The sequence below is a fragment of the Engystomops pustulosus genome, chromosome 6, assembly GCF_040894005.1.
Source record: "Engystomops pustulosus chromosome 6, aEngPut4.maternal, whole genome shotgun sequence".
NCBI classification, from domain to species: Eukaryota; Metazoa; Chordata; class Amphibia; order Anura; family Leptodactylidae; genus Engystomops; species Engystomops pustulosus.
This window is the reverse complement of record NC_092416.1, coordinates 123,849,538-123,959,294: the sequence shown is the minus strand read 5'-3', so window position 1 is coordinate 123,959,294 and position 109,757 is coordinate 123,849,538. Positions and strand designations below refer to the sequence as shown.

Sequence of the window (109,757 nt, the reverse complement as noted above, 5' to 3'; positions counted from 1 at the left end):
TTATTAGGTACACCATGCTAGTAATGGGTTGGACCCCCTTTTGCCTTCAGAACTGCCTCAATTCTTCGTGGCATAGATTCAACAAGGTGCTGGAAGCATTCCACAGATTTTGGTCCATATTGACATGATGGCATCACACAGTTGCCGCAGATTTGTCGGCTGCACATCCATGATGCAAATCTCCCGTTCCACCACATCCCAAAGATGCTCTATTGGATTGAGATCTGGTGACTGTGGAGGCCATTTGAGTACAGTGAACTCATTGTCATGTTCAAGAAACCAGTCTGAGATGATTCCAGCTTTATGACATGGCGCATTATCCTGCTGAAAGTAGCCATCAGATGTTGGGTACATTGTGGTCATAAAGGGATGGACATGGTCAGCAACAATACTCAGGTAGGCTGTGGCGTTGCAACGATGCTCAATTGGTACCAGGGGCCCAAAGAGTGGCAAGAAAACATTCCCCACACCATGACACCACCACCACCAGCCTGAACCGTTGATACAAGGCAGGATGGATCCATGCTTTCATGTTGTTGACGCCAAATTCTGACCCTACCATCCAAATGTCGCAGCAGAAATCGAGACTCATCAGACCAGGCAACGTTTTTCCAATCTGCTACTGTCCAATTTCGATGAGCTTGCGCAAATTGTAGCCTCAGTTTCCTGTTCTCAGCTGAAAGGAGTGGCACCCGGTGTGGTCTTCTGCTGCTGTAGCCCATCTGCCTCAAAGTTCGACGTACTGTGCTTTTAGAGATGCTCTTCTGCCTACCTTGGTTGTAACGGGTGGCGATTTGAGTCACTGTTGCCTTTCTATCAGCTCGAACCAGTCTGCCCATTCTCCTCTGACCTCTGGCATCAACAAGGCATTTCCGCCCACAGAACTGCCGCTCACTGGAAGTTTTTTCTTTTTCGGACCATTCTCTGTAAACCCTAGAGATGGTTGTGCGTGAAAATCCCAGTACATCAGCAGTTTCTGAAATACTCAGACCAGCCCTTCTGGCACCAACAACCATGCCACGTTCAAAGGCACTCAAATCACCTTACTTCCCCATACCGATGCTCAGTTTGAACTGCAGGAGATTGTCTTGACCATGTCTATATGCCTAAATGCACTGAGTTGCCGCCATGTGATTGGCTGATTAGAAATTAAGTGTTAACGAGCAGTTGGACAGGTGTACCTAATAAAGTGGCCAGTGAGTGTAGATCCTGTGCAGTCAGCATGATCACACTGCATCTGTCTGCATGGGTCCCTTTAAATTGCAGCGGGGCCACAAAGGTGCAACATCCCTACCAATACATGGACAGAGGAGTAGTTCCGAATAAGCCCCTTGTACCATACAGTACATATAGAGGTAATTGAGCAGCGGTAGATACTGCCTGGATAGGCAAGGGTTAATGTTATTTAATGTTATCATCCAATTATGTTCCACTATTGTAACTGGGGTGTCATTGGAGAGTGAGATCACCTCACCAGGGCTTAAAACCCTTAGGCCGGTGCCACACGTGGCGTTTTGTCTGCGCTTGCAAACGCAGACAAAGTCGCGCCCACCGGGGGCGGGCCGCCGGTGTTTTGCGTTAATTTAACGCGAAACACCGGTGGCTCGTTCCCGATCGCAGGCGTTTCCATAGAAATGCCGATGCGATCAGGCCGAGGCCCGCCCCGGTGGGCGCGACTTTGTTTGCGTTTGCAAGCGCAGACAAAGCGCCACGTGTGGCGCCAGCCTAAGGGTGAAGACACACGTGGCGTTTTTGGGCCGTTTTTAGTTTTCGTTAAAAATGCATGCGTTAAAAAAAAGTATCCGTTTTTTAAAAATGCGACACTAGTTTTCAGCTCAATGACCAGACTCGATTTTTCAAATCTGACAAGTCTCACGATAATTGGTTATAACTTTGGAACGCTTTAACATATCCGGGCGATTTTGAGAATGTTTTCTCGTGACACATTGTACTTCATGTTAGTTATAAAATTTAAGTGATATGTTTTGCGTTTCGTTCTGAAAAAAAGTGAAAATTTGGCAAAAGTTTGTAAAAATTCTTCATTTTTTAAGTTTGAAATTTTCTGGTTTCCAGACAAGATGTAAAACTACCCAAAAAGTTTGATAATTAACATTTACAGAATATCTGCTTTATGTTGGGATGATATTTTATGCTTCCGGTCATTTTTCTAGGATGTTATGAGGTGCAGAACTTTAGGTGCGATTTTTCTTATTTTCATGAAAATTGCCAAAACTCACATTTTGAGGGAAAACTCAGCTTTCAGGTGACTTTGACTTAATAATAGTAAAACCCCATAAATTACCCCACTATAGAAACTTCACCCCTCAACATATGTAAAACAACTTCTATTAAGTCCATTAACCCTTTAAGTGTTTCACATGGGTTAAAAAATATGGACCTGCGATTTAGAAACTATAGAATTTTTTTTGGAAAATACATTCATTTAGGCCAAACTGACAGTTTCAGAATAAATTAAATGATGAAACGCACTGAAACGTTTGATGCCCAATTCCTCCAGAGTGTACTGATACCACATATGTGGTGGTAAACTGCTGTACGGGCGCACGGCCGGGCATAGAATGAATGGAGGCGCCATGTACAGCAGATTTGTATTGCCACATTGTACGACCTATACATTTTTTTCTTTTTGGTAATGCGAACATATGAGGGCTCATTGTGTACGGGATGAGATACAATGTATAGATAATTTATTTTGGGAGTCTAAAGCTAATTCATGAGATTTTATTAACTATTTCAAAATCATCAATTTTTATTTTGGATTGTTAGCATTTTTTCCCCCCGCTCACCGTAACGTAAAAATAATATTTTATCTTTATTCTCTGATTCACTACGATTGCGGTGATACCTCATTTATATAGTTTTTCTTATTTTTGCTCAATTTTCCTGAGCAAAACCAATATTGGAGAAAATCGCATTGTTTTTACTATTCACAATTTTCAGGGCCATAACTTCTGTATTTTTCTGTTGTCAGATCTGGTTGAGGGCTTATTTTTTGCGAAAACAGTTGTTCTTTTGAGTCGTATCATATTAGGGAACGTAACTTTTTTTGATCACTTTTTAGAACATTTTTTGTGATGGTGTTTGATGGAAAATTGTATATTATGGGAAGTTTTTCGAGTTTTTTTTTACGTAGTTCACCGAGCGGGTTCAATATTGATTTAGATTTATTGTACAGATTAATACGGACGCGGTGATACCAAATATGTACGTGTTTTTGTGTTTTATTTACTTTATTTGCATTTTATGTGATACTGGGGAGATTATGGGACTTTTATTTATTTAATTATATTATAAAAAGATTTAATTTTTTTTTTTAACTTTTTTTTACACTTTCTACTTCTTGGCTTGAATAAGCGATCATCCGAAAACTTCTTCTGACGCGGCGCCGTAGAAAGGCGTCGCATCAGAAGAAGTACCCTTAATGACCGCCGTAAAAAGCCGATAGGGTGGTCATTAAGGGGTTAAAAATGCATTTTTGTCCGTTTTTTTTAATTTGCGCAATTAAAAACAGACAAAAACACAAATGCGTTTTTTAACGCATGCGTTTTTAACGATCTGAAAACGCACTAACTAAAAACGGCCAAAAAACGCCACGTGTCTTCACCCTTAGTCAGGGGAGGAGTTAGGAGAGAGAGTTCCAGAAACTTCAGAGAGCACAAGCTCTCATAGGCCCAGCTCTCAACACATGAGGAGCTCTTAGGCCCAGCTCATGACAGAGGAGCATCACCTCAGAGCACAAGCTCTTGCTACAGGCCTCCTAGGCCTCAGCATATCAACTACACACTGAGTGACAGACAGCATGTGCCGCCTCACACGTCAAGTGAGCTCACATAGAATAACCAGGATTAAAGCTGCAGCTACCAGGATTGGACACAGCTACATCCCAGCCTGCCCCTGCATCCAGGCTGGTGACACAACTCCTGAGGTTCACTCTCCAAGATCACTCCAGTAATGCATTTGGCGTTTTGTTACCGTTGGTTCGAATAAAGAACTGTAAGTTACTTTTATGCACAACATTGCCTCCGTCTGGTCCCTACTACGGCTGCATCACCACCAAGGGCGCCCCATCTATCTTCCAGGGACACACACTACAGACTCAAAGGGTTGCCTTAGGGAGAACCAGTGCATCAGCCTCTCCCTCATCTAATTTCACACCACCTGCTGGAGACCTGCCAGGCTGTGGGACAGCCCTCCGGTCCCCATACCAAGCACCGTGACACTAGCGTGCCTAGGCCGCAACCGGCAGCCACTCCGGTATTCTTGGCCCCGGGCTGCCTCCAGGCCCCAAAAAAAGGCTAGGCCCCGGTGGGGGATGTTGCCGATGGCTATTGTTGAGGCACTGTGACTATGGGACTACTAGGGACCCTGTGAGTATGGCTAGTGGAGGAACTCTGACTGAGCTACTGTTGGGGGCGCTGTGACAATTGGCTACTGTTGGGGGGGCACTGTGACTAAAGTGGCTACTGTGGTAGTCCATTGACTATATTGACTACTGTGAGGGCTCTGTAACAAATATTAGCTACTGTGTGGGCACCATTGTATATTGTCAAGAGTGGGCGCCAGTGAGTATATTTGCTATGATATAGTAACCATTATTATATTGGTTACTGTGGTGGCATAATAGTGATCTCTGGGGGAGCTACAAAACAGTATTATATTTGTGATAAGAAGGAGATGATGATGAACTGAGGAAATTATTGTGTTGCTAAATATGTAGGGACTGGAAAAAGCTGACATGGCGGCCAGGTAGAAAAAGAAAATAAAAGAGGATTTCTCCAATCAAAGATGTCATGTGTGAGTAACCATATTCATAGTAAGTGCAGGTGTACTTTGCCTTGCTGTTATCTTCTCCTATTAGGGTGAGCTACACAGAGAAAGTCTTAGGGTGATGTCAAATGTGCCGCAGCCCGATCGCATCGGCGTTTCTATGGAAATGCCTGCGATCGGGAACGAGCCGCCGGTGTTTAGCAAACGCAGACAAAGCATCACGTCTGACATCACCCTTACACTACAAGCAGGTATATCATCCATCAAACACTGCAATGAATCTGAAGCTGCAGTAGCACGGCCTACACCCCGTTTACAGAGGCTACAAGCTGGGAGCACAAACTGCATCCAGTTCGGGGCCCCCATAGAGGCCTTGTGCAGAGACGTGGTGCTGTAAGCCATGACCGAGCCGGGCGGCCCCACAAAAAATAGGGAAGGTCCAATTTTCTGCAGCACTGCTCACCCTTCCCATCTCCAACCTTTCCCCAGTTTGTGGCAAATTTTGGCTTTTGGTATGATATCTATGTAATCATGGTACTGTATCTATTTCTAAAGTTGGTTCCGGTGCTGGGTCTATGTAGTAAGGTTGGTTTTGAAGCTGTCCTCCTATAACACATTTAGTTCTGTTACAGTTTCTATGCAGTAAGTTTTGTTATATATGTCTTTATGCACTAAACATCTGCAACATCCCCCACCGGGGCCTAGCCCTTCGCGGTGAGGCCTGGATACAGCCGGGGCCCGCGGTACCGGAGTGGCTGGCGGTTGCGGCCTAAGCACGCTATTGTCACGGTGCTTGGTACGGGGGAACCGGAGGGCTGTCCTACAGCCTGGCAGGTCTCCAGCAGGGTGGTGTTGGCAAGAAAAGATGAGGGAGAGGCTGCTATAGCGAATCTCCCTGGGGCAAACCCTTAATGTCCCGAGTGTGAGTCTCTGGGTGATGGACAGGGTGCCGGTGATGAAGGCAGCCGTATTAGCAGGGACCAGACGGAGACAGAAGTTGAAGAAAACAACTTACAGTTCTTTATTTGAACCGCAGGAACCGCAGCAACGTGCCTTTAACAAGTAGATGGAGTGCTGAGATGTGAGTTGGAGGGAGCCTCAGGAGATAGTTCACCAGCCTGGATGTAGGGTGCAGGCTGGGAGGCAGCTGTGTCCTGGTAGGAAGCTTCAGCTTGTCCTGTAGGGCTTCAGGTATCACCTTTAAAGGTAACATGATACCCCTTTTCCTCACTACACTAACTCTAATCTATTACTCCACTCTTCAGAGGCAGGGGCTAGGCTCTTCCTGCTCTGGTATGGGCTAGACAGAGATTACTCACTCACTCACTGATTCTCCTAGGATTCCACACTAGAATAATCATGTAAGAAGATCTCCAGAACATTCCTGGCCAGGGGGTTTTATTACCTCCCTTTGGTCAGGTGGTGGCTGCTCCTCCAATCACATCTCAGCTTACAGAGCACAGGATGTAACACATATCATTGGACAACAGCATCTTGCATCATACAAAATACTTAACCTCTGCCTTGCCAGGCAGGATTCACCACTGCAATATCCCTATGTCCTATCAGAACCATGTTGTGTAATGGGATTACATGCAGGTGGGACGTATTCGCAAACCCTACCTCGCCATTGCATCGGCGAGGGTGTTGCATACCCCGGGGGCAATTGAAAGAGCCGCCCTCGGCTCGACTACAGATGTTTTGGGGCACAGAGGGGGCTAAGGGCACTTCTGGGAAGTGCAGGCTATGTGAGGTGTAGGGACAAACCGCCCATGGTCCTGGAGACAGGCACCTGGGTTGGTGTCGGACTAAGACAAAAATATGTAACTGTATGACAGTTGGTCGCTGACGCCATTAAACCGAACTGTACAGTAGGAAAGGTGTGGTGTCATGTCCTGTAATCCACTCCTTGCACCAAGGCCTGTATATTTGTTTTATCAACACTTCTTCCCTGGCGGCAATTATATAAGGTGTCTATCTGCATTGCGTTAGCATATGCGACACAAGTACCTCCTGACTGGCATCCTTACCCATGTATGGGTGGCATCCAGGTGCTATCTGTGTAACACCCCCGGTCCCCTAAGGACCCGCAGTTTACGGACTACCCCCACGTGCAAACCTCAGTTTGAGGGATCAGGTAGCGGTCAGTGTTTTACATAAAAGACGGTCCGACACAGCCACACTACAACCTGAAAAGCCTATGAAAGGGTTAATGCAGACTACTGGCAGATATGACAGTGTGCAACAGGTTAATTCACATTGGCTTAGGAGCCCAATGGGTACACATCTTGAACGTTACAAACGTTACAGAAGTAGATAGGCTACTCAGGGTAGCGCGATAGCAAATGTCTCTTTTCCTGCAAAGAAAAGGCATGGGAGTGCAAACATAATGTCCGTACCTAAAAGGAAGGCATTAAGTGCAAAATAATAGTCAATAGACATAGCAACTTTTCCCTGGAGTATCTGGCAAAAGTCTCTCAGAAGGTCTCTACTGACAAAGTCCATCTTCTGGGTACAGCCCTTGATGTGGGGGAAAAGTGCAATGAAGAAGCAAAGGGTCTCCTCTTTTTGGAGAGGGACAGAGTCCTTTGAAGAAATCTCTGCTGTGGCAGAGGAAGGGGTGCTATCATAGCACAAGACAATAATCAGTTCAAGGTATGTCTCTTGACTGAGATAAATAGGGATGAGAGTCTCAGGAAAGTCTCTGGCTCTTTGGGGTAAGGACAGAAATAAATATACAATATGTACATAGTACCTGGAGAGGGCTACAGCCCTTCAGGAGTTAATCTTCTTGTTGCTCAAGAGCAATGGCTGCAGGCATGGGAGCAGGAACTGCAGCAGGGACATCATCAGCCTGGGTGAAGAAAGCAGTGTTGAGATCTGTCACCTGAAGACATCTGGTGGTAGAAACTGGAACTGCTGACATGGAACACCCAGAAGCTGGAGCTGGAACAGCAGGGAGGTCATCTGCGGCGGCAGGCATCTCCGCAAAGGAAGGAGACAGGCACTTCTCTGGCTGACCTTCTGTAGTTGGGGGCGCTGTGGAGCGCATGATGATGACCGCAGGAGCTGTAACTTCTTCACTGCTGACAGCTGAAGGATTGCTGTTCCCGGACTGACCTGTAGCTCTTGGGGGCGCTGTTGTGCTGGCGGTGGTAAGCTCTGTAGTTGGCACGGCATTCTCACCGAACAGCCTGGGCCTCTTAGCAGGTGGTCCTGGATACTCCGCAGGACGATCAGCAGCATTAGATAAGGGGTCAGGCCCCTTTAAGAGAGTCCCTTTTGTAGCCGGGCCTCCTATGGGGAGATGTTGGCCCTCTGCAGGGAGGCCGGACTGTACCCCAGCCGGGGCTAAGGGAGATATAGTCACAGTCACTGTGATATAGGCCCTGGGGGCCATGGTACTCACATCCGCGGTGGTCCTCAGGAGGTCCGTCATCGGAGGAGGCAGCCGCTGTGGAGAATCCGCCATTGAAGACTGCGTACGGGAGACAGCAGTAATCGGTGCAGCAGAGGAAGGGGCCCGAGGCTCGTGGGCAAGCCATGCGACACTTGGTTCTTCATCTCGAAGGCTGTGCGGCATGTCGGCAGGACAGGAGACAGCACGTGGAGAAATCCAAGATGGCTGATTAACCTCTCTGATGCTGGATGGCGGCTGCGCTGACTCTGAGGTACCTCGTGGGCTCTCACTGGCGTTGCAGCGCGGGAGAGTTTCGCGCCAGAGGGCGGAGCTTGAGTCTTTCCCGCCAGGAGTTGTGGCGGGCGGAATTTTCTGCTGCGCCACAGCGCGCTGAGGCAGGATTCGCGCCATACGCATAGGGGGCGGAGCTTAGCGATGTCTCTGGGTTTCCCGCCAGTGAAAGTTTTGGCGGGCTAGAATTACTTGCTGCGCCACAGTTTCGTGAGGTAAAATCTTCAGGCGCGGCAGCGCCGGATGTAGCAGAGCTGGTACAGTTCTTGCCAGGATTAACCTCTGGAGTGCTGGAGCGGCGCTCGACAGCACGTGGCAGCAGTATAACACAGTTCAGTCCAGAAACACACAAGCACTTGGGCCTAAACCCGGATGGCAGCAGGGTTAGGCAACACAGTCTTTTCAATAAAGGAAAGTCTTTAATGCCGTAATAAGGCACAGAAGTATCAATCCTGTTCGTGACGCCACTTGCAACATCCCCCACCGGGGCCTAGCCCTTCGCGGTGAGGCCTGGATACAGCCGGGGCCCGCGGTACCGGAGTGGCTGGCGGTTGCGGCCTAAGCACGCTATTGTCACGGTGCTTGGTACGGGGGAACAGGAGGGCTGTCCTACAGCCTGGCAGGTCTCCAGCAGGGTGGTGTTGGCAAGAAAAGATGAGGGAGAGGCTGCTATAGCGAATCTCCCTGGGGCAAACCCTTAATGTCCCGAGTGTGAGTCTCTGGGTGATGGACAGGGTGCCGGTGATGAAGGCAGCCGTATTAGCAGGGACCAGACGGAGACAGAAGTTGAAGAAAACAACTTACAGTTCTTTATTTGAACCGCAGGAACCGCAGCAACGTGCCTTTAACAAGTAGATGGAGTGCTGAGATGTGAGTTGGAGGGAGCCTCAGGAGATAGTTCACCAGCCTGGATGTAGGGTGCAGGCTGGGAGGCAGCTGTGTCCTGGTAGGAAGCTTCAGCTTGTCCTGTAGGGCTTCAGGTATCACCTTTAAAGGTAAGATGATACCCCTTTTCCTCACTACACTAACTCTAATCTATTACTCCACTCTTCAAAGGCAGGGGCTAGGCTCTTCCTGCTCTGGTATGGGCTAGACAGAGATTACTCACTCACTCACTGATTCTCCTAGGATTCCACACTAGAATAATCATGTAAGAAGATCTCCAGAACATTCCTGGCCAGGGGGTTTTATTACCTCCCTTTGGTCAGGTGGTGGCTGCTCCTCCAATCACATCTCAGCTTACAGAGCACAGGATGTAACACATATCATTGGACAACAGCATCTTGCATCATACAAAATACTTAACCTCTGCCTTGCCAGGCAGGATTCACCACTGCAATATCCCTATGTCCTATCAGAACCATGTTGTGTAATGGGATTACATGCAGGTGGGACGTATTCGCAAACCCTACCTCGCCATTGCATCGGCGAGGGTGTTGCACATCAGAACATCTAAAAACTCTAGAAGGTGAGGAGGCCACAATCTCTTAACAGCGCAGGGCCTTTCATAGTCTGACATGGTTTGGCCAGTCAGGGGCACTGAAATTCCTAGCGCCGATCTCGCCAGAAGAGGAGCAGAGGATGGACAGCAAATCCCACCAACAGCAGCCATGTGCCACCAATAGCAAAACTTCAAGCGAGACAGCTGGTTATCTAGAGACTACATGTCACTGAGAGAGACAGCTCATGTCATCCACAGTCTAACACATAAAGAGACAGGACAGCTAAAGTCTTTAAGAGACTCCTGGCTATCATTAGACACAGACAACCACAGGTGTGGAGACACAACATGTCTATAGGATGAAGGTGTCCCCCACACAAAACATGTCCTGACAGATCATGAAACAACAAAGTATGTGACACCAGAGTGATCCTGAGGATCTGACAACAGAGCATTGCACCTAGATAAGCAGTTCATGCCTATGGGAACAGCAAAGCATTTCAGGAACATAAGACGTCTGTAAGAGGCATCTCCTCAGCACAGGACACCTGATGAGGGCAGAATATCCAAGTAATCAGCAGAGCATCTCATGATGCAGGACAACAAGGCAAACTGTATCTAGAAGGGCATGGTACATCTGTGAGCTGCAGAGCATCTCATGTGGACAGGACATCAGTGTAAGCTGCAGTGTCACATGTGGATAGGACATCAGTGTAGTCTGCAGAGCATCTCATGTGGACAGGACATCAGTGTAAGCTGCAGTGTCACATGTGGATAGGACATCAGTGTAGTCTGCAGAGCATCTCATGTGGATAGGACATCAGTGTAAGCTGCAGAGCATCTCATGTGGATAGGACATCAGTGTAAGCTGCAGTGTCACATGTGGATAGGACATCAGTGTAGTCTGCAGAGCATCTCATGTGGATAGGACATCAGTGTAAGCTGCAGAGCATCTCATGTGGATAGGACATCAGTGTAAGCTGCAGAGCATTTCACGTGGAAAGGACATCAGTGTAAGCTGCAGAGCATCTCATGTGAAAAGGGCATCAGTGTAAGCTGCAGAGCATCGCATGTGGATAGGATATCAGTGTAAGCTGCAGAGCATCTCATGTGGATAGGATATCAGTGTAAGCTGCAGAGCATCTCATGTGGATAGGACATCAGTGTAAGCTGCAGAGCATCTCATGTGGATAGGCATCAGTGTAAGCTGCAGAGTGTCAGATGTGGCTAAGACATCAGTGTAAGCTGCAGAGCATCTCATGCGGATAGGACATCAGTGTAAGCTGCAGAGCATCTCATGTGGATAGGACATCAGTGTAAGCTGCAGAGCATCTCATGTGAAAAGGGCATCAGTGTAAGCTGCAGAGCATCGCATGTGGAAAGGACATCAGTGTAGTCTGCAGAGCATCTCATGTGGTTAGGACATCAGTGGAAGCTGCAGAGCATCTCGTGTGGATAGGACATCAGTGTAAACTGCAGAGCATCTCATGTGAAAAGGGCATCAGCGTAAGCTGCAGAGCATCGCATGTGGAAAGGACATCAGTGTAGTCTGCAGAGCATCTCATGTGGATAGGACATCAGTGTAAGCTGCAGAGCATCTCGTGTGGATAGGGCATCAGTGTTAGCTGCAGAGCATTTCATGTGGATAGGTCATCAGTGTAAGCTGCAGAGCATCTTATGTGGATAGGATATCAATGTAAGCTGCAGAGCATCTCATGTGGACAGGACATCAGTGTAAGCTGCAGAGCATCTCATGTGTATAGGACATCAGTGTAAGCTGCAGAGCATCTCATGTGGATAGGACATCAGTGTAAGCTGCCGAGCATCTCATGTGGATAGGACATCAGTGTAAGCTGCAGAGCATCTCATGTGGAAAGGACATCAGTGTAAGCTGCAGAGCATCTCACGTGAATAGACCATCAGTGTAAGCTGCAGAGCGTCACATGTGGACAGAACAACAGTGTGGGCTGCAGAGCATCTGGTAAAGACCTGCCATCTCCGTAAGCTGCAGAACATCTCATGAGCTCAGGACATCTGTGTAGGATAATCAGCAGCTGGCTGGTTACTAGTGACCCGGCGGTGTACACCCTCCACCCATTGTCACTCCCTCCTCCTCCCTGGGTGCTGTGTCTGCTGCTGGAGGAGGGAGGCAGCCCCAGCACCCGGCTGTCTATGACCCGGACGACCGATGTTCACTGACCTTCGAGCTCGGATCGGTGAGAGGGAGACTGCAGGGAGAGGGGACTACAGCCCGGAGAGGGGCGGTATGGACGGTGAGTGTGACCCTGACTGCTGGGACCACAAGATGTCATGTGTTGTATGGAAGAAATCATAGTACATGCATGGCGTGTTATAGGATAATACATGAGATATTACTGATCACAGACAGCGGATATATATATGTGTGCATGGGATATATACTTATAGTATAGGATGGTATACATATAGGATAGCATATGTACAAGGCAGTGGTATAATGTGATGATACATGTGTACAGATACATCTGTATATTATGATGTACAGGTGTACATGGGGTATGTGTATAGAGCAGTGATCAGTATATTATGATGTACAGGTGTACATGGGGTATGTGTATAGAGCAGTGATCAGTATATTATGATGTACAGGTATACATGTGGTATGTGTATACAGTAGTGATCAGTATATTATGATGTACAGGTGTACATGGGGTATGTGTGTAGAGCAGTGATCAGTATATTATGATGTACAGGTATACATGTGGTATGTGTGTAGAGCAGTGATCAGTATATTATGATGTACAGGTGGACATGGGATATGTGTATAGAGCAGTGATCAGTATATTATGATGTACAGGTATACATGTGGTATGTGTATAGAGCAGTGATCAGTATATTATGATGTACAGGTGTACATGGGGTATGTGTATACAGCAGTGATCAGTATATTATGATGTACAGGTGTACATGGTGTATGTGTATAGAGCAGTGATCAGTATATTATGATGTACAGGTGTACATGGTGTATGTGTATAGAGCAGTGATCAGTATATTATGATGTACAGGTGTACATGGGGTATGTGTATAGAGCGGTGATCAGTATATTATGATGTACAGGTGTACATGGGGTATGTGTATAGAGCAGTGATCAGTATGTTATGATGTACAGATGTACATGTGGTATGTGTGTAGAGCAGTGATCAGTATATTATGATGTACAGATGTACATGGGGTATGTGTATAGAGCGGTGATCAGTATATTATGATATACAGGTATACATGGGGTATGTGTATAGAGCGGTGATCAGTATATTATGATGTACAGGTGTACATGGGGTATGTGTATAGAGCGGTGATCAGTATATTATGATGTACAGGTATACATGTGGTATGTATGTGGAGCAGTGATCAGTATATTATGATGTACAGATGTACATGGGGTATGTGTATAGAGCAGTGATCAGTATATTATGATGTACAGGTATACATGGTGTATGTGTATAGAGCAGTGATCAGTATATTATGATGTACAGGTGTACGTGGGGTATGTGTATAGAGCAGTGATCAGTATATTATGATGTACAGATGTACATGGGGTATGTGTATAGAGCAGTGATCAGTATATTATGATGTACAGGTGTACATGGGGTATGTGTATAGAGCGGTGATCAGTATATTATGATGTACATGTATACATGGGATATGTGTATAGAGCAAAAAATAATATGATGGACAGTTGTATATGGGATAAACATGAATAGTACATGTATGTAGGGCCTTGTATAATCTGATGTCCCAATGTAATGGTGTAGTTATTTAGGGCTGTGTACGGTAGGAAACATAGCTATATATAGTATACATGGTTTTATGAAGCAGTTTGTATATGGAGGAAGGTATAGGTACAAATGTTTAGTATAATTTGTAGTGTTAGGGTGAAGACACACGTGGCGTTTTTAGGCCGTTTTTGGGCCGTTTTTCGTTTTTCAGATCGTTAAAAACGCATCAGTTTTTTTTAAATGCATGCGTTTTTGGCCGGTTTTCCAAATTTGCGCAATTAAAAATGGACAAAAATGCATGCGTTTTCAAAAACACATGCGTTTTTAAAAAACGGATACGTTTTTTAACGCATGCGTTTTTAACGATGTGAAAACGCGCTAAGGGTGAAGACACACATGGCGTTTTTGGGCCGTTTTTGGGCCGTTTTTACTTAGTGCGTTTTCAGATCGTTAAAAACGCATGCGTTAAAAAACGCATGCGTTTTTGAAAACGCATGCGTTTTTGTCCGTTTTTCCGAAATTGCGCAACGAAAAACGGACAAAAACGCATGCGTTTTTAAAAAACGGATGCGTTTTTTAACGCATGCGTTTTTAACGATCTGAAAACGCACTTAGTAAAAACGGCCCAAAAACGGCCCAAAAACGCCATGTGTGTCTTCACCCTAACTAAAAACGGCCCAAAAACGGCCTAAAAATGCCACGTGTTTCTTCACCCTTAGTTTGAATTAAGTTTGAATTAAGATAATTGCTCAAACCTGTCAAAAACGCATGCGTTTTCAAAAAACGCATGCGTTTTTCAAAAACGCATGCGTTTTCAAAAAAACGCATGCGTTTTTTAACGCATGCGTTTTTAACGATGTGAAAACGCACTAACTAAAAACGGCCCAAAAACGGCCAAAAAACGCCATGTGTGTCTTCACCCTTAGGTGAAGACACACATGGCGTTTTTGGGCCGTTTTTACTAAGTGCGTTTTCAGATCGTTAAAAACGCATGCGTTAAAAAACGCATCCGTTTTTTAAAAACGCATGCGTTTTTGTCCGTTTTTCATTGCGCAATTTCGGAAAAACAGACAAAAACGCATGCGTTTTTTAAAAACGGATGCGTTTTTTAACGCATGCGTTTTTAACGATTTGAAAACGCACTTAGTAAAAACGGCCCAAAAACGGCCCAAAAACGCCATGTGTGTCTTCACCCTAACTAAAAACGGCCCAAAAACGGCCTAAAAATGCCACGTGTTTCTTCACCCTTAGTTTGAATTAAGTTTGAATTAAGATAATTGCTCAAACCTGTCAAAAACGCATGCGTTTTCAAAAAACGCATGCGTTTTTTAACGCATGCGTTTTTAACGATGTGAAAACGCACTAACTAAAAACGGCCCAAAAACGGCCAAAAAACGCCATGTGTGTCTTCACCCTTAGGTGAAGACACACATGGCGTTTTTGGGCCGTTTTTACTAAGTGCGTTTTCAGATCGTTAAAAACGCATGCGTTAAAAAACGCATCCGTTTTTTAAAAACGCATGCGTTTTTGTCCGTTTTTCATTGCGCAATTTCGGAAAAACAGACAAAAACGCATGCGTTTTTTAAAAACGGATGCGTTTTTTAACGCATGCGTTTTTAACGATTTGAAAACGCACTTAGTAAAAACGGCCCAAAAACGCCATGTGTGTCTTCACCCTTAGGGTGTGTTAAAACTTTCAGTTTTTCAAATACAGTTTTTGATTTCCATACTAGGAGTGGAGTGAAAAAGAAGAGGCCTAGTAGCACCACTCAGTTATATGTTCTTACCCATTATAATCCATACCTGCTTTTGGCTTTGAAAACTACATTTAAATTTCCATCTACATTTTTTGCCTCCATTTTGCAGTTTTCCATTTAAAAATCATTGGATAAAGAATACATTTCTGCCATTGATTTCACTATGTGGTCACACGTACCGCTAGCGCTGCGTTAGCATACGCATGATTAGCCTATGGGGGCGGACCTCGGCTCAAGCGCATTCACGTTTCTATGGAAATGCAAGTGATCAGTCAAAAGAACCCGATATCTTACAATGTTTTAATGCAAAACACTGGGTTCTGGCTACTGATTATCTTGCGCATATGCGAACGGGCCTCGACCTGCCCTCATAAACGCATCACTAGCGGTACGCGTAACGCACCTGAAAACACAACCAAACAATAAGAAAACGCATGTGTTTTCAATGTGTTCAAAAAGCAACATAAACACCATGGGCATATTTATCAGGAGGCCCTGAAATAATTGCAAATGCTGGCTTATTGCTAGTATTTGCGACTATTTTGCCCTCTCCGCCACCTTTACGCCAATGGGGCGTGAATGAGCGTGTGGGGGTAACATGGCCGGCGTGGCGTTGTTATACCAGCACCGGCGCACTTGCTGTTGCCGGTGACATAAAAGTCGCTGGATACGTACAATAAACGCTGCACAGCAGCCTGCCCGGATACATCAAGAGGTCGGAGCTCCGGCCTATGATAAATATGCCCCCATGTGTGTCACCTGCCTCATTTACAAACGCAATGCAAACATAATGGGGGCGAGTAACCAGAACCCAGTGCTTAGCATTGTACAAGCCTTGATCAGTGTCCCCCATAGTATTTTTTCAGCCAGACATATATCGGGCCAGATTTCAGAAGTGAAGTGCAGTTTGCTTCACGAATGTCCCAAATTATTGAATATTGGTACACTTTCTTCAATTATCTGGTGCACACTGCACTACTCGGGAAGTGTACACCATCATTTTTTAGGTGTGCCTTTATGATACAGCATGCAACACAATTCTATCTAGTCGCAGTCTAAAATTCCTTTGCCACATTTATTTAGGATTTTAGATCATTTTTAGGCACTTTGTTGAATTGGGGAAAAAGGGTGAATGGCTTCAATGACTTCAAAAAGATAGTGTGGGGCAATTATTATTTTTGGTGCTATGTGTTGTTTTTAGCACTTGAATTTATTGGTGTAATACTGTGGTGCACATCGTTGGTTGTGGTCATACGCACTGCTGGCGCTGCATTTACATAATGCAGTCCTAGCGCACGGGGGTGTGCCTGGGCCTATTGGAATATGAGTTTCCAGTGAAGCGCATGCGATCAGTAACAAATTGTTTGCGTTTCACTGGTTTTACAAACGCAGTGCTAGCAGTACGTGTGGTACACTGTAAGAAAAACAAGCAAAGCTGGTGCCACACGTAAGTGGGTGTATATGTATGTGATGTGTTTATATGTGTAATATATATTCTGTATGTATTTTATACTACATGGCGATAAGCTGTATGCATTTTATACTACATGGCGACACGCTGTATGCATTTTATACTACATGGCGACACGCTGTATGCATTTTATACTACATGGCGACACGCTGTATGCATTTTATACTACATGGCGACAAGCTGTATGCATTTTATACTACATGGCGACAAGCTGTATGCATTTTATACTACATGGCGACAAGCTGTATGCATTTTATACTACATGGCGACACGCTGTATGCATTTTATACTACATGGCGACACGCTGTATGCATTTTATACTACATGGCGACACGCTGTATGCATTTTATACTACACGGCGACAAGCTGTATGCATTTTATACTACACGGCGACAAGCTGTATGCATTTTATACTACATGGCGACAAGCTGTGTGCATTTTATACTACATGGCGGCATTCTGTGTGCATTTTATACTACATGGCGGTACGCTGTGTGCATTTTATACTACATGGCGGTACATTATATGCATTTTGCATTGCTTTATTTTCACACCAAACCAATATGATGGATCTGGTCCTGACACTACCTGATATATTACGTATATGGGGGGGGGGCGCGTCTCTCTATGGCTCGCCTCAGGCAGCAGACAGGCTTGGTACACCCCTGCATAGAACCCATGCATGGTAGATGCAAGTGGTTGGGAGGAGGCAATTTTAAAGCTGCTCCCACAACATAGGATGGGGGTCAGCGGACCCCTATTAGTGTCAGGGCAGATTAATAAATATTTTATATATTTTAGTTTAGTTGGCATGATGTATAATGCTGGTTGGCTGACAGCACAGCCTCAGCCAATCAGATGCAGGTTTACTATGAGCTCTGCCCCCCCCCCCCCACCCCCATTCTTTCCCCTGAACAGTGCACAACTTTACACGAGCAGGTGACAGCAGCAGTGTACTGTCAGTGTTAACCCTTTCACGACCCGTGACGTAATAGCACGTCACGGGTCGGCCGCGGGTGCATGGAGAGGGCTCACGCGCTGAGCCCTCTCCATAGCCGGTAAGTCTTTGCTGCATATTGCAGCAAAGGCTTACCGGTAACACCCGCGATCGGTGCTAGCACCGATCGCGGGTGTTTTCACCTCGATCGCCGCCGGCAATGCTGCCGGCGGCTTCAAAAGCATGGCGGCGCGTGGGCGCCGCCATCTTTTCGAGAATCGCCGCTCCCCGTGACATCATCGGGGAGCGGCGATCCGTCGCCATGGTAACCTCGGGTCTCGCGAAGACCCGAGGCTACTTCTGGTTAACCCATGCATTACAATGTGCTATCAGCACATTGTAATGTATGAGGAGTAAAATCCCCATATACTGCCATACTGTAGTATGGCAGTATATGATAGGATCGTGCAGACCCCCTAGGGTTAAAGTACCCTAGGGAGTCTGAAAAGTACTAAAAATAAAAATAAAAAAAAGTTAAAAAAAAAAAATTTATAATAAAAAACCCTAAAAACTCAAATCACCCCCCTTTCCCTAGAACTGATATAAATATAAATAAACAGTAAAAATCATAAACACATTAGGTATCGCCGCGTCCGAAAATGCCCGATCTATCAAAATATGATAACGGTTTTTTACTGCGTTTAATCCCGTAACGGAAAATCGCGCCCAAATTTGAAAATGGCACTTTTTTTGTCATTTAAAAAAATTAAAAAATTCTATAAAAAGTGATCACAAGGTCGTACAGTCCTAAAATTGATAACATTGTAAACGTCATCAAAATCCGCAAAAAAACGACACCACCCACAGCTCAGTACACCAAAGTATAAAAAAGTTTTTAGCGCCAGAAGATGGCAAAATCCCCCAAAAAATTTTTGTACAGGAGGTTTTAATTTTTTTAAATGTATGAAAACATTATAAAACCTATACAAATTTGGTATCCCCGTAATCGTACCGACCCAAAGAATAAAGTAGACATGTCATTTGGGGCGCACAGTGAAATCCGTAAGATCCAAGCCCACAAGAAGGCGGCACAAATGCGTTTTTTTACCAATTTCACTGCATTTGGAATTTTTTTCCCGCTTCCTAGTACACGGCATGGAATATTCAATACCATCTCTATGAAGTGCAATTTGTTACGCAGAAAATAAGCCGTCACACAGCTCTGTACATGGAAAAATAAAAAAGTTATGGATTTTTGATCATGGGGAGTAAAAAATGAAAATGAAAAAACAAAAAAGGGCCAGGTCCTGAAAGGGTTAACTACAAAGTTCCCCACAAAGTTACACATATGTAAGTAATATTTCTGGGGGGATCATTTAAACCACTAAACTAGCAGTCTCCACATGTAGTCTTAGTTTACATAATGTGGTTGACTTGCGTTGAGCTTGGCCTGTTCACACTTGCGTTTTGCCTGAAACGGATGCGATTTGAAACAAGCTACGTGTGTAATATAATAATAATTCTTTATTTATATGGCGCACACAGATTACACAGCGATGCACAAAACTTGTCAAATTGGTCTCAATGGGGCTCACAATCTAATCATCCTACCAGTATGTTTTGGAGTTACGTCTAACTGGGGGAGATTTATCAGAAATGTCTGAGCAGAACCAATTGCAACCAAGTTCGGATCTCAACCACTTTTATACGTGATCAAAACTTATGACAGGTTCCATTTTAATTGTTCAAAAGCACAGAAAATGCAAACCTTTGAGCTCTGTTGATAGTGTTTTTATTGTAATACAAAAGATTTTAACGTTTGAGCTATGTTTTCTCAATTAAAACCTTGTTATTCTAGTTCAATTTTTGTGTTGGCACTTCGCTTCAGGTCAGAAGGGTTTGGGTTGCATTTTGGGCACTCTGCCTCTAAAAGGTTCGCCATCACTGGTTTAGGCCCCTTGGTATAGGCTGGCATAAAGGGCATAATAATCACAATTCTTGGTGGTTCTCAAGACATTGCAATTATTCCAGGGCTTCTACGCCAGTTTCCTGGCATAGAATCCTTGATGAATGTCCCATTTACTTTATATAATGTCCCCTAAATAACAGGTAAGTGCCCCCTGCATACCCTCAGTACCGTATATAGCCAGCCAATATATATCCAGCCACCCCCATAGTATATAGCCAGCCAGTCCCCTGCCCCCCCCCCCCAATATATAGCCAGCCGGCCCCCCCCCTCATCCGTAGTATATAGCCAGCCAGCACCCCATGTAGTATACAGCCATCCTGCCCCCATGTAGTATATAGCCATCCTGTTGTTTAAGTGTATAGGCATGTAGAGGGACAATGAAGGATAGTGGCAATACCCCTAATGGCAGTATATGAATATATACTGTAGTCCAAAAAGCGTGTGTGGAGCGGCACCGTGTGTAAAAACAATGTCGGGTGCAGGTCTTCTTAAGAGGTCCGACTTAGACCCCAATATGTAGTAGTAGACAATCGAGAAGCAGCACTCCAAAAAATTCCATAAAGAAAAAAGTTTATTCCACCATAGTAGTGCGACGTTTCGCCAATTCAATCACGGCATTATCAAGCTTGATAATGCTTGATAATGCCGTGATTGAATTGGCGAAACGTCGCACTACTATGGTGGAATAAACTTTTTTCTTTATGGAATTTTTTGGAGTGCTGCTTCTCGATTGTCTACTACTGAATATATACTGTTATATAACTGTTCATTTCCGTTAACAAAATGCATTGTAAACGCGATGTTAACGCATGTGTTAATATTGCGTTTACAAACGTAAACGGTAATGTAATTAGGCAAATTACCTCTCATCAGCTGTTGTAATGCATTTCAAACGCAATGAAAACGCGTCCAAAACTCAACGTGTGAACGCGCCCTCAGAAACGAGATGTCTTCCTCGGATATGACCACCTCACATTTTGGCACCGGTGGTCAGACATGGGCTATTGAGTCCTGCCTGACCACCTGGCTTCAGCAATCATTACCACAGGACGACTGCGGGACATGGAGTAATTCCACGGACATTTTATATTCAGAAACTTTTTGTTTCCTTGTGCAATCCTCCAGCAGAGGTGGCCGTATCCAGGGACACAGTCTTGTTTCTAAGGGACCATATTACTACATTTATGAGAAATTATCTTCACCCAGGAACATTTTTTTTTAATAACATCTAATTGAAGAAATGTTTATATATGGAAGATTGTTGAATCTGAATGTGAATACCCAGACGAGAATACGCCTTTAAGTCAAATACAACGTTATTCACCAGATTTAGCGTAAGTTCTGGTATTACCCATGAGCTCACAATTCTGCTGCATCTCCTCTGTACTGTTATCTTCTCGTATGAAGGGGAGTTGCATGAGGACAGTCTAAAGAAAGACCATATTTATCATTTTATATATTAGGCTTGGGTCTGGCATGTTTCTAGTAACATAACGTTGTAATAATCTTTGTTCTGATACCATGTCTCTGTAGTAAGCTTGGTGCAGATGCTATAAATTTGGTTCTGGTGACATATTTCTACAGTAAGCTTGGTACCAGTGCTGTTTATTTGCAGTCATCATGGTTCTGAAACTGTATCTATATAGTAGCTTGGTTCCTCTGCTATATATGTGCAGTTGTAGTTTGGTATAGTCCTCATTTAATATGTTTAGTTATGTTACAGTTTCTGTGTAACAATGTGCATATTTGTTATATTAGTGTTTTAATGTAGTAAATATTAGATCATTAATAAAAATAACAATAAACCATTGGCTCCAGTCAGTGATAGTTGTAATGTTATACTACTATACCCCATTGCATATATAAGATAGGAAACTAATGTTCACAGGGTAGGGGGTCCCACTAGACTTGCCAGTCTGGGGCCCTGAAATTCCTAGTAGTGGCCCGGTCACTATTTCACCAAGCCCCTCAGTGGGACAAGTGTTTATCTCTGGAGACTGCTTTGCTGTACAGTTCCCTATTAGCCATTGCTGTGACTGAATGATCGAATGCAAACATGAGAAGAGGGTCACTTACTTTTGACCAGAGAATTAAATCATCCCCTATAATGTCAGCTGGTTCCTTCTTTTTGGCTTCCTTTTTTTTGCCCATGTTTTCTGTCATGCCCATGTTTCACATGAATATGCTAATTGGATTTCCTCTTCATTCACACTCTCCCCTCCTCCTCTGTAACTCGATTTCATGCCAGAGGCGTTGCTGTGAAAATAAAAGTATGGAGAATAGCAGCTTTGTTCTCTGGCGCTGTACACTTCCCTATAATCAGTCTTCTTCCCGATTCACCATACATCTGCATATGATGGGTCAGGTGATCCACTACTTCTCAGTGACCTTGTCCCCCATACCAGAGGGCTTCAACCTTTAGATACATAGACTGGTGCTCCTACTGATGGATTCCCCTGTTTCACTTTAGTAAATGGGTGACCATGAAAATATAAAATTCCTATGTCAACAACACTGGGAACATGTTCAACACAAGGCCTGTGGCCCCCAACCTTTATCCACCTCACAGCTTGATGCATCCTTGAGATGAGACGCCACAACAGCCATGGCTAAATCTTCTACAGAGATCCTGCTCATGCTGTCCTTACACATCAGCTACAGCCAATGGTGGGGAGGTTGGTTGGGTTTAAGATATTGGGTGGTAAAATCTCTGGTGGAATGTCTGGGTGTGCTTTAGTTTGTCAAGAGGATAATGTGGCATATTGACAGAGTTACAGTACCATAACTCTTATTGTGGAGTTTAGTGGGGGATGTATTGGTAAAAAGAATGTGGACAGGTGGTGAGTCCATATCCTTGTAAGATAAATCCCTTCTCTGCCCCTGCATTGTTATCAGGGGTGGATAATGGAGATGGGGAGCATAACTAAGCACAAGTCACTTCTGCAGTATTCGGTATTACCAGCAGCACAGGGGTACGCTGAGTTATAATATTGAGTATGTTATGTCCTTACGATGCTTCCTGAGAAACACACAGATTAGTAATAGTAACCTGTCTTTTAACCATATGTTCTGATTTGACAGCTGCCGCTCACTTCCGGTTTTGTCAAAGCCTACTCGAACACACAGTATCTGCTGAGAACTTAAACCACCGTTTTCGGCGTGAGATCGGTAATAGTCTTACGTGGCACGATGGCCGGGGTCAAAGATCGACTGGAAGCAGAACCATCAAACTTCTTAAACAGCCTGGCACAGAAGTGTCACAGGTAACAATTTACTTTCATTTTGCTTTACTAATGTTGTATTTAGCTACATCATGAATAGTACTCAGATCCAGAGCGGCACTTTTGGCTTCTGGTAGACCGCACTTCCACATATAGTTCTGCTGCCTTTGTGTCAGTACAGAGAGGGCTTTGCTGTTGGACATGAAAAGATCACCGTTTCTCTACATCTCATGAAATGCCTTGATAGATCATGGTCTCACAGGGCGCAATTCAGCTGATGGTAACCTGCAGCGATTTACAGAGAAACCCACATCCACATTTCCGCTGTAGTATTTAATATCATGGCAGCAGAGGAAGTTTCAGCACACACAGGGTTAAGTGTTTCTGCACAGTGTAACAACCTGTGAAGCTACAGCATGGATGGTCTATGGTAACACCCCCTGAGCCCTTCTTGGTCATTAGCATAATTTTAAGGAAGATAACAAATATGAGAAGATTACCACAGTCACAGTGCCTGGATCTATGAGCAAGTGTCCCTGGTTTAATGTTAGATTTAAGGGCTCAACACGTTTTTCCCACATAAGTTATTTTGTGGGTACATCAGGAGACTTTAAAAGCAGGATGGGGGGGCGGGGTAACTACAGGGGTAGCAGCCATAGCAGCAGCTACTGGGCCTGCAGGGGCCTGTCCTCCAAACCTCCCATACTATGAATGGAGGATGTGCACCGTTATGTTGCATATTGTTCATTATAATATCAATAAAACAGTGCAAATCTTCCACAGTACACACCCAGCAGTTTAGATAAAAAGCGTCAGGGGGGAGAGGACAGCAGAACGGCAGGACTGGGAATCTGTTATCTCTGCGTCTTTTTTCCCTGATGTGATTAAATGTTACTGGCCTGAGTGTGTGTATACGATATGCGTGAGTATATTTGCTGTATGTCAGTATATGGTACTGTATGTATGTGTGTATATTCTGTATATCTGTGTGTAAATGTGATCTGTGTGTATGCTGTATGTGTTTGTGTTTATTATGCAGATTCTGTAGGTATGAGTTTATACTGCATATATGTACTGTATATGTAATAATATGATGTATATGTACTATATGTGTGTATCTGATGTGTGTATATGATGTTTATATATGAATGTATAAATGTATGAGCTCATGTATAAAAGTGTGTATGAGTGTAAAACTGTATGTGTGTGCGTACAAATATATATATATATATTTTTTAGAGGGGCCTCATTTAGAAGATGTCTTTGGGGTCCAGCCTCTCCTAGTTATGCTCCTGTTTCAGAGACAAACAATCATGCATCAGAGCCCTGATGGTGGAATGTGTGGAGTCCCAATATCCAATGCAGGCGGTCCTCTACTTACAGACGACCCCTAGCTACAGACGAACCTCTCTGCCCAATGTGACCTCTGGTGAAGCTCTCTGGATCTTACTTTATTCCACGGCTGCAATGATCAGCTATAATGTGTGTGTGATGTTTTATTGATAATCCTTGTTCCCATTACCTCAAAAAATTTTGAAAATCCAGTAGTCACTGGGATAAAAAAAGTTTTGTCTGTAGTTACAATGATGAAATATACAGTTCTGACTTGCATACAAATTCAACTTAAGAACAAACCTAAGGAACCTATCTTGTATGTAACCCGGGAACCGCCTGTACTATGCAAACATGACCCTGATGTCACTTTGCATATCCGCGTCATTATGACTGTACTGTATAATCCTTTTGAAAGTTTTCCTGCGCGACACCAAAATGAGTGCACACTGCATTCAGGAGTAGCGGGGGCTCTGATGGGCAGCTCATGTGTGACCTCCTTGGACAATGAGGTTAATTGGGTTATCTCATTATTATGGTGAGGTGTTTCACTAATCATTTAGACTTGGCGATGCGTGAAATGAGTAAGGCGCAGTGCGGTACATCTACTGCTATATGTATAATACTTGACATTGCTGTACTGAGGAAGTAGATAAAGGTACAGATGTGTTATTAAGGTGCAAACATACTGTATGGTCTAAATGTGCAGCGCGTGAATGAATGTTATTAATGCCCACTGGGAGGTCAGGGATTACCATTTCTGGGGCAGGAACTTGAGGCTACATCACTCCTGGAATAAGGAATTTCTTTTTTTCCCCTGTGCAGGTCAGACCCAGCGATCAATATGGTATATATCACACTAGTCCATCCTTTAGCTGCCTCACGAAACCTGTCGTCCTATGGACTCAGCAGGACGTGTGCAAGTGGCTGAAGAAACACTGTCCACACAATTATCTCACCTACGTCGAGGCCTTCTCTCACCATGCCATTACAGGTAGCTCTAAATTACTTACTCATAGTTATTGTTTTTCTACATACATCAAAAAATTACAGGTCCCAGCATCTTGTAATAATGCATTCCTGTTAGGGAATCGCCTTCGAGAACTTGGTATACAACTCCCATTCTTGTCAGAAGGTCAGCTGCATAGCATATTAGTACAGCCTAGCGGGCTTTGTGTCACAGCCCTTCAGCCGACTGCTGGTAAATTCCAGCAGACACGCACCAGCACACACTGTGGGATCTGTATCCTGGGGCAGCATGGACTAAAAGTCTTAATGTACAGTGCAGATAAAGTACTGAGAGGGCACAATCTGCCCCCAGGAGAAGGAGATTAGGAAGAGGGGAGGGAGCAGAAAGACGCAAATGGAACAGTGAAGTGATGAAGGAAGGATAAGCTCAGAATCCAGACAACTACATGCTGAATAGGGAAAAGGATTAGGATATATAGGGATGAGATAATCCGCATCTATAGGAATCTATGGAGAGGTGATAATCAAGATCTATATAAATGAGAAAATTAGCATCTATAGAAACAAGACAATCAGCGGCTATAAGCAAAAGAGGTAACAAAGCTAAACTGAGGATAGGAATAGTCCTATAAATCTCAATCTATAGAAAGAATAGGGATACAGTTTATAAAGAAGAAAGAGTCAAGACCTATGCAGAGCAGAGAATACATATCTTTAGGGAATTTGGTATAGTTATCTATAACAACAAAGGAAATAGATTATTTCCTCTCTGCAGAAATGCTAACTGGTGATCTATAGTAAGGAGAGAATCGGCATCTAAATAGGAGAAAATTAGAACATTTACCGTATGTAAGTAAATAATCAGGGTAGTGATATATAGAAAACAGACAACATCTATAGAGAGAGGAATCATGTTCTGTAGGGGAGAGAAATTGGATTTAGGATACAGAGAAATGCTGTATACAGTAGATAGGGATGAGAAAATAAGGATCTTTAGATGGAGGACTGAATCGGAGCCTGTGGATGATCTATAGAGAACCAGGATATCTACAAAAATGGAATCCTGGTCTATGAAGAAGAATTAAAATCTTTACATTGAGGCAAAAACATTTCTAAAAATAACACATTACAATATATTTTTTAATTCTTTGTGAAACAGGGAGTCAAATGTAAGTGTATGTATATAGTTCTATCGAAGTATAATTTGCAGATTATAAATCACAAAGTCACCTGTCTCTTTTAGAGAGTCTATTATGTTAGAAAATGAGTGACTGTACTGTTTACTTCTACATTCAGCACGCTCCATTTACTACAATGTAGTATACATAATTTATTATGCATTTAGTAACCATACAAGCAAAGCAATCTAACAACCCCGGTATGTTCCTTTCTCAGGCCGAGCTCTGCTGAGGCTCAACGCAGAGAAGTTGCAGCGCATGGGGATCATCCATGAGTCTCAGCGGCAAGAGGTTCTACAACAGGTTTTACAACTGCAAGTGCGTGAGGAAGTCCGTAATCTGCAACTACTTAGTCAAGGTACAGGAAAGGTTGATCCATGAAGACAATTGTTGTCATAAATTACTTTCCACGTAACTTATGATGACCCGTAATGATCTTGGATTACACCCAGTCCCAGGACAAAGCACTTTGGTATACCAAAAGTGAATATACCAAACATGTGATCTTATATTAGCAGTGAATATATTGTACATATCAATATATCCCCCAGATATAAATATTTACTATAAATATACTGCACACCTAAATATATATCAACAATTAATATATTGCACACATAAATACATACAAGCAGTGAATACCTGCGCATAAATGTACATGGTGTAACAAAAAGGTTAAAAAAACTAATAACAAACTCGGGGTGTGGCAAGGGGTAACTTTAACATCTTAAATGGGAACTCACATTTTTTATTACGGATTCGGATTCCCCAGGTTCCGAATGAAGTTTGGTATCATTTAATATATTTTTGAAAAATATTTGACCTGTGTATTTTTAGTTTTTTTATCCAATGTGTATTTTACAACATATTCCACCGTCCTGACCTTTTTATTATACCCTGTATATCAGTGATGGCTAACCTATGGCACGGGTGCCAGAGGCGGCACTCAGAGCCCTTTCTGTGGGCACCCGGGCCATCACCCCAGCACACCAGACAGGACTCAAAGAATCTTCCTGCAGTTCCAAGCAACTTAAAAGATGCTGCTTTCAGTCATATTTTGATACTTACTACTTGGGACTGTAGGAAGAGGGAGAATGAGTAAACAGGGCTGAATTATCCTTGGAGGACCTACTGCTGGCCCTCACTGGAAAGAAGCTAAAATTATGAAAATATCTGCTTTCCTGAAAATACACTGATACCACAAACTGACCTCATTGTGCCCTCTCTATAAAAATAATAATAGTAATTCCTTTGTTTATATAGCACACAAAGATTATGCAGCGCTACACAGAGCTTACCAAATCTGTCTATATATTATCTATACCCCTAACACCACAAATGACCACTCTATACCACTCGCACATATCAACAAATACACTGTGACCCCTTATTATATTATAGTATATACTATATCCCCTGAATAAGTTATTATATTGTACCCCCACAATTTTACCCACTTAATAAATATTTACAGTTACCCCTTATTTCGTCATAAATGATGCAGGCAGTGCAATGGTATCATGTGTCAAAGAGAGAGCGCCGGTAGAGGTTTCTAAAAGTATATTTATTGTAACTTACAGTTGTGTTCACCGCCAGGGCCACTCCTACAGTTTGAGATTTATTTTCTTCATGTATTTGTCTTTCCTTTATAGCTTCCTTTGGGAACTTCTAAAAAGGTGAAATACATCTGGATGGAAACGGACACAAAATGGCATCAAACCAGCAGAAACGTAGGACCCTGAGAAAGACTGATTGACGTCTGGATTCCTTAATATCCACTGGTGGTTCTTGCTTTATTAGGATCGCTTACTATGAATAATTTACACACTGAGCAGGGTAACCATCTCCCCCAGACTTTTATCCCAAATGTCTCATTACACAGCTCAGTATTAATATATGTGCTGTATCCTTGAAACCGACACAGATAGAAGGGAATTTCTTAGTTCTATTCCCTCTGCCCACTAATGAGCATAATATGTGTTAGGATGCTTCCACGTCTCCTTTTTTTCCCTAAAATATTGTTTTGCACTGCTATGACTGCACCACTGTCAATTTTGATAGTTGCTGCAAAACTCAATGGAAATGATCAGGCGGATAAAGAGGTTGTCCAGGTTCGAACAATCCACAGGATAGGCCAATAAATATCTGATCATGGGGGGCTGAGATCTTGGAATAGGCAGGTTGGCCCAGGATAAACACAAAAGTGGAGCCTGCATAGGCCATCAATGCTTGGTCAGCACTTCATTTATTTCTACAGGAGCTAGATGGGCCAAGGTCCTGCTTAGATGGGAATTAAGTGTATATAGCACCACAACTCATTTATAGGAAGTCACAATATGTGCCAAATTTTTCAGTGAGTGAGTTGATACAACTTACTTTTTCGACTTTGGGACAGCTAAAAGTTAGGCCAAAATATTGTCCCACTTGGCATTCATTCTCCAGACTCCTTAGAACAAAATAGTATCTAGAACCATTAATAAATGTGCTGCGAATGGAATCATGGTTCAATTTAAGAAGTAAATGTGCCATTTTGTATTAGAATATTCCCTAGCAATAACATGAAGCCACATCTACAGACAATAGGTGGAACTGTACACATTTTCATTACCAAACCATATCAATTATTTGCTGAAAGTGGACAGCCCCTTTAAGAATTGAAGGAAACGTACCACATATATGCAGTGCTTCTAAACCAAGCACAATTAAATACTGGGGCGTGTCTCTTGAAACATGATCCATTCATCCTTTTGCTTCTAATAGCTTAGTTTTTATTAAATAAAGTTTTTTCTAAGTGATGCAAATGAGCCAAAGGGCATCCTGTCTACATAACAAGAGCCCCTTCTGGCTCTGTCGTCTGATAATTATTGACACCCATATTCAGCGTTTCTCCCCACCTCCTCCATCCCCTGCCAGAGAGCTCCTAAGGTGAATAATTATCAGACAACAGAGCCAGGAGGGGCTCCCATGATGTAGACAGGAGCCCCTGAGGCTATACTGAATAATTTTAAAAGACATTTTTCTCAAAAACTAAGCTATTAAAAGCAGAAGGAAGAATGGATAGTGTTTCCGGAGGCACACTCCAGCATGTCAGTGAGCTTGGTTTAGAAGCACTGCATCCATGTGGTAGATTCCCTTTAAGAGTCGGTAATGTGATTTATTTAGATTACAAAAGGGTTGGGAATCATAGTTTTGTTGCTATTTAAATTATGTTGGTGCTTGGAAATGCATGTTGCAGAATTAGAGGGGGTGTCCATTATTAATCACTAGTAAGCAAGGCAAGCATTGTAATATGCAACAGAAATAGAAGGGGCTAACCAATTTCTAAAGACCAATTTTTAACACCAATTTCAATGAAGTTTCCCTTTAAATGTGCAATATTGAGTCTAGAAGGTTAGATTACACATCATGTGACATGGAACCCACCTTAAATATTTCAGCAATAGCAGACTATATTCCTAATGTGAGATGTATGTAAATATGAGCTTGATCTACGGTATATATATATTTATTTGTAGGCTCTGCTGGTTCTAGCAGAACTGTATAATAATTATGATATGAATACATAGATATTATAGCTACATGCTATAGTTTTACCTAGTTATATATGATAGTGTACTACACAACGCAACATATTGTAGATGCAGGCCTCTCACAAGAGTAAATAAATATATCATGGTTATTACTATTCACAAATTATGTCAAACACTGGAAAAGTAATCATTGTCTTCCCCTTGCCCACACACATGAATTAAGAATGACGTCTGAATGTCTCTGTCATTAGAAACAACATTCTTCACCGTCTGAGACTAAAGGAGCTTGATATAGGCTATTAGTAAGTTACTATTACTTTGGGGGAATTACATTTTCAATGATGGCTGATTTTCCTTATGCTGTGTTATTATCTACTGCTCTGAAGCAAACGGAGGGGATTTTAACCTGCATCACATCAGAATGTATGTGTCTGTATATTTCACCCTCTGACCCTGTGTTATTATAGTTAGGCTGCTGATCTATTACAGGGAGGGGTCATACTTTTAATGTGGGCAGGCTTCCTATCACTGTGATATTATTTCCTGCACTGAGACGACAGAGGGGCTTTACCCCTGCAACTAGTTAAAGTGCCTCCACTAGCCTGGATAGTGTTTGCACAAGGTGAATGTTCCTGGTTATATGGGGTCCCGTCTTCACCCCTTTAGAGATCTTCCTTTTTTATACAGTTTTCTGAATAAACGTTCATTAATAATCTTGATCCTTGACTTTTTCTTGCATCTTTAGATTAAGAAATCCAAGCTATGCTTATTAGACTGTACCCGAAACTGATCAAAATCTTTTATACTGTATTTTATAAAGAATTTCACATGAATGCAAAACCTACTGATACAGATTGTTAAATGACATTGCCCATGTTACAGTTTCTGTGTGGAACCACAGGGACAAAAGGGGGGATAACCTAAAGAGTGACATTTGCTCTGGAAGCATCAAAGAGGTGTTTTCATTTTGTTACTTTGTACAATAAGTTTCCATGGGTTGATCTCTGGGTGCTGGTAACATTCTTGAATACCTTTGGTGAAACCCGTACAGGCCTAATACTCTTAGGCTCCTTCCACACAAATGTATACGTCATGGACGTGAATATAGCTGCACGCAGGAAAGAGGATGAGTGGGTGCTGCTCACCCCTCTCCTCCCAATTGAGAAGCAAGCGGCCGGAGCTGTAGCACATGGAAATATTGGAATATGTCCAATAATTTTCTGTGCATGGTCACAGCGGGTGAGATAATGGGTCACATTTACCTCCCCGGTCCTGCGCGATCCCCGATCTGTTATGTCAACTGATTTCCTGCCTGTGTTGCTTCCCCGATCAGGTCCGCTGGAGTTCACCATTTTCCTCCCGGTGTATGTAAGAGCATTGGATGCGTCACAAATTTAAATGTTAATTCCTGCGCTTAGTCCACATCCGTCAGATCATCCAATGGCCCAACGTCCCCCCCCCCCCAAACCAAAGGCAGAAACAAGTTCACCTCAGAGAAAATTGCCTAGAACAAAACCACAGCACAGTATTGGTCTGTTCAGGTTTTCTGCCGCTGGGTGTAGACATCACCATGCATTCACTTTACAGCAGATGTAGATTATGAAAATGCAGGGTCAAGTGAAGATAGTGCCAACACTCTACATTTGTAGGAATTTATCTATGGATGTAAACGTTTAACAAGCCAGTTGTTGTATTCATTTATCTTTCACCTGGACATACCCTGTCTTGAAACACAATTCAAATGCTACAAGTAGGAGCTTGGTCCCATCACAAATGCGTTTCCGGTAAAGCGATTGCGATCGGCAAGAAGCACCTCATGTTTTGCATTGTTTATACCCAAAACACGTGGTGCTTGTTGTCATTCGTTCAGTGGATGTAGTCAAGGTGGCCAACACAAATGGTGCTCCTCCAATTGTTCATAACCATGTTTATGGTCAATCACCTAGTTATTATCTACATTTTATGTGATTTTTTTTAATTTATAATAAATATAAAGTTCTCGTATCTATAAACACAGTCCTAGAGCCACATTGACTACATTTGCCATGGCCAACATGATGTCTACCACATTGCGAATGCCACCGGTGGCTTCCCAAAATAAAATTCCTCTGACCAGGTGAACGTCTATACACTGTGTGGTTGTATATCCTTACAATTCAAAGAAGATGAGCACAAATCCAAATGTGTTTTATTCATGTGATCTAACCTACTTGAAAATTACTACACTTAAGTTTGCGCCTTTCTTTCTTTCTTTCACTATATATCACCATTTATTCAGTTGAAACACATCTGTGATCAGGCCATGGTCCTCCTAGAAGCCTTTGGATTATGTTTCAAAACACAACTCAAACGCTGCGTGTAAACACGGCCTGCAGTTGTATTTATACAGTGTTGTGCACTGCTTTTTCATACAGGACTATAATGATTGCGTCACACGCTCTATATTAACGGTGCACCAATGCACACTTCCCGAGCAGTGTAGGGTGCACCACATTAATGAAGACTGTGCGCCAGTATTCGATAATCTGGCGCACCCTGCACATTAGTGAAGAAAACTGCACATAGTACAGACTACACAAATCTTCCACAATGATGAATTCATACAGAAATGTATAATTTCAGATTATTGCTGATAAAGTAGGTCCTACAAATTATTGATTCATGGGATGTACGTTTTTCACACAAGGCTTTTAGATTTTGGTTTCATTTTTAGTAAATGCATAAATATATGGTAGAATCTGTTTTGTTCATCTGAGCTTCTATTTATCTGCTTGTAAGACCTTCCAAGGATCAGATGTCGTTTGTATTATGTCCTGCACATAACAAAAAAGAAAGTGTGGACTCTCTCATGACTATATTATTCAACTCTTGGGTTTGCAACATGTGCAATTATAGAATGGAGTGGAAATGGCAATGATGAGTTCTTTACAAAGAACAAAAGGTATATACAGGGTAATAGCAGAAACAAGGTGTGCCTGTCCTGGAGACTATGATGTAATCAGTACATAAATAACAGTTTACTGTTTATATATAGGGTGTGAAAAATTCTGTCAAGTCGCAGAGCTAAAAGTGCTGCATGGTCCGATTCGGCACCGCAATGCCCCTTTAAGTGCACAATTTTGCCAAAACTTTTGAGAACGCGTTGGTGGAAATTTCTTGTCCCAATGAACTCTCCGTACCATAGGTGATGTCACTGGTACTTAAGATACACAGCTGCAGCAAAGTCGCCGGCCTGGGCTTCTGTGCTTTACTGTTATAACTAGTTATAACTTTGTTACAAGAAGTTACTCCAGGGAATTGTAGCAGTAACTAGCTGGCAGTAACAAGCTGGAGCATCCTTAGATGAATCAGCGATGGATAACAAACATCCAAAGGGATTTATTTCGGCAAAGGACTACCACATTTGCTGTAGCTCAGGAGACCGAATATGGAGGTACCCACACCCGGACCAACAATACCCACAGGTTGGTGTTTGCTACCTCGTACCCAGTTATCACTGTGATCCTTAAGTAGCTCTAATATCATTTTTAGCCAGCGTAGTTACTTTTTATAATTAAATATCAATTTGAAAAACCTTGTTGTCAGCAGGGGGGCACACTGATTTATACCAGCAAAGGCATTACATTAAGGTATCTACCATCCGCACATTGGGGCAGATTTACTTACCCGGACCTGTCGCGATCCCGCGGTGCTTTGTCCAACAAGGATTCGGGTCGGCCTCGATTCTCTAAACTCGTGCGCCCGAGTTCCTGCATCCGTCGCTTCTGTGCCGAGGTCCGCCGGAGTTCACCTTCTTCCCGGTGCTTGTAAGTGCGTGTCTTGAGACACATTTCTAAATGTTAAATCCTGCGCGTTGTTGGAATCCGTCAGGTTGTCTGACTGAGCCCTCCTCCCCCCACGCCCCCCGCCGATTTCTGTCACGTGCAAGCCGGCGCCAATGTGCCAAAATCCAGGGACAATTCGGTGCAAAACGGAAATCTGGGACCCAAACATATCGTAAAATAGAGGGTCTGCTGACCCCTGCCCAGGTTGAATAGAAAGTTTGCAGCACAAGAACTACTACTCTCCCTTCAAGTTCTTGTGTGCTGCAAATATACTGTGTGGCTGCCTCTTCATATCTAAGGTTCCTATCACGCAACGTCTGCTCACACGGCAGCACACTGGAGAGGAGGCTCCATAGGAAGAAGTGTGACGTGCCCATACTTAAAGGGGTTATTCGGCCGTTCTATCCAAAAATCAAAAAGCATTGCATCCCTTTTTTATGTTTCCTTATTTAATACACCCACGTTTTTCAATTTCCCGGTTATTAGAATTAATTTTTAATACATATTTTACCTTTTATGGCTGGTGGCATGAAATGATGTCTAAAGATGGCCGCTGCGCTCCACATGATATTAGTTCCCAGGAAACCACACTCCCAAGGAGCACTTTTGTGCACGCCCACATCACACGCTCTTCTTCAATTGGCTGTGTAGCAGGCAGGGACAGCGTGCACGCACACACGCTGGCGAGTGCGTGCAGCATGCACAGCAGAGAGAGCCTTTTACGCCTGCACGGCGGAAGACGCTGGTCGTTACCTTAGAGATCAGTAAGTGTAAACAGCTTTGGTTTGGCAAACTAACAATTACATTATCTTACAAATATTGAATTATTCGTAATAACTGTAAATTGGTGATTGCCAAATCTTTCTTTATTGCACCTTGTGGCTAGCAATGTCCGTGGCCTTAAAGGGGTTTAAGGGGGAAGATAGAGCCTGCAAGGTGGGCAAAACATCCATCAAATGGAAAGATGTATTGTGCATTCAACGCCATGGGAGCGTATGCAACCCATACCGCAACGGTATGGTACTGATTGCATAAAAAGAAAAAAAAGAATGCTTATATAATGCTCAATTTCGACAAACTTTTGAGGTAGAAAATATTTTATGATGGTCAGGTTAAGGGGACTGTAAAAGTACATGGGTTGTACACACAGTGAAGTCACAGTACAGGGATATAAACATTGTGATGTCAGTAGTACAGATATAATACACACCGTGATACAAAACTACACTGAGAAAACAAAGCAATTAAGTCACTGTATAGAGATAATAACAAAACATTGATATAAGAGAGGAATAGTAAGCACAGTGATGTTTCAATACAGTGATGTCACAGTGTATTGTTTATAAAAGGTGATGCCAAATTAGCATTGTTGTCAGAATACCAGGATAATACACACAGTGAAGTCATATTGGCGAAATATTGCACACAGTGATGTTACAGTTAAAAGAAAAAAAAACAGTTACAGGACATCTACCATCAAAGGACATCTACCATTCAGTCAAAAATATGGTAATGTTCTGGAGGTGCTGCGGTCTCCCAGAGAGGCTCTTGGCTCCGCTGCCATCCCCATCACCAAGGGCATGCATTCATTATTTGATAGTGGAGGCAATAGGTGCTCCGGTGACATAGGCAGGAGTGCCTCTTGCTCATTAGCATATTTTTTAATAAAGTCTTTTTTAACACACACATCCTGCTGTTCCAGAAGGTGAGAAAAAGGTTCCAACAACTAAAATACGGAATGGCCAAGTAAGTTTGGGCAGTCTACCATCAGAAATTCTGATGGTAGATGTTCTTTACAGGAAATCTACCATCAGGTAGGTCGCGAGTCGTGATCCCCGATACGGACTGTCCGACGATGATGCACTGTGCCGCGATCCAAGTAGATCGTGCGCCCGATATCCTGCATGTGTCACTCCCAACTCAGGTCCCCGGAGTTCACCTTCTTCCCGGTTTATGTAAGTGACTGTCTTGCGACACAATTTAAAAGTTAAATCCCACGCTTAGTCCGAATCATTTGGATCGTTCGACAGCCCCCCCCCCCCCCCCCGATTTGTGGCACATGAAAGCTGGCGCCAATGTGCCAAAATCTGATCGCATGCGACACAAACCCCTTTTAAATGCGGTGCAAATTCCCGGCGAAAGTGTGGTCCGTGGACCTTTAGTAAATGAGCCTCATGGTCTGTGTTTTTGGTGCAAGAATTGTGCAGTAATTTATACTGGGATGTTAGATTGTGGCACAAGGGTTAATGATTCAGGACCGAAAAAGTTCTGAACTGAAATAGAACTTGGCAGACCAACTTTTGTCTGTTTGTGCACCAAAAAAGGTGTCAGGAACCTAGAAGCACAAGAAAAGCAGATAAAATCAGTGGACATGTGAGATGTGTATATGACATGTGCATATGGAATCAGTGGACATGTGAAATGTGTATATGACATATGCATATAGAATCAGTGGACATGTGAGATGTGTATATGACATGTGCATATGGAATCAGTGGACATGTGAAATGTGTATATGACATATGCATATAGAATCAGTGGACATGTGAGATGTGTATATGACATGTGCATATGGAATCAGTGGACATGTGAAATGTGTATATGACATATAGAATCAGTAGACACACAAACATAAATTCGGTGGGTACATGATGGGATGTGGGTATATAGGATCAGAAGGTTTATGTGCTGTGTCTATATGGAATGTGTATAAATGAACGGCGGTTGCATGCAATGTGTATGGATAGCATCAGTGTGTACCTGGGATGTGTATATATGATCAGTATGTACATGGCATGTGCATAGTATAAAGGATCAGTAAGTATGATTGATGTGTCCAGTAAATAGGTCCGTTCTATAAGGAATCAGTAAGTATATGGAATGTGTACATTTAATCGGTGGGTACATGGGCTGTGTGTATATACGATCCGCACGTATATTGGATGTGCACATAATACCAGTGTGTATGTGGCATGAGGGACACTTACGACATACATACATATTGGCCCATGTGTCATGTGACCTATCTGTCAGGATGGTCTCCTGGGCCGCCCGGTAGATGTAGATATCGGCACCCCCTCCCCACGGTTTCCCCCCTGTCTCCCCCCGTTTAGTACCGCGAGAGTTCGGGTTCCGGGGGCGGAGTGTGCTCAGCGCATGACCGACATCGAGCGGCGGGGCCCGGCAGGTAAGATTGTAGCACACCGGAGACCACTCTCATCCCTTTTGGGCGACCGCCGATAATGAGGATTCCCCCAATCATCACCGGCCCCAAATATATCTGAGCGTCTGCCTGCACCCACACCTTATACGTGCACATCCCCATCTGCTGTCACTACGTCTGTCTGCCTGTCCCTGATGTGTCACCTGTCTGTAAGGTGCACAATACTTCCCCTGCAAAATGTACCACGGAGCTCAGGTGCCATGTACACCTGTTATCTCACACCCGGTGTCTGCATGCATCCTCTATCTCACATCTTGTACATGCATCTATGTACACTGGCACTTCTTACGTCACTATCTGCCTGTCCCTTGTCCTGGTACCAGCACATGGTTGTACATGACTGTTTGTACCTGGTTCCACAAAATACATTGTCCGTCTGCATTAGGTACCTCATACTACACTGTCTGCCTGTACCTGGTACCTCATACTACACTGCCTGTGCCAAGTACCTCATACTACACTGTCTGCCTGGTACCTCATACTACACTGTCTGCCTGGTACCTCATACTACACTGTCTGCCTGGTACCTCATACTACACTGTCTGCCTGGTACCTCATACTACACTGTCTGCCTGGTACCTCATACTACACTGTCAGCTTGTACCTCATACTACACTGTCTGCCTGTACCTGGCACCTCAAACTACACTGTCTGCCTGCATCTGGTACCTCATACTACACTGTCTGACTGCATGTGGTACCTCATACTACACTGTCTGCCTGTACCTGGTACCTCATACTACACTGTCTGTGCCAGGTGCCTCATACTACTCTGTCTGCCTGCATCTGGTACCTCATACTACACTGTCTGCCTGGTATCTCAAACTACACTGTATGCCTGTACCTGCTACCTCGTACTACACTGTCTGTCTGTCTGTATCTGGTACCTCATACTAAGCTGCCTGTGCCAGGTACCTCATACTACACTGTCTGCCTGCGTCTGGTACCTCATTCCACACTGTCTGCCTGTACCTGGTACCTCATACTACACTGCCTGTGCCAGGTGCCTCATACTACTCTGTCTGCCTGCATCTGGTACCACATACTACACTGTCTGCCTGTATCTGGTACCTCATACTACACTGTCTGCCTGGTATCTCAAACTACACTGTATGCCTGTACCTGGTACCTCATACTAAACTGCCTGTGCCAGGTACCTCATACTACACTGTCTGCCTGGTACCTCATACTACACTGTCTGCCTGCATCTGGTACCTCGTACTACACTGTCTGCCTGCATCTGGTACCTCGTACTACACTGTCTGACTGCATCTGGTACCTCATACTACACTGTCTGCCTGGTATCTCAAACTACACTGTATGCCTGTACCTGCTACCTCGTACTACACTGTCTGTCTGTATCTGGTACCTCATACTAAACTGCCTGTGCCAGGTACCTCATACTACACTGTCTGCCTGGTACCTCATACTACACTGTCTGCCTGCATCTGGTACCTCGTACTACACTGTCTGACTGCATCTGGTACCTCATACTACACTGTCTGCCTGTACCTGGTACCTCATACTGCACTGTCTGCCTGCATCTGGTACCTCATACTACACTGTCTGACTGCATGTGGTACCTCATACTACACTGTCTGCCTGTACCTGGTACCTCATACTACACTGTCTGCCTGGTATCTCAAACTACACTGTATGCCTGTACCTGCTACCTCGTACTACACTGTCTGTCTGTCTGTCTGTATCTGGTACCTCATACTAAGCTGCCTGTGCCAGGTACCTCATACTACACTGTCTGCCTGCGTCTGGTACCTCATTCCACACTGTCTGCCTGTACCTGGTACCTCATACTACACTGCCTGTGCCAGGTGCCTCATACTACTCTGTCTGCCTGCATCTGGTACCACATACTACACTGTCTGCCTGTATCTGGTACCTCATACTACACTGTCTGCCTGGTATCTCAAACTACACTGTATGCCTGTACCTGGTACCTCATACTAAACTGCCTGTGCCAGGTACCTCATACTACACTGTCTGCCTGGTACCTCATACTACACTGTCTGCCTGCATCTGGTACCTCGTACTACACTGTCTGCCTGCATCTGGTACCTCGTACTACACTGTCTGACTGCATCTGGTACCTCATACTACACTGTCTGCCTGTACCTGGTACCTCATACTGCACTGTCTGCCTGTATCTGGTACCTCCTACTACACTGCCTGTGCCAGGTTCCTCATACTACACTGTCTGCCTGTACCTGGTACCTCATACTACACTGTCTGCCTGCATCTGGTACCTCATACCACATTGTCTGCCTGTACCTGGTACCTTATACTGCACTGTCTGCCTGTACCCGGTACCTCATACTGCACTGTCTGCCTGTACCTGGTACCTCATACTGCACTGTCTGCCTGTACCTGGTACCTCATACTGCACTGTCTGCCTGTACCTGGTACCTCGTACTACACTGTCTGCCTGTACCTGGTACCTCGTACTACACTGTCTGCCTGCATCTGGTACCTCGTACTGCACTGTCTGCTTGTACCTGGTACCTCGTACTACACTGTCTGCCTGTACCTGGTACCTCGTACTGCACTGTCTGCCTGTACCTAGTACCTCATACTACTCTGTCTGTGCCAGGTACCTCATACTACTCTGTCTGTGCCAGGTACCTCATACTACTCTGTCTGCCTGCATCTGGTACCTCATACTACGCTGTCTGCCTGCACCTGGTACCTCATGCTACGCTGTCTGCCTGTGCCATGTACCTCATACTGCACTGTCTGCCTGTACCTGGTACCTCATACTGCACTGTCTGCCTGTATCTGGTACCTCATACTGCACTGTCTGCCTGTACCTGGTACCTCATACTGCACTGTCTGCTGTACCTGGTACCTCATACTACACTGTCTGCCTGTGCCTGGTACCTCATACTGCCCTGTCTGCCTGTACCTGGTACCTCATACTGCACTGTCTGCCTGTACCTGGTACCTCATACAGCCCTGTCTGCTGTACCTGGTACCTCATACTACACTGTCTGCCTGTGCCTGGTACCTCATACTGCCCTGTCTGCTGTACCTGGTACTTCATACTACACTGTCTGCCTGTGCCTGGTACCTCATACTGCCCTGTCTGCCTGTACCTGGTACCTCATACTGCTCTGTCTGCCTGTACCTGGTACCTCATACTACACTGTCTGCCTGTGCCTGGTACCTCATACTGCCCTGTCTGCTGTACCTGGTACCTCATACTACACTGTCTGCCTGTACCTGGTACCTCATACTGCCCTGTCTGCTGTATCTGGTACCTCATACTACACTGCCTGCCTGTGCCTGGTACCTCATACTGCCCTGTCTGCTGTACCTGGTACTTCATACTACACTGTCTGCCTGTACCTGGTACCTCATACTGCACTGTCTGCTTGTACCTGGTACCTCATACTGCCCTGTCTGCTGTACCTGGTACTTCATACTACACTGTCTGCCTGTGCCTGGTACCTCATACTGCCCTGTCTGCTGTACCTGGTATTTCATACTACACTGTCTGCCTGTGCCTGGTACCTCATACTGCCCTGTCTGCCTGTACCTGGTACCTCATACTGCCCTGTCTGCTGTATCTGGTACCTCATACTACACTGCCTGCCTGTGCCTGGTACCTCATACTGCCCTGTCTGCTGTACCTGGTACTTCATACTACACTGTCTGCCTGTACCTGGTACCTCATACTGCACTGTCTGCTTGTACCTGGTACCTCATACTGCCCTGTCTGCTGTACCTGGTACTTCATACTACACTGTCTGCCTGTGCCTGGTACCTCATACTGCCCTGTCTGCTGTACCTGGTATTTCATACTACACTGTCTGCCTGTGCCTGGTACCTCATACTGCACTGTCTGCTTGTACCTGGTACCTCATACTGCCCTGTCTGCTGTACCTGGTACTTCATACTACACTGTCTGCCTGTGCCTGGTACCTCATACTGCCCTGTCTGCTGTACCTGGTACTTCATACTACACTGTCTGCCTGTGCCTGGTACCTCATACTGCCCTGTCTGCTTGGGCTTGGAACCTGCCTGTGCCAGGGCCCTCCATATAGGTGCAATAATATGATAAATCAGGCGCAAACATCTGTAAAGAGGCGCTATTTAATGACAAAAAGGTCGCCAAAACACGGAAAATTGATACAGCAATACGTAAAACAGCCATTGCACAGCAAAAAGGGTGCAAAAATACCAACAGCAAGGGGAAAAAAATGAGAAATTACCCCCACTGTGTCTGGTTGAGTGCACTAGACACTGCTGTATGTACTGGAGTCCATCGGGTCCCGTGGTCACCCTTTTTTTTCTTTTTTTAAAAATACATAAGCAAACATGTCCCTTCTCCGCTGTCCCCCATCCGCTGGCCGTCCCAGGCACTGCGTCCATAGTGAAGAGTGATAAATACGGGCCTGCCTGCCCCTTGTACTTTACTGATGTTCTGTTGCCTCGTTCTTTGCCTCCCTGTTCTTACTACCTATCACTTTACTTTGTACCTGCGTATGCCACCTTACGCCCCACTCTCTGCCTGCATACTGCAGGGTAACCTTTTAATCACAGTTTGCCTGCACCTGGTTCCTCATTGTATCAGGCCATATTTTATACAATGTAAATCCTGGAATCAGTGAAGCTCACACTGTTATTTCCCTTTGTGGAAAGTTTTGTTATCTTTTATAGTGATGCCCCGCCTTTCTTATCTGACCCCGCCTTCTGCTTCTCATTTTGACAGTCATGGCGGACTCTCTTGTCACTGGATCCAGGAGGCAGTTTCCCAGGATCAGTAAATCTAGAGCTTCCACTCAGCTGCAGTTTCTTGCATCGGACTCAGGTAAATGGCTAATTGGTTGAGCTTGTCATGTAAGTAGTGTCTCGCTCTGCTGACATTAAAGATACCCTCGCTCTTAGAAGGTTCACTATGTTTAGTAATGCGAGGGCGCAGTTTATTACATACAAGTAAATGTGACTGCCGCACTATCTGGCGGTTCTCTGCAATTTATATACTTCTTAACATGACCATTGGTGTATATTGCTACTGGACTCTGGCTATGTTGTTGCACAGTCAAATTGTGCTTTACCTGCACCACCTGATAGCAACAGAACTCCACTGTTTTAGCTTTACTGTGCCATGGTATGTAGCATTGTGGTGCAAAGATTTTTCATTCTATCTCAGCATACATCTTGTCTCGGCTATTGCAGATTTGTCACAATAGGACCTCTCAATTATCATGGATCCTAGAGAGCCCAACACTTGCAGTCCTGGATCACTGCTATACCCAAAAGATAAAGATACACTGCTCAAAAATCATCAATGGAATCAAATTTATTAACCAATTGAGGCCTGGATTTGGAGTCACCCACAAAATTAAAGTGGAAAAACACACTACAGCATGGTAATATCCATTAAACAAGACAAAATGACAATATTGTGTGTGGCCTTCCTCCTTGCACAAAGGCGGAGGTAGCAGTCCTGCTGCTGGGTTGTTGCCTACTACAGCCCCCTCCTCGTCCCCTGGTGTACTGGCCTGTCTGCTGGTAGCACCTCCAGCCTCTTGACCCTACACTGACAGACACAGCAAACTATCTTGCTACAGCTAGCATTGATGTGCCATCCTGGATGAGCTGCACTACCTGAGCCACTTGTGTGGGTTGTAGAGTCTTGTGCTACCACCAAAATTCACCAAAACATCAGCCCGAAAGCATAGGTACTGAGAAATGGTCTGTGGTCCCCATTTGCATTATCTATTCCATGTGAAATTGATTGTCAATCAGTTTTGCTTCCTAAGTGGACAGTTTGAGTTATATTGTGTTGTTTAAGGGTGATGCCACACGTGGCGTTTTGAGTGCGCTTTTGGCCCGTTTTTAAGCAGTCTGTCAAACAATGGTGCTGTTTTTGACCAGTTTGAATAAGATAATTGGTCAAACCTGTCAAAAACGCATGCTTAATAACAGGCCAAAACGAGTTCAAAGCGCCACATGTGGTATCACCCTTAGTGTTCCCTTTTTTTTTTGAGCCGTGTATTTACAAGTAAATTGGAATACGTTTACACTTGAGCTCTCTGTACTATGTTATGCCTCATTGTAATGTACATTAGTGGCCCACTTTCCACTCAATAATTAGACAAACTCTGCAACTAGTAACCACCGATGCAAAACATTGCACTTTCAATAAGGTCTGTTGTTTTTGATTTTTTGTTGTGAATGTGTTCCAACATTTGTTCTATAAATATTCACAATCGACTCTCCTGTAGACTACGTGCTGTAGGCACCACACAGTTCCCTCTGGTACATCTTCAAAGAGCCATGACGTGAATGCCCAGGGCACAGATCTCGTCTAGGTTGTTTTCGATGCCGTCATGCTTTGAAATTGCACCCAGGAGATCCCTCCCTCTGCTGAAGGCTACCCAGAAGTAATGAGCATTGGGTTTTTTAGAGCTAGAGACTAATACTAGCATTTTTAATGTTACCCAGATCCAGGAACAGGTCAAAAGCAAAACATAGGGAAAGCCTGAACTGCAGGTCCAGACATGGACAAGGGTGGCGCTGCTTCCAAAGAAAAATAGAACTTCCTCTATACCACAATTCCAGGCATCTCTTTAACTATATATGATAGCCGAGGAAATCAATACATTCAAACCAAATCCATAGCAAATAAACAGCTTTTTAGTTTAATATCCAACGCTGTAATGAGGTTTTCTTCTATAAGTCTTCTGTGAAATAAAATGCACAGCAGGATGTACAAATATAGATTTAATATTTGCGATTAAATTCAAAACAAACTATATTATTGATTAGTCAAAAAAGAAAGAGTAGCATATCAATACTTTTGTTTCCCTAGTAGTAAATCACAAACAATTGTTCACTAGGTACGGTATCAAATGCTAAATACAACAATATACTGCCAATTATCCCAATGCAAACCTCACTTGGTGGAACTATACTGTGGCTAAGTTTACTGGCACGTCACTCACCACAAAGTGCTACATAAGTTTCCATGGCTACAGGCTACATATTTCGGTTTCGCATAACCCTTGTCACTCAGGTACCAAGTATAGGACAGATCAAGAAAATCGGATAGGTCTCACCAGCCTTCAAAAGGAGGTCTCTTGATCCGAGGGTTGGAGATCCGATAACAAGAGCCTGTTTTTGCCCTACAATAGCTGGTGCCCTAGCCCCGTGAATGAATCCTCGCCCTAACAAGGGTAGTCCGAATGCTGCCCCTAGTGGTATCTGGTAGACCCTAATGCAGGGTAGCTATTGTAATAATTCCCTACGCATTTGATGTGTCATTGGACGCAATCGTCAGGGGAAACTTTTGAGGTACTAATACCTCTTGAATTTGTGAAGCCTCACTGAGTTATATTATATAAAGAGAGCAAGCAGTGGCTCCCGGTGTGTCAAACTTAACGGAGGACAGCACCGGGATCAACATCAATAGGAGCGGAGGTGAGTATTTGTACATGGTTTTATTTTTTTAAATGGTGAATTTCCTTTAAAGGGAAACTTCCTAATATAGAAGCTTCAAGTGCTTTTGAGATGCACTCACCGGCCACTTTATTAGGTACACCTGTCCAATTGCTCGTTAACACTTAATTTCTAATCAGCCAATCACATGGCACCAACTCAGTGCATTTAGGCATGTAGACATGGTCAAGACAATCTCCTGCTGTTCAAGCCGAGCATCAGTATGGGGAAGAAAGGTGATTTGAGTGCCTTTGAACGTGGCATGGTTGTTGGTGCCAGAAGGGCTGGTCTGAGTATTTCAGAAACTGCTGATCTACTGGGATTTTCACGCACAACCATCTCTAGGGTTTACAGAGAATGGTCCGAAAAAGAAAAAACATCCAGTAAGCGGCAGTTCTGTGGGCGGAAATGCCTTGTTGATGCCAGAGGTCAGAGGAGAATGGGCAGACTGGTTCAAGCTGATAGAAAGGCAACAGTGACTCAAATCGCCACCCGTTACAACCAAGGTAGGCAGAAGAGCATCTCTGAACGCACAGTGCGTCGAACTTTGAGGCAGATGGGCTACAGCAGCAGAAGACCACAGCGGGTGCCACTCCTTTCAGCTAAGAACAGGAAACTGAGGCTACAATTTGCACAAGCTCATCGAAATTGGACAGTAGAAGATTGGAAAAACGTTGCCTGGTCTGATGAGTCTCGATTTCTGCTGCGAAATTCGGATGGCAGGGTCAGAATTTGGCGTCAACAACATGAAAGCATGGATCCATCCTGCCTTGTATCAACGGTTCAGGCTGGTGGTGGTGGTGTCATGGTGTGGGGAATATTTTCTTGGCACTCTTTGGGCCCCTTGGTACCAATTGAGCATCGTTGCAACACCACAGCCTACCTGAGTATAGGTGCTGACCATGTCCATCCTTTTATGACCACAATGTACCCAACATCTGATGGCTACTTCCAGCAGGATAATGCGCCATGTCATAAAGCTGGAATCATCTCAGACTGGTTTCTTGAACATGACAATGAGTTCACTGTACTCAAATGGCCTCCACAGTCACCAGATCTCAATCCAATAGAGCATCTTTGGGATGTGGTGGAACGGGAGATTCGCATCATGGATGTGCAGCCGACAAATCTGCGGCAACTGTGTGATGCCATCATGTCAATATGGACCAAAATCTCTGAGGAATGCTTCCAGCACCTTGTTGAATCTATGCCACGAAGAATTGAGGCAGTTCTGAAGGCAAAAGGGGGTCCAACCCGTTACTAGCATGGTGTACCTAATAAAGTGGCCAGTGAGTGTATAAAGCAAGCACATTGATATGTGTAGGTTCCCTTTAAGAGCTCTTTTTGGCGAGATTGAAGCACATCTTGTCATGAGCACATTTGTAGCATGGCAGGTGTGATGGGGAGTGTGATGTGCTCCAGCAGTAAGTGCTAATTCCTTGGGAGGAGGAGGGGCCGTTTCTAAGCAGAGATGTATAATCAGCCAGGGAATTGATGATGAGGTGTGAGCCGTGATAAAGTCACAATAAAGGCTAGATGCTGGGTGTTCAGCAGCAGTGTGGCAAATGAACCTCTTTAGGGAATAGATGTTCACTATCTTTTCTTGATGGTATCTATTTGTTTTGCATAGCTTATAGAGAATGGCTTTGAATCTAACCAAGAAGGCTGGTTAAAGGTACAGTCTGATAGTAAGTCTTATATTATGTCCTTGTGTTTCTAGGAAGCTATTACAACAAGAAAACAGTTCAGAAGAGATATGCCAGACCAGAAAGCCGAGAGCTGCGTGGAATACCAGTAAGATCATTTAAAGGGGCATATAAAATGCATGTTTACCATGCGTTTGGCTGGTTTGAATCTGTTTTTCTTCATTAATGGAAGTTTAAGAAGCTGTGAAAATGTTAATAAAGGACTCAAACCAACCAAACGCATGGTAAACATGCAAAACGCATGCGTTTTCAGTGCGTTTAAAAACGGACCAAAAACTGTGCACAGCACTCTAAGCCTTTCAAACTGGACTAACTTGAGTTACAAAGCTGGGAAATGTTACCAAGGATAGCATTGCATTAACATATGGATACTGCTGGCCCTGGACATAGGTTATTGATCCAGAGGAAGGCAGAAAAAACCCTACAAGGCTGATGCCAGTTGGCCCAAATTTGGGAAAAATTAATTCCTAACCCCAATATGGCATTCAGAATAACTCCCTAGATCAACCTCAAATTAACAAATTGTTTTGTTTCATTAACTTGTGATATTTTTGTTCTCGACCCTTTTGGTTTTTCTCCTGATTCTTTTAGTTGGCAGATGTTGGTTGCATCTACCACCAGGAAAATAGGATTGTAAACCAAACACACTTACATATGCTGGTGTGCGCAGGATCTGCTTTTCTTGTAGCTCTTTAGGCCCTCTGTTATAAAGGTTTTACAAATGATGTAAATGAGCCTGGGGATGGGGGGGAGGCGCTCCAATGGAGCCCAGAGGCACTCAGGTTCATTTACATAATTTGTAAAACTTTTTTTTTGTAAAAACAAAGTCCTAAGCAGCTCAAAGAAGAGCAGAGCCTGCCAGATGGGGCACACCCCAGCATATGTAAGTGTGTTTGGTTACAATCCTTCATTCTGGTGGTAGACTTCATTTTAAACGAGGAACAATTTTTATGTTTCCATATTTTTTAACCTTTTATTATCAGCCCTCCCTGATCAGTGAGTGGAAAGAAATGTTTAAGACCCTGTCACGGGTGAGATGTCCAAGCTCAGGCTGCTGGGTGGAGTTTCCCAACGTGTATGGACTGAAACAACATTATCAGCGATGCCAAGGGGTAAGAACAAGAGCGTCTGTGGTGGGTGAGGAGCCAAGAACTCCATGATATGCAATTATTTGGACCAAAAATTGGGAAACCCATACTTATATATTAGGGTATTGTTGTATTATCAGATTATTTGTAAAGCAAAGAACTCACTTCATGTCAGCCTTTGACTGCTTAAAGTTAATCTGCCATCAAAATCATGATAAACCAAGCATGGTTTAGCATGCTGAATTTTGAGTGTATTTCTGATGGTAGACTGCCGAAACCTACTTGTCCATTGCGTTTAGTCATCGTGAGATATGTGTAGAGCAGTGGATCAGCAGATGGGACCAGGCTCAACTTCAGAGAGTGGGGGCTCATTAGCATATTTTTATAAAGTCTTATTCAGATGGATGCTGATGTTCCTGAAGTTTAAGAAAATCTGTTCCACATACTAGAAAACACAACAGACAAGTAAGTTTAGGTAGTCTACCATCAGAAATTCTGATGGACATGTCCTTTAAAGGGGTTTTCCTGTTACAGATACTTATCCCCTTATAGAGGACGAATATGTAATCAGAGCAAATGCGACTACTGGAACTGCACCAGTCTCTACTATAAAGGTCTGGAGTGCCCCGTATTAATGGCGAAGCATGTTAGGCACTCTATGCCACTGTTTCTTTATATGGGAACCAGGAGAGCTGAGAGCTATTATTAGGCACTTCAATGTATGGAACTGTGCATGCATGATATGCCATTCCATTCATACTGGGCACTAGCGACCCATTTTCATAATTCATGGGGGTTCTGGAAAAATCAGACACTTATATGTTATCCCTTGTATAGAGAATGGATCTGTAGTGGGCCAACCCCTTTAATAATAGAGCGGTATACAGACAGATTATAACTATAGGGGGTTACTACAAACAGTATATACAGTTCAAGTATGTAATGAAACTGTATATTGTAAGTTCCTAGGCTCTGCAATGTCTATAGAGGAACTACTGAACTCTGCGGCAGATAAAAAGTACTCAAATAAGAAATGTTTTTTCAGCTCTGGCCTTAGAATATACTATATATTTTTGTCTGTTCCCATAAACTTTAAATGGATTGAGATGCCTCAGGAGAATTGCCGTTCTGTCATTCAGCTGATTTGCTTAGATGTTATGGCAATGGACTATTCTATGAATATATATTCTATTTCATGGTCCACATAAACCCCCATACCCCCCAACAGGTCTTTACTGGATATAGCTTTGCTGTGCTTCTAGTGTTTGATATATTCCAAAACAGAGTTCCCCTCTGTAGTACTTGCTTTTTTACACCTCCCTTCCTGTCCTTCCCTATCTAGGCTCCCCCCTTGTCCCGGATAGTGCTCTCCTGCACACACTGTGAAGCCGTCTTTGCCTCCAGGCCGCAGCTGCAAAAACACTTGATGTGGAACCATTCAGAGAAGGAGGAAAGCAGAGAAAACAGACCAAGCCCACATGTAGTCTCAAATGGGGCAAAAGAGAAGTGCAAGGGGTACTCAAAACTTGCAATTGCAAAACCCAAATATGGCACTATAACACTTTTTAGGCAGTTAAATCAGTGCTATACTATTATACTGGGATGGACGAATAAAAGTCCTGTGTGATATTTGTGGCTAGCAGTGGCCTCCAGCCTCACATCTCCACAATTTCTATATTCTTGTTTGAAACTGCTTCAACCTATTTAACAGCCATAAATATTGTTCTGAACCATCATTTACCCTCATTTTTTCAGTGAAAGTCAGGAATTTGGTGACTCTTAGGCCCACTTTTACACTTGCCGTGTGAGGACACATATATGTGCGTTCCCATAGACAGCTATGACGCCGGGCAGTGGTATCCTGACCACACGTGTGTCAATGTACCATGCACGGGAAAAAGATAGAACATGCTCTATCTTTTCCTGTACATTCGGATGTACATGGCTGCCGTATTCATCACTGCCACACGTAGCCTGGGCGAATACATGGCAGTGTGAAAGTAGCCTTATGCCCATGTTGAAAGCTACTAGGCTCCAATCCCAGTCTCAATAGTCACTGCCCACCTCAGTAGTGAAGTAACTGTTCCTAAGCTAGCAAAAGATTCATCTTCTTTTAAAGTCTTGCATGTAAACTTGTTCTTTATACATTGCCCTCAGAGTGATGAAAAAAGGATCCACAACCAACAAAGTTTCCAAGTCGGTTACAGTGAAGACCCCAGGGGAAAATGGAGACATCACTTATGCCAAGGACAATGGGAAACAAGCTGATATATGTCTGTCTGATGAGGACCCAGAGAGAATGAGGCACAGTAAGGGGAGGATTGGTGGTCCCCTTTCCTAATGGGGTCTAGTTGCTCTCTTACAGTCCGAAATAATTTCAATATATTTTATCTATTTCTGCGTTTTCTTGAGATAGGAAGGAAACAGAAGACTCCAAAAAAGTTCACAGGAGAGCAACCTTCTATTACCACCACTTTTGGCTTAAAAGGTAATCTTACAGCGTTGTGATTGCATGGTGGTAACAATATTCTTCCCTTGTGTTCTAGAAAGATAATCCCATATTGCAGGTTCTGTCCCTTCTGGCTTTGGGGGTTGAGAAATTTTAGTCAAACAACTCTGCCAATGCATAGGATAGGTAGTTGTTGTGAATAGCGCCCTCTCCATGTTAGGAGCTTCCCAGGGAGACTGATCACCTCGCTAAGAGGTCTCTAACAGTGGGGAACTTCGTAATTGCAGCTGGAACTGCCTAGGAGGAAAAGAGTTAACATATCCATTGTCTGTAACCAATGATATGTTCTCATTGTAAAGCAAGCTGAAAGCTGATTGAAGAGTGCTGCCACCTCACTAGGGGAGTATAAAAACCTATTATGGGTGGGATCACATGGTCTGAGTCAGTCAGACTCAGTAGGTCAATCCTGCAGAATCAGTTTGCCTGTTGTGCACAAGCCATTGTCACACTACCAGGAAGCAGAAGTTTCTCAGGCCAGCTGTCTGACACCTTGGGCAAGGTGGGCACCTCAGGAGGCTAAGCCCCAGAGCAGAGGTCCACTGTCCGGACTCGGCTCCATCTTACCCAGCCCAACCTGAAGTTACAAGCAGTCTGTGAGCAACCCTTATTGTGGACCGCTATCTCCTATCAGCTTTCCAGCTCTGCTAAACCTGCTGTTGATGTTAGGCTGTTGCCTGCTGTTGATTTTGAGTGAGTTGATTTGCACAATGTTGCCTCTGTGTATTCCCTGGATCAGGCTGCTGAACCACCATGGGCTCCCCACCCTTCATCACCCAGGGATTCCTCAGGGTTTACCCCAGGGAGAAACCTCTTTCATCAGCCTCTCCCTCCACTATTCTTGCACACACCACCTGGTGGAGACCTGCTAGACTGAAAATAAAACCGGAGATAATTCGCAAATGACCTCCTCAGAACCATTTCTTTTTAACGGGTAGATTACACCAAATCAAAGAGGCAATGATAATATTCCTTAGTATTGGTGCAACTTGTGCCAACTTTAGTGTAACCTCCTGGATGGGTCTTCCAGGTTGTGTTCATGGGTTTTGTGTGAAACAGATAGTAACATAAGTTACTATTCCATTTTCTGTATAATATAAGCATCTGTAAAGTGTTGATCAGATAAGATGTTTTGAGCAACTCTGATTTCAATTCTATATATATATACATATATATATAGGTTTGGGAAAAACGGAGGACAAGTCCAGAGGAAGACAGGGGCGGATTGTACAGGGAAGAATTGAGGAGCAAAAGAAGAAAATTGAAAGTGCAAGACTTGAAATCATAATGAAGTCCCCTTCAGGTAAGCAGCACCACTCATCAGCTCAGTATATGCACCTCTAACAACAATGTATTACTACATTCTGTATAATTACTACAGGCCAAAGAGAAAAGAAGTTGATGGAGTGGCTCTGTGGTAATCCGGATTGTAATCCGATGTGGGTGCAAGCTTCAGGGAATCTGCCTCAAAAAACCCTTTCGTTTCATTTTGGAGTGCTGCTTCCCTGTTGTTGGATTCCTGTATAATTACTACTGTATGTTTCGGACTATAAGGCACACAAAAAATCCTTTGATTTTCTCAGAAATCAAAGGTGTGCCTTATAGTCCAGTGCGCCTTATAGTTCAGTGCGCCTTATAGTCCAGTGCGCCTTATAGTCCAGTGCGCCTTATATACGAACCATACTTACAGACAACGTACTGTATAACATTTAAAAGTGCTTAAGAGCTCCGCGCCAGCAATATCCTGCACCAGCCCACACTGTACATCGGGCACAATTCCCACACTGGCTCCTGAAGTGCCCTGGCTCCGCGACCAACATCATGCCCATCTTGCCCTCCCCTAGCACAGAGACTGGAGCCGCCAACGACCCTGCAGGGACGGCAGTTCCATCAGCACCTTAGTGTCGACCGCGCAGCATTCCTCATCGGCCGCCTGAGTTAACAATTTTACCCCTATACTTGCCAGCCCTGTAACAGGGGAAAGAGAGGGAGCCACAGGGAACCCAACAGGACTAACACCCTGCCTAAGGAGGGAAAAAGAAGGGGCAGAGGGAGACAGCTTAACCCCTACAGCATTTCCCTTGTAACATTAAGCCCTAACAGCCCATAGCTCTGAGATCCAAGCTCTGTGCACTGGAGACACATTTGCCTGGAACTGCAGCTGCCTGGAACTTGTGACGTTTTAGCAGGCATTTATTGATGGTGCGCCTTATAACCTGGTGCGCGGTATAATTCAAAAAATACGATCCTTAAAGAGAAGGTGTTGACAGAATATGACCATTTTATTTTAAGCATAATTTTCTGGTCACTAACCTTAAAGGGGTTTTCCCACGAACTAAAGTTGGGCCCTATTCATAGAATAGGGCATAACTTGCTGATCAGTGGGGGTATTTGTGCTGAGAACCCCACAGATCACAAAAACGAGGGGTCCGATGGGGTCCAACGTACCTCCGTTGGACCCCTTGTTGCACACGGCGATCCCAGTGCATTTTGATTCCGTTACAAAACAGAATCAAAACGGGAACATGCAGCACCACCCTTGGTACTCGGATAGATAATGTCTTATAATTTTGTGTACATATTTCACTTTTCCATGTATACAGATCACTTTCACATTTTTCCCCCTTGTACCAGGCAGTGTGGACGACAAGTGCCATCGTCTGAACAATAAGAAGGGTGAGGTGACCTGCCCTAACTGCTCATCTGTTACACGCAAAACCATGGCAGGGTTGAGAAAACACATGGATGTATGTGAACAGGTGAGATTGACTCCTGACTTGTAGTAATAATTAGATGCAGACATAAAAAAAAGGAAACAGGTTGATAGTATGGCATGCTGTACTCCCGTGGGGGGGATAATTAAAGAGGACCTGTCACCTAAGCAGCTACTAGTGCCGATAAATTGGGTGACAGGTCCTCTTTAGTGTGATAGTGTGGCTGTGTGGGCATGATAGAAGTTGTAGGTTCCTAAAGCAGGCCAGAAAAGGAATATACATGTCCCAAAATACTGATATATTTAGCCCTTTGTGGAGGTAGATACACGCTAGCTAAATAATCAGCCTTGCAATGACATTACTTGTCTCTCATATTTAGCTGCAAGAAGCACTGAGATGTCAGCAATGCAGGAAGCAGTTCAAGTCCAAAGCTGGTCTCAATTATCACACCATGGCAGAACATGTCAATAAGGTGAGAGAAGCTCTGCAGCTAATAAGTGTTCTATGAAGGATTACTATGCATTTTTGCTATTGATATAAATAATATGAATAAAGATTTGGGTTTTTTTGGTACCAAGATGATATATTGGTTTCAATGACATTTAGCAGTTGTGAGGTTTTGTATACATTTTTTGGTCTTCCATAGAGCATGGTAAATGTTGCAATATCTTGAAATATTTTGAAGTAGTTGAAGTTTTTTGGTGATCTTACTATGAATGTTTGTACTTTGTGCACTTTGTGACTATAATACACTACATATCGTGTATTGAGCCTGAGTAAGAACATAATTTATCCTAATATGTGAACTAGACCAAAATGAAAAGATAAGAAAGTCACAGGGACAAAGTATCCTCCCTGCAGCTTTGAGACAACAGCAAACACAGGATAGATGAGGAATGATCAGTTCAAGTCAAAAATGATGAGCAAAAGAGTTATTCCTCATGTACATAAATTGTACTACAGATCTTCAGTGTGTTGTAATCTTGTGTACTCTAGTAAATGTTAAGCACTGGATAACAACATAGCTCCCGACCTTCCCGGATCCGTCGGGGCAGTCCTGGTTTTTCGGCACTATCCCAGGCAGCAGGGAGAATGTTCCATGGAGGGAGGACCGACTCCTGCTGCCTCCTCTCTGTTTAAACAAAAAAATCTTACTTACCTTTCCATTGTTCCCCCACAGTCCTGTTTTCTCCCTGGGACTCTGAGATGACGAGGAGGAGGGGGCAGGGCTACACAGAGTCATCTCAGAGCCCCGGGAGAGGAGGAAGCAGGACTGCAAGGGAATTATGGAAAGGTAAGTAAGGTTTTTTTTCTTTTTAATATCCAGGAGGGAAAAATATAAGTGACGATGGAGGACCAGGGGGCCACAATATTGGGAGGAGGGAGGAGGCCACAATATGCGGGTGATGGAGGAGGGAGGCCACAATAAGAGGTAGGAGGGAGGATAGGAGACCACAATATGAGGGGGATGGAGGATGGATGTCCCAATATGAGGGAAGATGGAGGACAGGAGGCCACAATATGAAGTAGGATAGATGACAGGAAAGGAATGGAGACAGGGGCCACAATCGGAAGGGGAGTAAGAGAGGGCCCAAGAGGGGTAGGAGTACAGAAAGTAGTATATAGTGAGGGGGAGTTAAATTAAATTGGGGGAACAAATCTAAAGGCAGGATGAAAAGGGGGTATTATATGTTGCCAAGTTGCATTAGGGGGTTATATATGGGTTGGCCACATGAAGAGAGCATTATAATATGTGGGGGGCATTAAGGACAATATTATAATATGTTTGGGGGTGGGGAAAGGGGTGAGGCAAAGGGGTTGTTTTAGAAAATAGGGAGGGGCTTTTGACCCTCTTTCTCTAGCCCAAAAGTTGGGAGTTATGGATAACAATATTTCCATTATCATAACTTTTTTCTCTCTCATTCTTTCCATAGTCTTCCATTTCTAATGGTAACCCACTTGATGATCCCAGAGGACGGGAACGCTTAAGGAAAATGTTGAAGCAGATGGGAAGATTACGCTGCCCTAAACAGGTATGGAGCTAACTTCTAATGCTACATATACCTGCCCCTTCACAACAGATAGCAGTAACATTGTGAGTATTTTGTGCTTTCATCATGCAGAATTGCTCAGCTACATTCTCCAGCTTAATGGGGTATCAGTACCACACCCAACGCTGTGGCAAACAGCAGTGTGATCGGGAGAAGCTGCACTTTTCCTGCCTTCAGTGTAACAAGACTTACCAGTCCAAGGCTGGGAGGGATTACCACATGCGCTCTGAGCACTGTGCGGTGAGTGAAAGGATTATGTATTTGTGTGCCATCCAATCTTGAGGTTTTAGAACTCTCTTTCTACCTCTGTTATCTGGCTAATGCTCATGACTTTGATGGGGTTCTGGGATTCTTTACTTCTAATGACCTTTTCATAAATGGTTCATGGCTGGTTGGGGTGCCAGCAACTGCTTCACTTTTTATGGGCAATACACTAGTGCAGTGGTGGCAAACCTATGGCACGGGTGCCAGAAGTGGCACTCAGAGCCCTTTCTGTGGGCACCGGGGCCATTGCCCCAACATACCGGTCAGGACTCAAAGAATCTTCCTGCAGTTCCAAGCAACTTAAAAGATGCTGCATATTTTGATACTTACTTCGCTACTTGGGACTGTAGGAAGAGGGAGAATGAATAGACACGGACGAATTATCTTTGGAGGACCTCCTGCTGGCTCCACGATTATGCAAATTTTCCATCTTTCTACTGTGTTGCTGTCCTCAGGAGGCCAATATGATTGTTGAAGAACAGGGAGCAATAAGTTACTGCTTTAATCTTTGGTTTGGACCTCACAATAAATAAGGGGGGCTTGGGTGTGTTTTTGGGCACTCGACCGCTAAAAGGTTCGCCATCACTGCACTAGTGACACCGATGTCTACACTGGCACCGCTACACTCATCAGAATGCCTGCCAGGAATCACAACCCCAACAACCAACCACTACTATCTCATGTGAAAGTAAATACCCTTTAAGAATGGTCAAGGGATTAATATTACCCCTGGATATGAACTGGGAAAGAAAACAAAGCATCACCAGCAGTTGTTTTCTATGTATATCATTTAAAGCGGAGCTGTAAATGAGTTATAATGATTTTACCAAATCATTATATGTGATTCCCCCTTTTAAAACAAACACAACGATGGCTACTTTGTGCTGCTCACTCTTTTCTTTCCAAAGTTATGGCCTTTTCTGTTCTGAAAGCGTTTGACAAAAATCTTTCTCACCAGAGTTGAAGTGGGCGGAGACTAATGTCTGTCAGTCTGTGCCCTCAAGCTGAGGCCAGTTAGTTTTCCCACAGATCTCATGATGCTTTGGAATAAAATCCATTTAGTTTACCACAAGTAAATCCAATGAACATTGCATAGTGCACCTACAGGATGCATATGGTGACTAGTCTGCAGCTTCCATCACATGGAGGAGCAGGGAACATGTAATAAGCGGAAGAAATCCAAGTACACCAGTTAAATTTAGTCTATAGTCTGTGTGGTATGAGCAGTAAGGGTTAATAGCTTATCTGCACAGAGCTGATGCTGCAGAGAGAGAGACAGAGAAAGTTCTGTAGAATCACAGACTGTGATGGAGGAGATCAGGGGAGATCTTGTACCTCACTATTCTGTGTAGGAGACATCTGTATCCACTGTTCTGTACACATCCAGCTCTGATTCATGCACAGAGAGCTGTCACATGACCTCCTTCTCTTTGAGCTGGAAGCAGCAGTCCCTCTAATGAAACCAACAGAGAAACAAAGTATAAACAAAGTACAGATTCACAGGGCTTATCAGCACATGGAGAGGAAGCAGCCATTGCAGCATGAGGTAATTGGAGGGCTTTAGCAAGGAAACTGCTGCATATAGGTAACAAAGATAATAGGCAAAGTTGTTTTACATCCCAAGAGCTATTGATTTGTGAAAAAAACACTTACATTTATTCTTTAAAGTCTTTATGGAGATCTGAATTACTCGGGTGACCACACTAAATTCCCATGTCATTTATAAAACCAGAAAATGTAATACTCTCTTTTCCCAGGATTCCGAGGAACAAGAACCCAAGTCAAAACAGATGGAGGTGGTTGAGGATTTTGAGCGAACCCCAAGTGGTAGAGTCAGGAGACACTCGGCACAAGTCGCAGTCTTCCATTTGCAGGAAATTGCAGAAGATGAGCTGGCGAAGGAAGGAAGCCGTAGGAGAATGAAAGAGGATTTGGTACCTGATAGCAGGAGGGTGAGGTTGTGAGAATCTGTTTGTTGTCAAATGTTTACAGGTACAATGCGTAGAGATGGAAAGCATATTAACAGGTATAACATTAGAAGGTAAGTGCAATATCTACTACTATTTCCTGCCTTCATGTCACATCTGTAGAGTATATTGTGCAGCACTAGTTATGTCTGAGGTCCATTAAGGATGTCTAACATGCATGTCATGTGACAGCTGAACTATCTCCGTCCTGGCCTGCCGACCTTTAATCCGCAGCTCCTGGATCGCTGGAAAGCACTTGTGAAAGAGAATGGCTTCATTTGCTGTCCTAATAATGTAAGTAAATGTGGGTTTCAAGAAAGGAAAATGAAAGACAATTAAAGGGGTATTCCAGGAATCAGCATAATTCATATACAAATGGGTACTCAAAATATAAGCTAATGTGTAATTAGTTGTTATTTAAAATTTTGCTTCCGTTAGCAGAAAAATGCTGATGACATAGACTGTAATAACTCTTATTTAAGCTCCGTTTTGTGACTAATGACATTGAGTATTGTTGTATTCATTTATTTATATCATCATGGGATTTTGTGTCAGACGTTCATATTCCCGGAATACCCCTTTAAAATAATAATATTTACTGTGGGTTGCAAAAGTATTCATACCCCATGAACTTTATTAAATTTGTAGACATTAAAGCCACACATTTTAAATGTATTTTATGTTAAAGAGCAACACAAAATATCCAGTATTTGTGAAATGTAAAGAAAATGATTGAAAAGTGTGGCGTGCATATGTATTTATCCACCTCTTGCTGCAATGACACCTGCAAGTCTGTTGTTGCAGATCTCTAAAGCTTTGCACATTGAGAGGCTAAAATTATTGAGCTTTCTTCTTTGCAGCATAGCTCACTCAGATTGATTAGAGAATGTTTGCGAACAGCAATGTTAAAGTCAAGCCACATATTCCCAATGTGATTTGGGTCTGGACTGTGACTGGGCCAATTTATCCCATTAATATGCTTTAATTCCATTGTAGCTTTGGTTGTATGTTTGATGTGAAACGTGAACCCAGTTTCATGTCTTTTGCTGCCTCCAACAGGCTTTCCTCTAGAATTTACCTGTATTTACCTCCATCCATCTCTCTGTCAAATCTGACCAGCACATCCCCACACGGGGCAGCCACTAGGAATTTTGGGGCCCGACTGGAAGATCTTTGTGGGCCCCAATCCCCCCTCCCCCCTCCCCTCCCCCCTCCACCGGTGTCCATTCCCACATTGATACATAACATTGTATACACAATATTTTTTTTGGACCAAAACATTTTTAAGCCATGACAAGCTATACTCTTTTGACAGGACCCTACTCTACTGCATATGTCCATTCAGTATATAGATAGCCCCTGCACATGCCCACCCTTTTTTTTTTTATGTTTTTTTTAAACGGATAGGGCCCAGACATGGGAGGGTTTGTGGGCACTGTGAGCCACTCGGGCTTCCCTTTTTGTTGTAAAACGAGGGGCCCTTGAACACAGTCCCACTAGACCCACCATGATGGAGGCCCTGTCCCCAGAGCGTGATGCTAACTCTAAAATTCTTTTAAAGGAAACTTGTCATCTGGATTTCACATTTTTAGCTAATGACGGGCTCCCATAACCATTTTATACTAATTAAATAGGTTATTATAATTAAAATTACTGCTTCCAATCAAAATTTTATAAAATGATACCTAGCTCCCTTCCAGCAAACTGAATTGAGTCAAGGGGGAGTATGTGCAAGGCTGTAATCCAAGAGTCATTATCATCCTGCTAGATTTTCCTCCTTCGCCTCCCCTCCTTCCATTATGCATATGTGAACTGACAACAGATATGCTTGGAATACTCGGTCAGATAAGGCTGCATAAGAAAGAGGAAAATCTAACAGAGCAGAGAGGAGGAGATCATTATAGTGACTCAGGGAGTGCAGCTTTGCACAGACCCCATGCTTTGATCGTCTTTTCAGGTGAGTAGAACCAGTAATGTTTATTATAAAAGCAGATTGGGAAATAATATTGATAAAGTCTATTGGAACCTGTCATTGGGTGAAAATATGAAAACCTTAGGGGCAACATGGTGGCTTAGTGGTTAGCATTACAGCCTTGCAGCGCTGGGAACCTGGGCCAAGGGTCAACATCTGCAAAGAGTTTGCATGTTCTCTCCATGCTTGCGTGGGTTACCTCCGGGTCCTCTGGTGCATTTAAAATTGTAGCTATAACATTTAAAAATGAAGAAAAGTTCAGTGTTCATAATACTTTTGTAACCCACTGTATATAGTATTTAAGGCCCATTTTCTTGAACTTGCCTTGCTATCAGGGGTTGAAAGCCTTTATGATTTTGCTACAATCATATACATCCTTGACAGTGCTCTGTAAGTTTCAGCTACCTGTACTGAAGACTCATGTATTGTATCTACACTTATACAGGGAGCAGTTTGACAAGCCAAGAGATATATTTGTTTACTTTGATGACAAATTATAGTATCAACATGATGACAATTTGTTAAACAACATCTATCATCAAAATCAAGCATAATAAACCAGAGACACTTACTGAACTAATATCAACTTTTAAAATTCTGCTAATGAGCCTGAAGCTCTCCTGGCGGTATTACCAGTGCTCCTACGTGCTGCAGATTCACAGACTGTTACACTGTGAGATGCCTCCCACTGTGTGCTGAAACCTCCTCTGCTTCAATGAGATTATATTAGTCAAAGGGAGGGGTAAGTGCCGAACAGGAGCAGAGGCGTAGGGTGAGACAATCTAACAGCCTTTGTAGATGCAGCACGGAGGGGCTCTGGTAAAACAAATATAAGAAGATTACCAAAGTCATGGTGCCTATATCTATGAGTAATTGTCTCTGACTCTGAATACTGGGCACTATTTTAGGGAGAAATGCCCTGTAATTATTGCCTCTCATCCATTACTTTGGCAGTGTTGTGAAGCAATATACTCAAGCGTATCTGGGTTGAAGGCTCATCTAGCGAACTGTAATAAGGTAATAATTTTCTTACATTTTCCACTTTCCAGTCTGATCTTAAATGTGTTATTCACCTGGCTCATTTTCGTTCTTTACAGGGTAATCACTCTGGGGGGAAATATAGATGTCTGCTGTGCCAAAAAGAGTTCAACTCTGAAAGCGGCGTTAAGTATCACATCCTGAAAACTCACTCACAGGTGAGGAGATGTTGATATGGAACTTGTTTTGTAGGAGGTGATTGACTCACTATTGAGCTAGGCAAGAGTTGATATGGGGAGAAATTACTTCCACGCCAATGTTTTTCCCATGTCATTTATTGCATATTGATGCTTCATTCCATTCACAAGTCTCAATAGAAAGTGACCTGTTTGTACAGACATTTCTCCACTGAGTACTTTCATGGAAATGCTGGAAGACCCATAGGAGCATGCTTTCTTCTTCCTCGTCTTTCTTTAATTCAGATGGAAATTGAACACTCTGGTATCAGACTCCCAATATTTACCCATTTATATCATAACAACTATTCTCAATATGTATTCTCAATTCTCAATATGTATCTAATAGACTACAATCCAGACCTGGGCATTGTATGTCCAGCGGCCCACATCTGGCCCTGTATGCCTAGGCATCACAGGTGGGGTCCATGGGGGTATAGCGGAACATGAGAGGGGGCATTAGGTATTGGGTAGAACTGAGTTGAGTATATTAGTCTGGTTATCCAAAATCATTCTAATTTCTCATGTGGCCTGATGGGAAAATTAATTGCCCAGCCCTGCAGTAATGGACAAAAAGCTGTCTCTATCTCTTCATTAAGCCTTGGTTGGGTGGTAGGGTGTCAAGATGACTTAGCAGTAAATGTACTTGTAGCATGCTATAGGATAATGGGAAACCTATAATTTACAAAAATGAATAACCCAGTTTTATTACTGGCTGTGTGTTCCCAGAACTGGTTTCGGGTGTCCAACGTTTCATCACCGTCTAAAAGGAAAAGGAGTCCTGAATGCTCCACTGATGTGTCTGAGATAAAAGCAATAGATAAGAATAAAAAGATGAAGTTTGAGGAGAAAGCATCAAGCCACCCTACAGCCTCACGTCCACCACCCACAAAAGTGACTTCAGTTGCACTAAAAACCCAACCTAGAAAAGCACCAAGTAAACCTGCGGCCTATATGGGAAAGTTCCGAAAGGTTTTCCTTCCAGAACAGGGAAATTAATCCATATGAACCTTGGGAACATAATTCAGTAGCCAATGGTAGTCACACCAATCAATATACACATTCCTATGTGTGCTCACTGCTACATCGTAAAAAAGGACCAAGTATACCCAATATACTCATTGTTTAGTTAGTACATAAAGACAGGATACAAAATAGTGACAATATTATTAAATATAACTATATAAATGTCTATGGAAAAGATATTCACTGTCTAAGAAAAGAAAGCTATATGCCTCCTCAAAACAAGTTGTAAGGGTTGACTGTGTTCCTGGGGAGACGTGATGAACACCACATTTAGGTGAAAAATTTGCACTAAGGAATAGCAACCATACAGGACCTTGGATACTAATTGAAAACAATGCACTGTGCAAGGCAGCCTGACGGCTCAATGATACAGTGTATTTGCACTAGCATTTATTGAGGACCGATAATGAGGGGTAGTAGAGGAGTTTATTCTCAATGTTATAAAATTAAACATTGTACCTCGCCTTTAACCAATCTTTACAAAAATGAGAAGCCCAGTGTGTGCTCTTTTCTCCTGCATGGTACCAGGTATATCCAATTTCACTATTATGTGTACTATGTGGTTTGTTATCACTGCAGTGCGTACCTTCTGCCTCTGATGACTGTTTGATCACTTGACATTGTAGTACTGCTTTGGATCACTTGGCAAATGGTTCTAGAAAAGTACCAAGTCCTAGCTACTTTGCTGTGGAAAAACAGAAACAGTTCATCAAAGTAAAGGAGACCTGGTACCATGCAGTAGAAAACAGGCTCATGTGACTTATCTTGATTTTCCAACGGCTCTTGTCTCCAGTCTCTGTCTATAAATCTGCAGTCAACTTTCAGCTGATGGGAGATTTAACAGCTGTGACTTGCTACCCCTATCACACTCACACCTGCCCCTGTGCATTGAAGTTCTATGTAATCTGACCCCTCTGTGTCCATGTGGCTAGCAAGATGGCATTCAGCAGAATCTCAAAGTGAAAAGCAGATTAGGAAGAAAGAAGGATGAGAAGAGCCAAAGTAAGTGGACAAGGAACCAATTTGCTCTAATAAGATATAATTAATAGTTTCTTGCGTTCACTTGTTCTATGGTACGATGGATTTTATATTACGTTTGATGAAAATTACATTTGTATCACTTGTATAAATGGCTGTGGTTTGCTATTGCAGTTGATTCTTATTCCAATAAATGGGACATTGTAGCAATAGCAGTTACTGCCATGGGCATTAGTGTCTTTGGAATAACACCAGACCATCATTGTATAATGCACTTTTCTAGGAGCTGGTGTATGTATAAAATATTTATACATATACAGGTATAATAAATTTACATCTGGTGAATATCTCTGGAAAAGGAAGGCCACAGGTCCTCCCACAAAGCTTAACCCATTTTAACTTTTTGCTACATATGACTACCTACTCCACTTTTTCCTTTAGCCTATTTTTACGCCAGATTTATCAACTGAATCCAGATGTGGCAGACAAATTTATGAAATGTTTTCAAAAAGGTACAAAATCACTCCCAGTTACCTGTTTGGCGTATGAAATACTTCAGAAGCAGTAGCACTAAAATTTGGCACTTTCAACCAAAAAGTATCAAATCCATTGCAGACGTTAACACCTCAGATATTACATTTATCATGAAGTCTTGGCCACCATGATAAATCCGACTAACAAAAAGCTACCAAAAAAGTTTTTAATAAATTGGTGCAAGAAGCCTGCCTAATGATATATTGCATCTCCAGTGAGTCCACCTTTGTCAAGGGTTCTGTTGTTATGCTATCGAAGGTCGAGGTAGTGTAATTCTAAAAGGCTGTAAGCCCTTTTTTTAAAAATAATTTTATTTCACAAATATGCATTACAATACAAATATAAACATAAAAAATTGTTACATATTTTGTAACACCCACACCATACCCTACCCAGTGAACTCCACTAATGTTCATATTTGCACATTAAACATTCAAACATTTATTTATGAGATTACTAAAATATTCTCCTCCTTTCTGCTGTTCTTTTCCACAGTCAGGAATTTCCTGACACATCCATTTCCAATTAATAATCTTGGTAATCATTTATGCATAATGAAAATCGCCTCCAAAGCCATGGAAAAATGAACTGAATCTTTTGCCTGAGATGAGTCATGATGGGAGGCTATCACTTTATAGTTGCTAGAGAATCTAAGATAAGGGTGTCTAACCTGGTATCCTATGAGTGCCTCATCTTTGCAATCACATAAGACTTGTGGTTTTGTCTGTTACAGAACTGGAGAGATAGGCAGGTAAAGTCATAGTTGTGAATGTGAACTGCAGATAAAGATACAATATCCAACTTTGTTTTGTTTCTAAGTACTATAAATGGGCATTTGAAATTATGCCACACCTCAAAATCGGGGCAAAGATGGGGCTGAGAGACTGGAGGGGACGTGTCCCTTTAGATGTAACTGAGATACTTGCTTAATAAGGCAGAATGGCCTGTGCATACCTTATATATGGATAACCTTCTTTTAGATGCTGACTGGATTGCCTGTTGGAGTCAAAGCCACATCACTAGTGTGCTGAGGTAACTGAGGAAGTCCTGCATTAAGAGACTGGAGAACCTCTCGCATGGCTCTAGCTGATATTTCAGCATCTAAAGAAGCAGTAAGATTAAACCCCATCACAGGTGTAGCATGGAAAGCCCTAAACCCAAGGGTGTGAAACCTATTTTACAGCAGGCCCCTTCAACCTTATGGTTGCCATCAAAGGGCTGATTATAATTGTAAGATTGTATACATGTTAGGAAATATGCAGATACATTTTCCACAATGGGATATGGAGAACATTGCCTTTTGGCTACCTTGTTAGACAGCCCTCTTAACATCAGGCATGACTTTCAGGAAGCCTAATGATATGATGCAAGATTAAAACCAAACGGGCATATCTATTCCAGAAGGAACAGATTTCCAACTTTAGAACAGTCTCGTCAGTAGAGTGTAGGGAATTGTTTAGCTAAGTACGGTAAGAGGCTTTTGACGAAGGTCAGGAAGTAAGAGTGCTCCTTGCCGGGAATTTGTCGATTAAGGCCGCCTTGCAGGTGTGTGGAGAGTTATAGCCATTGAATACATGTTACTAACTCTCACAATTAAGTAAGCTATTAAGGAGTAGCTGTGGGAAATTTGTCTACAATTACTCCTGATGGAAGTAATGTTATCCTCTGCAAAGAAATAACCTTCCACCTTTACCCTCTTGTGGTAGAAACCTTTCATTCTGAACCAGAAACGACCTTGCGGCCACATAAGGTGGCCAGCCAGGCGAATTTAGCCTACGTGCCTTAACCTATGGAGCAAAACACATCTTAATATTATAAATTTAGAGCTACATACAGGTTGCACTGTGCTCACACACTTCGTAACCAAGGTCTATAGACTTGCACTACAGATAAACCCTGATTCCTGATTGGTTGCTGGACTTATTATGCACCTACATTCAATGTTACCACCCCCCTTGGCCCACACTCCTTGAATAAATCCAGAAAAATAAGTTAAATGAAGACAGTGGCCAATGAAAATAGAAGTGGTTGTATATTGACTTCAGTATGAAAATATATATATATCTTATATTTAATTAGCACTTATCAATCCGTCAGTTGTCAATGTCTGTTTTCAGGAGATTGCTAGACGTAGAAGATATATATACCTGGAAGGTGTCGCATCTAAGACACTTACTGTGCACATAGTGGAGACAGTCGTATTGCTCACCTTGGAGTAATGTGTCCTTGTATTGGTAGAAGTACGGTCTCCAGCATGGATGCCGCCATGGTCTGTATGGTTGTATTGTTTTAGAACACACTCAGATTTCATTGATGGCTTGAACCTGCTCATTTAGACTTGCATGTTATACAAAATTGCATCCAGAGCTGTATTAACATACTGTCTTAGCACATGCTGGTCATACCCTGCTGATTCAGTTTCTGCACAAAGATAGCTCTGTGTTATAGTCTGTATATGGAAACGTCAATGATATACGAAAAGTGACATTTCATTGCATTAGAATTAAACGTCAGCATTGAATGCAGCCTGATCTGCAGTGTGTTATGGACCAGGAGGAGCGCAGCAGATTTATTTATAGGTTTATAGAAAAGATAAAACATAACTTGTTCATTATTCCTGGATGCAATCAGTGATGCAATGACGGCTTTGTCACTGAAGGATCAGAAATATGAATAAATGAGAAGTAAGGCCTCATGCACACAGCTCCTTGCAGCTAACACAACGCCCCATTGCTTTCCATGTGCTCATGTCCATGGCTGGCGCATGCACTGTGCTATGGATGGGGGGATACTACCGACACAGCAAACCTTTAGGCAGGTCCTGTGCATCTGTAGTCATTTTTTTTTAAACTAATTTTGTCTGGCCAAGGCCTTGATCCTCACTTATCAAAGGTGGAAAACGGGCCACAAAATTCCAGAATGTCACAATTTGGATGGTGCAAAAACAGCAACTTTATGTCGCTTTATTTGCCAGTAACTATACAGGGCATTTTCCCACGAAAGAAAATGATCAAATCTCAATCCCCTAGTGATGTTTACACAATAAAAATCATTTTAACCCCTTACTTTACAACTTTAGCTCCTATCACTCCCTCGGCTGCTCAGTGCAAAATCCCAGGGTGTGTGGATTATTATCCATCTAGTTCTGTGGGGTGACAATGTGGTTAGATTATCAGGGTACAGGTTTATATACACTTTCATCTGGCTTCTGACATTGTACCAACACACTGACACATAGAAGGAGAGATGAGACAGATCAGAGAGGATGAGATGCCTATTACACAGAGGCATGACAGACTTTTACACTGTCAGCTCCGCAACATCTCTGTTCTCATAGATATGTGCCTGCCTCCCCTTTCCCCCGGATAACTTATCTGCTTGTAGTTTGCATCTTCTCTTTCCTCACAATGTGATGAGTGTCTGTGAGCTCCGTGCTGTACTGCAGGGGGCGGGGCTAGCGGCTCAGAGCAGAGAGAGACAGAAATCTCAGCAGCAAGGCATCACACAAAAATCCAAGATGGCGACCCCAACCCTAAAGTCAGAAGTTTCAGGGTCGTGTCTAGGGGCAACTGAAATTGTGTACAGCAGGACTGATAGAGACAAGTTGGAATTAGATCTGTGAAATGCTGTATTTTTGTTAATAACAGTGAATTAGAGAATGGGTTATTTTGTTATCCTGAGTACTTATAAGAAACTTGTCTTCATGCGAATACCTCTTTAAAGGAAATTTACCATCATAATCAAGAATAATGAACCAGAGACCCTTACACATAGATCCAGGCACCGTGACTGTATATCTTCTTGTATTTGTTATCCACAGCCTCCTTCATTCAAAAGTCAAACTTTAGAAGGAACTTTATGTGAATGAGCCTGAAGGGCTCTGGGGGTGGTTCCTAGATCCCCCTCTGTGTTGCAGCTTCACATGTTGTCACACTGTACAGTAGCACTTCCCTCTCCCACCTGTTCCTTCGGCACTCCCCCGCCTGCTGTAATCTCACCCAGTTAAAGGGGGGGGGGGGGTGTTCCAGCACAGTGTGACAGCCTGTGTCTGACTCATTAACTCATTAGCATATTTTTAAGTTGATTTTATAAGGAAGGAGGCTTTGGATAACACATATAAGAAGATGACCACAGTTAGTGTTTGTATCTATGGATTGTTGCCCCTGGATTATCATGCTTGATTTTGATGGTAGATTTCCTTCAATATCTATACAAGATGAATATCTGCATAGTTCCTGACAACTAGATGAGGTGTGCAGAAGTGCAGCTTCATTTTAACACTAACCGTCATCAGTATATAATGAATTTGTACCGTTCTTGCTTTATAATAAGTCTTCTCTTGGTTGAAGCCCATCAGTTACCATCATCCTGCCTTGATTTGTATCCATATATGATGAGATAATCAGCTGCAGCTTTGTAGATGTGTAGAGCAGATACTGATTTCTCTGCTCTGTGTATACCACTTATGTATTCCTCCCATTTCTCTGATGTGCATTATTTAGCATCCAGCTTCATATTACAATAAAATGACATGATTCTTTTACCTGGTGTGTGCTGGAATGTGTCAATGTTTCTAAACAGAATAAAGCTTAACCACAGTCAATATCTGCAATGTTGACCCTTCTTCTTCAGGACCTCTGCAATTCTCCCTGGCAGCTCTCAATCAACTTCTGGACCAAATCCTGACTGATAGCCGTCCATTCCTGCACAATCAATGCTTGCATTTTGTCACAATGTTTGTTTTTGTTTGTCCACCCGTCTCTTGATGATTGACCACAAGTTCTCAATGGGATTAAGATCTGGGGAGTTTCCAGGCCATGGACCCAAAATCTCTATGTTTTGTTCCCTGAGCCATTTGGTTATCACCTTTGCTTTACGGCAAGCTGCTCCATCATGCTGGAAAAGGCATTGTTGATCACCAAACTGCTCTTGGACGGTTGGGAGAAGTTGCTCTTGGAGGACATTCTGGTCCCATTCTTTATCCATGGATGTGTTTTTAGGCAAGACTGTGAGAGAGCCGATTCCCTTGGCTGAGAAGCAGCCCCACACATGAATGGTTGCAGGATGCTTTACAGTTGGCATGAGACAAGACTGGTGGTATCGCTCACCTTGTCTTCTCCGAACAAGCTGTTTTCCAGATGTTCCAAACAATCGGAAAGGGGATTCATCAGAGAAAATGACTTTACCCCAGTCCTCAGCAGTCCACTCCCTGTACCTTCTGCAGAATATCAGTCTGTCCCTGATGTTTTTTCTGGAGAGAAGTGGCTTCTTTGCTTCCCTCCTTTGTGCAGTGCAATGATGACTGCACATGTTTCTTTAGAGATAGCCATGGTTAACAGAAGAGAAACATTGATGTCAAGCACCAGCCTCCTTTTAAAGTATCCAGTGGTGTGATTCTTACTTAACCCCTTAAGGACGCAGTCATTTTACAGCTTAAGGCTCAGCCCCATTTTTTGGATTCTGACTTGCGTCACTTTATATGGTTATAACTTTTGAACACTGTTACTTATCAAAGCGATTCTGAGATAGTTTTTTCCCCACATGTTGTACTTCATTTTAGTGGTAAATGTTGGCTGATAAGTTTTGCGTTTATTTTCCAAAAAAAGAAAAAATGATGAATTTTTTGAAAAATCTCACTTTTTTGAAATTTAAAATCATTACATTTTCAGGTAGATAGATTTACCACCTAAATAAGTTGCTGCATAACATTTCCCATGTGTCTACTTTACATTTTCATAATTTTTGAAATGTCTGGATAATATATTTTGATGTCGCTCGGCTTACAAATCGAATAGCGCTTTTCCGTATTTTCAGAATTTACTCTTTTGTGGATAAATACAATTTTGAATGAAATGTTACATATTTAGTATCAAAAACCCTGTATATAATCAACCCATTTTCAAATCTGCACCCCTCAAACTATCAGAAACAGCTTTTAGGAAGATTGTTAACCCCTTGAGATCTTCATAGTAATTGAATCAAAATGGAGGTGAAATTTAGAATGGTCAAATTGTGCCGGTTATATGCTCATTTAGCCCTAAAATTTACACATTTCCAAAAGATAAAAATAGAAAACCCACCATACAATTTGTTCTGCAATTTCTCCCGAGTGCAGAGACCCCCCACATGTGGACGTTACTTGTTTTATGGGGGCACAGCGAGGCGCAGAAGGGAAAGAGGGCGCTGCAGCTGCCAGGATTTTAGTTTCCTCTTTGGTCCCTTTTGTAGGCTATAAATTTTTGCTTTTTCGTTATTGGGGCCATGTGACGGCATTTTTTTTGCGGGATGAGATGCTTTTTCCAGTGTTGCCATTTTGGGGTTGGTATCACCTATTGTTGAAAATTTAGGAACTCGTTTTTGAGGGTATGAGTAGAAAAGCATCAATTCTGCACTGGATTTTTTACTTTTTTTTTTTTTCGTGTTCACCATTTAGCCTAATAATCATGTTAGCTTTATTCTATGGGACGATACGATTACGGGGATACCAGACATGAATATATTTTGTTACATTTTACTAAATTTGTCAAATAAAACCGTAATGTGGGAAAAAAATCTATCATTTTTGCATTGCCGTCTTCCAAGTGGCATAACATTTTTACTTTTTTGACTTGGGAGCTGGTTGATGGCTTGTTTTTTGCGGGACATGCTGTACTTTGCAGCAGTATCATTATGGAGTACATATGTTTTTTTGATCACTTTTGATGGCATTTTTTGTAAGATTGAATAGGTAAAAATGTTAATTTTTGGTGGGTTTTCAATAGTTTTTTAACAGCGTTCATCGTACGGGTTCAAAAATGATTTACTTGTATTCTACGGGTTGTTACGGACGCAGTGATACTATATATGTGGGGTTTTTGCTATGATTTAGACTTTTTTGGGGTTATATGTCTCTTTATATGTTATGGGGCTTATGGACATTTTTATTGATTTATTACTTTATTTTTTATTGAATAACATTTTTTTTTACTTTTTCCACCATGGGAAATGACCAAGCAATCATCTGATTGCTTGTTCATGATAATACTCTGCAATAATCATGTATTGCAGGGTACTATCAGTGTTAGCCTATGCGCTTGCATAGGCTGGCACTATGCCAGTAAGATGACGTCACAGACGCCATCTTACTGGCAGTGCCTGCAGGCAGTGCTGGGGACCAGATCGGACCATAGCAGGGGGGGCCGATCGTGGGGGAAAGACCCCCAGAGGCATGTTAGATGCCGCGCTCGTGCTAACCCGCGGCATTTAACGGGTTACACACCCGCGATCGGAGCCCACTCCGACCGCGGGTGTTACACTGGGGCGCCGGCTATTAGTTACAGCCGGCACCCCGTGTTTCCCGATGCCGGTTCGGCTCTGATCCAGAGCCGAGCCGGCATAAGCGCCGTGGCGGATATATCCGCCACTGAGCGTGAAGGGGTTAATCATGACAGATTGATCTCCGGCCCTGTCCTTATCAACACCCACACCTGTGTTACTGGAGCAGTCACTGAAATGATGTTAGATGCTCCTTTTAAGGCATGCCTGCAATGAAGTAGAAATGTGTTTTGGGGGAAAAAGTTAATTTTCTAGGCAAATATTGACTTTGCAATTAATTGCTGTTAAGCTGATCACTTTTTATAACATTCTGGAGTATATGCAAATTGCCATTATAAAACCTGATGCAGCATACTTTGTAAAAATTAACATTTGTATCATTCTCAAAACTTTTGGCCATGACTGTACAGTAGTAACAAGAGTGATCTATGTACAGTAGTGGTCTAGAAGCACAGGCACTACTGCCACTCTCATCATGCCCTAAAAGTCTGGTCCAATGCAAGGATGAGGTAAGCCCAGTCTTAGCTTTTATGACATCCTTCTTTTAGCTAATTCTTTTTTCTTTACATCCCCATATATAAACTTTATCTTATATTACCTGGCATGAGAGGGGACATATGATGTGACCAGAATGCTGTCATCTAAGGTCCTTTACTCACTTAGAAATGTCTACCCCATGTATGTATCTGATCACATGAGGTCACAGCATGTCTCCATGGAATTCTACTACTCCCCATGCTCCATGAAGGAATGCTGTGATTTCAAGTGATCTTAGATTACGTCACCCTGGCATGAAGTGCTAAATGATGTAACAGAGCTGTCAATATTCCACACAGCAGTGAGACCTGTCAATCCGGACTAGGGAGGCAGGGCCGGTAACAACCGCGATCGCAGCTTTGTGGGCGGCATTAAAAGACCCAACGCTGTCTCGTTTCACAATATGTAATAGATGATGTGGAAAATTCCCATATACTAAGGGGTCTGAAAAATAGTAAAATAAAGAAAAAATTAAAAAAAATTAAATAAAAAAAAATGGCGTTTACTCTCATAATGTCCTTAAAATGGTAGCATTGAAAACATAATCAAAATATGCAAAAAATGTCACCCCACACAGCTCCGTACACTGAAGTATGAAATTGTTATTAGCGCCAGAACATGGCAAAATTCAGAATTTATTTTGTACAGAAGGTTTTAATTTTAATTTTTTTGTAAATTTATGAAAACATTATAAACTCTATACAAAGTAGACATTTGGGTGCACAGTGAAAGACGTAAAATCCAAGCACACAAGAAAAAGGCGTAATTGCATTTTTTTCACCAATTTTACTGCATATGGGATTTTTTTTCCCCGCTTCCCAGTACACGGCATTGGATATTAAATACCGTCATGTGAGGTGCAATTTGTTACACAGAAAACAAACCCGCACAGAGGTCACTACATGGAAAAAAAACGCCAAAATTTAAGAGCCTAGTGGTTAAAGGAAACCTACCACTTGTAGTGGCAGGTTTCTGATGGAAATACCTAGCACCAGCTCAGGGTGAGCTGGTGCCGGAGCTTATTTTTGTTAGTGTTTTAAACCACGGTATCGCGGTTTAAAACACTTTTTAAACTTTATAGCCGGCGCAGGCAGGTACGCGCTCGGCGCTTACCGTGCGCGCGGCTACATAGGAAGTGAATGAGAGCCGCGCGCACGGTAAGCGCCGAGCGCGTACCTGCCTGCGCCGGCTATAAAGTTTAAAAAGTGTTTTAAACCGCGATACCGTGGTTTAAAACACTAACTAAAATAAGCTCCGGCACCAGCTCACCCTGAGCTGGTGCCCGGTATTTCCATCTGAAACCTGCCACTTCAAGTGGTAGGTTTCCTTTAAGGGGTTAACAAAAAATTCTTGTGGATGGGTTAATTTGCACAGTAACTTCTCTTTAACCCTTGCAGGACTTTTTTGTTTTTTTACTCATTCCAAAAGCGATAACCTATTTACAGAGACCCAGCAAACATTACCACATGCAGTAACATCTGTCCTTTTCATATGCAAAAACTAAGGGCTCTTTCACCTTGGCGTTATTTTTCATGTCAGTGATTTCCATGGATGCCTCACAAAGCGATTGATTTCTCTGTGTGTTTTCACATTGGCTTGTATTTTCACTGATCTGTTGTCTGTGGAAAAAATTATGAAATGTGTTCTATTTTTTTTTTTTTTCACGAATACGGATCACAGAAGGCAAAAGAAGTCTATGGGTCTGCAAAAAAAAAAAAAAAAAAAAAAACTGGCGAAACATCCATTATTTTCACTGATGAGGCTGAAAAAACAGCGGTGATGTTTTCAAAGCAATGTTAAACATTCAGGGGTTTTTTTGCAGACATCTAGACAAAACAGAAGAAAAACTGAGACACAACAGAGACAAAACGCAATGGGTGCACAACTGAAGCTGAGCACCAGCGCCAATGTGGACAAGCCCTAAGGAGAACTTTCTTGTTTCTAAGGGACAACAGATGACTCCATTCAGACAGGTAGATTTTTTTCAACATGCAACAGAAGAAATGTTGATATACGGCAGATGAATTAAATGGGTCAACATCTGCAAAGAGTTTGTATGTTCTCTCTGTGTTTGCATGGGTTTCCTCCAGGTCCCCCAGTTTCCTCCCACACTCAAAAACATACAGGTAGGTTGATTAGATTGTGTGCTCCATGGCAACAGGGACCGATTTGACATGCTTTGTACAGCGCTGCGTAATCTGTGTGCGCTATATAAATAAAGAATTATTACTGTTACCTGGGAAAACCCCTTTGAAAACGTTTGAAAACAAGTTGTGGCCCTTCCTGTGCTCTCCCACACTTTTTATTCTCCTGTGCCCCCACTTATTACAGGTAATAGGATGAGCATGTAATGATACTTGGAGAAGTTGGCACTGACAGAATATAAAACGCACACACTGGATTATGTCCAGTGCAATTCATTGTACTAAACAGGTAAAGAATTGACTAAACCTGCAGATGAATGTATCATTCTAGTTTGTGCTCTCACAATTTATCCACATACGTTGTGTTGATCCAGTAATTGTAGCTTTTAAACCGCAGTGACAGGTCAGGATTACAGCCGCTCCGCCTCTCCTGTCTCCGCACTTTTCCGCCATCCGTTACTGTCACTGTTTGCATTTGGTCACCTAAACAACCAGACTGTAGGACCTCGTTTTCGTGTGTATAGCCGCAGCGGGGGCTGCCGGGAGTTGTAGTCAAGTGCCATGTTGTGTGTCCTATTAATCACCTGCCTAGAACTACAACTTCCGGCAGCCTCCGCTCCTGCTTGTGACAGTGCCCGGCAATGGCGGAGCCTGAGAGGGTCTGCACTGGGAAAGAGGCTGGGGGCGCTGGAAGGTGAGCGGGAGACGGGTGGAGGGAGGGGATATGGTTACCATGGAGACTGGTGTGTGACATGGGGAGCCCGTGCTGCTGCTGAACTTCCTATAGGCCCGGGGGGAGGAGGAGACACAGATGTGACAGCAGCAGCATCCAGTGCATTGCAGCCCATAACCATGTCATCTCTGCTCCTCACCTGTAGTATAGAGGGAACAATGTGCATGACAGGTGTCCACACCTGGACGTCTCTGTACAACCTGTGCTGCCATCCACTGTGTATCACTATGGCTCTCCTATATGTGATGGCGCCCAGCCACACCCCCGGGCACCGCAATACAAATGCCATTTGTGGCTGCGTTTACATGTTAAACGCAATCCAAAGGCTCCAGCATGTGATCACAGTTGGAGCCAATGGATTGTGTTTAAAACGAGCATCGTGTAAACGCATACACAGTGCAGACGCCGGGGGCCGATCACATGTGCCTTTCCATTGATAAGTCAGCCATGCCAGTCTGTTGGTTTTAGGAGACTTTTGTCTGAAAATTCTCAGAAAAAACCCATGTTTAAGCAATCCCTTGTCTACGACTGCTCTCAGATCTCCACATCAGGTCCTCTACCGAAAATAACAACATGATGAATTTTGTGAAATGGCAACAACAAAAGGCACAAAAAGGCTAAAAAGTTGCAAAAAATACAAATTTTGATAAATGCCCCCCAGTGTATTAATGACACGTTAACATTTGTTTTGTCAACATATGTTAACACAATATTTATGCATGTATGTCAACCACAATGTAATTGGGCTAATCTTGACTTCTCGGCTGTTGTATTCAAATTGCAATATAAACGCCACTTGTGAATGCAGCCTGACAGGAATGGAGTCTCTGGTGCAGTTTTTTCCATGACGTTTTTTCACCCTCTCAAAACGCATTACAGGCAGTCCCTGGGTTTCGTACAGGATAGGTTCCATAGGTTTGTTCTTAAGTTGATTTTGTATGTAAATCGAATCTGTATATTTTACAAATGTAGCTCCAGACAAAATTCTTCTTTTGCCCCGTTGACAATTTGAGTTTCAAAATTATTTGCTGTAATTGGACCATGAATTATCAATAAAGATTCATTACAGACACCTTACAGCTGATAATTGCAGCCTGGGACTATAGTAGAGCATTCAGAGAGATTCACCAGAGGTCTCAGTGGGCAGAGGGGTCCGACTTTAACTAGGGGTGTCTGTAAGTCGGGTGTCCTTAAATAGGGGACTGCATGTAGTTTTGTATCTTGTTTTTTCAAATTGGATTCTTGTTAAAGTGTATTTACTTAGCGTTTTCTGCGTTTTTAACCCCATAGCGCAATAAGACATACCTGTACGTTTTATTGCGCTTGGGGGAGTATGAAGAGGGCTCATGGGCGATCCGTTGCCATGATAGCCTCAGATCACACAAAGATCCGAGACTATCATGTTTTGGGCTATCTATTACAATGTTCAATTTGCACATTGTAATAGATGGTGTGCAAAATCCCCATATACTGTAAAAAATAAAAATTAATAATATTAAAAAAATCTAAAAATTGAAATCACCCCCCTTTCCCTAGAAGTCATATAAATATAAACAGTAAAAATCATAAACACATTAGGTATCTTCACGTCCGAAAATGTCCGATCTATCAAAATATAATAACCTTTTTTTCACTGCGTTTAAACCCCGTAACGGAAAATAGGGCCCAAAGTAGCAAATGGCATTTTTTTTTTTCCATTTTGAAAAATATTAAAAATTCAATAAAAAGTGATCAAAAAGTTGACCAAACCTAAAAATAAAAGCATTGAAAAAGTCATCAAAAGTCGCAAAAAATGACACCACCCACAGCTCTGTACACCAAAGTATTAACAAGTTATTAGCGCAAGAAGTATTTTTTGTACATGAGGTTTTAATTTTTGTAAATGTATGAAAACATTATAAAACCTGTATAAATTTGGTATCCACGTGATTGTATTGCCCAAATGAATAAAGTAGACCTGTCATTAGGGCGCACAGTGAAAAATCCAAGCCCACAAGAAATGGCGCAAATGTTTTTTCATAATTCTCACTGCATTCAGAATTTTTTTCCGCTTCACAGTGTACGGCATAGCATATTAAATACCATCACTATGAAGTGCAATTTGTTACGCAGAAAACATGCCCTCACACAGCTCTCTACAAGGAAAAATAAAAAAGTTATAGATTTGGTACCATCAAAAAGAACATTGTGCACTGCTCTGTCGGAAAGATAAAAATGTTATGGGTCTCGGAATGATACAGAAAGACATTACCATATATACTTGAGTATATGCCAGTTTTTCAGCACAAAAATGAAATGTGCTGAAAAACCCTAACTCGGGTTATAAGCGAGTCAATGAAAAAACCCCTCTGTACTCACCTTTCCGACGCCCCTCGCAGGGCCTCTTCTGTCTTCAGCTTCTGCTCCATCTTTGGCTCCCTACAGCTGAGTTGCACACAGCACGATGGGACGTGAGCTGACGATAGAGGACCTGCGGGGCGTCTAAAATGTGAGTACAGAGTTTTTTGTGTTTTAGGCTGGGGTGGCAGGCACTGGCTATTATCATCGGGGGCGGGGCAAGTGCTGGCTATATACTGGGGGGGGACAGGCGCTAGCTATATACTGGGGGGGGACAGGCGCTAGCTATATACTGGGGGGGGACAGGCGCTAGCTATATACTGGGGGGGCAGGCACTGGCTATATACTGGGGGGGCAGGCACTGACTATATACTGGGGGAGGGCAGGCACTGACTATATACTGGGGGGGGCAGGCACTGACTATATACTGGGGGGGGCAGGCACTGGCTATATACTGGGGGGGGGGGCAGGCACTGGCTATTTACTGGGGGGGGGACAGACACTGGCTATATACTGGGGGGGACAGACACTGGCTATATACTGGGGGGGGACAGGCACTGGCTATATACTGGGGGGGGGACAGGCACTTAGCGTTTTCCCAGTTTTTTTGTGTTTAAATTAGGTGCCTTGGCTTATACTTGAGTTTATATGGTATCCTTCTTGTAAAAAGTGATTTTATTATGCAAGAGATTGCAGGAATTCTTGCAACTATGTCCCCTCAACGCCACATGGGCATAGAGAGGTGGGCCGGAACAGGATTACCTGCTCCGTGTCTGCACACTTTCTAAAGACCTGCAAACATTCACCACTGAATGTTCACAGGTTTTTACACAAAACTATGCCAGGTTGCAGCTTATTTTAACTACTAGCACAGCCAGAGTACCAGTGTAGCATAATTCTCCCCCACTATGTTTAATATAACCCAAAATGGTGCCATTACAATGCCCACAAAAAATAAGCCTTAAAACATTGATGGAAAAAGGAACAATTACAAACAATGGCTTGGTTATTAAAGGACACCTGTCATCAGGTCTGTGTCACTTGTCCTGTCACTACTACCTGTTGGAGCAGCTCACAAGGATCCCATCCCAGCCTTTATCTAGTTATTTCATACATTAATCATTGTAAAATCATCTATTTTTTATCATGTAAATGAGGCTGGTCACATGGTCAGAGGCAGTGATGTCACCCCTGTTCCCCCTCCCCTCTCCTCCCCCTGCTCATGTCTGTGTGTAATGTATAGTAAAGCATGGCTAGTGTGTATGTCATCTGCTGACATGCTGCATCCTCCTAATACACAGACATCAGCTACACATGAATCTGACATGTTCTGCTGTAACATGGCTGCATCCTGGAGCTGCTGTATCTCTCCTAAACACACACACACACACACATGCACACACAGGCTGCAGGGGGCGTGGCCACCAGCACCAGGAAGCACATCATTATACAGCCTCACATCATTATACAGGCTGTCAGTCAAGCACTGGGGGTGTGGCTGTGCCTCCCACTCATGAATAGAGTGGACAGCTTGAATATGGTAATGCTTCATTGGACATTTCACAGGTCATTTGCATACAGCTTTAGGACCTCATTGCTTAGGTTTACAGGCATGTAGAGGGACAATGAAGGGATAGAGGCAATGCTCTCTAATGGCAGTTTATGAAAATATATTTAGATCAGGGGGTTATTTTGCATGACGGGTTCTCTTTAAGTCATAAAATAGGGTGGTCATGAAGGGATTAAAGTGACCCTGTCTCTAGGAAACCCCCACAAACCTATCCATTGGATTAGAGCCACCATTCTTGTGGAAATTAAAAAACATTTATTGATGTCCACTGTACCACTGTACCATTCAGAGGTATACAGCTGCAGTATACATTCTATATACCCCCTCCTCACTGACACTGGTAACTCAGCCCCCTCATGAATAAGAGAGACATATGACTCTCAACACAATTCCTGAGTGCAGCATGAGGTTAATTCCTCTTCATAAAGACTGGTCTCTCCTTGAGGGAGTGGTTTATGATGTAGCAGTGCTGAGTCACACATAGCCACTGTCTGTCTGTCCTTCTTTCGACATTTCAGCAAGGGATTGTGTTCAACTTCCCACCTACCATCTCCTACAGCCCCGGCAGGGAAAAATAAAGAAAGTTGAATATTGGAAGACGATCCCTAAGTACTAGTTCCATAAGGCAGCAGGTTTGTAGCAGTGAGGCCTGTCAATCAGGAACATGTAAGCAGGGCAGAACAAGTAAACTGTATTATGCAGGGCCCCATTAATAACATTGGACTGGTTGTATGAGTTGCATATCATTTTACAACCTGACTTGGAAAGGAACCATTTAAGAATAAGGGCCATGCTCTTAAATCATTTTTTTTAATGAAGTCATTATTTTGGGTGGGTGAGTTAATTTGAATGAGAGGTTCCATTTAATTAAGGGCCTTTCTAACTGATGTGCCCCAGATCATCTGTGGCTATAAAAATAATTGCTAAAATGTTGTCAAATAAAAGGGTGTCAGTGCTGTAACACCTCAGGACAGAAGTTGAAGGGTTTTCTCACTAATGCAACTTATCCCCTATTCATCACTGGGAGGAGGACAGGTCATGAACAGGGATGGTTTCTTATTTCAATGGGTTGGCTCCACCAATTGCCTGCTGCTGGATCTATGGCACATGTATGGAGCAGAAAGCTTTGTACTAGCTACTTTATCTCAGTCCTAGACAACGATAAGCTCTTTCTATAGATCATATTTATTAAAGGAAATAATTATTTGATATGTGGCTGATTTTGCTCACTGACAAAGACATGGACAATCTATCATTTTAAGGGCAGATTAATTAAACATATAGAGATAGAATATCAAAAATATAAACCAGAGTCACATTCTATAAATTTGTTTGCATTTTGCTGAGAGAAATAAGTATTTGATCCCCTAGTAATCATTGTTCACTTTAGCTAATGCATTTTGTAATGTGTGTAAGTGTTGGGGGGCAAGATATTAGGTAATTTAACAATATACATCTATTAGAAGTTCTTCTCTGCTTTATTGATGTGTAAAGTGAAGCCTTAATGTTTTTTACCTCATCAGCCAGACCTTCCTGACCAAGAAAATGGCTGCAGATGGAGGGTCATGTGATCTCTCTCTGCCCATGAACAATTGGCAGGGCCATTGCTTCTTTACGGTCACCAAGAGAACCATTGGTAACTCATAACGCAGTAATGGTTTAACCCCATAGCGCAATAAGACGTACCCTCTTCATACTCACCGGGCATTTGCTTCATAATGAAGCAAACGCCCGTCGCTAACACCTGCGATCGGTGCTTGCACCGATCGCGGGTGTTAACCCTTTGATCGCCGCCGGCAAAGCTGCCGCCATCTTGGCTCCGATCGTCACTCCCTGTGACGTCACCGGGGAGCGGCGATCCGTTGCCATGACAGCCTGGGATCACAGAAAGATCCGAGGCTGTCATGATCGAGGCTATCTATTACAATGTGCGATCTGCACATTGTAATAGATGGTATGCAAAATCCCCATATACTGCCATACTGTAGTATGGCAGTATATGGTAGGATCAATCAGACAACCTAGGGTTAAAGTACCCTAGGGAGTCTGAAAAATAGTAAAATAAATAAATAAAAAAAAGTAAAAAAAAAAAAAAATTCAAATCACCCCCCTTTCCCTAGAACTGATATAAATATAAATAAACCGAAAAAATCATAAACACATTAGGTTTAGGTCGCCGCGTCCAAAAATGCCCGATCTATCAAAATATAATAACCGTTTTTCACTGCGGAAAATAGCGCCCGAAGTCGCAAATGGCATTTTTTTGCCATTTTGAGAAATAGAAAAAATTCTATCAAAAGGTCGCACAGTCCTAAAAATAGAAGCATTGAAAACGTCATCAGAAGTCGCAAAAAATGACACCACTCACAGCTCCATACACCAAAGTATGAAAAAGTTATTAGCGCAAGAACACGGCAAAATGAAGAATTTTTTTTCTGTACACGAGGTTTTAATTTTTGTAAATGTATGAAAACATTATAAAACCTATACAAATTTGGTATCCCCGTGATTGTATTGACCCAATGAATGAAATAGACCTGTCATTTGGGGCGCACAGTGAAAGCTGTAAAAACCAAGCCCACAAGAAATGGCGCAAATGTGTTTTTTCATCATTTTCACTGCATTTAGAATTTTTTTCCCGCTTCCCAGTACACGGCATGGAATATTTAATACCATCACTACGAAGTGCAATTTGTTACGCAGAAAATAAGCCATCACATAGCTCTGTACATGGAAAAATAAAAAAGTTACAGATTTTTGAAGGTGGGGAGTGAAAAATAAAAACGCAAAAACAAAAAAGGGCCTGGTCCTTAAGGGGTTAAAATCCTGCAGTGCCCGCAAGTTCCCCCTGCTCAAGAAGGTACATGTGCTGCCTGTCTGAAGTTTGTCAATGGACGCCTTGATGATTCTGTGAATGATTGGGAGAAGTAGCCGTGGTCAGACGAGACAAAAATTGAGCTCTTTAGAATTAACTAAACTCTGTTTGGAGGAAGAGGAATGCTACCTTTGACCCAAAGGGTCAAGCATGGAGGTGTAAACCTAGGCCCAGATTTATCAAAAGTGAGGCACACTAGACTAGGTGCAGTTTGCCTCATGAATGTGCAGCGTGCGCCAGATTATTGTATACTGGAGCACGGTCTTCAATTATTGGGTGCACCTTTAATATACAGTGTGTGACACAATTCTGTTGAGTCAATGTAGTAAATGTAATCCGAACTCTCAGTGCTAACACGCCCCTACAGGAGCACGTTTTTTTCTGTCTTGTCAGACAACACGCAGCCGCAACTCAAAATTGGCACAAACACTTCTTAAATACATGTGAAGCAGTTTTCACGTTCTTTCTAACGTAGACAGAAAACTAGTGCAGCAGGTGTAATAGATGTGGCCCATTATGTTTTTGGGGTGTTCACTAACTGCATCAATGGGAGAATGGATGGAGCCATGCACCGTAAAACGCTGAGTGACAACCACCTTCCCTCCACCAGGATATTAAACATAGAAAGAGGCTGTGCAGGGGGATGTTTGGTGACAAGCGAGGAGGGATGGTGGAAGAGACGAACATTTAGATTTGAATTCCCCCCTCCCAGGAATCGGCACACGATTGTGACAGCCAGCCAGGAAAGATAAAATAAAGGATTATCAAGAGAGAAAATTATTTTGGTATAAAACAGAGGCATAATATGGGCTTTTAAAGGAAACCTACCACTTCTGATGGTAGGTATGAGATGTAAACACCGGGCACCAGCTCAGGGTGAGCTGGTGCCGGCGCTTACCTTAGCGAGTGTTTTAAACCGCTATATCGCGGTTTAAACACATTTTGATTTACCTCTCCGAGGTAGCTTCGGCGCTGCGCGCGCCTCCATACGGAGTGCCGGAGGCGCCACGCGCCGAAGCTACCTCGGAGAGGTAAATCAAAATGAAGTGGTAGGTTTCCTTTAAAACCTGTTATCACTGAAAAATACCCTTTGTTATGACATGTTCCCTTTAAATGTTTTGTCCGAAAGCTAATTGTTATCCTTTATCCACATAGAGCAGCAGGGTGGGGTGGGACACCCTCTACACAACATTTAGGAGCTGGTCAGATGACCAGGATATTACGATGGAGGAATGTTTGTATACAAGTTGTAATGTATTTTTGGATGGAGTGGGGGTTGTACCACAGTGATGTCACCACAGCTTGGATTACAGCATTTTTCTTGTCTGTAGCAGATGTCACCAGGTCATGGCTCTAACAGCTGAGTCTTTCTGTTGTGGAAGGATTGACCTAAATCTTCTCTTTCCATCAAGTTAAGTGACAGCCACTTCTGAGCTGTCATCTGTAGTGGTTTTGTGAAAGACATTCATGGTGTATTTACAGGATACGCCACTTCTCCATCCTACAGCTCCCAGTTCCTGCTGTCAAATCCAGACAGCAGTGTTTAGGTTTTACAGAAACAGTGCAGCTCACTTCTATAAGACTCAAACATCACCGATTGTCTCCACAGTAAATTAATGTTGGTAAAATCAGCAGCAATATTGTACACGGTAACCATCCAGCGCTCTGATGTTCATCAGTCAATGCTTTAAGGAAATCAAACATGATAAACCAGGGACACTTACTTATAGATCCAGGCACTCTGACTGTGTTAATATTATTATATTTGTTATCCATGACCTCCTTCCTTCTAAAATCAACTTTAAAATGATGCTAATGAACCCTAGCCCCTCCATGCTGTAGCTTCAAATGCTGTTACACTGTGCAGGAGCATTCCCCCTTCCACTATGTTCTGAAACTTCAGGCAGATGGAGGGGAAAGTGCTGAGGACGCAGGAGGAGGTTGAGAGAGTGTAACAGCCTGTGAGGCAGCAGCATGGATGAACCAAAGCCCTTCTGGTTCATTAGCATAATTAAATATATTTTTGAAGAAAAAAGGTCACAGATAACAAATCTAACAAGATTACTGCAGTCCGAGTAATTGGATCTAGGAGTAAGTGTCCCTGGTTTAACATGCTTAATTTTGACGGTAGATTTCCTTTAAAGGGAACCTGTCACCAGATTTTACTCCAGTACGACTCCCTGCCCCCCCCCCCCAGTTATGTAATGTCCTTTCTAGAATTCCCTCTTTTTTATCTTAAATCTCATCCCTAGACCTGTATATAATCCTCCAAAGTCACGTGAAAACCAGCATATAAGAGTCATATTCTGCCGTAGATGAGTCAAAGTGCAGAGGGAGGTCACTTCAGTTGTATAGTAGTTAGAACAATAACAATATCGTTTTTTTTAGATGAGATTAGACTTGTAGTTCTGTGATGTAACACAACTCGACATACCAGACAAAAAAAAAAAAAGACGGGAATCAGATTTTTATCTTCTCCTCATAATTCCAATGTGTGACAGAACTGTGTGCACTGCCCTAGTTAAAGATGCACTAAAAAAGTTGGAGCACACTGTCAGAGCAGTGCAGGGGACGCCAGATTCGTGAAGAATGGGCGCCACAAATCTGTTGCTAGTTTAATGGGGTAAAATCTGGTGGTAGGTTCCCTTTAAAAGAGTTATCCAGCTCCGTACAAGTAAGCCCTATCCACAGGATAGGGGCTAACTTGCTGATCAATGGGGGTCTCGGTGATGAGCCCCCCACAGATTACGAGAAAGGGGTCTGTAACACTGCCATAACTGGAGATGAAGAGTGCAGTCGGTCGCGCATTTGCCAGCGGCTGTTTTCAACTCTATGACGCTGATGGTGAATGTTGAGTACTGGTGTCACTGAGACGCCCACCATCAGCAAGTTAGTCCTGTGAATAGGGCCTAGGAGAACCCCATTAAGGTACCTTCATTAGAGAAACATCTTAATTAAGGATATTGCTCCATTCATTTCATTAGTCAGAAGCCATTTATTACCGCACATGATGAGATCAGGAGCAGTCACGTAGTCGTGCTATTAAGAATCAAAGCCGCCATCACTGGTGAGCACTTGTCCAGTGCCCAGGCGTGTTTATTGTGACTGGTTCTGTGTGTTTTGCACAGCACAGCCAAGTTACCATATTTATATCCTCCAGGCTATTAATATCAGCCTGGAACATAATCCCTACTTGAGAGGGACATAGAGGATTTTCTCAGAATGAGTCTGTCCCTGTGTCCTGGTTCGGGGGTGACCGGGTGTTGGGATCTTGGGGCACACACCAGGTGAGTGCTGTTTACCTGCTCTACGTTCTGCCCTGGATAGTTCTTACTTCCACTGTAACACTGATCTTTGGAATGGGAAGCAGTAGTCCTCCATATGTGCTGGTGCCCTGTTGGCCAGTGGCTAGTGCACAGTTCTGCCCTCTTCTCTGCAGCTCTGGTGTATGTTGCAGTGTGTCAGAGATGTTATGTGGCTGCTTTAGCTGGGGCTGTGACGGACACTTTAGAAGCTTTGCAATGATGACATTAGGATCATGTGACGTCCCCACCTACTGACATTACTCCCGTCACCCTGTCCCTGATTGAGTAAAAACCAGCTGTTCTACAATGTATGGACATGTCGTCCCAGAGATCCTGCTAGAAAGCCTTGTTAGAGGAGGACGCGGACAGAAATGGGGTAGGGCCGGAGTATCGTATTGTGTGATGTTTTGTGCATTTATAAGGGGTATGGGAGTACCATGAGGGGTTGCATGATTTCTAGCAGTGATTTCATAGTTTCACATGCCAGGGAATTCCTTGACATGAAGAATCTGGGTAGTTTGCTATTGTACTTTATTTAAAGGAAACCTACCACTTTATAATGCCACTTATAACCCTCAAATGCCTTGCACCAGCTCAGGTTGAGCTGATGCTGTAGCATATCTTCATTATTTGCAGAAACCGCCATATTCCTATTTTATTCAGGATATTTCAACCACGCTTCGGCGCACCATGATACGTGCTCAGTGCACCGTGCGTGCACCTGATTAGGAGCTGCCGGAGAGCCGGTGACGTCACCAAGCTCTCAGGCACACTTGCACCTGCGCAACTTCACGTGCGAAGCCGGCCAGGATAAAAATTAGAAGTTGCGCAGGCACGAGTGTGCCAGAGAGCTCTGTGACGGCTCTCCGGCACTTCCTAGTCAGGCGCGCGCACGGTACGCCGAACACGTATCATGGTGCGCCAAAGCGTGGTTGAAATATAAAGAATAGAATAGTTTAATAAGGAATACAGCGGTTTCTGCAAATAATGAAGCTATGCTCCGGCACCAGCTCCACCTGAGCTGGTACAAGGTATTTAAGGGTTATAACTGCCATTATAAAGTGGTAGGTTTCCTTTAAAGGGCACCTACCACCACGAATCTACCTATAAAGGTAGATCGGGTGGTAGGTGGATGTATGGGACGTGAGGATAGCCCTTTTTAGAGCTAATCCTCACGTCCCCGCTCGCGTAGCATAAACTTTATTGCCCTAATATGTAAATTTTATTAAGCAGCTACTGGGGCGTGGAGTAGCCGGACACGAGGCTACACGGCGCGGCTACTCCACGCCCCAGTAGCCGCTTTCCCCGCCTACCCTGTGATGCGCAGAACTCCGGCCTCGTTCCCGAGATCGCGCATCCTCGGGCTCCGAGCGCAGGCAGAAAAAAATTGTGGTGGAATTGACACAAAAACATAGTTGTGCAATTTTGATATAAAATTTGGTTTTACGGCTTTCAATGTGCGTTCCAGATGAAACTACAGACAATCCCCAGGTTACGGACAAGATAGGTTCCTTGGGTTTCTATGTAAGTCGGAACTGTATATTTTATAATTGAAGCCTTGGACAAAAAAAATGTTGTCCCCGTGACAATTGCATTTTCAATATTATTTGCTGTACTGGAAAAAAAGATTATCAAAAATGCTTCATTACAGACGCCTTGCACCTGACCATTGCAGCCTGGAAGTAAAGCAAAGCACCATGAGAGCACAGTAGACAAAGGGGTGCCTATGTAACTAGGGGTCGTCTGTAAGTAGGGTGTCCTTAAGTAGGGGACTTTCTGTATACATTTTATTTTTTTTTTGGTCAGTGTGATCAGGGAAAAGTCTATGTATGGCATATTCACCCATAACTTTTGCATACTGTGTGGAGATGTATAAGGAGTCATTTTTGCAGGAGGAGCTTTCATTTCCATTGATACAATCTGAAGGGAAATGTACATTCTTTTTATCACCTATTTTAATTAAAAAGGTAGCAAAGTGGATATTTGGGAGACGTTCTCAGCGATCATGACTCCCTCCCCAAATGGTGGCCCCATTGCAAATGCGGTTTTTATTTTTATCTGTTTACAATACACCAGCCCAAAATAACTATGGTATTAATTTAAATCTAACAAAGTGGTTTCTATAAATTCAAAACAAATTCACAGCTTAAATTTTAAAGGGAACCTATTAGGACATTAATACCCTATCCACAGTTAAAGGGAACCTGTCACCTGTATACCCCGATTTTAGCCCTCCACACTTCCCCATAGAGCATTGCATGTACACTACTAAACATCTTTTGTTGCAAAAATCGGCTTTACAGAGAAAAAGATAACTTATATTTTACCTTTGAAAAACCTGTGCAGTGTGACTACTCCAGTCGCCAAATGGGCGGGGTTGAAGAGGAGTATATTCCCCCCCACCCTCTGGAAACGTCTCCTCACTGCCACATTTTCAAATCAATATTACTGCCCCTCATCCGGCCTTCGTCTTCATTTCAACGCCCCCTTGCGCGGCCCTACTATTGATGTCACCTACTCATGTCCCGCCTGCTGCCCGCAACTCTCGCTGACCGCGTCTGGCATTCTCGCGCCTGCACGGTCAGCATCGCTTGTGCTCTGCGCATGTCCGCATGAAGCGGTGACGGCCGCAAGGTCCCCGCATTCATCTGCGCATGCGCCACACTACGCTGACAACTCACACTAGTTACGTTGTTTGCGTAACCCATGGCGCCTCTCTGTCTATTCTCCCAGTTCCCACTCAGTCAGTGATTGCTCCTGACAGGGTGAGGCTGCAGATACAAACCTGTGAGGGGGCTGACTGTATTAGTATAGTGAGATCCAGACTGGCACATTATATACTGGGCAACTTTATGGCATATAATAGACTGGGCAGTGTGGATGGCATATAATAGACTGGGCAGTGTGGATGGCATATAATAGACTGGGCAGTGTGGATGGCATATAATAGACTGGGCAGTGTGGATGGCCAGTATATTATATGCCATCCACACTGCCCAGTATATTAAATACTTCTTAAATACATGTGCAAGCTCCGATGGCATTCCTTCTGGTTCAAATTCAGACGGGTGCAGCCAGAATAATAAATCTGGGCCAATGTCTCATGTGACTTGTGTTCCCAGTATTTCATTGGACAATGCAGAATAACTAACATTTGCAACATCTACATTTCCAGAATGAAAAAAAACACACTCACTGCCTGACTGGTCATAAAGGTATTTGTAAAAGCGTATATTCCGGCGTATAAGACGACTTTTGAAGACAGAAAAATCTTCTGTCTAGTCTGGGGTCGTCTTATACGCCGGTAATCGTGCCCGCCGTGTATTCACGGCGGCGGTCGGGTCGCGCTGCATGGAGAGGGCTCACAGGCCCAGCCCTCTCCATAGCCGGTAAGTCTTTGCTGCATATTGCAGCAAAGGCTTACCGGTAACACCCGCGATTGGTGCTAGCACCGATCGCGGGTGCTTTCACAGCGATGGCTGCCGGCAAAGCTGCCGGCAGCCTCAAAAAGATACCTGGGATCGCCGCTCCCCGTGACGTCGTCGGGGGCGGCGATCCGTCTCCATGGTAGCCCCGGGTCTTCCGAAGACCCGAGGCTATTTCGTTTTAACCCCTTCATTACATTGTGCTGATAGCACATTGTAATGAATGAGGAGGAAAATCCCCATATACTGCCATACTGTAGTATGGCAGTATATGGTAGGATCGATCAGACAACCTAGGGTTAAAGTACCCTAGGGAGTCTGAAAAAATAGTATAAATAAAAATAAAAAAATCTAAAATTTCAAATCACCCCCCTTTCCCTAGAACTGACATAAATATAAATAAACAGTAAAAATCATAAACACATCAGGTATCGACGCGTCCGAAAATGCCCAATCTATCAAAATATGATACCGGTTTTTCAATGCGTTTAACCCCGTAACGGAAAATAGCGCCCAAAGTCGAAAATGGCACTTTTTTGCCATTTTGAAAAATATAAAAAAATCTATAAAAAGTGATCAAAAGGTCATACAGTCCTAAAAATTAGATCATTGAAAATATTATCAAATTTCGCAAAAAATGACACCACCCACAGCTCCGTACACCAAAGTATAAAAAAGTTATTAGCGCCAGAAGTTGGCAAAATCAAAAAAATAATTTTTGTACAGGAGGTTTTCATTTTTGTAAATGTATGAAAACATTATAAAACCTATACAAATTTGGTATCCCCTTAATCGTACCGACCCAAAGAATAAAGTAGACATGTCATTTGGGGCGCTCAGTGAAAGACATAATATCCAAGCCCACAAGAAAATGGCGCAAATGCGTTTTTTCACCATTTTCATTGCATTTGGAATTTTTTTCCCGCTTCTGAGTACATGGCAGGGAATATTTACTAAAATAAAAATTTAAGGTACAGTATGGTAACATTTACAGTAAAATGGACGATGGTAATGTTGTTGTTGTATGCCTTATGTTTATGAGCGACAGTTTTCCTGCTATATACCTGCATGTCATAAGAATTTAAATTTAAAAAAAAGGACCATGTTAAATTCAAATCTGTTTTTTTTTTTTTTTACTGGTGTTTTGTATGCGTTGGAAAAGGGGTAGTCTTATACAGCGAATATATCTTAAACTCTATATTATAACAGGAAAGTAGGGGGGTCGTCTTATACACCAGGTCGTCTTATATGCCGGAATATACGGTACTCGTGTCTTATATAGCAAAAGTGGCTGTCACACTTCAGCCCAGCCCTTATCTACCTGCTCAGCACTACAAACTATGGAGGCATCAAAGCACAAAAGCTGCATAATGTCCTATGTTTTATGGATTTTACTAAAAGATTATTGGCCATTCTCCTTCTTGTGTCCTTACCAGCGGTGAGACTCATGCAGGTCATGGGTTACTACCCCCAGTCAGCCCAGGACGATCCGCCCGAAGGAGGACGACCAGCCAGTGTAAGTCAGAGCCTCCTCTCCTCCGAACCAGTAAAAGAACAATCTACACTGCAGGGCGCCCCCCTTGGTACAATGAGCATGGGACACAGTCAAAGGAGGCCTTTGTGATTGGTAAGTTGGTACATTTATGCAACAATATAGACAAGCAGAAAATACATCTCTGCTTATGTAGACAAATTTTTTTTTTTATTTACCCCTAAAATAAAGGGGTTTTTATCCTGTGGAAGTTTGTTGCACGCAGCTCTCCCAGAAACAGATATGAACAGTAGATGGATCCAGCACTATGAGCCAAAGCAGAGAGCTGCCGACAGATGGTCCCCATGAGCAGATGCAAGGAGAATACATAGCCATCTAAATCTCCTCTTATTCATCTGTTTGCCAAGCATATTGGAATGACCTCCTTGAATTTCTAGCCTGGACCAGTTTCCTGAAGAGCTTTCTGCTTTGGAAAAAGTCATATAACACACAGTTCTGTTCTGCTACACACAATGGGGCACATTTACTAGGCTCTTTGCGCCAGTTTTCTGTCAGACTTTGTACATTCTTTGAGGTGCAAACTTCTTGCACAGATATTTAAGAAGTGTCTGCACCACAAATGTGTCGCATGTGACCATTTTGTGGTCCAGCTGCACTAAGCATCAGGCAACACAAATTAGGGGGCGTTCCAGTGCTCAGTTGGACCGTGCACCAGATTCATCATGCAAAGTTTGACAGAAGTGTATCGTAAGCCCTATGTTAAAGTTGCACCACAAAAAAGTTTGTGCACTCAGTCAGAGCAGTACAGAGGGCGCCAGATTCATGAAGGAAAAATCTGGTGCACACTACACAGGCAAACTGCATTTAGTGCTGTTTACACTACTGTCATTAAATGTGCCCCAATACGCAACAAACCACTCCCTTGTCCAAGATCCTTAAATTCAAGGACTATCCTACATTACAAGAGGATCACCACTCGATCACCACTCCTTATTAATGACATGACTGTTTTTTAACATTACATTTTCACTCTTCTATTGCTTTCTATTTTCCTGCCCACAAGGCCTAGGAGGTGGCAGTGCGTCGGGTAAAACCACAGTTGCTCGAATGATCATTGAAGCTCTAGATGTTCCTTGGGTGGTTCTCTTGTCTATGGACTCTTTCTACAAGGTAAAAGCAAATCATCCTTTTCCAGAAAATGCAAGAAAACTGAAAAGGCATCTCGAGTACTGTACATACTTTTCAGAGTATGTCTCCATACCCACAAGTTACTCAGTACCCAAGCCCATCCATCAGGGGGAGCTTTATGTCTGCAAATGGTAATTGATATGAATTTTCCCTTTCCCTGGCCAGCTCTTACATTTTTAAGAAAAAAAAAGAGCACCTTAAAAAGATAATTTGGAACGTGGGCATTTTTTTGCATTTCTACAGGATACATTTATAATTGCCCAATAGATGTTGATACCAACTTTCTGGCTGTTCTTTTGGCCGCACTAAAACTATAGTGTTGGCGGTGCCAATGCAGCCTCATCTATTCACTTCTTTGAGAATTCATAAAATTTTCAGTGCTGCTCAACAAATAAGTATTGTCATCTACTCCTTCACTTTGGCCATTGGAAAGCCGCCAGGACCTATGTTCTTAAAAGAGATATTGGACCCACATTTGTTGGTTTAATAAGGAATACTCTGTTAATATCAGACAGTGAAGAATTTGAAAAAGTAGTTTCGATACATTAATAAAAGCTTCTAGAAGTTCCCATGGCTACCTAAAAAAAAAAAAAAAAAAAAAAGGCTAAAATATTTTTATTTTATAAAAATGTTTCACATTGCCCTATTGTTTCCAATATAGTCTTTCCCTAGAGTATTAATGATCTATAATATTATATTCTTCTTTTCTTTCACAGGTGCTGACAGAAGAACAGCAAGCACAGGCAGCCCGACATGAATATAACTTTGACCATCCAGACTCATTTGACTTTGAATTAATGATCAGTACATTAAAAAAGCTAAAACAAGGAAAGAGTGTGAAAATCCCCACATATGACTTTACCTCTCACAGCCGAACCAAAGATTGGGTAAGAAGAGGGCTAGGTCTAGATCTAGGTACCATTCCATTTATTGAAATTGGATAGGTAGAGGAGAGGTACACCTCTTTATTCCTATCTCTGGGAAGCTGAAGTGGTCGGGGTTACAGAAACAGCATAGCAGAATGAGCTGATCTGTTTCTGTATCTTCAGGAGTTACAGAAACTGCGTAACTAATTGTGCCTTCATTTCTTAGGCAATCTATGGAATACTAAGCATTATACTCAATGGTGGGAATTATTAAGAGCTGGCACATTGGGGTACATTTACTTACCCATCCCGTTGACGCCGCCGATCCGGAATGTCCGACGAGGTCTGAGCTGCCACAATTCACTAAGTTTGTGTGTCCAATTTCCTGCATGTGTCGCATCCCCCGCTGAGGTCTGCCGGAGTTCACCATCTTATTCCCGGTGCATGTGAGTGCTGATCTTGCGACAATTTGGTTTTTAAATTCCGAATCAGTCGGGTTGTCTGACGTCCGCGCCCCCCCAATTGTGCAATTCAGGGCAAATTGGAAAAAATCGCGAAACCCGGCGGAAATGTGTCCGACGGACCCTTAGTAAATGTGCCCCAATGTCTTGACATTACCCCAACCAACTCCGGCCTCTTATTAAATCCGTAAGGTTGCTTGTACATCAGAATGAAATCTCTGCCAGGTCAGACCAACCCTCCACCACTTTTATGATAACTGGCATACAATTCCTGTTCAGATCTGTCCCAATGCCTGCATTTATCCTATTACTTGAATACATTTATACTTGTCATATTATTTTGATGTGAATCAAGACAAAGATTGATCAGCACTTCACACGCAGATTAAAATCTTGTGGCTTTATTCACAACATCTTAGGACAGACATCAAATACATAAAAAGGAATCTAAGTTCAATCCTTGCATTACTGTTTGTGTATGTCATGTCTGTCCTAAGATGGTATGCATAAAACCAGAAGATGTCAATCTCTTTGAAAAGTGGTGTCCAATCTCTGATTGTGTTTGTTTCTTATGTTATGTTGTTACTCATTTACATTTTTTATTTAATCAGAAAACCCTTTATGGCGCTAACGTGATCATATTTGAAGGGATCATGGCATTTGCACATACAGAACTTTTGAAGGTACGTAAACCTTTCTTGGTGATCATTGGTGGAGCTGGATCACTGGCGTTAAGGTTTCCTGTTTTTCCTATATTAATACATTAAAAGATCATTTAAACACTTCTTGCAACATCATTGCAGCTGCTAGACATGAAGATCTTTGTAGACACAGATTCTGATATCCGACTTGTACGAAGACTTCGAAGGGACATCTCAGAACGAGGCCGAGATATTGAGGGAGTTCTCAAGCAATACCATGCCTTTGTGAAACCGGCTTTTGACCAATACATACAACCTACTATGCGTCTTGCTGATATTGTAGTACCAAGAGGTAAGATACCATAGGGCTGGAGGGGAGTATGAAAGGATCAGGGTACTCCCAGTATTTTACTTGTCCATGTCTTTCAGGGAGCGGTAATACCGTGGCTATTGACTTGATAGTACAGCATGTACATAGTCAGCTGGAGGAGGTAAGTGGAGGTGAAAACCCTTTTATAGGAGGTATTTTTGTTACTCTCAGTTACTTTAACGTAATTTCAGGCAAGATGCAATTGTTATGCTTAAAGGGGTATTCCCACTTTAGTTTACAGCATATGCCATACATTTTTGATAGGTATTTTTGGTGCCCATTGAGATTTATTTCTAAGTGGAAATACCCCTTCTTAAAGTTCCTTTATTGACTATTAAATCAAACCGGATATACAAACCTGGATGTACAAGATATATTTTGTATAAGATGAGCAGAGGCATACAAAGCATCGGGTCAGTGTAGTAAAGACTTCCATTGTTGCATTACATGCTTACCTGTCTGTTGGCCAAGGTTGAGTGAGAAGAAGCAGTCTGCAATAGATATATGTATAACTGAGTATGGTAATTCCATTCAGTCATAGAGACCTACCTGCGAAGCCTATTATCCTCTATCATGGAATACCTGCTATAGAGGTCTACCTAGTTACTGTACAATTATCTTTCTACTGTATTCTTCCAGTATGAGAAGGGCACTCTACAAAGGATCTTGGGGACCCCCAGTAGTTGTTCTTTGTGTTTGTCTTTCTGTGTCCTCTTTACCCTGTCTGTGTGTCTGTTCTATTGCTGCAGAGGGAGATCAGTGTCAGGTAAGAGACCCACACATGTTTGGTGGTTGCTGCTCTGTCAGTGTCGGTCAGCTCTTCCTGTGTAAAATATCTCATTCTGAGAATTGGGTGGTCAGAATACCTGTTACTATTAGTGACACTAATTCGCCTCGAACAATTTACCGCAATGTCATTTAGAACATTACTGCAGTAATAGTGTACATAAGGACCTGGTATTGAAAGGCAACTTATCCTATATCCAGCATAGGGTCTAGGTCACTGATCACTCGGACCCTCGAGAAAGGCAGAACCATAAGTCCCCCATGTTATTATAGTTATTATAGGAACATATTGTGTGACCAGTGCTTTGTTAACCTCTATGGGCAGCAGGAATGTTGTTCTCATGCAGCCCCATAAAAGTGAATAAAGTACCAGTCAGACAGCTTTGCACAACAGCACTCCATTCACAGAGGGCTTCCAGTCACACCTCCGGCCATTAGTAACTTATTCCCCTACAATGTGGAGAAATGATAGGTTACATCCATGGGACAATAGGGGTCGTCAAATAAACAACATTATAAACACACTGGAGAACACAGATCCTTTTTCCTGCCTCATTGCAATGAAGTTTAGCAGGGAGCGAGCACTTTTTAAATATGGCAGATAGAGTGCTGGAATATTTCTCCAAGACCTGGCATGGAAAATATTAATGGCTAACTTGTGCATACCACACAATCCATAGCATAAAAATGATGAAAATTAGATTTCAAACCCCAACCCCCCTTTCTTCAAAAATCAGAAAAGTAAATTTGTAAGGAATATTGACGGTTCCAAAAAACTCACCACCCTGAAAAATTATGGAGAAATGAAAAAAGCTCTAAGAATGTGACTTTAGGGAGCAAAAAATACAGGGTATCAAACATGCCTTAAATAGTTTGTGTTCGTCCTTTATCAATTAATGAACCACCCTTACATCTGTACGACAATCTGCAGAACTTCACTAAATGAAAGTGTCTTTAAGTTTAGAATTTTGAGCCGTCTAACCACCTATTCAGTAACAATCAAGTATCTTTCACATCTGCTCCTGTCCCTCCTCAACAGTATGTATGTCTCCCCTCTACCCCTCCCATGTCTCATGTGGTTGCAGGAGGGGGTTATTTTCCACTGTTGGTCAGGCTCTGTGGTGAGAGCAGGAAACTGCCCACACTCCTTCCTCTCATTGTCCCCCTCCCCTGCTTCCTGTCACATCTATCAGCAAGGCCTCGCGAGGCCTGGACATGGCACCCAGATGCTATTTTAAGACATTCTACATTTGCCATTCAGATAGAGATCTTTTAGAATCACAAAAAAACAGAACTGTACAGCATTGTACAAGCAGGTGCATACAGACATGGTGGGGAATGTAGTATTATGTTGGACATAACTTATCATGTGTATAGTGCCTATATTAGGACATCTTTAATCCGCTTCATATCATTGTAAATTTCAGCCAAAGTTCTGACTAAGGCCCTTGCATACGAATGTAATGGGGATGTGTATACGGCCGCACAATTTGTAGCCGGATATGTGCCCCCATAGACGGCTGTGGTACAGTGGTGCGCACACATGCTCCTATACCAGTGATGGCTAACCTATGACACGCGTGTCAGTGCTGACACGCATAGCCATTTTCACTGACACGCGGCTGCCTGAGAGTTAAGTTTCATCCTACATGACCAGGTGCAGTAGCCGGGAGGCTGAGAGATTGCACTGAGCTTCCAGCACTCCCCCCTCCTCCTCCTCCCCGGACCGATCTCTCCCCATGTGTGAGCTGTGCCTAGTGTCTCCAGTCAGCACAGGTATCAGCATGGGACACAGCAGGAGGCTCCTCTGCAGCTCCTGATAGTTGTGGGGGGAGGATGGCAGCACAGTCAGAGGTCACATAGCTGCTGGGACATGACACAAGGCAGCAGCGGTCACCTCTACACTGACCATCTCCACAGCAGGGGAAAGGGAGGACAACAACTTTCATCATATAGTAAGTAAGGTCAGTGCACTGTATGATAGAAGGCAGTCATCAGGGCTTGTGTGTCAGTTTTGTGACGTACAAGCCCTGAAATAATCGCAACGCCTTGCAAATCGCCAGACATTGCGATTATTTTGCTCCTCACACCTTCTCCATGCCAAGAGGGCATAAGCTAGATGCAGACAGCGGCGCCTGCGCCCTCCCTAAGCTGTTTCACACCTGTCTGATTGTAACCGATCTATTACAATGTGTGATTTGCACATAGTAATAGATGATTGGGAAAATCCCCATATACTGCCATAATGTAGAATGGCAGTACATGGTAGGATCAATCAGACAACCTACAGTTAAAGTACCCTAGAAGTTAAATAGTATAAATATTTATTATTTAAACTATAAATATCACAAAATTATGTTTTTTTGTCAAGGTGACACACCACCCGAGTTATGCTCGTTTTTTTGGCGAATTTTGACACACCAAGCACAAAAGGTTGCCCATCAACGTCCTATACCATACTGTTGCCAGGAAAAAAGTAAAGCACGCTCTATCTTTTCCCGTAAGTTTGGCCAGGCGCCCCTATATAGAGGGAAGGGGTGAGCCAAGCTCATCCCTCCTTCCCTCCAGCTGAATATCCATGTGCTTGTAGCCTAACTAGTCTGTTATCTGACTCTTAGCCCTGATTTTTGACGCACCCACTCTCTTATATACATTTTTATATACACATGTAAAGACAAACTCTTATATACAGGTTAATATGAACGTTCAGATACTAGTTACTGGTAATGGACACTGTCAGGTTAAGTCTTTATACCGATACACCAGGCGAGGCAGAGGTACGAAGGCCCTTGGATTCCTCCTTACTCTGCATGTAGGCTCCCTATCCCTTCTCTGGGAGCTATATGAAGTTACCATAATCAGCAGAAACATACAGCATCCAGAAACATAAGACAAGGTTACTCTTACCTCCGCAGAACTTGGTGGGAGAACTTTACAAACCCCATACACCTGCAGCTACAATGCTAAGCTGTCAAGCAGACAGTCTCCATTGCCTAACTTCTCACAACCCATGTTTACCTCCTCCTCCCCCCTTGCTATGACTTAACAATGGTCACCCCCTCCACCTGCTCACAATACTGTTTCGCGCCTTCCACCACACCTGAGCGCTGGGGACTGTCTCTCACACCAGTGGACTTTATCACGGCTGTACCACGTGCAGTGTGTGTTGGGAACTACATTGGTTGGTATGGGACAGCGTTGGAACCGTCCTGGTAGTGGGACTTTCCCACTACCAGGACGGTTTGGAGCTATGGGTACAGCATTCGCACACTTTCAGGTTTCTGTGTTGCTTTACATGATGGAAAATCATCTTCTAGGATGTGGTATCATACATGATTGACTTTAATGCATCAGCAACATCCAACCAACTCTTAAGCAGTGATATCGAAGGCAGGTCAGGTAATGTTGGCCATATTGATTGCCACCCAGGTTTCTGTATAACAGATATTACAATATAGTAATTACATGGTAACAACAGATTCATCTGTGACTTTATCCCTTACTGCCAATTGCTCTCCTTTTTCCCTTCTATGTGTGACCCCCCCATTCTTTGCTCATCCCTTCCCTCATTCCTGTGTGTATTCTGGGCAGAGGAAGCTCCGTTGGGACATGTGAGATCTGTGTTGAGGCTGCGTGTATCTTCACCTCCATTAACACCTCTTGTGTGCTCATTTTGCATTGTGTTATCTGTGTGAAGGCTTATGATCTGACCTGGCTTAACCCACTAGCATGTTTGCCTTATGTGATTTTGTTATGGACAATATGGTGTATAAAGTGTAGGTTTACCTTTAAACATATCTCTTTCATTCAAAAACATGGCGAGCTGCAACTTTGCATATTCCAAGCTCCCCATTATTTCATTGTCTGTATCAGGCTCGGTTCACACCACCATATGTGGTGTCCAACGCGAAAAGCAATAATAAAGGAGGCTACAGAGCTGTGGAAGCATAACTGAAGAGAAACGTACATACCAACAAGTCAATGGGAATGGATTGTAAACAGAAGGACATTTATTTATCATCCGTTTTAGTAGCAGTGGACATCCCTAGTGTTAGTCGAGATTTTTCGGAGTTTGGAAGGACTATTGTTTACACCAGGGGATGTATAGGAATGTGTATAATCTGTCCCCAAATGCATTGGAATCAGATATCTGTTGGTCAAGTTGCGACTACTATAGTCACCTCTGCTTATAAATAGGTTGCTGCCAATGATCTATTGACTAGATCAGGATGGACTAGTATGTCCTGGACCCTAAGGGGTATTCACACTTCAGACATTTAATGGCGTATCCACATCTAGTCATGTCAACTGTTACATTATTTTAAAGTCCATTCTTATTAAATTTCTTGTAGCAGATAAGTCTGAGCACTGTATAAAGACCTATAGTAATACGTGGTCTGAGAGATCACAGGCTTGTCTGGGGATCAGCCTCCATAACCCCAGTTATCATCTGAGGTCACTTTTCCTCATCTTAATGCAGAAATAAAACCGTTCTACGACAGCAAGAGCCCAACTCATAGATGTGGTCTTATACAGGGGACTTCTAATGCCAAGTTAAGAAAAACCTTTTAAAGAAGAATTCTCTTTGCCATAAAAAAAGGCTTCAGAGATTACTTATTATTTTATGTCCAAAGGTGATCCTACACTTTATCTATGTGTTTTATTTTGTGTGGAGCATTAACTCTGTTACTAAGTGAGTTAGGAAGTTTCTCTGTCATGTCTCTGTTTTAGGGGATAGATGTACACCATTAAAGTTATTCTCTGTGAATAGTGGACACACACCTGTACAGGGGCTGCACTCCTACATCCATATAAACCCCTTAAACATGGGGGGTACAACTGGCAGCATCATAGTTGAATTGCTATTGAAGAAATGAAGTTGCCATGTTCTCTAGACCACCAGTAGAGTCAAGTCTTCATAGTTCTTCATGGCCTGCCCAAGATCCCCAACCCACATTTTATGTTGTTTTGAGTGAGGCAAATGTGGGGGTGTACAGAAAACTATTCTAGACTAGAGGAAGGGATTATTGGATTGTTTCCAGACCAGACATGTGTCACAAAGCAGCAGTGATTTATGAAGTTACTGGGTGTACATGTATAGTGGAGCGTTTTTACCAGTATGGGTATGGGGGTGGCTTGCTTGGCGCTGGTGGTTGGTAGGCTTGGCACTCATACTCATAGCATGTTAACTTTCAGATTCCCTTACATTACTTGTGCCTTTTTTTCTGAAACTAGGGCTGCCTTGGCCTCAGCCCATCAATCACAGCCACTGCCAAGGACGCTCTGCGTCTTAAAGGAGACTCCTCAAGTAAGCGTCATGCACACAATTATAAGGTAGGTGCCATGTGATGGAGAGGTTCCATTAAAGACTCCCTTCTTTTGTTAAAAAAAGAATAGAAATTGAGAAGACCACACATGTGTCACACCAGACAGCCTTACATTTTGGTGTTTTCTGGCAATTAGGGACAAGGAGACAAGTCGGGATGAATTCATTTTCTATTCACGCCGGCTCATGAGGCTTCTTATAGAATACGCTCTCTCCTTTCTTCCATTTAGGGTAAGTGAACATTGGATAAATAGTAAAATTACATCTGGAGTCATTCTGTGATTTTTATGTGTTTTAGGCAAATTCAAAACAACACTAGGCAAGACCTATCAAGGGCATTGCTTCCTCAATCACTTTCTCACACCTAAATCATAAGAGGTTTGTGCCTCCTGATGAGGAGGTGTGTGCAGGAGGCGTGTTTACAAGAGGAGGAAAGGGGTGAAACAGCCTGACTCTTCTCTGCTCAGGAACACCCCGCTTACTCTGATCACAGGATTACAATGCAGTGGGGGAGGGAGGGGGGGTCATTTACTAGTTCAGCCACTGACTCATTTCAATATCTTTACGTAGAGAAACTCACTACAGAAAAATTTTAAATTTTGCACAAAATTATGCACACAAGCCTAAGGAGCTCTATGGTCCATAGGTGTTTTAAGAGGTTTTCCAACAAATCAATAGGATAGGGCCTAACTTGCTAACCAGTGGGGGTCTCGGTGATGAGACCCTCACAGATCACGAAAATGAGTGGTCCGATGGGGTCCTAGTTTCCTCAGTCAGACCCCTCATTGCTCCGGGAGAGTTATTGAGCAGACGGCCGTGCATGACCGTTCTTCTCCATTCATCTTTAGAGAGCTGACTGAGATTGCCAAGCGCGGTGCTCTGCAATTTCCATAGTCTATATAGTTTCCCCGCAGTCATTCATATTTCACACCAGTAAATCCTAATTAATTTAGATGGCACAGCACCTCCAGTATGTATGTGATATATATATATATTAGTCCCAGCACATAGCTGCAGTAAATAGGTAGCCCAGGACCTTCCCCCAGTATACAGTATATGTAGTCCCCACATATGTCCCCCCCCCCAGTATCTATGTAGTCCCCACATATGTCCCCCCCCCAGTATCCATGTAGTCCCCACACATGTCCCCCCCCCCAGTATCCATGTAGTCCCCACACATGTCCCCCCCCCAGTATCCATGTAGTCCCCACACATGTCCCCCCCCCAGTATCTATGTAGTCCCCACACATGTCCCCCCCCCAGTATCTATGTAGTCCCGACACATGTCCCCCCCCCAGTATCTATGTAGTCCCGACACATGTCCCCCCCCAGTATCTATGTAGTCCCCACACGTCCCCCCCCCCAGTAACTATGTAGTCCCCACACGTCCCCCCCCCCAGTATCTATGTAGTCCCGACACGTGTCCCCGCCCCCCCCCCCCCCCAGTATCTATGTAGTCCCCAAACATGTCCCCAGGATGTATGCAGCACAGAAAAAATTAAAAAATTATATACTCACCTCCTCCTAGTCACTCCTGCACTTCTCTTAAATTCCATAGAGAGGTGATGACGCTCCTCTCTATAACCCAGGCTCCGTCGCCTTAGATGCACACAGCGGGACGGGTCGGGACATCGCCTCTAGGATGGGAGGTGAGGGTAGCGCCCTAGGCGTTCACCTACCCCTTGTCCCGGCCCTGAGTACTGCCACTGGAAGAGGTTATGTTATGAAAGATATAAAATGGATTGTATCGTCCATTTTGTAGGTAAAAAACAAATAGTGGCCAAGAGGCCTGCCCTAACGATATCCTTCATTACAGCAAACAATGGATATAGATTATTCACTAGTGCTGGGGATGGAAAGGCTTTTCATTCCTATATTTGAAGAGCATAATTGCATAAACTATCTGCCTTGTTCCACAAATTCTTTAAGATATTGTACATGTTATGAGAGTTTGAGATACTTTTAATACCGTTAATTTACTATTAAACTATCCTGTCAATTTTTTCTTGCAATTTTTTTTACAGAGCTGTACTGTGCAAACCCCTCAAGGACATGACTACCATGGCAAGACCTATGACGGCAAACGGGTAAGTACCTTACTGAAAAATCTTATCTTTTAGATACTGTTATATATGTCTTGCCATGATGAAGTAGGTCACTAGCACAGCATAATAAAGATGCCCCTTTCTCCTGGCACAGCAGTGATTTGTGGGACATCTGGGTTTCATTCATCTTTCAGAGGTTGTCATGCGCATGTTTCTTCTTTCTTTCTTTCTTGTCTAGATAACTGGTGTTTCTATACTGAGAGCAGGAGAGACGATGGAACCTGCACTGAGAGCTGTATGCAAGGACGTGAGGATTGGAACCATTCTCATCCAGACTAACCCTAGCACTGGGGAGCCAGAGGTGAGGTGGACAAAAACGCGTCAGGAATTATTATAATAAGAATTAAGCAAACTAGGAAAAGTGCAGAGTCTACAGAGTATTCTGTAATGCACTCTAAAAACAAGAATATGTTGGTCAACAGAAGGTCCTTAAAGGTTTCCAGTGATTCTCCATGCTTAAGGTGGACATCTGTCTATAGAGCTATTGTTATGCTATACAGCATATAGTTATGATTGCTGCATGTAAATGAACCCAACAAGCAAGCAATGAAGTTGTCTTTCATTACTGATGTGCTAATGCTGCAGCAGTCATTGGGGTTCCTCCTACCTGTAGTGATCCGCTGAGCAAAAGGAAGAAATGAAATTATTGTTATATATTTAATTTGCCTGTATTGTTTTGCCCTGTATGTTGAAGAATATAATTACTATAACATTGTCCCTTGTACAAACACTTAACTAAAATACTGCCCCCTATCTACAAGATTAAAACTACTTTAATACTGCCCCTATGTACAGGAATATAACTACTGTTATACTGTCCCTATCTACAAGAATATAACATTAATAATTCTCCCCTTATACACAAGATCTCTGTAATAATGTGTGCTAAGGATGGGGGCATACATCCTACAGGTAGGTCAGGAAGGTGTTCAGTATAGAATTATGTGGCTTCATCAGATTTTTTTTTTTTAATCCTTTCAGTTGCATTATCTCAGACTCCCAAAGGATATTAGTGAGGACCATGTTATTCTAATGGATTGTACAGTATCTACTGGAGCTGCAGCCATGATGGCTGTTCGTGTTTTGCTGGTGAGTGATGAGAAGTGGTAAGGTGTTATCTCCTCTAATCCACTTGCCACCTCATTGGTTTATAATGTACCCCCTGACAGGACCACGAGGTTCCAGAGGACAAGATCTTCTTGTTGTCACTGCTGATGGCAGAGCTGGGAGTCCATTCTGTGGCTTATGCTTTCCCCCATGTGCGTATTCTAACTACAGCAGTAGACAAGAAAGTCAATGACATGTTCCGGATCATCCCTGGAATTGGTACGTCTTTCTGGAAAATAAGGTTTCCCACAAAATGATAATATTAACCCTTAAATTCCACAATTTACATGAGGCCCTTAGGGTGCTGAGAAAAACCACATGAGGTTCAGGACATTCGGATACATTTAGTTGCATTTGACACATACACAGCCTCTTGAAACACCTCAGTCCAGACACAACAATAATACTTTTTAATGTAAGGTTCTGTTGTCTTAGTCTGCTACCCAAATGACAAGATTTCTTCCTCTGCAGGTAATTTTGGGGATCGATATTTTGGGACAGATGCCCCAGCAGATTGGAGTGATGATGATGATCCTGTTTGATAAGTCCTCTCCTTCCTTATTCACATTGTTGTTTCCTTTGGTGTTACCATTGACTAAATCTTATTTTTTAAGTAATAAAAAAAATATTCTGACAAACTACATTTATCTGTTTAATTGTTATGGCGTGTGTTGTCTATTATTGAGGTGTGTATAGTGTACATGATGGTGGAGCTTGCAGTGTACATGATGGTGGAGCTCGCAGCGTGAGGTGTGTGCGGTGTACATGATGGGACTTTTTCTCATATATTCTGAAAAAGTCCTGTGAGAAACACATACCTTATGGGAAAAAGCATAAGAGGAACAAGAAAAAGCCTATGTGGCTAACTAGTCTTGTAAGGAAAGCAATAAGCGAGAAAGATAAGGCATTTAAGGTGCTAAAGCGTGAAGGCAGCGATGAGGCATTACAGGATTATAGAGAGAAAAATAAATCCTGTAAAAAGCAGATAAAGGCAGAAATATTGCCAGGGAGAGCAAAAATAATCCCAAATTATTCTTCAAGTATATAAATGATAAGAAACTAAAAACAGAGAGTGTGGGTCCCCTTAGAAATATCATGGGGGTCATGGTGGAAGGAGATGAGGAAAGGGCCAATCTACTGAATGTCACCTTCTCAACTGTCTTTACCCAGGAAAATCCCCTGGTGGAAGATACAATGAGGAATAATGTAAATTCTTTTTGGAATGTCAACAGTTTAACCCAGGAAGAGGTACGGCGCCGCCTCGCAACCACTAAGATAGATAAATCACCTGGGCCAGATGGCATACACCCCCGGGTTCTGCATGAACTATGGACGGTGATAGACAGACCGTTATTTTTAATATTTGAAGATTCACTGAGGACTGGTTATGTTCCACAGGACTGGTGCACAGCAAATGTGATACCAATATACAAAAAAGGATCAAATAGCGATCGTGGAAACTACAGACCCCTGAGTCTAACTGCTGTGGTGAGGAAAATATTTGAGGGATTTGTTAGAGATGCTATCCTGGAGTATCTCACTGTGCACAACCTTATAACCCAGCGTCAGCATGGGTTTATGAGAGATCGGTCCTGTCACACTAATCTGATTGGTTTCTACGAGGAGGTAAGTTCAAGACTGGATCTGGGGGACGCTGTGGATGTTGTATATCTGGACTTTTCAAAGGCATTTGACACCGTGCCACATAAAAGGTTGGTATATTAAATGAGACTGCTGGGAATAGGAGAAAATCTGTGTATTTGGGTAAGTAATTGGCTTAGTGATAGAAAACAGAGGGTGGTCATTAATGGCACATTCTCAGATTGGGTTGACGTTACCACTGGAGTGCTGCAGGGGTCAGTATCGGGGCCACTTCTTTTTAATATTTTTATTAATGACCTTGTAGTGGGTTTACACAGTCAAATTTCAATATTTGCAGATGATACCAAGCTGTGTAAAGTAATAAATACTGAGGTCAATAGTTTAGCATTACAGAGGGATTTATGGAAGCTTGAAGAGTGGGCAGAGAAATGGTTGATGAGGTTTAATGTAGATAAATGTAAAGTTATGCACTTGGGCCATGGAAACAAAAAGTATAATTATGTTCTAAACGGTCAATTACTTAGTAAAACTGGAGCTGAAAAGGACTTGGAGGTATTGGTGGATGGTAAACTTAATTTTAGTGACCAGAGCCACGTGGCTGCTGCTAAAGCAAATAAAATTATGGGATGTATCAAGAGAGGAATAGATTCTCATGATAAAGACATAGTTTTGCCCTTATACAAATCACTGGTCAGACCACACATGGAATATTGTGTACAGTTTTGGGCACCAGTGTATAAAAAGGATATAGTAAAGCTGGAAAGGGTGCAGAGGAGAGCAACCAAGATTATTAGGGGAATGGGGGGACTTGTATACAATGACAGTTTACAAAACCTGGGATTATTCAGTTTAGAAAAAAGACAACTGAGAGGAGACCTCATTACAATGTACAAATACCTGAACGGACAGTACAAGGATCTCTCCAAAGATCTTTTTATACCTAGGCCTGTGACCAGGACAAGGGGGCATCCTCTGCGCCTAGAGGAGAGGCGATTTTACCATCAACATAGACAAAGGTTCTTTACTGTAAGAGCAGTGAGACTGTGGAACTCTCTGCCGCAGGAGGTTGTTATGGCAGATCCTATGTACATGTTCAAGAGAGGCCTGGATGCCTTTCTGGAGAGCAAAAATATCACGGGTTATGGGGATAAAACATTTATTTAATTCTTAAAGGTTGGACTTGATGGACTTGCGTCTTTTTCCAGCCTTATATACACTCACCGGCCACTTTATTAGGTACACCATGCTAGTAACGGGTTGGACCCCCTTTTGCCTTCAGAACTGCCTCAATTCTTCGTGGCATAGATTCAACAAGGTGCTGGAAGCATTCCTCAGAGATTTTGGTCCATATTGACATAATGGCATTACACAGTTGCTGCAGATTTGTCGGCTGCACATCCATGATACGAATCTCCCGTTCCACCACATCCCAAAGATGCTCTATTGGATTGAGATCTGGTGACTGTGGAGGCCATTTGAGTACAGTGAACTCATTGTCATGTTCAAGAAGCCAGTCTGAGATGATTCCAGCTTTATGACATGGTCATAAAGGGATGGACATGGTCAGCAACAATACTCAGGTAGGCTGTGGCATTGCAACGATGCTCAATTGGTACCAAGGGGCCCAAAGAGTGCCAAGAAAATATTCCCCACACCATAACACCACCACCAGCCTGAACCATTGATACAAGACAGGATGAATCCATGCTTTCATGTTGTTGACGCCAAATTCTGACCCTACCATCCGAATGTCGCAGCAGAAATCGAGACTCATCAGACCAGGCAAAGTTTTTCCAATTTTCTACTGTCCAATTTCGATGAGCTTGTGCAAATTGTAGCCTCAGTTTCCTGTTCTTAGCTGAAAGGAGTGGCACCTGGTGTGGTCTTCTGCTGCTGTAGCCCATCTGCCTCAAAGTTCGACGTACTGTGCGTTCAGAGATGCTCTTCTGCCTACCTTGGTTGTAACGGGTGGCGATTTGAGTCACTTTTGCCTTTCTCTGCCCATTCTCCTCTGACCTCTGGCATCAAAAAGGCATTTCCGCCCACAGAACTGCCGCTCACTGGATGGTTTTTCTTGTTCGGACCATTCTCTGTAAACCCTAGAGATGGTTGTGCGTGAAAATCCCAGTAGATCAGCAGTTTCTGAAATACTCAGACCAGCCCTTCTGGCACCAACAACCATGCCACGTTCAAAGGCACTCAAATCACCTTTCTTCCCCATACTGATGCTCGGTTTGAACTGCAGGAGATTGTCTTGACCATGTCTACATGCCTAAATGCACTGAGTTGCCGCCATGTGATTGGCTGATTAGAAATTAAGTGTTAACGAGCAGTTGGACAGGTGTACCTAATAAAGTGGCCAGTGAGTGTACTATGATACTATGATGGTGGAGCTCTCAGCGTGAGGTGTGTGCGGTGTACATGATGGTGGAGCCCACAGCGTGAGGTGTGTGTGCAGTGTATATGATGGTGGAGCTCCCAGCGTGAGGTTTGTGTGTGCAGTGTATATGATGGTGGAGCTCCCAGCGTGAGGTGTGTGTGCAGTGTATATGATGATGGAGCTCGCAGCTTGAGGTGTGTGTACAGTGTATATGGTGGTGGAGCTCACAGCATGTTCAAGAAAATGCCAGCGAGTTTAAAAAAGCAAATTTGATATGAAATCATTATAAAACTGTACTGGAAATACTACATATTTAATTCCAAATCAAAGCGATAACAAAATTGGCCGGTCTGTCCTATCTGAAAACAATTAATTACACCCATGTAATTGATAGACAGGCTCAACACAGCTGCTGCGTTCTGTGCCCTCTGTATGACATAGACTGGCACAATGACGCACTTGTATCCCCTCACAGAACCCGCAGCCTGGCAGAAGATCTGGTAGAGGAGGACAGTATTGTGTCATTGCTGGGACATAAGTTCCTCGTTCCCGACCACAAGTGTTTCCGTAAGCCAAAACTCCTCCTTGACGTTTTTGACAGTTTTGCATTTAAAATGTATAAATTAACTGAGGGGTGCTCTAATATATGCAAATATTGGGACATTTAATGCTGATTTATTCAGGGGGCATATATTTATTTTCCCCCACAAGGTCTGTTTAAAATGTGTGGGGGGGGGCACAGTGGGGTCAGTTGTGGTGTAAGGGGCATGTACTATTTAGCTCAATATTGTTATCCAGGCTTAATTCTGGGCTCCCATAGTACCAGAAAAATAACATTGTAAAAATTTGTAAATAACGCCTGAGGCGTTTATGCTGGTGTCACCTGAGTGCTTCACGCCTCATTAATTGGGTACGCCCCCCTCCCCTCGGTTCATTAATATTCACCCCTCTGCCTGCCTGCTCTCCTCAGACAGACGGTGATGTTACATGTGCGAGAACTGATTCCTTGCGCAGATCGCAAGTTACCAGTGCAGCTGCACAAGGGATAAATTCTCGCAAATGCGCAATATTTCCAGAGATTGGATTACATCACTGGCTCTCTGAAGAGAGTGAGCGGGCGGAGAGGGGAATATTAATGAACCGGGGGACGTGCACAATTGAGAGCCTCAGGATAATTTAAATAATTTTTTAAAACATTATTTTCTCAGTACTACGGGAGCCCAGAATTGAGCTGGAAATTGCTCCAAGGGCTGCATTGTCATACTGCTCCACATTAAGGGGCCACACCAATCCCACTAACCAAGAGCATAGAATAGTGGAGACCCTTAGAGTAGACAATAATGATGGAGACCCTCAGAGAAAATAAATAATAATTGAGTGTCCCAGAGCAGAGAAACAACTCTCCTTTCCTGGCGCCTCTTCTGCCCCCTGCACCACACTGCAGGTTCTTCTCTCCCCCATGTGCTGGTATCAGGCCCTAGAGCAGAACCTGGGAGCAGAACAATACTCCTGGGTCCTTCTCTGCTCCTGGGGTTCCTCTGCTCTGGGTCCTGACTCTAGTGCTTACAAATGACCAGACATATTTTTAGACATGGCAATACAACAAATATTTTTGTTGTGATCTTGCTCGCCTGCCTTTTGGATTACACCTATCAAAGTTAATTGGCAACACAGAACTGAACTAAAAGCCAATACCTAGAACAGAAAGGGGAGTCGAATATCCAGCTTTAAGCACTTTTTCACAAAACTGCTGAGCTTTCTGATACAATTATATCTAGGCGATAATGCTTGATTCATGTATCTTGTTTCTCCCAGATTACAAACTTTTCAAATCGATCCATCAACAAGCATGAAATTCCACCTAAATGGCTGCAGCAGCCCTGGCAGAGAGCGCCAATCGTGATATCAGGGTGAAATAATACTGCAGACGCTTCTTACCAGATTAGCTTTACTCTCTTTATTTCCTGAAATAATGATTTAGATTTGTCTCTCCCTCTGTTCTTCTGACATCAGTAAAGTTTGCACTGTTCTTTATACTTAGGATCAGGACAGAGGACTGGTAGATTAATTAATTAATTAATACCTAATAGTTTGTGAAGAGAGCCGGGAATAGTTTTGAGAGGTAGACAGTCTGCCAATTCTGTTAGGTAGGAGCAGGTACAGGAAAGAGCCAGAATTTCACTTATGCATCAGGCGAACATAATTGCTTTCAACTATTGGTTCAAATGTAGCTCCTGTAATATTATTATAGGGAACTCTCGGGCCTAACATATAGTTAAGAGGTGGTGAGCTCAATCGTGCCGTTCAGTTACCCCACCTCCTCCTAGCTGCTCCGACTCCTAAGCTTGCCCATATACGGGACCTCTCTCCTCATGTGTGGGACCCATTACTAGCTTGTTCACTGCGCTCTAATGTGCACGTCTTGGCTGAGCCTTGGCTGGCGAGGTGCCTTGATGATGATGGAGAGTGACGTCCACCACATGGGGCAAGCTCAGCGGCCTGGAGGAGACAATCATGCAGACAAGTTCCTTAACAATATAAGTGATTTTTAGATAAATGTTGGCTTGCATATATAAAAAAAAAAGATTATGCTACGAATTGTTTTATTATGTGAATTGATCACATAACAATCTCATAACTTAATCACATGACTCTATTTTATATTTTTGTACTTGATTGATGTAATATGTAACACATGGATTTATCACTTCATCTTAAAGCTTTTCCTATGTATAATTTGTTGTGATACACTGGGGGAGTTTGTATCAACCTGGTAGTTATATTCTTGTACATAGGGGGCAGTATTATAATAGTTATATTCTTGTACATAGAGGGCAGTATTATAATAGTTAAATTCTTGTACATAGGAGGCAGTATTATAGTAGGTTCATTATTGTACATAGGAGGCAGTATTATAATAGTTATATTCTTGTACATAGAGGGCAGTATTATAATAGTTAAATTCTTGTACATAGGAGGCAGTATTATAGTAGGTTCCTTCTTGTACATAGGGGCAGTATTATAGTAGTTATATTCTTGTACATAGGGGGCAGTATTATAATAGTTATATTCTTGTACATAGAGGGCAGTATTATAATAGTTAAATTCTTGTACATAGGGGGCAGTATTATAGTAGTTATATTCTTGTACATAGGGGGCAGTATTATAGTAGTTATATTCTTGTACATAGGGGGCAGTATTATAGTAGTTATATTCTTGTACATAGGGGGCAGTATTATAGTAGTTATATTCTTGTACATAGGGGGCAGTATTATAGTAGTTATATTCTTGTACATAGGGGGCAGTATTATAGTAGTTATATTCTTGTACATAGGATGCAGTATTATAGTAGTTATATTCTTGTACATAGGGGGCAGTATTATAATAGTTATATTCTTGTACATAGGGGGCGGTATTATAATAGTTAAAATCTTGTACATAGGGGCAGTATTATAGTAGTTAAAATCTTGTACATTGGGGCAGTATTACAGTAGTTATTATATTGTACATAGGAGGTAGTATTATAGTAGTTATATTCTTGTACATAAGAGGCAGTATTATAATAGTTATATTCTTATACATGGGGGGCTGTATTATAGTAGTTATATTCTTGTGCATAGGAAGCAGTATTATAGTAGTTATATTCTTGTACATAGGGTCAGTATTATAGTAGCCATATTCTTGTACATGGGGGGGGGGGTAGTATTAGGTAGTTATATTCTTGTACATAGGGGGCAGTATTATAGTAGTTATATTGTTGTACATAGGGGGTAGTATTATAGTAGTTATATTCTTGTACATAGTAGGCAGTATTATAGTAGTTATGGGCGAACAATCGTCAAGAACAATCCACAATCCAGTCTCCGTTCATTTAAGATGCAAAGAAGCCTAGTCCACCGGCCACAGACACAATAGTAGAAATCCAAATGAAGAAATGGCCCAGTATCCACGATTAAAATCCACTTTTCTTTATTTCATCAGTTTAAAAAGTCCAAATCAAGCACCAACATGTTTCGGTAGTTTAGCCTCCCTTAATCATGGTTACATTTTGATCGATACACAACCTAATTTGAAACAAAAGATGGACTACATGTACACCCAATTCTGAACGTCATTTCCTTCACATGGCAGACATCAAAAGATCATCATCAAATCTTCCCTGAAATTTTTTCCTGTTCTTGTATTTAGATTCATTATCCAGAAAGCCTCAAGTTTTCATGATACCTTTAACCACTCTCCTTCTCTTTCTGGTCTGTTAACCCTTTCTACACCAAAAAAAATTGCTTTGTTGTATCCACTTCTTTTTCTTTGAGAACCCCTTCTTATATATGTCCAACAAAGCAATTGCAGGACAAGGCGGGGTATGGATATGCCACATCTTTGAGATAAGGTCAAAGGTATAATTCCATTCATGTGCCACTCGGTCACAGCTCCACCACATGTGCAGGGTTGTTTCTATGTCCGTACACCCCCTCCAACAAAATTCATTAGAATTCTTGGTAATTTTTGCATATTTCTGTGGGGTTAAGTACCATCTACTTCGAATCTTAAACAGATTATCTATATGATTGGTACATAACAAATTTCTATTTGAGTCACCTATTGCCTTCCTCCACTGTTCTTCTGAAAA

At 42.9% G+C, this 109,757-nt stretch overlaps 3 protein-coding genes across 7 annotated transcripts; all 3 read left to right on the top strand.

Annotated features, from left to right (window-relative positions):
• Window positions 1-11,749: 11,749 nt before the first annotated feature.
• On the top strand, window positions 11,750-30,758 carry SAMD10 (sterile alpha motif domain containing 10). The gene is made up of 5 exons (XM_072110879.1): window positions 11,750-12,193; window positions 22,891-23,072; window positions 25,188-25,356; window positions 26,727-26,867; window positions 28,162-30,758. The coding sequence occupies exons 1-5, from the start codon at window positions 12,109-12,111 to the stop codon at window positions 28,179-28,181; spliced, it is 597 nt and encodes a 198-aa protein (XP_071966980.1). The 5' UTR covers window positions 11,750-12,108; the 3' UTR covers window positions 28,182-30,758.
• Window positions 30,759-36,898: 6,140 nt separating this feature from the next.
• Window positions 36,899-67,106, top strand: ZNF512B (zinc finger protein 512B). Its single transcript, XM_072110878.1, has 17 exons — window positions 36,899-37,050; window positions 41,812-41,910; window positions 46,264-46,337; window positions 47,233-47,361; window positions 48,680-48,852; window positions 49,495-49,646; window positions 49,754-49,825; window positions 51,024-51,146; window positions 52,478-52,602; window positions 52,937-53,029; window positions 54,492-54,590; window positions 54,681-54,848; window positions 56,630-56,824; window positions 57,032-57,133; window positions 59,766-59,828; window positions 59,909-60,007; window positions 60,755-67,106. Exons 1-17 carry the CDS (start codon window positions 37,020-37,022, stop codon window positions 61,022-61,024), a joined length of 2,067 nt encoding a protein of 688 aa, XP_071966979.1. The 5' UTR covers window positions 36,899-37,019; the 3' UTR covers window positions 61,025-67,106.
• Window positions 67,107-73,133: 6,027 nt separating this feature from the next.
• UCKL1 (uridine-cytidine kinase 1 like 1) lies at window positions 73,134-101,801 on the top strand. Of its 5 annotated transcripts, XM_072110876.1 has the most exons (16): window positions 73,174-73,252; window positions 75,670-75,779; window positions 88,240-88,430; window positions 89,359-89,465; window positions 90,200-90,370; window positions 91,422-91,493; window positions 91,614-91,803; window positions 91,881-91,942; window positions 96,199-96,218; window positions 97,843-97,941; window positions 98,071-98,164; window positions 99,958-100,020; window positions 100,217-100,339; window positions 101,020-101,127; window positions 101,208-101,364; window positions 101,617-101,801. In XM_072110876.1, exons 4-16 carry the CDS (start codon window positions 89,403-89,405, stop codon window positions 101,685-101,687), a joined length of 1,293 nt encoding a protein of 430 aa, XP_071966977.1. In that variant the 5' UTR covers window positions 73,174-73,252; window positions 75,670-75,779; window positions 88,240-88,430; window positions 89,359-89,402; the 3' UTR covers window positions 101,688-101,801. The 5 variants fall into 5 exon arrangements, with proteins under 5 accessions (XP_071966975.1, XP_071966977.1, XP_071966973.1 ...); XM_072110874.1 differs by lacking the exon at window positions 75,670-75,779 and having other exon boundaries at window positions 73,134-73,252; XM_072110872.1 differs by lacking the exons at window positions 73,174-73,252; window positions 75,670-75,779 and adding an exon at window positions 83,241-83,360.
• The last annotated feature ends 7,956 nt before the right edge of the window (window positions 101,802-109,757 follow it).

What these genes read in the sequence shown, in the direction of transcription:
- SAMD10 (XM_072110879.1), top strand. Translation starts at nt 12,109, where the DNA reads ATGTTCACTGACCTTCGAGCTCGGATCGGTGAGAGGGAGACTGCAGGG. An exon ending in CTGGCACAGAAGTGTCACAG is followed by an intron (nt 23,073 to 25,187) that starts GTAACAATTTAC and finishes TCCCCTGTGCAG; the next exon opens with GTCAGACCCAGCGATCAATA. An exon ending in TCTGCAACTACTTAGTCAAG is followed by an intron (nt 26,868 to 28,161) that starts GTACAGGAAAGG and finishes TTTCCTTTATAG; the next exon opens with CTTCCTTTGGGAACTTCTAA.
- ZNF512B (XM_072110878.1), top strand. Translation starts at nt 37,020, where the DNA reads ATGACCGACATCGAGCGGCGGGGCCCGGCAG. An exon ending in CGAGCGGCGGGGCCCGGCAG is followed by an intron (nt 37,051 to 41,811) that starts GTAAGATTGTAG and finishes TCATTTTGACAG; the next exon opens with TCATGGCGGACTCTCTTGTC. An exon ending in ATTATCAGCGATGCCAAGGG is followed by an intron (nt 47,362 to 48,679) that starts GTAAGAACAAGA and finishes TTCCCTATCTAG; the next exon opens with GCTCCCCCCTTGTCCCGGAT.
- UCKL1 (XM_072110872.1), top strand. Translation starts at nt 83,296, where the DNA reads ATGAGTCTGTCCCTGTGTCCTGGTTCGGGGGTGACCGGGTGTTGGGAT. An exon ending in ACAGCCGAACCAAAGATTGG is followed by an intron (nt 90,371 to 91,421) that starts GTAAGAAGAGGG and finishes TTATTTAATCAG; the next exon opens with AAAACCCTTTATGGCGCTAA. An exon ending in CTAGCACTGGGGAGCCAGAG is followed by an intron (nt 100,340 to 101,019) that starts GTGAGGTGGACA and finishes TAATCCTTTCAG; the next exon opens with TTGCATTATCTCAGACTCCC.